General features: G+C 33.2%; 4 protein-coding genes and 1 non-coding gene across 9 annotated transcripts in view; 2 read left to right on the plus strand and 3 right to left on the minus strand.

The window, feature by feature from the left end:
• Positions 1-4004: 4004 nt before the first annotated feature.
• On the minus strand, positions 4005-87001 carry LOC132759349 (cleavage stimulation factor subunit 3-like). Its single transcript, XM_060751109.1, has 33 exons — positions 86839-87001; positions 81008-81106; positions 80134-80229; positions 72191-72223; positions 67940-68037; positions 64969-65070; positions 64227-64353; positions 63756-63914; positions 63337-63418; positions 62934-63043; positions 60244-60360; positions 59796-59870; positions 59003-59146; positions 58501-58603; positions 57687-57756; positions 55466-55562; positions 54537-54641; positions 52076-52220; positions 51071-51165; positions 47320-47380; positions 46725-46841; positions 40066-40225; positions 33551-33659; positions 28399-28541; positions 26305-26489; positions 23741-23829; positions 20417-20557; positions 19716-19886; positions 14528-14668; positions 13408-13559; positions 11443-11645; positions 8992-9060; positions 4005-8458 (listed from the first exon to the last, which is right to left on the minus strand). Exons 1-33 carry the CDS (start codon positions 86851-86853, stop codon positions 8346-8348), a joined length of 3726 nt encoding a protein of 1241 aa, XP_060607092.1. The 5' UTR covers positions 86854-87001; the 3' UTR covers positions 4005-8345.
• Positions 87002-87093: 92 nt separating this feature from the next.
• Positions 87094-87166, plus strand: Trnav-uac (transfer RNA valine (anticodon UAC)). Its single transcript has one exon. It is a non-coding gene; the product is annotated as a tRNA-Val (tRNA).
• Positions 87167-94196: 7030 nt separating this feature from the next.
• LOC132759350 (arginine/serine-rich protein PNISR-like) lies at positions 94197-117347 on the minus strand. Of its 3 annotated transcripts, XM_060751112.1 has the most exons (13): positions 117237-117347; positions 109185-109271; positions 107473-107658; positions 106094-106197; positions 104782-104865; positions 104094-104223; positions 103651-103868; positions 100253-100438; positions 99887-99998; positions 97775-97828; positions 97089-97301; positions 94703-95795; positions 94197-94325 (listed from the first exon to the last, which is right to left on the minus strand). In XM_060751112.1, the coding sequence occupies exons 2-13, from the start codon at positions 109261-109263 to the stop codon at positions 94322-94324; spliced, it is 2463 nt and encodes an 820-aa protein (XP_060607095.1). In that variant the 5' UTR covers positions 109264-109271; positions 117237-117347; the 3' UTR covers positions 94197-94321. The 3 variants fall into 3 exon arrangements, with proteins under 3 accessions (XP_060607095.1, XP_060607093.1, XP_060607094.1); XM_060751110.1 differs by having other exon boundaries at positions 94197-95795; XM_060751111.1 differs by having other exon boundaries at positions 94197-95795; positions 117251-117327.
• A 4806-nt stretch (positions 117348-122153) lies between these two features.
• Positions 122154-137223, plus strand: LOC132759352 (ubiquinone biosynthesis O-methyltransferase, mitochondrial-like). Of its 2 annotated transcripts, XM_060751115.1 has the most exons (7): positions 122154-122412; positions 127256-127508; positions 128318-128438; positions 128995-129116; positions 131679-131838; positions 135818-135961; positions 136287-136796. In XM_060751115.1, the coding sequence occupies exons 1-6, from the start codon at positions 122228-122230 to the stop codon at positions 135949-135951; spliced, it is 975 nt and encodes a 324-aa protein (XP_060607098.1). In that variant the 5' UTR covers positions 122154-122227; the 3' UTR covers positions 135952-135961; positions 136287-136796. The 2 variants fall into 2 exon arrangements, with proteins under 2 accessions (XP_060607098.1, XP_060607097.1); XM_060751114.1 differs by having other exon boundaries at positions 135818-137223.
• A 2659-nt stretch (positions 137224-139882) lies between these two features.
• The window catches only part of LOC132759353 (uncharacterized), a 13839-nt gene continuing 9542 nt past the window's right edge, over positions 139883-144179 (minus strand). For both annotated transcript variants that reach the window (XM_060751116.1, XM_060751117.1), the window contains one exon: positions 139883-143748. In XM_060751116.1, the coding sequence (XP_060607099.1) occupies positions 143162-143748 (587 nt within the window). In that variant the 3' untranslated portion in view covers positions 139883-143161. The remainder of the gene's footprint in view (positions 143749-144179) is intronic.

The raw sequence follows: 144179 nt of genomic DNA on the forward strand, positions 1-144179 counted from the left end.
ATCATATATAAAGTCAAGAGCTTGAAACTTTGACCTTTGAAACGCACAAGACAAGTATTAAGCATATTATGTACATGCCACAATAGTTTCAATTTAGAGAGAGAGAAAAAATGATAGTAAACAACATGTTCCAAGCTATTGTATTCAATGCAAGTGTAATTTTAAACAAGTTAACATGTATCTAGACACATCAAAAATACTTTTTTTTTTACTTGTCACTGTCAGTCATATTTCTGGTGGAGGTAGACCTTGTGGTACCTTGACATGCATTAATTCAGGCATGAACAAGTACCCAGGCAGAAATGCATTGATGCATATAGGAAACCTACATTAACATTTAACATATGTAAAAGAAAAAAGTTTCTGAACACAAATTATGTTGTGATTAACAAATAATTTCATTAACGGTAAAACCTTATCTTGTATCAAAACACCTTGTATTTATGGTCAAAGCCAAAACTTCAAGCTCTTCTTAGGACAACAGCATTCTATGTACAAATTGAGGCACATTTATTATCTTATATAATATATATACAAGCATATCTTACACAAAAATACACATTACCCACTTTAATTATAAAAGAATTAGAACTTTTTTATATAATTATGAACTCTAAAGACCTGAAAAACTGGTAAAAAAGGGAAAAAAGAGGTGGGCTTTATTTCAAAATGGACAAAAAACATTTTCACAGTTAAGCCTATTTTAACAAGTCTAGTTTTCGATTTTAACAATAGTAAGCTCCCTTGACAAAAGTGACACCATTTTGGGGATCATCAATCAATAAATAAGCTGACAAAATATGACAAGAGCGATCAGTAATCACATGTGTCGCCTCATGATGGCCAATTTCATGTTTGGACAAATTTTGTGACAGACGGACAGTGCACAACTAGACTTGGTACTGATCATTCCTGTAAAGTTTGGATAAAATTGAACCAGTAGTTTATGAGGAGTAGTCCGGACAAACTTTTGCGTATCTGGCAACACACAGAAAAAAACACCTTTTTATCAAAGGGCCATAACTCGGCCAAAAATCATTCAACCGGAAAACCCGTGCAATATGCGCAAGGACTTGAGCTACAGATCAATCCTGTAAAGTTTCATTGAAATTGCATTAGTGGTATAAGAGAAGTAGTCCGGACAAACTTTAAAAATAACAAGAGCTGTCGGTAGGACAGCATGCTCGACTATTCTTAGTGCTTGATAGTAAAAAAAATGCCTGATACAGTTACCTCCTCCTGTTTACAGGTTGGGGTCATGATGGTGAACAAGTGTGCAAAGTTTCAAAGCCATATGTCAATGGACTTTGAAAATATTTGAACTATTACAAAAACTTTAACGTAAATTCTAAGTCGAAAAAGGGGCATAATTCTGTCAAAATGCTTGATAGAGTTACCTCCTCCTGTTTACAGGTTGGGGTCATGATGTTGAACAAGTGTGCAAAGTTTCAAAGCCATATGTCAATGGACTTTGAAAATATTTGAACTATTACAAAAACTTTAACGTAAATTCTAAGTCGAAAAAGGGGCATAATTCTGTCAAAATGCTTAATAGAGTTACCTCCTGCTGTCTACAGGTTGGGGTCATGATGTTGAACAAGTGTGCAAAGTTTCAAAGCCATATGTCTATGGACTTTGAAAATATTTGAACTATTACAAAAACTTTAACGTAAATTCTAAGTCGAAAAAGAAAATAATTCTGTCAAAATGCTTGATAGAGTTACCTCCTCCTGTCTACAGGTTGGGGTCATGATGGTGAACAAGTGTGCAAAGTTTCAAAGCCATATGTCAATGGACTTTGAAAATATTTGAACTATTACAAAAACTTTAACGTAAATTCTAAGTCGAAAAAGGGGCATAATTCTGTCAAAATACCTGATAGAGTTACCTCCTCCTGCCTACAGGTTGGGGTCATGATGGTGAACAAGTGTGCAAAGTTTCAAAGCCATATGTCAATGGACTTTGAAAATATTTGAACTATTACAAAAACTTTAACGTAAATTCTAAGTCGAAAAAGGGGCATAATTCTGTCAAAATGCTTGATAGAGTTACCTCCTCCTGTCTACAGGTTGGGGTGATGATGGTAAACAAGTGTGCAAAGTTTCAAAGCCATATGTCAATGGACTTTGAAAATATTTGAACTATTACAAAAACTTTAACATAAGTGGTTACGCCGACGCCGACGCTCGGGTGACTGCAATAGCTCTACTTATTCTTATCGAATAGTCGAGCTAAAAATTATTAAAGGGCCATAACTCAAACAAAAATCATTGAACCGGAAAATGCTGACAATATGCACAACTAGACTTGGAACTGATCATTCCTGTAAAGTTTGGATGAAATTGCACCAGTAAATTATGAGGAGTAGTCCGGACAAGCTTTTGTGTATCTGGCAACACACAGAAAAAGAAACCTTTTTGTCAAAGGGCCATAACTCGGCCAAAAATCATTCAACCAGAAAACCCGTGCAATATGCGCAAGGACTTGAGCTACAGATCAATCCTGTAAAGTTTCATTGAAATTGCATAAGTGGTATAAGAGAAGTAGTCCGGACAAACTTTAAAATTAAAAATTATTAAAGGGCCATAACTCTGACAAAAATCATTGAACCGGAAAATGCTGACAATATGCACAACTAGACTTGGTACTGATCATTCCTGTAAAGTTTGGATGAAATTGCACCAGTAGTTTATGAGGAGTAGTCCGGACAAGTTTTGTGACGGACGGACGGACAGACAGACGGACAGACAGACGACGGAGAAGTGATCCCTATATGTCGCCACTACTCCGTAGAGGCGACACAAAAACACCTTTTTATCAAAGGGCCATAACTCGGCCAAAAATCATTCAACCGGAAAACCCGTGCAATATGCGCAAGAACTTGAGCTACAGATCAATCCTGTAAAGTTTCATTGAAATTGCATTAGTGGTATAAGAGAAGTAGTCCGGACAAACTTTAAAAATAAAAATTATTAAAGGGCCATAACTCAAACAAAAATCATTGAACCGGAAAATGCTGACAATATGCACAACTAGACTTGGTACTGATCATTCCTGTAAAGTTTGGATGAAATTGCACCAGTGGTTTATGAGGAGTAGTCCGGACAAGCTTTTGTGTATCTGGCATCACACAGAAAAAGAAACCTTTTTATCAAAGGGCCATAACTCGGCCAAAAATCATTCAACCGGAAAACCCGTGCAATATGCGCAAGGACTTGAGCTACAGATCAATCCTGTAAAGTTTCATTGAAATTGCATTAGTGGTATAAGACAAGTAGTCCGGACAAACTTTAAAATTAAAAATTATTAAAGGGCCATAACTCTGACAAAAATCATTGAACCGGAAAATGCTGACAATATGCACAACTAGACTTGGTACTGATCATTCCTGTAAAGTTTGGATGAAATTGCACCAGTAGTTTATGAGGAGTAGTCCGGACAAGTTTTGTGACAGACGGACGGACAGACAGACAGACAGATGGACAGACGGACAGACAGACGACGGAGAAGTGATCCCTATATGTCGCCACTACTCCGTAGAGGCGACACAAAAAGGAAGCAGATACTGGTAACAAGTGAACTGTCCCGTTCTTTTACATATTGTAAAACTTAACTATTATTGCACCAATATCTAAAATGTTCATATCAGTTTCTATGAGGATGATAGAATTGTAAGAGACTTATTTCTTATCTCAATTTGTTTGATTTGGTTTTAAGTCATACCCACACAGTATAGGTCATATGGCGACCTTCCAGCTTTACTGGTGAAGGAAGACCTTCGGTGCCCTTCCATGCATTATTTCAGGCACCAACAGGCACCCGAGTAGAACCACCAACGTTCCATAAGCTAGCTGGATAGCTTCCTCACATGAAAGAATGCAGTCCCTGTCGGAATTCAAACAAACGGCGGTGAGGGGCAAGTGGTGTGAAGTCAAGGATCTTAACCAACCGGCCACAGACTTATCTTAAGCACATAATTATATAAATTAATATAAAATTATATCTTATATAAATGGTTACTTCTTTATCTATCCAAGTGTCAGCTAGCCTTTAAATGATATAATATTCACAATGACATCAGCATTCTGACAAAATAGAATAGCAACCCCCTGAGTGGGCACTTAAAATTTTTGTCGGACTACTTTAACTTAGCATCGTGTAAATGCGATGAATATTTTACACAACAGCATTATAAAAGCTGACTGCCAACAGTTTTTAAAACATATTACTAGAAATTTTGTTATTCAACCAAAATGATTTCCTTCCACATTGAACTTTTACTGTTACGTTTTAGTAAAGTGCAGTATAATATACAAAACAAGAGCTGTCACAGGAGACAGCGAAGCTCGACTAATAAAATACTGGACGCAGTAAGGAGGACAAAACTATGAAAGAAAAATCAATTATGTATAATTATGTATTAAGTTATAGTAAAAAAATAACATTTGTTAACATAAATTCCAAGATCAAGGGGAATAATTCTAGAAATAGTCATGCTAGAGTTATGGACCTTGCCACACAACATTTGTGTAATGATAAGAAATATATATTTGAAGTTTGAAGTAGATACCTTAAAAAATAAAGAAGTTATTATATTTCTTAAAGAAAATCCTAAGTTCAAAGAGAGATAAATCTGTAAATATTGCTTCAAGATTTATGAACATTGTCACATAAAATGTAATTGATGATAAGGAATAAGTATTTGAAGTTTGAGGTAGATACCTTTTAAAATAAAAAAGTTAAAATAAAAAATAACATTTTTCTAGAAAATAAATCTAAGTTTATGGGGAGATAATTCTTGCAATATTGGTGCTAGAGTTATGAACCTTGTCACATAAGATGTGGATGATGATAACGTAAATACATTTGAAGTATGAAGTTGATCCCTTTAGAAATAAATAAGTTACAGTAAAAATAATATTTTGTATGGAAAATTCTAAGTTCAAAGGGAGATAAATCTGAAAATATTGGTGCTAGAGTTATGAACCTTGTCATATAAGATGGGGATGATGATAACGTAAATATATTTGAAGTATGAATTTGATCCCTTAAGAAATAAAGAAGAAACCGTAAGAGATAGTATTTTTTAAGGAAAATTCTAAGTTCAAGGGGAGATAAATCTGAAAATATTGGTGCTGGAGTTATGAACCTTGTCACATAAGATGGGAATGATGATAAGGTACATATATTTGAAGTATGAGGTTGATCCCTTAAGAAACAAAGAAGTATCAGTAAAAAATAGTATTTTTTAAAGAAAATTCTAAGTTCAAGGGGAGATAAATCTGTAAATATTGGTGCTAGAGTTATGCATCTTGTCACATAAGATGTGGTTGATGATAAGGAACATATATTTGAAGTTTGAAGTTGATACCTTAAGAAATGACAAAGTTATAGTGAAAAATATTTTACTGCACCAAAACTTTAATCTAAAATCTGGACGCGGACGCCGGGGCGAGTAGGACAGCTCTCCATATACTTCGTATAGTCGAGCTAAAAAGGACAAAGGACTCGGCCGTCATAGCATTATAGTAACCTCCTAGTCAGCCCCAAACACTAAATGGAACTGAGGCTTCAGTCCCTTAATGTATGCAGGTTGACTCGTCGGTCACTATAATGCTATGATACCCTCAGTGCAGTGTACTATTTTTAAATTGGAAAATTAATGACCCCTAACACGGTGACCAGAGGTAATGTATGTTATGTGAAAGCAACTGCACAAAACTGCCATTTAATCCCTGTCCAGGGAATGTTATTAAGGTGTTACAGGCAATATGTTTTAAATAGACAAATGATTATTCATTTTCACGCTGACATTGTATAATAGGGGATATTCTAATGAAAAATGTCGTCTTTCAACATTGGCTATAAATATGAATTCTATAATAAAACAATGGTATCAATCAGTGATACATTGACAGCACTTGTTTTAATCATAACTGCTAAAATTAGCACAAACAATTGTTAGTTTATGGGGTTTCTACACATATATCTATAATAAGAAACTTATAATAGACTAAACTAACTATATACATGTAGTGCCCAAGTCCATGCTGGCTTGGCACTATACTGATGGTACTGTTCAGTTTTTAACTTTACAAATAACTTTTTAGAGCAAAATTTAAGCAATGATCTGCCATTTAACAAATTAGTTTTCTGAAGAAAAAAAAAGACAAAAAACCTACAAAGTCCTGCGAATCTAATGACAAAATGGAATATTATTATTAACATTAAGTAATACAAAATATACAAAATAAACATTTCTAAATAGAATCATGCTGAATGTATACATCGGAAGAAAGTTTATAAAGAGGGACACTTTTGAGTAAAATCATTGCTAAACCTAATTTAAGTGTAAAATTAGCAGTGAAATTTTTGTTCCATTTCATTTTCTTTTTATAAAATACAATTCATGTGCATTAAATAAGAGAGCCACATTTTACTAAAACTCTAAATATTATGTCTGTTGAGCACACAATGTAATTTTTTACAGGCTGGCTTTTTTATAGCTTTATACCATTTAAACATAAGCAATAAAACAGAAGTTGAACAACAGATCATAGTATAAACATTCTGTGTAGGCAATAGAATCATTCTTATGAAATAAAAACTATCACAAAAAGCCTTTTTCATAAAATTTCAGAAAAATGATGGATGGCACACAGTGAAGACTCAGTGATGATAAAGATGAGTTTATATACAATGCTAAAATAAAACAATATAAAACGCTGGAAATTCAATGACAACATGACATAAGATTGTAAATTGTATCATATTTTCAATGATGGAATCAGATGAATTCTGTTAACCATTGACGTACATGTACAGGTATAATTAAACTGTGCAGGTAACAATGTCATAAACGATGATGGGCGACCACCAATGGTTCTTTCCTCTTTTCTTTTTTAAAAAAAAGCTCTTTTTGAGACTTTATTGAAAGAGACTCCACTGACAATTTTTTTAATATGATAGGACAGGAAATATTTTTTCGAGATTTTTGTTCCATATGATGTAGGTCTGGATCAATGACTACTGTGTAAAAATTCTGATCATTTGCTCACTGTCCATCTGGGAAAAATGTCCCAAACATGAAAACCATTTTAAACTTAAATTAGGCTAAGAAATGACCAAAATTACGGTATTATTTAATTCCGAGTATATTTCTTGATTATCTTTTGCATATCTTTCCTTTTCAAATGTCTTAGTCGATATAAGAAAATCAAATTTAATGTTTTAGGGTTTTGACTTCAGTGGAGTTTCTTATAAATTTTGTACTTAGTCCAAATACTTTACTTTATAACTGTTACAACAATGACATTTTAATGATATAAATTAAAACAGAGTGTGTATTTCTTATACTGAGGTCAATATTTAAACTGGTTTGATCTTATAATGACATGTCTCTTACATGAGGATAATGTCATTCATTTCTTCAAGTTGTAATTTTGAAGAAGAAGAAAACAAACAAGCAAAAATCTAAAAAGCTTAAAGGCTTTTTTTCACATTTGCTTCATTTGCTTACACCATTCTTTACTTTGAAAATAACTATGCAACCGCATTCCAAATCAAATGAAATGCAACAACGTAACTTCATTAACACAACTTCAATCCAGGTATATATATACATTTCCATTCCTATAGAAACAACACAACTTTTACTATAACATTATTCTTGGTCCCAACAACTTTACTTACAGAGAAACATCACAACTTCATTTTAGATCTGACATAACAACTTTAATCAGTATGTATCATCAAACTTTATTCCTGATGAAACAACACAACTGCATTCATTGAGCAACAACACAACTTCCTTGCTGAACTAACAACACAACTGTATGGTTGGAGCAAAAACAAGATTTCATTGCTGATGAAACAACATACACTGCAACACAACTTCACAATAGATGTAGGATTTATGATATTTTGGTAATTTCCCTCTAAACACTATAAATACATCAATAAAATTCATGGAAATGATGTACAATTTTATTCAAACAGTCTTAAATTAATATAAATACTTTTATTATCTACAATACCAACTAATTATTTCTTGATTGAAGCAAAACTTTTAAACTACCAAAATGATCATGTTCACACTTGTCTTGATAATTATCCATATCTGTTTACATATATTCACTAGTTTCCATATAATTCCAACTCAGAAACAAGGAATGCTATTTGTCTAACTATGCTATACATTTGATATTGACAATTCAATTTTTAACAAGTAAAATTCAAAGCTAAATGATAACCAGATGTGTACAAAAGCGATGTGCAAAATCAATCATGATATTGGACAGAACTTGAGCTGTAATACTTTAGTTGACTTGCTGATGGATTCTTTGTCATGCCTTTACAGATATTTGTCCGTCACTCTCGCTGTCCGATGTAGCCGATCGTTGTCCCATCATAACATTCTCCTCATTTGTTATCACATCAGCCTTAGACGGGTGATTACCTACAGTAATAACAGAATGAAAACAATTATTGTATTATACTGGTAATATGAATGATAAGAATGCTGTACAGGTATTATCATCACTCAAATTGTGTGCTCAAGTTGAGTGTGTAAAATTGTATTCTACTGTAATTCAATTTAACATGCTATATTCCCCAATAATATATTTTTACACTATCAACTAAAGTAATTCAAACAATGGAAGAGAGCTGTGAGAAAGACTGTGTGCTCAACTTTTGTGAATGTTTGATAGTAAAACAAGATAATGTAGAATTTTCTAATTTCAAATAGGGCCATAAGGTCAAAGTCAATGTTCAGAGTTATGGGTCTTTGACAATCACTTATTAGGCTCTCAAATATATGTGTGAAATTTCAACCCATTCCTTTCAATACTTTACAACATCTGGAATTCGTATTCCACTACAGTGAACTTTGTCAGGCAAATATCCAACCTAGTTAAATCCACAAGAGCCAAATACAAGCCCCAGATCCAGACACTCTTACAAGAAGGTAAAATGACACAAGTAATTTACCTCGTGTTGGCTTCTCCTCCACTGCCATATCTGGATCTGAATCATACACGATCTGCTTGGGTAGCGTAACTGAAAAAATACAAAACTCTTCTTGTAAAATTTATTTACTTTCAAAAAATAGCATTTTACTAAATTCTTAAGCAGGCAAAAAGGGGAAGTCCATTAAAATAATAATTGATTTTTTATTTCATATTTTCCATTTTAAAAGTGTCATTCGGTATTTTATGCACAGCTTCCTTTTTTGCTCAGAACACCTAGACAATTATTATTAAGCGGAAAAGCTGTGATTGTTCAATTGTTCTGTTATCATAATACCTTTTATCATTGAGTTACATTGAAAATGGCAGCACCCAACTAGACATGACACTGAAAATTTCAGATATGTATAGATATTTCTTTTTGTTTTTTATTTGATTTTATTTAAAATATACACATGTAGTCTATAGCCAGGCAAGCCAATCTGTTAGGACCAAAAATGATTAGTGTTAGTCACCAATATGGAACCAGACTGGCCTGCACATGACTAGGCTCAGCCTCTCTACTGACTTACTTTAAATTTTTATTCTGAAAACCCAAAAATTTGTCATTGACTGCTCCATAAATGGAAGCTGGACAAGTCCATTAAAAAAAATTCAGCATGTTAAAGATTAACAGATTATCATCTTTTTCTTGACTGAATGGTGCTTTTCTCTTAAAAATACCCCTTAATGTTGACATGAACATCATTTGTGAGATATCATTTCAACCCTGCATTTTCATACCTAAGTTTTCTCCATGACTGAAAATGTGGGAAACATTTACTTGTAACCATAATCACATATTTGTGCTATTCTTAGTTTGAGTGAAAAGCATTATAAAGCTTACAATTTTGGGTCAATTTTTTAGCAACAAGAATAACCATTCTGGAAAATAAAAACGCATAGAGCAAATGTTTTGAAATTTTGCAAACAAGTTATTGGTCTACAATCACATCAAATGGAACATTTATCTTGAAAAACCATTTCTAGTCCCTTCATGCCAAAAGACATCAGTGGAGACTCCTTAAACTTTAGGTTACAAATGGCAATTAAAATACAAAATGTAGCAATGGCAATTAAATAGTTTTCAAAGACTACAAACCAGAAAAAATAATTATATATATTTTTGTTTTTGTTAAATCATATCACAGAGTGTACATGATGTTGTCTTTCAATAAAGAGATGAGCTGACCTTCAGCACGTTCAACATAATTCAGATATATCACTTCTATTTACACCTTCCAGGAAGTGTAGTCACAAAGTGACAATTGTATTGATTCAAGTAAAATGTTGACCTTGACATGAGAGAGAATACCAACGTAACTGATATTGATTGAGAAAAAACACACAAGAGGATTGTCAATGCTAAACAATATTTTCAATAATAAACTTCCTGAATTATATAATATATGACTTCTTAAGCCTTCTAAAGCAATGAAGCCCCCATAAAGTCCTAGTAAATGATGATATTTTTATTTCTCAAAAACTTTCGGTTTGATGTTTCCCAGTGTTAGCGATTTTCCCTAACTTTACTGAGTACCTGGGACTCAGTGCTAATAGATCTGTTACGTCCCAATTCAAATGGAACGAGTCCTCAATTAGAAAAATGTCAATGTTTGCATAACTTCATAATACAATCAAATTTGAGACTGTTGATGTTCGCGGATACCATTGATAGGTTGGCCCAAAACGAGGCCGAGCACTTGCTCCTAGTCTACGTTTGGGATATAAATCTGCATTGCTAATGAGAAAGGAACAAATGAAAATGAGGTGAAAGTCAAGTTCTTATAATACAATTTATTTAAAGTGAATAGAAAATCATTTTCAAGCAGAGCAAAAAAACTTAAGAGAGAATTGACCAATTATCGGGGAAAAAGTGTTTCTTCCCAGGGACTCAACAGCCCTTTTTTTCTTTCCTCCCTGGCAATTTTAGCGAGTAAATTGATATGTTTACTCAGTAAACGCGAACACTGTGTTTCCTATTACAGCTTCTATAAAGTTTATCATTGACCATATACCTTTTGTTTAATAGTGATTAGGTAAGTCAAGTCAAATAACCATTTTGTTTTCATTTACACTTTTATGATAAACTTTAAAAAGCATTACTTTCTGAAAATGATAATCATTTAACAAGCCCTAAATCTATTGTTAAAGTACAATGTACCGGTAGTATAAAACACATGTCTGCTGTTTCTAAGGAACAAAAAATGTAATTATTTCCAAGAGTTACAATGTGCCAATGTTTTTTACTGAGGAAGTGGCAGACGCAATACAAGTATGAAAAATTTCCCTATTCTAGGAATCTCACCTTAAAAAAAACCAACCAGCTTTGTTAAAACTACATTAAGACAATCTATATTAAGACAATCATTCTAGTTGTGAACAAAACCTTTTTATGAACCTAATTATCTTATATAACATCCAGTAAACTCACCTCTAGATCTCCTTTTAATCAGTGAATGGTACACCTGTTTCATTCGTTCCATACAAAGTTTGCTCGCCTCTGCGTGATTCACCATGGGAACTGGGTAATCTTTACCCACAATACATTTGGCAGCTTTCTGTACACTTTCAGGGGCATTCCATGGCTCGTATATGTACTGTGGAGGAAACCCTTTCAACACTGGTAAATAATGTCTGTAAAAACAACAACAGCAGAACGTATCAGACAAGTGTACCAAAATAATGATATAATGAACACATGAATCAATTTCTCCTTGACTTAAATCTCAAAGAATATTTATTTACAGATATCGTCCTCTACAGTTACTTTAACAAAGATAATATATTTGCTTAAAGTTTTAAAATGAGAATGAAATCTTTTCTTAAGCAATAACCTGCTGAGACCTTACTGGTAGCTTCACTCTTTGAAATACTTTAAACTTTTAATGAACTGTTTCAAAATTCAAAACTGGGAAGATCAGTTACACAAATTTAGAAGATATTCAGTTAAAGTGGCATTATGCCCATCTAGGTGTAAATAGTGAGTGCACAGGCAAAAGTCAAAATAACTTTACATTTTCCCATGTTGTGTTCCATTTTATATTTACTATGCAAAAAATAATCTATGTGACCCATGGAAATTTCTATTAATATATCTTTTGGAATGTATCATTAACATTCAAATTTTAAAGAGTGGGACACTCTTTTTGTAATTTAGGTAGTTTTTATAGTTTATTCTTAAACATTTTTCATTATAAATTTTTGGTAAATCACCATTATAACAGTAAATCTCTTGAAATATATTACTAATTCAACTCAACTTGACAGTGAAAAAATGAACATAATTGCACTTTAAGGACTATTTCGATATTTCCCTCAATTTTACCACAAATATAAAGAACTCACAATTCCAAACTAATAATATCTTAATAAATTGTGGGAAAAAAACAACAAAAAATTGGATGCATAATTTTTTTTATTTCTATCAGTAAACAAACTGCAGAAACAGAAGAGACGGAATGTATTTTCTATAATGCATTGTGTTTTACATTAAAATATGACAAGAATAAAACTTTTGTTCACTTTTTTTTACTAAAGTTATTTGTCTGAGAAATTCCAACAACATAACAGAAATAGCATGTTCTAGCACCTGTGAAGTGATAAATAAACTTGCTATATTGAAATCATATTTATTCACAACCTTATGTAAGAAAGTATCCTTGCTAAAACAAAATCTTTCGAATAACATGAGCAATAAATTAATAAATTTCCTGGATAAAGAATGGACATTTTCGAAAAATTTTGTCAGAAACTTACACAGTACTTTATTTCATATAGAACCAAAGTAACAAGATTAGCTTCAAAGCTTTGCTTTCAAACTAAATAGTTGAAGGTTAGTTTAAACAAATCAAGTGAGAAGGAAGCTTGTGGCTTGACTTTTCAATATGCTTCCTGGAACTAACTAGAAATGGTTTAATATGAAGAATCTTGGTCATGACCCAAGTAGAGCTCGAACTTATTCTCCCTGGGTTGTAAGACAGGCATCTTAACCACTAGATAATTGCTCTGTTAGTAGTTTAAGGTTATATATACATGTAAGGTATAAATGTTATCAATGTTCACATTAAATACCTTTACTGACATTAACCTTATTTTGATTGGGTTTTACGTCACACCAACACAGTATAGGTCATGTGGCAATGTTGTAGCTTTACTGGTGGAGGAAGACCTCAGATGCCCTTGCGTGCATTATGTCAGGCATGAACAGGCACTGAGTAGAACCACTTACATTCCGTAAGCTAGCTGGATAGATTTCTCACATGAAAGAATCCAAAGTCCCTGATAAGATTTGAACCCACTGCAGTAAAGGGCAAGTGGTTTGAAGTCAACAACCTTAATCACTCAGCTACTGATGCCCCTGACAATTAACATCAACAGGTCTGTATGACTGAATTACCTGATGAAGTCCCCAGTAGGATCAGCCTGTTTCCCGAAACCTACAGGACAGTAACAGTTGAGAAACTGTTGGAAAAATGAGCTGCATGACAACCACAGCCACATTCCAGCATTCACTGACCAATCAGCATCCAGTAACAACTCATCAAATACCTGTCATGTTCAAAATGAATAATGTTCATTAAATCACATCTATCCACATATCATGAATCATTTTCCAAAGAAAGAGTGGAGGGATAAAATAGTTTAAGGTTATAAAAATGTACAGTCAAATTACAAAATAGCCTTTCAGTAAATATGAAAATATTATTGTAAGCTGAGAGAGAGAAAAACAACCACATGAGCATCAAAAATATAAAAATATCAAAAGATAATAAAAGACAAAAATAAACATCTAAACTCAAATTGGGCTAACTTCTTTAAACAGGAAACAATATAAGTCCAATAATAGTAACAGTTTACCAAAAACAAATACATTACCTATAGCTGGTAAATGTACCATTGTAATTTGATAAGCACATTAACCATGAAATTAGAACTGTATTTAAGGTTGAAAACTTAAAATCATTAGGTGATTTTCAAATTACCTGTATTTATACATAAATCTTCTCAGTTTTATGGCATCTATAATTCACCTAATATTTCTATACAGAGTTCATACATACATTCAAGGTTGACATTCAGGCACTTTTTAATCACTTTATAAAATCTTTTCTTCCAATTTTTCAACTTACTTGTTACTTATGATTAAGAAGGAAAAAAAAAAGTCAGAATTATAAAATATTGAAGACTTTATTTTGACTGCTTTATTGCTTATAATAACACATGTTATGTAATTTTTTACAAAATGGCTTAAAGTGTGTACCTTGAGCAAAGCATTTTCATTAATTTTGGTACTAATTAGGCTCATATGTTGAAACTTTTAACCATCCACTCTGTATCCTTTCATTTTACAACAAATTTTCATACAAATATATGCTTCTTTCAAGCACTTTGTAAGAGAATAATTAAGCTAGTTTAAAGCCCACAACATTCAGGTTCATGTGATTCAAATAACACCATTATGTCATTGATGTTTAGTCAATGCAAAGCAGACATTTTGTATAGTTATTTTACTGTACCTTGAATCCCTCTTCCCATGATATCCAGAGATCCCCCCTTGTCAAGAAACATGCAATCGCGTGCCGAGCTAGATGGTGTACCCAACCAACTTCCCGTAACTGTACCATGATTGCATCTATCCATGGAAACCCAGTTTTTCCCTGTGAATTAACAAAAGTTTAAAACATAATTCAATTGTGTATCAATAAAATATTTTGTACGAGCATAACCTGTCTCCATTGCATTGCAACAAATATTTCCTGACGACAGAGCATTGTTACCACACATGGTAAAATATGAGATCCCTCAAGGTAGATAGAACAGATTGTAGCAGGTTAAATATGAAAATAAAACTTGAAATATTCATGTCTGTATTGTAACTCTTGTTTTTGTTTATCTCTGATTTTCCAGAATATTTCACAATACCGACAAAAATTTAAATGACAGCCGACTGTCTGGAACCACCAGAATAAAGCCAGGCTAGCCTGGTTAGATTGCACTGAAGATAAAACTGGCCTGGTTCTACATGTATACTGTTGACTGACTACATGTAGATTTTCATCCTGATATACCCAAACTGATAATGGACAGTTCCAACTTCAAAAAAAAGAAGCTAAGCAAGCCAATTTAAGAAATTCAGCAGGTCATGCAAAGCCATCATGTCATTTTATATTTTCATGTACACAATCCCAATTACCCTTTATTTTCTGTAATCTGGTAATAGACAGAATTTTAGTACCTATTATATGCTTAGAATTTATTTGAGATTGAAAATACTGTAGGGATGGGAACAAGTGCTAAAATCAATACTTACATTCAGTTAACATCTCAATTATCTGAATTTTGGTATCTGAATATTCTTTTTACATTCTCTTAACATTAAACTATACAATATCAGGAAAACTGCAGAGTGTCATAAAAAAAAATCCACATGAAGAACTTTTTAATTTATGAAGTGTTTTACAAATTCAAAAATTTAATAAATCTATTTTCAATCTTTTTGATATAAATAATTAATAGCAACATTATTAGATAAATGGCAACAGCATTTTATGGGTAGCTTATTGATAGACAATGATCATTCTATTTTCATGCATAAACATATCAATTTTAGAATTCATCCATTTTATCCATTATTTCTCTGTATAACTTTCTTTCAACAAACCAATATATATAGTTGATGTTATTAATACTTTAGAAATGCAATCATTAATGAATTAATCATATTAAAAAATCGGCTGCAAAATTTACATTATGTATATATATTATTTTATATTAGTTGTTAAACAGAAGTTATTTGCCTTAACAACAAGTATAAAGCCGGGCTATCTTACATGGTCATACTCTATCCTGTTGAATGGCCAACTTCAAATTTATATCTTCACATCCCCAAAGAATAAATATTCAGACATTAAAAAACCTAAAAGTATCCCATCATGTTAGACATCTGTGATGTGTAGAATTTAAAGGTACACCAGTATCCCTGCAAGTGTTGAGCCACTTAACTACACTTGCCTGTTTATCACTATTCCTGTAATTGCTTTTGCTATAATTATTGTGTTAAAATTGACAACGTTAACAGGTTTGCAAGTGCTTTTTCTACTTTGGGCAATTACAGCATTTATGTGACATTTTGTCCTGCGGAATTGTCATTTACCATCCCACAGTAATTATTCTATAATGACCTTGTTACTGACTAATGTCATTACCTTCTCCTGCAATAACATGTTGTTCTAGATCATCATAGAGAAATAAAACACAGCTACATTTCTAAATGCTGGACCAATTAAGACGAGATGTGATTAACTAAGAACTGCAAAATATGCTTTTCTAATAAGTCAAACATATACTTCTTGTCTTCATGATAAACTTTGATCACAATTAACACCGCGTTAATGGTATCTTTTTATTTCAATGTTACGATGTTACTTAGTCGTAGCTACTTATTTTAGGATTAAGGTTACATTGTTTGTTTCAAAATGCCGTAGGAAATAATTTCTTTCTGGTCACAGTGTAATGGCAAGAGCTCCTGCTTACTGATGCTGTCTGACCAGGCATAATTCTATCAGCTAATTATTTTCATTCATTAAACGTTGCAATTTATGACTTTCTGATTGGCAATTATGGAGACAAGTCCATTTCCTTAATAACCCTTCATAAAATTTGCCAACATTCAGCAGAAAAAGTGGGTTTTCATTTTTTTTAATATCAAAATAAGCTCTGACCACCTAAACCTGTGTGTTAGAATTGCTTTTTTACATATTGACTTGTTCATTTCTTTGCATTTTTATCTGTTCATTTCTTTGCACTTTATCTGTTCATTTTTTGGCATTTTTATCTGTTCATTTCTTTGCAATTTTATCTCTTCATTTCTATTCGATTCATCTTTTAATTTTGGATAGAACAAGAAAATTTTAAATTAAACAGCCAATAATATAGATTCTGCACAATGTCATGTTAAGACTGGCTTACGTGTATATACATGTCATATGGGCATTAAGCCATTATTGGTGCTTGTGTCAAAAGTTTCTAGTTTTTGGGGCGTCCGTAGCCGAGTGGTTAAGGTCGTTGACTTCAAACCACTTGCCCCTCACCGCTGTGGGTTCGAATCCCGACAGGGACTTAGGATTCTTTCATGTGAGGAAGCTATCCAGCTAGCTTACGGAACGTCGGTGGTTCTACTCAGGTGCCCGTTCGTGCCTGAAATAATGCACGGAAGGGCACCTGAGGTCTACCTCCACCAGTAAAGCTGGAACGTCTCCAAATGACCTATACTGTGTCGGTGTGACGTAAAACCCAAATCAAAAAAGTTTCCTAACATAGTCTGAAATCTTCCACATTTTAATGGCTGTTTACCAAGATTATGTTTGTAATTTGCTCAAGTTAATGATGTACTTATGTGAGTTCTAGAAGTATACAGTTTCATAACACTGTCAACAGTTTAATTATCACTTTTGCCCCCCAAGTTCTGAGGAACTTAATTTACAGTACCAGTACTTGTAACATTATATATTGTTTTCTGTCTTACAAGACAGTAAATACATGGCAATTTATTATACATGTATTATAACATGTATGAAATTATCTCAATATCTCTATATAAAATCTAATTTAAACAAGCACGTGTTTGTTAAACACAAATGCCCCCGGCTCAGATTCTTGTCAGTAGCAATATTTCAAAAAATGTTTACCCATACACTCAGTTATGGACAGAAAAATTGCAAAAAAATTGTAAAAACAAGTTATATAGCTTGACAAAGTCATGGCATTTTGTAATTGTGAAAAATATAAGTTGCCAAGTCAATGCTCTGACTTGTGAAGTTGAAAAATATTCAACTTCATGCAAGTTATCTTCGTACCAAATATGAAATACATATGTCATTAAATAAAGGCTGTATGGGCAAAAGTGTAAAAATCTATTTTTAGCACTGGTGACCTTAACCAAACTGACCCCTAACTCTATCCAAAAGAAGAATACCATGTAAGTTATCTTCCTACCAAATATGAAATACATCTGTCAATAAATAAAGGCTGTATGGGCAAAAGTGTAAAAATCTATTTTTAGCACTGGTGACCTTGACCCAACTGACCCCTTACTCCATCCAAAGGAAGAATACCATGCAAGTTATCTTCCTACCAAATATGAAATACATCTGTCAATAAATAAAAGCTGTATGGGCAAAAGTGTAAAAATCTATTTTTAGCACTGGTGACCTTGACCCAACTGACCACTAACTCCATCAAAGTTTATGTTTCTATCAATTATAAATAACATCTGTCTATAGAATAAGGTTAATACACCTGTAAAAATGTAAAAATGTATTTTTAACATTGGTAACATTGACCTTGACCCATATGACCCCTTACTTCACCCAAAGAAGGAGGACCTCCCTTGGCATGTTTGTATTAAACTAAGACATCAACTGAAATATAAAGGCTGTATGAGCAAAAATGTTTATATTTATTTTTTAAACCAGTGACCTTGACCTTGACCCTAGAGACCACTTACTCCACAAAAAATTAGAGGACCATCAAAGGTATCCACCTACTAAATATGAAAGATATCATTAAAGAAATTAAGCAATTAGGAGAAATTTAAGATCAATCCAACTTGCTGAAATAAGTTAACCAGACAAGGCCCTATTTTCAAAGTGAAAAAAGGGAAATAACTGGGAAATATGGATGACACAGTTATATAACTTGGCAATATCATGTACTTTGTATTGATAAGTAAGTGTGGAAATTATAAAGCCATTAGTATAGATAGAACTTAAGATATTTCCAACTTGCCGTTTTAGGTAACCATTATTCATTTTATAAGTGCTGAAAAGGGCAATAACTTGGTAAATATGAAAGCCAGAGTTATGTAACATGCCCAGATCATGTACTTTGTATTGATTAGTAAGTGTGTAAACTTAGAAGCCATTTGAACAGGCAGAACTTAAGAAAAATCCAACTTGCCGTTCTAGGTTAACCTCATACGAACAGACGGACGGACGGACCGTTCAATCACTATATGCCCGGGGGCAAAAAAAAAAAATCCTTTCTTAAAAATAAATATAGGTAAATTAACATTTTACTGTAAAATTTGGGAATTTATTTGGACGAGTATATAGCTGGAGAAACCTTATTATACTAAAACGAAGTATCAACTTGCTTAAAACAAAAATGTTTCCAAAACTTTGTTAATATCTTAAATGGATTTCTTAATTCTATGAAAACAATTAAAACACGATTCTTGTGTACTTGTGTTACTCTCTACTTTTCCCTGTTTTTGTTTGTTTTTAAAATCATAATTTTCACTGAAAGGACGTCCATCTTTTTGAGAAATAAGAGGTGGCTTCCAAATTACATATTACATGGATTTTTTTCTGGGACAAAATCACTAGCTTACTGGTGAATTTACTTGTATGTGTTATCAAGTAATCATTGTTTGTACAGCCACTTTATTATAAAAAGCTGGCTAATGTCCCAGACAGGAGAGGGACGACCTTTTTAACAATGCATGTATTGAGCAATATTTTAGTGCTAAAATAAATAATAAAGAGTTTATCAGGATAAGGTTTATCCTATTTCTGATTCCCCTTGTAATTAGCAAATCATCTTATTATCTTATAAATAAGCAACATAACAACAACTATTAATCCAATTCTACCAATATCTAACACAAAAATAACAACAACAACATTAATAACAAGATATCTGTACCTCTGCCCACTTGGCTAATGCCTCTGGATTTTTGTCCCATGGTACTTGTACACATATTGAATTGCCTGACATTCTGTCAAAATTAGGATTATCTGTTGCCGCTGTATAGAAGAACTCCCGCCACAATAACTGCCCATGTAATGACAGTGGTGGATCACACCCCTTTTTAATCTATCAATATACAAGAAAGATAATTCATGACAATAGATAAACATTAAAGTGCCCTCTTTATTCCAAACAAGTTCACAAATCAAGTAAATACATATGATTTTTTATATACATAAAGTAACATTTAGATTCTGGCCATATAAAAGAACATTATTAAGTCATTGCCAAGTCAGAGCAACACAGACTTAAAAAGAAAATGAGTGAACTCACTGCAAAAATTAATTCATAAATTTAAAAACATTTAAATAAACAATTTTTGGGTCAGAGGTCACTGCATAGTTTTAGGTGAAAAATGTTCTAAATTTTTAAGTCTTAATCAATAAATGAGATAATATTTGTGACAAACAGTACATTGACATTATTCTATACAACGGTCATCTTCTACCTTGCTACACACACAGGAGAAGTTTATCTTGCCAATGGACAAACAATTTCATATACATGTAGATAAATCATATTTGTTAGAGGTTCCTGCACACTACAAAGCAGGCAATAACTCTTACAGCAAGAAAACAATCAAAGTACAGGTGTACCTTTCTGTAGAGTTCTTGTAATTTCCAGTAGAAAAGACGAGGTGAAATACATCCAAACCTTAAATACGGGCTTAACGTTGTTTGACTAGGAAACAAAGACTGTGATGTCATCTTTGGCTTCTCAAAACTTGCAACCCATGCCTGAAATATAATAGTGATTATCTAAACTTGCAATAAGATACTGCTTCTCAAAACTTGCAACCCATGCCTGAAATATGATATAGATTTTCACAACTTGCAACCCATGCCTGAAATAAAATATTGATTTTCACAACATGCAACCCATGCCTGAAATATAATATTGATTTTCACAACATGCAATCCATGCCTGAAATACAATATTGATTTCCAAAACTTGCAACCCATGCCTGAAATAAAATATTGATTTTCTCAACATGCAACCCATGCCTGAAATATAATATTGATTTTCAAAACTTTCAATATGATATTGCTTTTTCAAACTTAATAGTCCTATGCCTGAAATATTATATTGAATTTTTTGTCCTAATTCAATCATCTTTAATATTTTCAACATAAGGCGCTAAATTGACAGTGGTAAAAGCCATGCTATATTTTACACTAAAACTGCTATTATGGAGGGCTTCAGAGTGTCATGAAAGGGCAACTCCCACACTAAAGGTCCAAGAATGTCTATATCATTTCATTTCTTTCTATGGTTAGGGACTTTTAGGGGGCCTCTCCCAACCCTAGTCAAATAAAAAAAGTCTAACAGTGTTTTTAAAGTTAAGACATCAAAGCCATTTAATACAGACAATTTTACATTAAACCATCAAAGCAATGTGATACAGAAATTTTTACATTAAACCATCAAAGCAATGTAATTCAGACAGTTTTACATTAAAACATCAAAGCCCTGTGATACAGACAATTTTCCACTAAACCATCAAAGCCCTGTGATACAGAATTTTTTACATTAAACCATCAAAGCAATGTGATACAGAATTTTTTACATTAAACTATTAAAGCAATGTGATACAGACATCAAACCCCTGTGATACCAATACTGTAACATTAACACATCAAAGCCCTGTGATACCAATACTTTAACATTAAAACATCAAAGCCCTGTGATACCAATACTTTAACATTAACACATCAAAGCCCTGTGATACCAATACTTTAACATTAACACATCAAAGCCCTGTGATACCAATACTTTAACATTAAAACATCAAAGCCCTGTGATACCAATACTTCAACATTAAAACATCAAAGTCCTGTGATACCAATACTTTAACATTAAAACATCAAAGCCCTGTGATACCAATACTTTAACATTAAAACATCAAAGTCCTGTGATACCAATACTTTAACATTAAAACATCAAAGCCCTGTGATACCAATACTTTAACATTAAAACATCAAAGCCCTGTGATACCAATACTTCAACATTAAAACATCAAAGCCCTGTGATACCAATACTTTAACATTAAAACATCAAAGTCCTGTGATACCAATACTTTAACATTAACACATCAAAGCCCTGTGATACCAATACTTCAACATTAAAACATCAAAGTCCTGTGATACCAATACTTTAACATTAAAACATCAAAGCCCTGTGATACCAATACTTTAACATTAAAACATCAAAGTCCTGTGATACCAATACTTTAACATTAACACATCAAAGCCCTGTGATACCAATACTTCACATTAAAACATCAAAGTCCTGTGATACCAATACTTTAACATTAAAACATCAAAGTCCTGTGATACCAATACTTTAACATTAAAACATCAAAGCCCTGTGATACCAATACTTCAACATTAAAACATCAAAGCCCTGTGATACCAATACTTTAACATTAAAACATCAAAGCCCTGTGATACCAATACTTTAACATTAAAACATCAAAGCCCTGTGATACCAATACTTTAACATTAAAACATCAAAGTCCTGTGATACCAATACTTTAACATTAAAACATCAAAGTCCTGTGATACCAATACTTTAACATTAACACATCAAAGCCCTGTGATACCAATACTTTAACATTAACACATCAAAGCCCTGTGATACAGATATTTTTAACCTTGACATTACATCAATATATCGGTTAGTAACTGAACTTGTTGTTATTGGCTAAAGGTAACACGCTCTGTATGTCACTAACTTCCAGTGGAAATTTCTCCTAAAGTATCTGATTTCTCCCACAATTCTCTCCAAGTATTTTATCCCTATGTAATACAAGACAAAATCAATACTAGCACCTGTTAATGACAGAAATTCTGCGAAAAAACGAAGAATTATTTCATTCTCTCCACATTTTGACATATTTTCATTATTCTAAATCCTAGAGTCAATATCAACTTCATTCATACATAATTATGAATTTTGATTCATATAAAAAAATTTCGTACAAAAGAACATGAAGTTCATCAATTGTAAGTGAAATGCCTGTTTGAAAAGAATAAGGCACACATCTTAAATAATGGTAGCTGACTAGGTCCTTCCATTTGGTACAGTTATAACAGTACTTGAAGAGTTTGAGCCAGAGGGTATAAACAAGAAAACAGCACAGGTTGACAAGTGAACATATGCACATATTTCCTGAAATAAAAGCTAGGTGTGTCACAGAAGTGTATTTTGTGATAATTTCTAGGACATAAAGCAACTCTGTTGTACATGAATAGACTAGTGAAATAAATTTTCGAAATTTAATTTTAGAAATTATATCTGTAGATTAATCTTTAGCCTAACATTAAACTCCTCTAGACAAGTGAAAGCAATTTTTGAAATTAAACTTAAAAAAATATATCTATAGATTAACCTTTAGCCTAATGGTGACAACCAGTATAAGTACATATTACATAGCAGGTGAATCTTAAAAAGGTGATGAAAAATTTGCAGAGATTCCTTTATAACCAAAATTCTACACAATTACTAACAGAGAAAATGAATTTCTGTTTACTTTGACAAGCTATTTCATTTCTGCATTGTAACATCTTGGTCAATTTACTTAATTTTTCTTCATTGAAACTTTCTTAATTTGTACACTTTGCAACCTTTCACTCTGACATTCAAACTGTTTTAAACTTTCAATCATACTAATTATGGGGGCATATGTTATTGTAAATTAAATGTAAATCATAAATGTTTAACCTTAACACTAGAAATTAACTCTTACAATTGTTTCAAAAAAGCTTAGCTATATTACTGCTAATCTGAGTTAAATTCTTCACGATGTACTTCTTTTAAATATAGGAGAATATATTCAAACTACAGAAATATCAGTAAATATGCAACTGTCCTTACAGATCAGTTATACATGGTTCTATGGGGCTGTAATAATTATGTACCTTTCTTTCCAAATGTCTGTGTAACCTTTGTAGCGCCTCTGTTTCCCCACCACGAAAAACTTTGGAATTCAGATCAGCAGTGTCAAAACCTGAAGATAAAACAAAAATACAGCCAAGATAATAGCCATTCAAAAACCTTTTTTAATTAACAAAGTTAAATTAGAAGACCAATCATATTCAGTACATTAAGTCATGTGACTTACCAAGGTTGTTAATTCTGAAAATGACAATTATTGGTCATGACCTTTTCTAGGGGTCATTCAATTCTTAAATATATCAGGGCTATTTGTTGAAGCAGAGAAAAGATGACCTACATTTTGAAAAAGGAGAATACACTGAATATATGATTGATAAATAATGAAAACAAATGCAGTCTTAGCCGTGACTATTCATTTTGTTTTGGCCAATTAATTTTTAAACTGTCTGCTATTTACAAAAGCTTAAAAATCCATCTGATGCAAGACAGTTTACCAATTACTTAAGTTTTTTACTTGTATCACTTTGTAGTCAAAACAATTCGTGCTCTTCTGTGAAAACGTTTATAACCAAGACAATGCTGTTTATTGACATTGAAAAATATCCAACAGGGATAAAAATAGAATATGGCTTTCTAAGATCTATGTATTTCTTGGCCTATATGATCTATATCTACTAAGCAACTTATATATTTCAGAATTTTTGGCAAGAAAGGACGACTTGTATTGTCTTTTGTTCTCATGCAAAATACCCATTTATATACTTTACTACATTTACAGTAAAACTACACCATTTGTTCATCAGCATATTAGTATACAAGGTAACAGACTGTTATTTTTTAGTAACTGTCACAAAGTGAAAATAAAATGCTAAGATATTAGTGTATAAAAGTATGGTCCTAGTAGATGATTATTATGTAATAAAATTTTTGCGACGTCACAATATGTAACAAAACTGATAATTTTCTTGACAAACTGTAATATATATATACATTGTTTATTAATTTTCAGATTTCAATGCACGTAGTCAAAGTCACTGACAAATCAATAAACTTGACAACAATAGCAGGAAGTATAATGTGGAAGTGGTAAATAACATATTTCAGAATACCTAAAAACATGTTTTACTAATACTGCACCATGTGCCATAACAAATTAAGAAGGAAAAAGAAGTGTGTGGGTGTGTGGTAGACTGGTAGTGGTGGTGGTGGGGGGGTGGGGGTGGGTAATGGTATATCTAATGGTAAATATTCTTAGAAATCTGACTTTTGATCATAAAACAAATGTGTAAACTTTTACCACAATACAGGAGAATGTAAACAAATTGTGTAATTAATGATTATTACCCCTCACTTTTTTCGTAATGTTAATTTCCCATAGGCCTCTGGGAGTTATTCTTACTGTTAATGCAAGTGTACCACGTGACTAAGAATTTTGTACTGTTACATAGGTAACAGTATTTTTTAACAGTATAAAATCTGGTCACGTGGTCTATTTTCTAAATAAAATGAAATAAAATGGCCGCCATTTTGTTCTCGATTCATTTTTATTTTCGACGATAGGGCATCGCCGAAGTAACTATTACTCTCATAAAATTTAGTTCTTTGCACCCTAGAGTTCCTTTCGCGTATAAAATATCTTTTTGTTGAATAGTCAACCGGACACATCCGTTTTCAACGGAAGTAATTGTAATGTAAATAATTTTGTGTCAAACTGGAATATGCAGACAATTAAAGCATGCAACAAAGGATAATTAACAATTTTAACCAGTGAAACGTTACAGATAGAGTTGGTGGACAGACATCAGTAGGATTTCATCGTTATTTTCTAAATGCACTTTGTCAAAAACCATGCGAAGAATATTCTGGATGCAGACGGATCAGATTTCACAGATCATAACCTTATAAATGGGTTAGTGTTTTGTTATCTAATAAAACCTAGCTTATTGTATGTTTATGATTTGTAGATGTCATCATTTGCTTAAAGAATAAAAGAAAAAGAGAACTTCTCAAGTAGGCCTAAAGTACACTTAAAACTTAAAAGGTAAGGACAGTTTAAAATTAGTTATTGTTACTCTTGGTTTATTTTTGTAACAGTTAGATTTAGTTGACAATTTCAGATCATCACAGTATTTTTGTTCGGGGGTAATAAAATAAATAACACATGGGTTTGTGTGTAACAGTAAAAATATCACCCCTCGTAAAAATACTGTTACCCTCAGCTACGCCTCGGGTAACAGTATTTTCCTCGGGATGATATTTTTACTGTTACCCACAAACCCATGTGTTATTTATATATTATCACACTACAGACTTTGTGTTAAAGTGGAAACAGTCCAAAATGAGGTTGTCACCGAATTTACTGTATTTCTTTAATGGATTGGCACTGAACACACTATATGAAGATTAAAGGGTATCTTAATACAAAAATCATGAATTTTAAAAATGCTGTTCTAAGTACTAGTAGGTCACTTGGTCATGTCAAAGGTCATCAAATGTATAATTTACAAAGGTCAAAGATTAATATCACACTTTGTGCTCAGGTGCATAGTCAAAAAGACCAAGGATAAAAAGGGAAGAACTTATTTACCTAACTCCTCTAATGATGGTACACCATATTGTTCATCATGATCAAGTGTTATTGGTGTTTTCGCTTCACCAATTGTTTCTAATGATATGCGTTCCTCTGGTTTCGCTGGTAGACTCATCCTTGATAACACAGCTTGAAATCTTTTAAATGTAAGAGGAGGTATGCCATTGTTTTCTGAAATTATTCTGCAATAAAAAGAAATTATACAATTAATCAAAATTAGTATCATGCTTTGTTGGCAGAGGCTGACACTAAAGCCCATATAGGTTTCTTTCATACACTGTCACACCATCATATACCGTGCTAACCTCATTATAAAGCTTAAGGAACTAATGGCTCCCCAAATTGAATATTTGACAGATCATAAAAATGATTTATGATGTGTATATAAATTGCCTGGTGTTACTTATCTTCTGTTCATTTTGATTTGTTGATCAGTCAGGTATCAAACTGTTATGAGAATCTCAAATCCTGTTTTAAGACACTAAAATACCCCTGTGTAACTAACACCAGCGGCTCCTTAAATCATTAAAAAAAATTATGCATTGGAGAAGTAAGCTCAGCAAAATATGACAGAATTCTTCAGTTTATACACCAGAAATGACAATTTAATTCATGTACAAACATGGACACCTTACACATGTTCAAGGTGCTACACCTTGGAAATCAATAATGGTATTTTTCTAACGTGATCTTTATCATATTAATTAGTACATAACTAGTGGTAATAATGTCCTCTATTTCTATTATATATAAGTGATTTAGAAACAAATTTTGTACATGTATATGAGTGGGGTATTAAAAATGCTGTCATCAATCTGAACTAGACAAACATTGTAAAGAACAATATATATTTTCAAAACCCTGTTTATATGATCGTCTGAGACCTTGGATCCCAACTCGAGCCTTGTAAACGTGTAGTTGTGTAGTTTATAACCTATTCTCCATAATTATATGGGTTGATTTGAGGAACTTATGGTATTAATGAACTCACAAAGAATGTAAATACATAGAATTTTACATCATATCACAATTTCCCTTAGAATAACCAATATTATTGTAATATATTAACAGAGAGTAATACATGTGTTTACAATAAAAAAAATTACAATAGATTCTGGACAGAAACAGATTACAGACAGTCAATATGTTTACTGAATACAAAATTTATTTTAAAAGAGTAAATTATGGTGCTAGTATTTCATGTGTTTTGATTATTGTTCCTGAAAAGACATGGGGAATGATCTGTTTTCACTGTAAATTAATAAGGCTTATAAAACTGCTTTCAGTTGTCAAAGATTTCTTCTGAGTCACAACCATATTTTCCATATTGGAAGCCTTTTTGTTAAGCTAAATGAAATAATTTTGTCTTTTTCTATACAGGTTAAATTAGGTTGTTCATCTGGTTAAGACTGAAGTATAACCAATAACTTGAAGATCATAAGCTATCTTAGAGTATCTTTCAAACTTTAATAGTAAGAGGAGAACTCAGTTGCCCATCCATGCATGATTTGCACAACCAACCTTCCGAAAGCTAGCAAGTTTCATCACTTGAAAGAATCATGACAAGATTCAAATCCACAACCAATAGAGGCAAGTGGCAGGAGGTCAGATAATTTAACCACTCTACCTCAGAACACCATAATTTAAGTATGCCTAGCTTACCTGCACAATTTCACATAACTGAATTTGAAATCCTTGATATTCATAACAGACACTTCCTACTTCACCTTTTAACCTGTTAATACCAGTTTCTTAAATGGACTGATTCATCTTTCAATCTGGACAATACCTTTTATCATTTTATGGGAGACTCTAAAGAAATCCTGACTGAATATCAAATAGTGCAGACCAGGATGAGATCGCACATATGTGCCGGCTTATCTTGGTCTGCACTGGTTGCAAGGGTATATCCAAATTGCTGCCTGCATGCTAAAAATCATAACATTAAAACACTGAAATAATATTATGCCAATTTTATACATGTTTTAGAAGGATACAATATATGCATGTACACTTTGCATAACATTTCTGAAACAAATCTGATAGTATCTCACTATTGTATATAAATGTAAGTAAATGGAATGCACCTACTTTTGTAAATCATATAATGTATGCGAGGATTTTTTCACCACTTCCACCCCAACTTCTTTAGCCATCGCCGTGATCGCTGCATCTCGATTTTTGCCGAAAGGCTCGGGATCTTCTTCAAATGATAAAACTGTAATATTCCACTCCTGTAAAATATATAATGAAAATATGTTAAAATCAGCAAAATGTATAGTACATGTATTCTCTGCAGAGCAGCCCATTGTAGAGCAATCACTTCTTTAGAACAACAGTTCCTATTCTCCTAAATCAAGACTTCACAATACATTTAACCTCTTTAGAGCAACATCACTGCCTAGCAACCACAATCTATGTCCTCTACAGAGTTTGTACTGTATGCCTAAGTAGCTACAATATATATTGCAGAAACTGTTTCATCAAGCCTATCTAAACATGGCAGAAGCTTTAAATGACAAGAGGGCCATGATGGCCCTGAAATCGCTCACCTGTATGCACCCAGAGCGGGCCAATTTTAATCCAAGGGCTTTTATTTGAAGGAACTTGGTAGACCCCCCGTTAGAAGGTGTTTCCTGATAAATATCTAAGCTTTAGCTCTTTGGGGTTTTTAAAAGAATTTTTTTTGAGTTTTTACTATACACATATAGGAAAAAACAATGACCCCCCCACCCCCAGTCGGGCCAATTTTGATATCTGGGCTTTTATTTGAACAAACTTGGTAGACACTCACTAGAAGAAGTTTTTACCTTACACATATAAGGAAAATCAATGACCCCCGTGGCAGGGCCAATTTTAACCCCCAGGGTCCTTATTTGAACAAACTTGGTAGACACCTATTAGAAGAAGTTTCATGCTAAATATCTTAGCTCAAGTTCTTTGGGTTTTGAAAGAGGATTTTTTAACTTTTTCTTTAAACATAAAGGGAAAAACAATGATCCCCCTTGGGCGGGGCCAATTTTGACCCTAGGGCTTTTATTTGAACAAATTTGGTAGATACTCTCTAGAAGATGTTTCATGCTTAATATCTATAAGCTCTAGCTATTTGGGTTTTTTAAAAGAAGATTTTTAAGTTTTTGCTATATACAAATAAGGATAATCAATGACCCCCCCTGGGCGGGGCCAATTTTCACCCCAGGGCTTTTATTTGATCAAACTTGGTAGACACTAACTAGACAATGTTTCATGCCAAATATTTTAGCTCTAGCTCTTTTAAAAGAAGATTTTTTAAGTTTTTTCTTTCGGTTGCCATGGCAACCAAAGTTAATTCTTTGAACAATTTTTAAAGTTGACTGCCAAAGGAACATTCCTGTGAAGTTTGGATGAAATTTGCTCAGAGGTTTATGAGGAGATGTTGTTTAAAGTAATGGACGGACAAACGCCGGACGAAAAGCAACATGTCACTTTGTGACAGGTGAGCTAAAAAAGCTATTGGCTTAGGCAGAACTAAGCATTATAAATAAAATACAGAACAATTAGAATTTTAAAACATCTGACGATAATATTAGACATGCTCTTCCAATTAAGTCTGACAATAAGTCAGAAACAAAGATTTAGCAGGGTATTGGTAATCTAATTATCTCCTAAACATTTAACAACCAGTTTCTCAGTAATTCACACCTCTTTTTTTTTATGATCTCAATTTTTCAAAACCAATTCTATCTTCACAGAAACATATTCAGGCTGACAGTAAAAATTTAAGTATTTTCAAAATTCTTCACCCAATATACTGTTTCGTATAGGTGACATTTAAACAAATATCATGTAAACATTAAATTCATCAGATTACACTTTGCACAGAAGCTTTGTACTTGTACAGAAAATATCAGTTATTTGTGATAAAATAGACGGTAAGTAATTGGAAGCAGATATGAAAAGTATCATAAACTTCTGGTTGTGTACTAAGATTATTTTATATTAATAACATCATGAAAGGCGTGGCGCTCCTTCAACGTAAAGGTCTCTTATTTCCTATACTTTATCTATTGTTGTGCTATGTTTCTGCAGAAAAACAAATCACACCCATGAAACTAGAGGGCTCAGAGGTTCCAAGGTAATTGGTCTAAGAAACAAAGGAAGAATGACCTGGTTAACATTAATTAACGTAAATGTTCAACTGATCAAATCAAGTTTAACTTTTCTTAAAAATCTGTGTAGCTCACAGTTCAGGAGGTGTCATTAAAAATTTATAAAAACATGATGTATATATATTTTCTATTTTGTCAGCTCTGGGTGCCATTATGCTCAGCAGCCAAGAACAATTTAAGCATTTTTTTTTTCAAAGGACCACCAAAGGACCATTCCTGTAAAGTTTCATCAGAATCTGACCCAGGATTTACAGTACAGCTGGATTCATTTTTAGCTTACATGTAGACAGTCATATTGTTTGCCATGCCTGAAATTTATAGCTATTTTTGAAAAGAACCACCTACTTACACCTTTACTAGTGTTTCTGCTTAATCTTCCCACCAGTTAAAGGGACTCCACTGAGGTTTTTTGACATGATGGGACTGAAAATATTTTTTCCAGATAAGTGGACCATAGGTTTAGACCACTAATCTTTTTGCAAGATATCAGATCATTTTGCGCACTTCATTTTTCCTGAATAAGTATTCAAACTGTAAAAAAATGACACAAAATGAAAGACGTTTAAAAGCTTTTGGCACTCAAAACGGGCTAAGAAAAGCATAACAAGAGCTGTCGGTAGGACAGCAACGCTCGACTATTCTTAGTGCTTGATAGTAAAAAAAGCCTTGAATAAAAGGTAAAATTTTCTAAGTAAAGAAAAAGGCAAAATTTTTCTTTAAATCCATATTACAGTTATAGGCCATGGAGAGGGTCCTATTATGCTCTCAAAGAAGAGTATAAAATTTCAACATGTTTCAAAGCCATATGTCAATGAACTTTGAAAATATTTGAGGTATTACAAAAACTTTAACGTAAATTCTAAGCCGAAAAAGGGGCATAATTCTGTCAAAATGCTTGATAGAGTTACCTCATCCTGCCTACATGTTGGGGTCATGATGGTGAACAAGTGTGCAAAGTTTCAAAGCCATATGTCAATGGACTTTGAAAATATTTGAGGTATTACAAAAAGTTTAACATAAATTCTAAGTCGAACAAGAGCTGTCGGTAGGACAGCAACGCTCGACTAGTCTAAGTGCTTGATAGTAAAAAAAAATGCTTGATACAGTTACCTCCTCCTGTTTACAGGTTGGGCTAATGATGGTGAACAAGTGTGCAAAGTTTCAAAGCCATATGTCAATGGACTTTGAAAATATTTGAGGTATTAAAAAAAACTTTAACATAAGTTGTTACGCCGACTCAGACGCCGAAGCTCGGGTGACTACAATAGCTCTACTTATTCTTATCGAATAGTCGAGCTAAAAAGGGGCATAATTCTGTCAAAATGCTTGATACAGTTACCTCCTCCAGTCTACAAGTTGGGGTCATGATGGTGAACAAGTGTGCAAAGTTTCAAAGCCATATGTCAATCGACTTTGAAAATATTTGAGGTATTACAAAAACTTTAACGAAAATTCTAAGTCGAAAAAGGGGCATAATTCTGTCAAAATGCTTGATGGAGTTACCTCCTCCTGTCTACATGTTGGGGTCATGATGGTGAACAAGTGTGCAAAGTTTCAAAGCCATATGTCAATGGACTTTGAAAATATTTGAGGTATTACAAAAACTTTAACATAAGTGGTTACGCCGACGCTCTGGTGACTACAATAGCTCTACTTATTCTTATCGAATAGTCGAGCTAAAAATACGATTTTCAATTTATTTCAAAGTATATTTCTTAACTATCTTTACATATATTTCTGTTTAAAGTACCCAAGCTTATGTATGTAAGAAATTCAAATGTTATGTTTATAGGCTTTTAAACCTCAGTGAAGTCCCTTTAAGGAAATAGATATAATGCTTATTTCTATTTTTTGCTCATGTGTCCATATCTTATACAAACAAATGGAAACAATTTAAGGTAAATTGGTAAAGGACCATTTAAATATCATTCTTATATTGTTTCATTATACTTTGATGAATGGTTTAGAAGGAGATGTTGTTAAATTAAAGCAACTCTTCACCTGATGAAGGTTATATTATCAGAAACGGGTAGTTTAATAAATATAATAACCAACTTGGTATTTTGGATGTGTTGTTCCCCCTTAAAACACTTTTTAATTTATAATTTAAAGCAAATCTTGATGACATTAAAACACAACTCACAATACCTAATCAGACCAAAACTTAGGTGACGTGAGCCAAAAATGTGTTTGAAAATCGTACCATAAACTGTAGTCATGTAAGAATAAGGATATAGCTATTGTCTAATTAGCACATGTATGCCTGAAATTATCACTTTGCTAACCTTACATAACAGTAAACAAAGAAAGGATGGAGAACAACACGTCATATACTAGTACATGTACATGAATGTAATATACATGATAGTTGTGAAATATTTTGTCAGAGAATATTTTATTATTTCTCATGTGTGTTTAATAACAGAAACACTTTTTGTTGAAACTCTCACTATACTTCTTGTTTAAAACTCTCACCACAGTTTTTGTTAAAACTCTCATCACAGTTTTTGTTAAAACTCTCACTAGATTATGTCTTAAGGATATGAAATTGCATATAAGCAAAGCACAAAGAGATCATGGTTATCAACATACTGTTACAGAAAACACAGTTACAAATCGTCATCTTTGTGCAGTAGCTCCTATTAAATTATATAAGAGTGGAGGTGTGGCCCAGTGGTAAATGCGTCATACTAGTGATCTAAAGATTGCTGACAGTGTGGGTTCAAACCCTATCAGGGGCAAGCCGTTGTTTCCTTGAGCAAGAAACTTTACCTTCATTGTTTAGTACTGGTTGGTTCCAGGAATGGATTCAAGGGTGTAAGCTTACACAATTTAACTAAAGTAAATTTGTATAAACTAACAAAATTATATAAGGAGTTAACCCATTACTGCACTAAGGTAACAAAATGTCAAACTGCTAAAACATCAATGCAGTCCCACCAGTGACCACTGCACACTCTATACTGTTGGCTAAGCAACTTCAATATTGAACTGGAAAGCTCCAAAAATGGAATCTGACCAAGTCCATTAGCAGGTTCAGGTTCAAATTTGAACCCTTACATGTACATGATATTTACAATATGAAAATTGTTTACCTTGAATAATCTAGGAAAAACTTCTGCCGGCTGACCTCTAACAACATAAAGTCTGGAATTCAATTTCCGTAAACTGGAATCAAGATCTTCTAAGCACTGTAAAAGGAACCTGCAAATATAACAAGACAACAGTAATGCAAAGCCAAATGTATATGAACTATCTAGGCTATCAGAAAATGTTTAAAGATTTAAATTTACCAGTCTATCCTAAGCTTCTGCTTTACTTTAACTATAAACTTATTATATTTAGCTCAACTTTACTCATACTGGAAATTTTGGTGAAAATCTATTCATTGATTTTTTAAGAAGTTAGTTCCTTATAAAATCACTAAAAGCGGCCCAATACAATTTATTTGATTTTCTTATCTGATCTGGTGATTACATGACACTGCTCCTGACAAATTCCTAGTGAGACAACTCTTTTGTATCCCTGCTGTGTCTTCACACAATTCAGATAAGAAAACTAGAGTAAATATTTTATTTTATCAATTTTAATGGTATACAGTATTTGTGAAATAGAAAACTGTTTCCTGTGCGCTAATTATACATTTGTACTATTGTTAAAATAAACAAATACATGTATATGACAAATTTAAAAGGTTTCATGGACAAAAATATGCCTTAAAGAAAGATCACAAATTAATTGTTGTAAATAGCTCAGATCAGGACCTTTCTATCAACTGTAAAAGAAAGATCTTCCTCTGATTTAAAGCAAACATAATTTTGTAATGGTAGTAAATTACAATTCAATTCATACAATTAATTAACAAGCTACAAGACGTAGTGGGCAAGGTTAACAAACTGGCTAATTAATATGATCTAAACCACAGTACATTCCCTATGTCAGAAGACGCCTATGTTTTTATGAATATCTTCACTTACTTAACTAACAACAGTCATTTTCTTCTATTACCTCAAGGTCAATGCTAACTCAATATCTACTAAAATCTTTTCAGCACATTTAAATCTTATAACAGTTACTTCAATTATTGCAAAATAATTGTACAGGGCTATTTTTGACAAAACGTTAATGAAGCTTAAGTTAGAATTGACATTTTAAAGCAAATTTATAGCTCTACTGCGCATATTTTTGGACCTATTACGTAATTCAAACAGCTTCATAATTTGAGGCACGTTGCATTAAATGTGAGATATTGGAACTTAGGAAGAGATTTTTATCAGAAACAATTCCAATAAAATAAGGCTGGAAGTGAATTTAATTCGTACTTCCACAAATTAATCAGCTTTTCTTTTTATGAGATATCTTATCTAATGTGAATATATGGTTGACAGTCACAGGGAAGGAAGAAAATGATACACAAAAGACAGAACTATTCACATAACTTGTTTTGTATTATTCATTATATGTAAACTATTTTTATATTTATGATCTTTTATTCTAACAAATGACCATTATAAATTTTGAACTAGAAATGTTTCCCGATTAAGGAAATGGATGAAGGCGCTGTCATATTATGTACTCGAGTCTAAAGTGAGATCAATTGTGTTAAAAGCTATAAGCTTATTGAAACACTCTGGAAACCATTCCTGGAACCAACCAGTACAAAGCAATGAGCGTAAAGTTTCTTGCTCATGGAAACAACAGCTTGACCTGGGGTTTGAATCCTAAGATTACTAGCCTGACATGTAAACCATCTGGCCGCACCGCCACTGAAGTTAATAAGGTTTGAATAATTGATAGTAATTCAGCTATAAAAATTGTTATTTCCTTGCAAATTCATCAGACATACATGTAATGGCACCAGTGCATGCACAAATCTATTTTACAATGTCAGCAAATAGACACTGAAGTTTCAAGATCAATGTCTTGCCTTAATAATTATTGCTTTATTTATGCATTAGGTTAGCATATTTTTTGGTATTTGATATCCTGATTTTTTTTCTTTATCCAAATCATTTCAGTTATTTTCTAGCTCTTACTTAAACATTTGAATGAAAAATCCATGAAAAACTGATTAGCTTTGATTTTGGAATTATTCTTAAATTTGAGAAAAAGTACCAAGCTCTTATAATTACACCCTTCAGAGAGAGCAGAAAGGGACCTTGGAACATATTTTAGTGCTACTATACTGCAAAACTTCATCTGGCATCATCAAGAACATGATATATTATTACAAATATTACTTGTCATGACATAATGAAATTATCAATACCTTGAAAACTGATAGTACCAAAAATACTGTGTTGAAAAGTTAAAGCACATCAGTGCAGAAAGAATAAGTGTGAAAAATGAAGAAGGAAGAAGAACAAAATAAAGATAGTTTGTAGGGTAAGCATTAATAGATCATGATGGATCCATGTCTATAAAATAGGGAAGAAAACAAATATTAAATGAACATTGGTAATATAAATATTAAATGCTGCTTTGTTCTTAGAGCAATACCACAAATAGTAAAGGTTATAAAGAGGAGAGTAGAACAAAAAAAACTTAAATTCTAAGAAAAACAAGGGGTCCAAAGTGCTCACCTGAAGACAGACTGTTACTTGTGTAATGGCTTATTTTGACACTAGGGGCAAGCTTCATTTGCCAAGTCCTAGTAGATCTTTTTACTAATTTTCTTTCAATATTGCCATAAACTAGTTTAAGTCTATCAAATTTTGAAATAAAGTTATGAATTTAAGTTCATGAAAGAAAATGATTGTGTGAATTTTGTTTGTTTGAATTTTAAATGATAGAACAGAACAGAACAGAAACTTTAATTCTTGGTTTAAGCATAAAAAGCTCATCACCATATTACATATATAAATACAATATATAAATACATAAATGATAACTAGTCTAGTAGAAGAGGTTTTGTCACAAAAACATATGTCTATGTGGAACATGCCAGCGATATGCACAACTAGGTATGGCAGTGATTTTTTTTTAAATTTTCAAAACAACCTATGGCTTTCTGCAGGGGAAAATATAGCGCGATAAATCAGAAAAGTGGAAAATCAAATTCTTACAACTGAGAATGGTTTACCCACGCATGTTTTAGAAAATTCATTTTGATTCAATTTAACATTCATAATACATGCAGGGGCGTTCTGTAGGGACAGCGTTCTGTCTAAAGCTGATATAAGTTAGCTGCTGTTAAGTCATGGCTCTAGTGAAAAATGTGCAAAGGGCATTTTAGGGGGAAAATACTAGCATTTTTAGGGGAAAATAAATCTATTTAGGGCTAGGGGAAACAGCCTTTATTCCGCTGTAAAATGCGGGAAAAAAATCACTGTATGGTAATGATCACTCATGTAAAATTTCATTGAAATCCCACCAGTAGCTTGACCTGTGAAAGCTGGAAAAGATTTTTCTATTCATAATTCTGACGGTCATTTTGTGCAGCAAAGGGGAACATGCCGTGATATGCACAACTAGAACTATCACTAAATGTGATTAATACCCCCGCAAGACTGATTCGGAAATGAGGAAGTTACTAGTAACAGAATACCCTGCAAAAAAATTGAAATAGAGTTATGGTTTTGGGAAATTAAAGATAGTTGTGGTTTTTGTATGTTGCATTTCCTTTCAATGTGGTTGACCATTGATGAAGTTTTATTGAATGACTGTAATTAGTCCAGAAAGAGTTAAGCTTCTTGAGCACTGCACTTCCTCTCATTGCGCTTGACCATTGTATGAAGTTGCATTGAATTCAAAACATTAGTTTTTAATTTATGCACCTGACAAGAAAAAGGAACAAAGGGCAATAACTCTGCAAATACTGAAGATGAAGTTATGGTTATTGTACACTGCACTTCCTCTAATTGTCCTTGACCATTCTTGAAGTTGTATTGAATTCCAACAACTAGTTTTCAAGTTATGCACTGGACAAAAAAGTAACAAAGGGCAATAAATGTAATTTGTCTAAATAGAATTATGGTTATTGTGCACTGCACTTCATATCACTGCCCTTGACCATTGTGAATTCCAACCAATAATTTTCAAGTAATGCACTGGAAAATAAAAAGTAACAGAGGGCAAAAACTCTTAAATGAGTCATGAAAGAGTTATGGTTTCTGTGCACTGCGCTTTCTCTCAATATACTTGACCATTATATGCTCTGACTGTAACAAAGGGCAATAACTCTATAATTACTCTGGACAGAGTTATGGTTTTTGTGCACTGCACTTCCTCTCATTGTATGAAGTTCTTTTGAATTTCAACCAGTACTTTTCAAATTATGCTCCGGACAAGAAAAAGTATCAAAGGGCAAAAACTCTGTAATTTGTCAAAATGATGTTATGGTTCTTGCATGTGCACTGCACTTCCTCTTAATGTACTTTACGATTGTATGAAGTTGTATTGAATTCCAACTAGTAACTTTTCAAGTTATGCTCCGGACAAGGAAAAGTAACAAAGGGCAACAACTCTGTAATTAGTCAAGATGGAGTTATGGTTCTTGTGCACTGCACTTCCTCTCAATGTGCTTAATCATTGTATGAAGTTGTATTGAATTCTAATCATTAGTCTTCAAGTTATGCTCCAGACAAAAAAAGCAATGGAAAAGTAACAAAGGGCCAATAACTCTGTAATTACTTTAGATAGAGTTATGGTTCTTGTGCACTGACCTAGGACCATTTTTAGCCTCTCACAAGTCCAAACTTTTCATGGAGATGAGGGGGTCTGCTGACCCCCTTCAAACACCAAAACAGGAGGGGGCATATCCCCCCTCTGGCACTACGTTGATGTAACTACTTGATAGGGGGTGGCGCCGAAAAAAATGATCACTTTTTTTTAACACCATTTTTAAAACGAAAGCAAGTGTTTGAGGTCTTAAAAGGGCATTTTTTTTACTTATTTGAGGCCTAAAAAGGGGGTCTGAAAGGCATGAAAAACGTCTATATGAAGTAATGGGTTAAAGTATGAAAATTTATAATCGTTGCCCTACAATCATTCCTATCCTAAGAGTCAATACATTTTTTCTGTTTATGTCAAAAAGTTTCAACATGAACAAATGCTCATTAAGAAAGGAAACTATAGATATTTTTAAACATCACAGTACATTAAATGTATCTGCCAAATTTCTTCAATAATTGGAACACTTGGATCATTAGAAAATAAAGTGTATTAGAAAATATAATGTAGATCTACCAAACTAGCTTAGCTATGTGAATATGCTTATGCTTAGTTCTGGCTCTTTACTGGTCGGGGACCATCCACTAGACACTTTTTCAACATTTTTCCGTATATATTTCATAATTTTTAACCTAGAGACCAACAAATTTGACTCAGTTCTTCTAGGTTCTTCTTCTAACTAACAAACTAGTTTGTTTATTTCTGATTGTATAGACACTTATCAGTGTTCGCGTTTAATGAGTAAACATATCAATTTACTCGCTAAAACTGCCAGAAAGGAGAGAAAAGAAGAGAGGAAACACTTTTCCCTCAATAATTGGTTAATTAATTCTCTCTTAAGTTTTTTTGCTCTGATTGAAAACGGATTTTCTATTTGCTTTAAATAAATTGTATTTTAAGAACTTGAGTTTCACCTCATTTTGATTAATTTTGTTCCCTTCTCATAAGCAATGCAGATTTATATCCCACAAATTTGATTGTATTATGAAGTTATGCAAGCGACATTTTTGTAATTGAGGACTCGTCCCATTTGAATTGGGAGGTAACAGATCTATTAGCACTGAGTCCCAGGTACTTGGTAAAGTTAGGGAAAATCGCTAACACTGCTTATATCTGAGGCTCGACAAGGAGGGTATCAAAATTACCTAAATTGTCTACACTACAGTACCATGTGTCTTTAATTCTGATAAAAGCTTGGGTGTTTTGATTTTTAACATGATATACGATATTTCAGCAACAGATGCTGAAGTTTTGGATATTCTATTGTTTACTCTGTAAATGATTATAGCTGGTGGTCAGGCATTGCTTTCTTGACCCCCAAATCTCAACATCAACATTCTTGAAATAGGCATTAAAATATTACCATTTACGGAGGTTGAAATAAATTTATTTACTTAATTTTAGAAAAAACATTATGTATGCATTTACTGTTGATAAAAAAGTGACTGACAACCACTGAACAAAGAAATTAATAAATTAAGGATTTTCTGGCCCGTCCGGTGGTTGTCCGTTTTTGGTGGTCCCCAACCAGTAGCTAAGGAGTCACATATTAATAAAAACTGGATATGTTATGCAAGTCAAATTTTGGGAATTTATGACACAATATTCAATAAATAACAGTGCTGGATTCTATCAGAAACTTTAAGGCTGCCATTGCCTATAGCCCTATAGGGTTCTATAATTTTGTCCAACTTTAATATAAGACTTGTCAAAATGACATTAAATATATTTTAAGGATGGCGATACATTGACTATCTCAAATTGAAAAGTAATTTTTTTTATTTACACTGTGGTTACAAGGCAAAATGAATGATAAATATTCAACTTAATTGTCTCTAAAATAGCCTTCAGTATTAATTCTGATATTAGATATGCACCAGATTTATATAAATACAAATTTTATATATCGCAGTTCAAACTCCATTACATAATTCCCTACCTCCATCTATTAACACCAACTTGTGAAACGCCAGCAAACCAAGGATCCAAAATATAAACGCATCGATATGTTTGTGCACCATCTAAAGCTGCTCTTAACGCTGGATTATCGTGTAATCTTAATCCTTTTCTAAACCAATGTAACACCCTACGCTTAGACTGTTTATTACTATTGTCCATGTTAATTTTTTGTTTTCGGTCTCTAAAATGTCAAATTATGGTCCATCATGCACATCAAAATAACATTGTACTGGAGTAAATGATTTCCATGCCATGTAAAACGTGACTTTGTCTCCAATCTGTGATTTCATTGGTTGATAGAGAAGGTGAAATCTAATTTTAGAAATGTTTATAGGTCAACCAATGTGCCGGAAAGGCACGATGTGATATTCGTTTCTTTCCGTCAATTAGTTTACATCACGACTTTCCAAATATGCGGATTCAAAGCATCAGAAAATATTATATAATTATTTTTTAGTTCCCGCGCTTGTCATTTTCGCAATCCGGTTGGTCAACTCGTCACCTTTTTGGTCAACTCGTCCCCTACTTTTGGTCAACTCGTGATTAACTGTCACTATTATGTTATAAAATAGCTAGTTCTTTTATGTAAAATCTTAATGAATTTGATTGAAATCGAATTACTAATAAATTAACGTCTTTTTTTACGTGCATTTTAATGTTCTTTATCTAAGCGCACGTGCATGGCTTTTATGTAAAACTACAAAGACAGGTAAGTTTGCTAACATTTAATCAAGTACAACTTGAATGTTTAATAAATCGGAGTTTTAATGATGTCATTTTCATCCGCTACCATTTTAACTAGTATGCAGAATATTTGCATAACTGTTGGATTTAACTGCATTTTAAAAACACTTTAAGTGTGCAACTGGATGAACCTAGATGAAATTGAATTATTTGTTAAGACGCATGAATTCCAATACAACCTCAGCATAACATTTTATATCGAGGTTAATTTCTTACAAACTTGCTATCTTTAAAAAAAAACAACAAAAAAAAAACTGTTACCTAAATAGACAAGAATTTTATAAAATAGTTTGGCTAGACTAGAAACTGTCCATTATTTAGAAAATGATGTGTAAGGAAATGTTGAAAAATTGAGGGTTTTGAATGTGATCAAGTGCGACTACGATTCTTATGCTCAAGATTACGGTAGAGATTGATAAAAAGTTTTACAGTAAAATTTTAATTTTCGGGAATAAAAAAGAAAATTGACTGAGTGCTATCAAACCTAAGTACTGATACAATGTATATACACAGGTTCTTTTTGAGAGATGATTATGATAACATCATCTACCAAAGACCTTATAATGTCCTTATGTGAAGATTTATTTAAGAGCTAAATTCTGTAACCAGAAATAAATTATGCCAACACATTCTATTAACACAAAGAAAAAACATACGTATCTCAATGCGAAGTTAATCATATTGGTGACAAGAATAATTATAATATTTATTTATATAGACCTACCACACAGATCAGACTCTTTCAAATATAAGATGATGAACGGTTTTGTCCAGATTTAAAGATAGACCAAGTCCTGTGAAAATATGTTAAAAACGCTTTTTTGCTTGCACAATTTAATAAGACCCTTGTTTATGATACCTGTGAATACGTCCTCCGGTCCAGGAAAACAACAACAACAACAAAACAAAAAAAACATACATATAAAACTTGCTTTTTGGAATATTTGGTCATATGATAACGATAAATTGAATGTCACGTGGAAATTGATCGATATCGGAGATCAAATCATCACATGTATAAAAGCGATTTTATACAGGGTCAGTTATTTTCAACTCATTATATTTTTATATATATAAGATTTAGGTAGAATGTATCAGAAGACGCTCAAAGGAAAAGTAAACGAGACCGGATCGACTTACCTCTTATCAGAACATCCAGATAATGTCAAGTTGTCAACGCATGATTAAGCTGGAAATCTTTTAGCTTAACCAGGGTATGAATTTTGCAATTTTCATATATACGTGCCTGGCTTAATGGACACAATCCTAGAGTAACATAAAACATATATCTTATTGATGAAATAAATATCATTCAATTTTTGTGTTTTTCATATGATAATGTATTCTCTTTTTAATTAAATCGGTACGATACGTTTTAGTTTAGGGGTTCGTTGACTACATTGTATATTATAGAATATGGAAATGGTAACGTGGCATTGGCTGGCATTTCAAGACTATACTGATCATCTTGTGGTCAGGATTATTTTTTTATCGTTTTCATTCTGTTTACATATATATTTTTTCATTATAAACTTATTTTTACCTGCAAAGTGCGCAGTTGACTTTCTTCATCCGAAATATTTTTTAACAAAATGTTATCTAACCAAAGCTTGAAAGTTCCTGCACACTATTACATATGTTGACTAGTTATGAACTTCAAAGTGAATCGATAAACTGGATTACATCTTCTATGTAATAAATATATGCCTTTTTAGTTGCAGTAGTGGGTACTACTCATATTATACTTTATCCTACCTCTATAAAGGTCAAACAACATTCTTTTCTGTACGAAATCTGCTGTGGTCATAGTATTATTTTTACAATAGGTTTATCTCTTAGATTTGGTTTGCTAAATTGCTAATCATGGTCATGCAACTACATAGTTAGGTGAAGAAGCAGGCGCTTGTTTTGGTTGAGTCTATTATGTTTTGTTTAGGGGGTTGAGTTGTCATACACAAATTTACAATTTATATGCATTTATTTTTTTTCCAATGATTGTTATTATCTTAAATGCTTCTGGGATTGTTGTTTTATCAATTCATTTGTAAAAAAGATTGTTATATGTCTATAAACGGAATAATTTTAAGAACACGAAATTAGTTCACACCTACATGTGTATTGGTAACGTGATGGTTTAAGCCAATGAAAACACGTCAATATTATTATACTCAGGCAGAGAAAAAGTGTGCAAAGAGTAAATCGATAATCTTTATGTAGCCAGCAAACTTTGAATTGCAAGTATTTTTTCATATCTTTTCGGCAGGATAAACTGTCCGAGGATTCGTATCGTAAAATGGCTGCCATTTACAGTATCAAGTGATTATCCCAAGCACCACCGCGACTTAGAGCGGGAATTTTAATTATAGCTATCCTCGGCGCGTATACCTTTTTCATATTTTATTGTAATAAATATTTACAAACTGTGTCTTTCGGGTTTTTTTTTATCAATATATAACCAATAATGATGTTAATATGAATAAATAATCATATCTCAAATCCTTGACTATGATTTACAATGAAATTCTACCTTAAGTGTATTAAAAAGGTTTTTAATTTCCTGTAATTTTATTTTGTGATTATGCTCTGGGATGTACTATAACGTATCGTATGTTCCAGTTATGCTTCAAAGCAGTCAATTGACCGTGAATTTTCTTTTCATATTTTGATTTCCTTGAAATCATTTTTCTCATCTGAAGGCATGCAACTTTAATATGGTGATACATTAAATAATTACATTCCATGAAAATGTTTAAAGATATAAAATATCTCATGACATGTTTGTTCATTTTACATTACACCTTTAATTCAGCAAACACAAAGTCTTCACAAAAAGTAGTATGCAATCGTACCTATATTACATACGAATGTATGTAATATTTTTCTTGTTTAGCTAGCTATTTCGCACCTTTTACAATATTGTCGATTGACTTCGCGCTTGACGATGGCTCAGATGACCAAACCAACTTAAAAAGGCCCAAACCTCTTAAAATATTTATTGTGCTGCATGTTCCTTTCAGTTTCATTGTAAAATTATTTCTATCTTTAAGAGCAATACCGATCCATATAACTAAAACACAAGTGCATAACATCTCATCCCTGATATAACTAATACACACGTGCATAACATCTTACCCCCGACATAATTAATATACACGTGCATAACGTCTTACCCCTGATATCACTAATTTATACACACGTGCATAACATCTTGCCCCTGACATAATTAATAAACAGGTGCATAACAACTTATCCCTGATATAAGTAATATACACGTGCATAACATCTCATTCCTGTTATAAGTAATACACACGTGCATAACATCTTGCCCCTGATATAAGTAATACACACGTGCATAGCATCTCATCCCTGTTATAAGTAATACACACGTAACATCTCACCCAGCAAACATTCGTGTGCAGTTTGGTTAACTTAGAGTGGTGCATTTCGCGGGAGGTCGGGAGAACGTTAAAAAATATAATCTGACATGTGGAGGAGGGTGCCCTAAACCGGCGGTGATCGGAATCAAATTTAATCAAAAACGATGAAGAAAATATGTGCCACTGGTTATGTTATTTGACCGGATACTGGGTGTACCAAAGTGAATGACATTTGCCACCAGTAGAGAGCTAGGCTACACCAGCCTGCGCATACTTTTGTTGGTAGCTCAATTTTTGTATCTTAATACATTCTAATTGGACTGTCCCTAACGAATAGTAGTTACATTATTAATTTACATACATTATGTGCCCTGTTTGATTATATCCCAAATAATTACACATTACAGGATTCTTTGTACCTTTGTGATCTCAGCAAACGAAGTATGCAGGATGATTCAAAGAAATTTCAAGTATCTATTTAGATCATTTGTGTTCGACTACTGCCCAATTTATTTTAATATATGTCTTGTTAAAGAATCCACATCGCGTTATATTGAAGATGTTGCTGAAAGAAAAGAGCGGCGCTCCTACTGAATAGAGTATATACCTCTCAATTGTCCAAAACTGTATTCATGTTCATGTATTACCAATTCATAGGTCTCACATGCATTTTAAACAATTTAACCCTTTTTGAAAATGGTTATTTTTTCTTCCAATCAATCAATTCATTTTCAAGATTTATGACAATTTACAATTATAAACTGAGGTGCACTAGTTATTTCCCTTCAAAATTCTTCCCAGTCTTAGAGGGTCTTAGCAAAAAGTGCCATTTATGAGTCAAAATAAGGACCCCCCCCCCGCCTTATTAGCGAATGAATATGGTTGTTAAGCTAAGAACAGAGGAAAAGAAAAATGCACCAGAATAACTATCAAACCTATTGTATGGCTTTTTTTCTCCATAAACCAGCGATTCTAATTTTTGTACATACTGTGTTTATCATATACACATTTCAATGAGATGTCTGAAAACAACTTTTTGTAAAAAAAAAGATAGAGCAAAAATCTTTTTTTTAAATTCCAAGTTTAAAGGGGGAATAATTTGGTATTTTAGGCACATTTGATATATATTTCACAAATGTCCACTTTTACATGTCACTAAGGGGAAACTGTGCAGTGATTCATTTTAAAAGTAGGGGGCAAATGTGAGTATACTGTGTGATAATAAGGATAAAAAGTTACAAGTTTTCAACAATCATGATACAGTAATATGTTAAAATATTAGACAATTCTTGAAATATAGGTGCTAATTATGTCCCTTGCCAAATTTGATAAGGAAAATATAATTGAAATAAAGAAAATGCAGCAAAAATAGTTTACTACCCATAACTTTAGTCAGAAATCTAGATGACCCTGCAATGGGCTCTGACTATACTTTGTATAGGTAAAAATTAACTATAAAATTACAGAACTTTCATCATTTAGAGTCTTGGTAGAGTTATGGCCCACTGTTTTTTTTTGTTTTTTGTTGGGGGAGGGGCATAATGGTAATTAACATATAGAGGAATACTATTGTTATGGTTCTGGTAATGACATCACATTACAATGTAAGATAGAAATAACTTAAAATACAATATAAGGTTATTTGTGATGAATGCTAGGATCCTCATTGTCAGCATTCTGAAATTCAGAAATCCAGATAACTGGTGCACAGGTTAATTTTTGTGGGACATTTGTGAATATATATTTCCTATAAAATTTCCTATGATATCATGCAAATAGGTTTAAATTGAATTTGAATGCCAGATATCCTTCATCTAATGGACGATTAAAACAATTCAACAATAAGAATGTGTTTCAATGATTTATCTTTAATATTTTCATATTCAGTACCAAACAAAATTAAAGGTATGCATTAAACAAAATAAAAAACTGGAATAGTATCTTTTTCTCTTTATTGCCTTTCTAATCACCCTTTCAATATTCTCATATAACATCTTGAAAGTTAATTCTATGAGTAACCTCATAATATCACACCTTTTAGACATCCTTTGTAACTCATCAAATATCGGGTATCAAATATCGAATTTTGTTTGGCATAAGTTTTTATTTTAATTAGAAATATTAGTCTACACAAGTCATATTTTCAGTGAGATATATATTCTAAACAAATGTAACTTCTCTTTTTCTGTCCACCCTCACGCATGAATGAAACTTTCAAGTTTGAGTTTATTAATCTAATTGCTTGGCCACATCATAATCTTGGCACCCGGAAATATTGTTCGTCTGTTATTGTTTATTAGTTCAAACATTATTCCTCCTGTCACAAATTACACATCTAAAATAACCCTTCGCCATTATCTTTAACCATAACTGCACTTCAAATGCATTATATCCAAAGTGCAAACATTTCCAAATTCTTTTGATTGATATGTAGAACAACTTCATTTTGAGCGTTTTTGTTGTCTGCTTCGGTAAATGTCATTGACCGGCGGTGCCGGTCCTGATGGCATGTCCTCATCATCACTTGCCTCGTTCTCGGTAATTCTTCGTTTACGACCGGATGCATACTCTAGAGACAGTAGAGTACCTGGATCCATCTTAACTGGTGTGTCTACTCCATTCTCTAACATAGGAACTGTAAAACATACATCCACTTATGTTGTGTAATAGTTCAAGCACATGAAAATCATTGTTGTAAAGAATCAATTCATGCATCATCAAGTTAAACAAATTCTTAATTTTCAGACATGCATTAAAATTTCTAATGACTTGTACTGTAACTAAATTTTGGTAAATAAAGTCACAAATTTTGGTTTATGGTACAGTCAATATGAAATATTTTGGCATCCTTATTTACCAATTTATGCAGAAATTTTGAAAACTATTAATACCCGGTATTTACAAATTAACATGACTAATTTTTTTTCCAAATTTTATATTTTTAAGTAGACTGATTATATGCCCTAACACATGGTCCATAACATTTATTTAAAATACCCACATGGAATATTGTTCAATTCCTTGTGTTTCATGATAAATAAATAAATATTTGGAAGAATCTGCAAAATTCCATTTTTTTATATATAAAAAATATATGAATAATATAAACTTACTATCAGGAATTTCTAATTTCTTGAAATGCTCTATAAACTTGTCTATGATAACAAATGGACCCTGAAAAAAATGTGTGCATGCAATTAACTTCAAACATATCGTAAATTCAAACATATTGTTATTTATTATACTTAATCACATATCATTCCAACATGTAGGGTTTGTTAAAGATTTTAAAACATCCTTGAAATGTTTTTTACTAAAATTTATAAAGCAACACAAGGCAAGAAAAAGTCTTGCAGAATCAAGGGAAATTATTCATTTAAAATATGCAAATTTCATTTCCTTAATATTATTTAAGTAGTACAACAACTAATATTGCACAGAAGGTGGTAAATGTTTTATTTGATTTAAATGATGCCAGACCGTATAAACTAACTTGACTGATGAAAATATCTAAGGATGTCTCTAGTGCATTTTATTTCATGTTTGTGTGGGCAGAGGGTAGAACCACCAACCTTCTGTAAGTTAGCACTACAGTTCCCTCATATGAAAGAATCCTAATTCTATGGTGGGACTCAAACCTACAGTGGTGGGGGAAAAGTGGTTTGAAGTCTACAACCATAGCCCCTCAGCCATGGTTTTATACTTTCAATTAATTTTACCCATCAATATCTCCATATAGATCACCAATGCCTTACAAATTGTTTAAACATATCAATTTTAGCAGAATCATCATAAAAGCTGGGATCTAATTTAATCTATTTAAATAACATTCCTGCACTAAGTAATTTCTGGTGTCATATTGGGAAACAAGGTTGTGAGCGACTCATGTAAGGCTCAAATAAACAATCCCTGGATCAGACAGATACATTAAACAGAAGCCACCTCTCCCCTCAATAATTCATTTTGTCTTCAAACAAGCTGTTTAAAAATATAGCTCATGATTGTAATTTAATTATTTGGTCCTTAACTGACAAGATAAAAATATATATATACTGCATGTTTGTAACGTCACTTTTCATTGGAAAATCATGACTTTTATATAGTTTTATGTACATGGTTGCTGTCAACTTATGAAGAAATCTCACTTTTTACTCTTAAAAACAAGATTGCATTTGAGAAAAATGCTATGCCACCGCATTAATACAACACTAAATAGTAGTGTAGGAACAGATTTTTTTTTGTTTCTATACAATTTTGAAGATTGTCATAATGCACAGATCCCTGACCTATCTAATTCTTAATATCAGATTAGTGGTTAAATCTGTTGTTAACTCAATAAAAGATCAGAGTAGGAATATATCAATGCACTCGAGTCTAGTGAATTTGGTGGTGAAGGTCATATTTCACACAGCCTAAATTTCATGACTACATCAAAGGACAACACAATAAGACAGTAAAAATCTAGGTCAGCTGAAATCAAAGTTCACTTTACATCTTAATCTGTGCACATGGTTCAAATTTCATAGCTGTACATCAAAGGACAAGAAAGTAGGTCACATCATCAAAATCTAGGTCACCTGATATCAAAGTTCAATTTTACAACTAAAACTGTGCACATGGTCAAAATTTCATTGCTGTACATCAAAGGACAAGAAAGTAGGTCACTGTCCCCTTGGGCAAGGCAAAATTTTGGACCCAAGGATTTAATTCAAAACAATCTTGATACAGTCCACCAAACAACATTTTAAGTCAAATATCTAAGTTGTAGCTTTCTCCCATTTAGAAAACATTTGTTTTATTTTCTGTTTTTTTCTATGTGTACATAATTAGAATCACTGCCCCCGGGCAGGGCCAATTTTGACACCAGGGGAAAAATTTGAACAACTTTGGTAGAGGACCTATAGATGATATTATATAGCAAACATCAAAGCTCTATGCCTTGTACCTTCAGACAACAATACTTTTTTACTATATGTACATATTGAAAATCAATGACCCCCGGGGCGGGACCAATTTTGACCCCAGGGCTATAATTTGAACAACCTTGGTAAAGGTTCACTTCGCAAAGTCTCATGCCATATATTTAACCTCTAGCCTTTGTCAGTTCAGAGAAGAAGATTTTTCAATTCAGAGAAGAAGATTTTTCAAGTTTTTACTTTATACATATAAGGAAAACTATCGCCTCTGGGGCAGGGCTATTTTAACACTAGGGGCATAATTAAAACAACTTTAGTAGAGGACCCATAGATGATATTATATACCAAATATCAAAGCTCTAAGCCTTGTACCTTCAGACAAGAAGATTTTTTAATTTTTTACTATATATACATAGTGAAAATCAATGACCCCTGGGGGTGGGGCCAGGACAATTTTGACTCCAGGGCTATAATCTTGCTAGAGGTTCACTACATAATGTTTCATGAAAAATATCTTAACTCTAGCCTTTGTAAATTTAGAGAAGATGATTTTTTTAAGTTTTTACTATATACATATAAGGAAAACCTATGGCCCCTGGGGCGGGGCTAATTTTGATACTAGAGGCAAAATTTGAACAACTTTGGTAGAGTACCTATAGATGATATCATTTACCAAATATTAAAGCTCTAGGCCTTGTAGCTTCAGACAGTAAGATTTTTTTACTATATGTATATATTGAAAATTAATGACCCCCCGGGGCGGGGGCAATTTTCACCCCAGGGCTATAATTTGAACAATCTTGCTAGAAGTTCACTTCACAATGTTTCATGCAAAATATCTAACCTCTAGCATTTGTCAATTGCTAGAAGAAATTTTTTTAAAGTTTTTACTATATACATATAAGGAAAACCAATGACCCCCGGGGCGGGGCCAATTTTGACCCCAGGGCTATAATTTGAACAGTATGGGTAGAGGTTTACCTGACAATGCCTTATGCAAAATATCTAAGCTCTAGGCCTTTTTGGTCTTTACAAGAAGGATTTTAAGTTTTTACTATATGTACAAACAGTGAAAATCACTGACCCCCGGGACGGGGCCGATTTTGACCCCAGGGCTATAATTTGAACAATCTTGGTAGATTTCTAACAGACAATGCCTTATGCAAAATATCTAAGCTCCAGGCCTTTAGGGTCTTTACAGGAAGGTATTTTATGTTTTTACTATATGTATATATAGTGAAAATCAATGACCCCCAGGACGGGGCCGATTTTGACCCCAGGGCTATAATTTGAACAATCTTGGTAGAGGTCTACTAGACAATGCCTTATGCAAAATATCTAAGCTCTAGGCCTTTTGGATCTTTACAAGAAGATTTTTTAAATTTATTCTTATTATTCCTTTTGGTTGCCATGGCAACCAGATTTCTGCATGGAATGAAATTCTTTGAACAACATTGGAAGCCCATTACCGAAGGATCAATCCTGCCAAGTTTGGTTGAAATTGGACTAGTGGTTTTTCACAAGAAGATTTTTTAATTTCACTATATAATCTATATAACACACACACACACAAACAAACAAACAAACAAACACACACACATACATACACACAGGTGAATCGCTATATGCCACCGCATCGCAGATGCTGCGGTGGCATAAAAATGCTTGCTGTATTATAAATCCGTTATAAATATTTCTGACAGGTTATATGGTCTTATATAAACGGTTATTTACAATTATTTACAGTTTATATACGGCCATAACCCTCGCCTAGCGGCTTGGGATATATTTTCAAACAACCACTTATATAAGGCCATATAACCTGTCAAAAATCTTTAGAACTAATAATATATACTAACTATAAATGTGTCCATTAATGTGACTGTTTTTTTTATATCAGAATGTCATTATTAATTGACAATATCAGAATCAAATATTCAGTATTTACATGAAAACATTCAGGAGGTGGCATCAACATCATTAAGGCAGATGCTGCAGCTGGAGGAGGAAATACACCACCGGGTACTACATGAGCATCAATAGCTGTAATGATTTTTCAATTGATTATGTCATACATATAGCAAACAATAAAATAAGAAAATTTACATAGTTAAAGTTATTTGACAACATTCCAAAGCTTATTGCTAGAGAAAGACACCAGACAAATCTTTCATGAATTATTTCCGATAAAAAAAATGAAACAATTTTCTAAAATTTCTTAAATTTTATTCCATTTTAAAATAATTATGCGCTTCCTAAAATTAAGTACATTTAATTTAAGATAAATGTGAATTTCTGCTGCAATTTCCATTCATTTACAATACACTCTTATTCATCTGCATTCAAATATAGTTTAACAATAAAGTTAAATTGTTAAGCATGTAAAAAAATAAAAGTGCCATTTTCACAAAACACGCCTGTCACAAATGCCAAGTCTCTTGATAGTGAAGTTGTATTCATATCAAAATCTCTCAATGTATGATGACTATATAGTTAATATTTCTATTTCTATTTATTTATCTGATCTTCGACCTCTTCATGTGTTCTTGACCTTGGTCACAAGGACCAGTAATTACCCCCAGAGTGATCAACATTTGTGATCTCTGACCACTAAAAATGACCTGCCTAAATTTGACCACACCTGTCACCAGGCCTGTCTGATGGTCTTCTGGATTGACTGGTGTTGAATATTTGTACTGGGTAATACTAAATTCCATACATGTACATGTATTAAGAAGATATGTACTGATTAAAATTCAGACATTTCATCATCAATGGTGATCTTTACATCGCAAATATCGACCGTGATTTTGCTGGTTACACTTGTGATTTGTTATCATTTGTGATATATTCCCTATATTCAACACTACTAAATGTGATATATTCCCTATATTCAACACTACTAAATTCCATCCCCTTATTCAATCCATTGGCATATAAAATGTATACTTACGAACATTGATTTTGGGTTTAAATGGCAGCCATTGTTGTGTATCTGGTTTGGGGTATTCTGGACGTTTCATATTTTCATCTTCTTCCATGACAATTTTGGTCACTTTACTTGTTGGTAGTTCAACAACCTGCTTCCTTATTAGATCCTGACAATTAAACATTAATTATTTATTACCATGACACAAACAGTATCTTACATGAGTTGTCAATTCATATACATGTATACTTTCATGAAACATGTCTAGGAAAAGTCAAAGTGATAGTCTGCAGAGAAATATAAGTGAAATGTTAGCAACAAATGCCAAATTCTTTTTATCACATTTTCTAAATAATAAAGCCAGAAAATGGCAAAAAGAGACATGTTTTAGATGAACTGTTCAAAATGATGTCATGAGAATTTCTTTCCAACGTTTATAATATGATAAATACATTATGCTCAAACTACATTGAAAACAAGAATTTGTAACAGAGTTACCAACGTCCCCCGCCTCGGGAAGTTTTATATGAAGCATAAAATTGTGCTATTTCAAAAGATTGAGGTATGGATCTCAGGACATTCAGTCCAAAAATATGATCAATGCTAGATCTGCAAATGCAACAATAAATTTGTTAAAAAAATAAAATGAAACACGGAATTTAAAAATCTATCATGTTAAGCTTTGACCTCTAAGTGTGACCTTGACCTTGGAGGTAGGGGAGCAGGTGTTGTGCATGACGTAACGTCTTATTATTGAGACTATTTGTGCCAAGTATTTTCAAAATCCCTTGAACTATGAAGAAGTTATAGATTGGACACAAAATATACCCTATAACAGACTATGTAAATCTTTGACCTCTAAGTGTGACCTTGACCTTGGAAGTAGGGACACAGATGTTACGCATGACATATCATCTAATCATTGTGACCCTTTGTGCCAAGTATTTTCAAAATCCCTTAATCTATGAAGAAGTAATGGACGGGACACAAAATATACCAAATAACAGACTCTGTTAACCTTTGACCTCTGAGTGTGATCTTGACCTTGGAGGTAGGGGTGGAGGTTTTGTACTTAACATATCGTCTTATTATTGTGACTATTTGTGCCAATTTATTTCAAAATCCCTTGAACTATGAAGAAGTTCTAGATCCGACACAAAATATACCCTATAACAGACTATGTTAATTTTTGACCTCTAAGTGTGACCTTGACCTTGGAGGTAGGGATGCAGGTGTTGCGCATGACACATCCTCTTATTACAGTGACTATTTGTGCGAAGTATTTTCAAAATCCTTTGATCTATGAAAAAGTTATGGACCAGACACAAAATATACCCTGTAACAGACTATGTAAGTATTTGACCTCCAAGTGTGACCTTGACCTTGGAGGTACATGACCGGTTTTTGCCCATAACACATCGTCTGATTATTGTGAACAATTATGGCAAGTATTTACAAAATTCCTTCATAGATAAGAAAGTTATGGACCGGACACGACATATACCCTCAAATAGACAATGTTGACCTTGAATGAGCAAGTGCGCCCTTGACCCTGGAGGAAGGGATCTGGTTGTTGCGCATGACACATCGTCTTATTATAACAAACATTTGTGTCAAGTTATTTCAAATTCCTTTGATAAATGACAAAGTTATGGACCGGACACAAAATATACCCTGTAACAGACTATGTTAATATTTTACCTCCAAGTGTGACCTTGACCTTGAAGGTAGGTGACCGGTTTTTGCGCATGACACATCGTCTGATTATTGTGAACAATTATGGCAAGTATTTACAAAATCCCTTCATAGATAAGAAAGTTATGGACCGGACACGACAAATACCCTCAAATAGACAATGTTGACCTTGAATGAGCAAGTGCGACCTTGACCCTGGAGGTAGGAGTCTGGTTGTTGCGCATGACACATTGTCTTATTATAATAAACATTTGTGCCAAGTTATTTCAAATTCCTTTCATAAATGACAAAGTTATGGACCGGACACGAAAGTGTGACGGACGGACGGACAGACGGACGGTCTCACAGGACAGTAATTATGTGGCTACTCTATTGTTCTTTTTAGCCACACAAAAGAAAATAGCCACATAAAAGCATTACGGAATGAATGACATCAAAGAGAAAGAACAGTTACCTATTGTCCCTCTAGCCACATAATTACTCTCCTGTGAGTGCGGATGGACAGACGGACGGAGCCTATTTCTATATTCCCCTTTTTTCTTCGAAAAAGCGGGGGACAACAAGCAATACATAATGTAATAAAACAGTTTGTGACTAATTTTGCAAATATACATTTTTGTTGAATACCGTGATTTAAAATGTTTTTGACATGAGAAATGTATAGAAAATCAATCACAATCAACCTTCATAAGGTTATTACTACATATTAATCTAAAACAAATAATATTTCTTATCATTCAATAATAATGTGACATTCCTTTCAAGGTAAAAACAGTTTAGATATACATACATGATATCCTAATGCCTTTAACTCTGACTGACTGCATGGAAATAGATCAGCATATTTATACCTGTCAATTAACAACGCTGTGTCTTTGCCCTCAAATTCTTGTATCTGGAACATAAAACTTTATGCATAATGTTCTGCACAATTAAATTTTCACATTGAAAAGGAAACACAGCTAGAAAGCAAGGGCAGGTCTACAGGTTTGTTTGGTTTTACGGTGCACTAACACATAAGTCATGTTGCTGCAACATAATTTTGGCTAGACTCAGGTGTTACGAACTTCAAAGCAACACCAGGGTCAAACCCACATCACCTGTTGGAGCTATGAAATGCATAGACTACAATTATTGAAACCCATTTAGTCACCTCTTTATGATCACACAGGGATAAAAGGTGACTGAAATTCTCATGCCTCAACCATTAAAGACAACCCCTCCACCACAAGGAGAAAGCAAGAGTTGAAGCTCTATGAAATGTTTGTGACAGAATCTAAAATACAAGCTTGTAAACTATTCTAAACTTACTTAATGGAATCTGATAGATGCATATTGACAACGGATATATATATATATATATATATATATATATATATATATATATATATATATATATATACATACAGCACCATATGACAAAGTGTCTGAGATGATTTCGAAATCATTTTATGAATTATTAATAAAGTTATTACTGCTTCGTATAATTTTGTATCTTTACCCCTAGACACCCACCAAAAGGGGACTGTAGGGGATAACAAGTACTTCTGCCTTCCACAATGGCTAAAGTTCTAGCATATATTGGGCATTACATCTTAATTCTGTTTTTAGAAATTTATATTCACCTCATCGTTCACATTATAAATATTTATATTTACCCCCTCCATCCACTAGGACAAGTTCATTTTTAGTGAAGTATTAGCAATAAACTGTTCATACCTTTTCAATTGCCTGAGATCTTCTTTTTTCAACTTTAAGTATACTGGCTAGATCACCAACCTCTGATTCAAAGGCAAGAAACCGACTCCATATATCTCTATGAAATAAATATAAAAAAAAAAGTCTGTGTCATAGATTATAATAATTCAAATAATTTTCTTAAATTTTTATTTGCTGACATACCCTTTTTTTAATTATTTCTGTCTATACCATCAGCAAATTTTTCCCTAATGAGTTCCTGATTGTCTTCATATATAAACAGAATGACACAGATCCTTCTTTGCAATGTTTAATTTACCAAGCATACTTCACATTTTCAAGTTATTTTATCAGTCTGTTCACAATAATTACAATTTGAACTAGAACTATCACTAAATGTGATTAATACCCCCACAAGACTGCTTCGGAAATAAGGATGTTACTAGTAACAGAATACCTTGTAAAAGAATTGAAATATAGAGTAATGGTTGTGGGCAATTAAAGATAGTTGTGGTTCTTATATGTTGCATTTCCTTTCAATGTGGTTGGCCATTGATGAAGTTTAATTGAATTACTCTGTAATAAGTCCAGAAAGACAAAGAAAAGGAACAAAGGGCAATAATTCTATAAATACTGAAGATCGAGTTATAGTTCTTGTGCACTGCACTTCCTCTTATTGTGCTTGACCATTGTATGAAGTTGTTTTGAATTCCAACCAGTACGTTTTAAGTTATGCTCCTGACAAGGAAAAGTATCAAAGGGCAGTAACTCTGTATTTTGTCAAAATGGAGTTATGGCTGTTGTGCACTGCACTTCCTTTTAATGTCCTTGACAACTGTATGAAGTTGTATTGAATTCCAAACAGTAGTTTTCAAGTTATGCTCTGGACAAGGAAAAGTAACAAAGGGCAATAACTCTGTAATTAGTCAAGATGGAGATATGGTTCTTGTGCAATGCACTTTCTCTCAATGTGCTTGACCATTGTATGAAGTTATATTGAATTCCAACCATTAGTCTTCAAGTTATGGTCCGGACAAAAAAAGGCAATGGAAAAGCAACAAAGGGTAATAACTATGTCATTACTTTAGATAGAGTTATGGTTCTTGTGCACTGAACTTCCCCTTATTGTGTTTGACAATTGTATGAGGTTGTTTTGAATTACAACCAGTAGTTTTCAAGTTATGCCCCGGACAAGGAAAAGTAACAAAGGGCAATAACTCTGTAATTAGTCAAGATAGAGTTATGGTTCTTGTGCACTGCACTTCCTCTCAATGTGCTTGACCATTGTATGTAGTTTTATTGAATTCAAACTATTAGTCTTCAAGTTATGGTCCGGACAAAAAAAAAGCAATGGAAAAGCAACAAAGGGCAATAACTCTGTAATTACTTTAGATAGAGTTATGGTTCTTGTGCACTGCACTTCCCCTTATTGTGTTTGACAATTGTATGAAGTTGTTTTGAATTCCAACCAGTAGTTTTCAAGTTATGCCCCGGACAAGGAAAAGTAACAAAGGGCAATAACTCTGTAATTAGTCAAGATAGAGTTATGGTTCTTGTGCACTGCACTTCCTCTCAATGTGCTTGACCATTGTATGTTGTTATATTGAATTCCAACCATTAGTCTTCAAGTTATGCTCCGGACAAGGAAAATGCAACAGACGTCTGGACCGACCGACCGACTGCCCGACCAACCGACCACCGGGTGACTCCTATATACCCCCCCAAACTTCATTTTTGGGGGTATAATAATTCATACTTAATACTCAAATTGTTCACATGGTTCATTTATTGGAAATAAACTTAAACATACTATTAAATTACAAAAGTGAGAAGCTTTATATTCTAAAACAAGTTCTTTAACACTGATGTTGTAAACGTAAAGTTACTATGTAATTCACCATAGTTTCCATACACACTAAAAATTAGATTTTTAAATAACTCCTGCCATTTTTGCCCAATATAAAGAGTATAAGATCAGTCCCATAATTTCCATTTTAGAATTCATAATTCATTAGAAGTTGATGTTTATTTCAATGATAAACAAGTTCCATCCTTTTAGTATCCTAGAAATATCTGTTATATATAAGACTGACGTTCCCTATAATATAAGAAAAATCAGACTGGCCATACAGATAAACAGACCGTTAAATAATAACTACAGGTCTCCTATTATAACTTGTTCTTAATAAATTTGAAGCCAAATTCCAGAGAGAGAGGCCCAATGATGTAATGTTCTACTTACATAGACTTTTCAGGAGGTATCTGGCCAGAAGATAAAACTCTTTCAAACAGTACCCTGGTATTATTATCCTCTACAATATTACAATAAAAATACATCAACTTTATCAGTGTAAAGTATATTATTGTATAACGTCTAGCAATAAGCAGTAACAAAATGCCTTTTGTTTTTTCTTTAAGTTTTTTTTTGTAATGTTTCCATTTACTTAATATAGCTTCCATGTCTTAATCCATCCCTGCTGTGAAATCAATACCCAAGGAGATGGAGATAATCTTTTATGTAAGAAATACATTCATCTAGCCTGTGTGAGATATGTAATACAAAGCAAATACATGCGCATTTGTATTATTTTTATTAACCAAAATACAATCTTCAATTGGCGTATCTTCATTATCGTGTCAAAGGTTCTTATCAGAGTATGATAAAAAGGGCAAAAAGTTTGTAACTGCTTGGTATCAGGGTTTGTTTTCTGTTTTTGTTTTTTTTTTAAATCTGATTTTAAGTCACACCAACACTGTAAAAGTAATATGGTGACTTTACTGTTGGATGAAGATTTCAGGTGTCTTCATGCATTATTTTAGGTACAAACAGGCACCCAAGTAGAACTATAAGCTAGCTGGATAGCTTTCTCACATTAAAGAATCCAAAGTCTCAGACTGGATTCCAATTTACAGTTGTGAAAGACAAGTGATTTGAAGTTGTGTGACGCCACTTGGTATCAGGATAGTAAAAGCAATGTACATGATTCATGATCAGCCCTATTCAATAAAGCAGAAAAAAATCAATAGTGACAGTTAAGATATAAAATGTTTTTTACCATTTAAGTGTGACATGAAGTCCACATAGGCCCGGATATAATCTGTTACGTCTCCAAACTTCTTCAAACCAAGCTCAAATATCTTTAAAGCTACAGTTTTTTCCTGAAATAAACATACTTCTATCAATAAACTTCTTATTATGGTAACCTTTAAATATGTTTTATCAATATAATACACATATCACTAATAAAAGCAACTTTTTGAACATTAATTTCTAACTATCAAGAATGACTTTTATTTTAATGACAGGGATCCTTTTTGCTAAAATGATATTTACAAATTGAATAATTAATATACATTTCTATTTGAAATACTAAAACATGTCAGGAATGTACAGTCTTACACACAGAGTTCTTATATATCTAATGATATTTTATGCATATACACAAGCCTTAGATCTTGCAGAAAAATTATTTTCCGATATATTTAGATATAGGGAATATAGGCAATCTCTAAGGCCGTTCAACATCTAGATAATAAGATTTCACAGTAAATACATACTTTACTGCAGTAGTATTCCATTAGGGCAGCTGCAACGAACACATGATAGGTGGAGCGTTTATCTTCTCTTGCTAATTTGAACACTTGTCTGGCTGACTTTATCCCTTCAGCTCGTCGTGCAAACTTCATGTACTGTATGTAAACCTGTAATCAAAGCAATATGTGAATATGTCTTCAGCTTTTACATTCACTTTTCTGTGAAAAAACAAAATTTCAGCTACATGTAAGATGTTTTCTGAAATTCGTTCACACTTTACATTTGTACGATGTTATAAATTACCCTTTGAGTTATAGCAGTTATGTCAGTTCTATAATATCAATATCAGAATCCAAAACAAGCCAATCTAGGCTTATCACTTGATTTCATATTGCTGGATGATAAATCTGAAATCTTTAGATTTTCAAGAACAGTTCCTAATTCAAGACAGAAGTTGGCATGGCACTGGTTTATGTGTAACTCTGGTTGACTGTAAATAGAACTTAAGTCAATCAATTTCATCAAATATCACCTGCAAATTGTGTTAAGAAAATCTGTACAAAATCTTTAGAATTATTAACCCTTTCAATAGGCACCATGTTATTCAGGTGAGCATTAGAGATTTTTTACCTGAGAGGGTCGCAAATTTCTACGATGGTAATGATAAATCAGAGATGGGTTTAGCATTTTGCTAATTTCTAAATCATGTCACATTTTTGGATGGCTAAGCAGACTGGCCTGACTTTATAGTGGTGAACTAAGGTTAATGACCTTTTGGTCACAGCCAGTTAAAGGTTAAGTATAACAAACACATACCAGTGACGGATCTAGAGATTCTACTGCTACACATCGCTTATAAATACTGTGAACCTTCTCGTATTTCATACGACTCTGAAATTAAAATTTGAAACATAGTGTAAAAACTTAATAAGTTAAATGAAGTCTTAACGAATGCATGTTTCTATTTAACTGAATTTGACTTAATTTGAATTCATAAATTACTACAGCCATAGTACTTTTGTGAAAAATCTACAACTATCCACATTTTAATATAGATAATTATTCTAGCTAAGAGCTATTCTTGCCTCCTCTTGTTTTATAGATCATATTTATAGAAAATAATGAACTGTTTCAAACAATCTATCTCTTGATGTAACTCAACCCCAACATTACAAGAAATACTAGTTTATTTAAATATGTACTGTTTTAAACTGAACTGAAACTCTGCACTCAGGTTATAACTTCAGAAGTTATAAATGATTACCTCTTCAAAATCAGCATATGTAAAGTATATCAGCATGTTTCCCTTCATTGTAGTTGTGATAGCTCTCTCAAACAAGGCTGCCGCCTCGTCAGCAAACATTTTACCAGCATTCTGATCCTGAAATAATACTTGTCATTTATTCAATGCAGTCATCAAGTCTTTGCTTTATAATTAACTAAAAACATTGTCTTTTTTTTTATTTATTTGATAAAGAGACAATGGTTTCATGAAGTCAGTTTAGTGTAAACATATATGTAAGCTTGATTGTGAAAATAACTTGCAGTTAATTAGAACAACTATAAGGTCTATTTCCTGGAATTAACTAGAAATGGTTTAATATGTGGAATCAGAGTGGTGACATAGAAGGTTTCAAACCCATGGCCCATAGGTCAAGAGGCAGATACATTTGGCATATATCATCACTAAATTTACAAGAGCCATGTCAACATGGCCAGCCCCTGCCGAATGTGTTTGCTCATTGTAAGAATGTATATGTAGTAGAGCAGAATAATTCAATCTAAAGAGGTCTTTTGGTAATGAAAACTGATGACTGAAGTGATTACAGATTTGAAACCTATGTGAATACTGATGGCTGAAAATAACAAAGGGCAATAACTGAAAAATAATGCTGGGTAGGTTATCATTCTTGTGTGCTGCACTGTAAAATCTATCCACCTATGAAGTTTCAAGTTGATACCTCAAATACTCTTTGAGTTATGCTCTGGACAAAATAGTATGAACTAGAACTGCCTGTGCCATGGCGTGAATACCCCCGCATACCACTTTGTCAGAATCAACAGTGGCCATTTAAAGCTCAAGGACAACCTCCCTGCCAAATCTGAGGTTACTAAGCCAGTGCATTGCTAAGTTATGTATTCTACATGCTTAAAATGTGGAAATCAATACACTGCGGACAGGCATTCTTAAGCATTTGAGCAGAAAAGCTTATTATATTAAAATCCCTGTGACCTTGACTTTTGACGTCACCTTAAAATCAAAAGGGGTCATCTACTAGTCATAAATAACCTCAATACTAAATATGAAGAATGTTGACCAAAGCATTCTTAAACAATTGAGCGGACAAGCTTTTTTTAGTCAAGGCCCCTGTGACCTTGAACTTTGACCCAGTGACCTCAAAATCAATAGGGATCATCTACTAACCATGATCAATCTAAATACCAATTATCAAGACTATAGGTCAAAGGAAACTTAAGTTATTGGGCGGACAAGCTTTTAGATGTCAAGGCCCGTTACCTTAACCTTTGACCCAGTGACCTCAAAATTAATAGGGATCATCTACTAACCATGACCAATCTAAATACCAAATATGAAGACTGTGGGTCAAAGGAATCTTAAGTTATTGGGCAGACATGCTTTTAGAAGTCAAGGCCCCTGTGACCTTGACCTTTGACCCAGTGACCTCAAAATCAATAGGCATCATCTACTAACCATGATCAATCTAAATACCAAATATGAAGACTGTGGGTCAAAGGAATCTAAAATTATTGGGCGGACAAGCTTTTAGAAGTCAAGGCCCCTGTGACCTTGACCTTTGACCCAGTGACCTCAAAATCAATAGGGATCATCTACTAACCATGACCAATCTAAATACCAAATATGAAGACTGTAGGTCAAAGGAATCTTAAGTTATTGGGCGGACAAGGAAAAACCGCCGGACTGCCGGACGGACAAGCTGATTTCAGTATAAAAAGAACAATGGGCAATAACTCAAAAAGTATATAGGGAACAGTTATCATTCTTGCGCAAAGCATTCCTCCTCAATAAGATCTATCCACCTATGACATTTCATGTTGACATCTCAAACACTTGAGTTATGCTCCACTCAGGTGAAAAATTAAGTATGAAAAATAACAAAGGGCAATAACTCAAAAATTATGAAAGGTAGAGTTATCATTCTTGTGCACTGCACACCCCTTGAGTGAGATCTATGCACCTATGAAGTTTCATGTTGATATCTCAAAGGCTTTTTGAGTTATGCTCTGGACAAAAATCAATTTTGAAAAATAACAAAGGGCAATAACTGAAAAATTATGCAGGGTAGAGTTATCATTCTTATGCACTGCACTCCTCCTCAATGAGGTCTATCTACCTATGAAGTTACAAGTTGATACCTCAAATACTTTTTGAGATATGCTCCGGACAAAAATCTCGGACGGACGGACGGAGACTATTTCTATATCCTCCGCAGCCTTTACGGCGGGGGATAATAACAACCAATAATATGTCAAAGTCCATGGAGCACTTTTTAAAGCTAATATGAAGAGCTGGCTACAATTATATCATCTTATATATAGAACACCAGTCCTTAATAATCACAGAATAAGTACACTCCACTTCTGTCCAGCTAATATCATAGTGACCTCCCTTCAGCTCAACCCTGCTGGAACCTAGTAAACATTAAAGAACCTGGTCAGCCTGCACTTTAGCGCAGTCTGAACAGGGTCTATACTACTGGCTGACCAAGATCAAATTTTCATCTCAATATCCTTCAAAATCATTATGAACAGTACCAAAAATTGGAAGCTGGACAAGTCTGTTTGAGAAATTCAGCAGGTAAAGGGTTAACTGACAACAACCTTCCATCTGATGGTCAGTCACTATAATTCCTGGAAGCTGTCAGAGGTGTGTAGTATTTCTTATATAGTATAATAAGTGTTTAATTAGCTTACCCCTTTCTCTGTCAGTATTTTACTAGATTGTTCCAGGTAGTTAGCTGCCTCTATCCAAACATCGGGATGATAAGCCAAACAAAGTAGACACTGCTCATATGCGAACATAACTGGAAAGAAATTTTACCAAGATGTAAGATTAAGTGGTCACATTTGTAAAAGTTTAAAATAGTCTCTTATACAAACTTGAACTTAGTACAACATCTTAATTCACCTTTTTATTAATGGCAACAAAGTTAGTCATCAAAACTAAAAATTCAGATTGTGTAAATATTTTCTTGTGATTTATTCTTCAATAGCTACAAGTGTCCATTCTGCTTAGAAATATGCACAAGTAACAAAATTTCAGGCAAGTAAGTCACAAAAAAGGTTACCATCATATTACTTTATGTCCAACACTCACCTCTTTTTGTTATAAGGGCTTGATCCTCAGTCCTAAGAGGATTACCCTTTTCCCAGGCAATATATTTCTTCCATAGCTCAACCTGCAATTATTCAAAAGGTAAGAAATACATCAATGAAACTGTAAAACATAAATAATATAATTTTCTTAACTGGATTTAACCTAAGAAATGAATATGCCAGAGAGTGACAAACAAGGCAAGACTGTCCTGGTTAATTACTCCAGTTGAACATCAGCTTGTCTGAACAATATTTCTATTTTTAGCATTGTTTACAGGATCAATTTGATTTCATTTTTTTTAAAGAACAACTCAATGATCATTTCCTTTAGATTTCAATTTGATTGAAGTATTTAATATTTATCAACAAGTATAGTAGTTAGTACACAAAGTTATTATGGTAAAGATTAAATTATCTTACCTGAGTGGCTTCTTCAGGTGTATTTGTGGGAGATACAGATGGTAGATTTCTGTTCAGACCTCTTGTAACTACCTCGTATTCTTTCGATACTCGTCTAGCATTCATATAGTCACGCCCTCTATCTTCGATCATCTTCTTAGCTATCAGAGGGTTTATACTCTGGTGATATAAAATATACATGTATAAAATGGATGTCATTAACTTTCATTGAGCAATTGTGGCATTTATATAAATAATATACATGGCTGCTTCTACTTTATTCACTTATACTTTTTATTTCAAACAAAGAACAACAACAGATCAGTTATAGACTCTGGATAGGTTATTGGGCTTTGTATAAACACTGTTGCTGCATAACCATTGCCTGATAAATATTTGATTTCTTCATCAAGTATTTATAATATCTGTTATACATGTTATGATGTATGTTATGATGTATATTGAAACTAGTTTGAATATACAGTAACTTACATTTTCGTATGCTCCATAATCTTTCCACAAAGCTTCAATGTTGATCATGGGGTTGACCACGCCCCTCTGGAACACCTTACGTACAGCTGTTATGCGCTGGTTCTCTGCGTAGGATCCCACTGCATCACTGAAATAAGCAAACTGTGTCATCATAGCTTCTTATAACAGCAAGAAGAAATATGATGTACTAAATAACAGTGGCATTCAATTTTTGTTACTTTAATTGACGGAGAGATTTCAGGTGCCTCTATAGATACACTACTATTTTAGGTACAAATGCACACGAGAGTTTAATGATTGAATCACTAACAATTAGCATGCATGGTGGATATAATCTAGTGTCAGACAGAATTCAACCTACATTGTTGATGACTGAAGCCAGTGGAACTAACCACTCAGGCAAAAAGTCCCCTGCATATCTCATTTACAATAATAATGTCAATTTTCTAGCTTTAAGGCTGGTCCCAACATGTTTTGGTCTTATCTCTGTGGTTGGTTCACTATGGGACTTTCCTGGATAATCAATTAGTATTAGTATTACCAATATCCACACAACTGTCCAGCTACAAATCCCACATGATTTATAAATCACCTACGTGAGACCAATGACCATTTGACACAATGTCAGAAGATCAATATGTTTGGAGAACTTTTGTCTGTCCAGTCAAATCAATGACTCTTTGATTATAAATGCCCTCCTTATTGAGCTAAGCAGGTAAGATTAAAAGTATATACTACTTACACAGACTTTAGGAACATTATATAGTCATGCCATATAGACTGTGACATAATATCCATCCCCATCTTGTCCAGGGCAAAGTCATATGCTTGAGCCATCTTTTCCCTGTATTACAATATAAGATAACATACTATGCATTATCTACATATAAAAAAATTAATATGATGGAGGGGAATTAGGAACTGTTGGATCAGTTTAAAGAATTCCGATAACAAAGTTATACAAATCTATTTGCAAATAGTTTATAGCATGTTCAGACTGCAAAATTACGCCAAATTGGCCTCAACTCTATACTGCTTGCAAAGGCATGAAATGTTGCAGCAAGCAACAAAGGGCCAGTAAGACCACAAGAGAAAATATTAATGAAGAAAAAATTCCAATTTGCAATTTGTTAATTTTTCTATTTTTTCCTTATTCCTCCCTTTTTTTGAAAGTTCATAATCTAACTTTGGCATTCAACATTAAACAGTCTATTCATATAGTGGGTTCCAGTCATTGCTCGATAAAGTTGTTAAGTTTCATTTCAATTTTTCTATATAACATAATTTTGCCAGGAAAAAACCTGATGGACGAATCACAATGTTTTGTAAAAGTTTTCAATCTTGTTTGGTCAAATATGCATTCCTTTGAATTTATTACATATATGCATTATGTAAATATGAGTAACCTTATATGAATTTACCCGACATACAAGACCACATTGTGAAAAACTTCAGGATGATACTTATACAAACAGAAAGGCATTTATATGTTAACAAGGACTTTTTACATTTTAATACCGCTATTAACATGATTAAAAAAATATTGAAAACATGAAGCTATAGATTTCTAAAACTGATGAATTTGCCTGGATTGAAGAACAATGCTATACCTACCTGTTTTGAAAGTAAGAAAGATAGAAAGAGTATGACAGGATAGGGAGGGTTGGAAGATTTGTCTTTTATATAAGAGCATTCAAATATCATGTAAACATTGCACATGTCAATTGAAATATTTATTTCAATTACACCAAAAAAACAAACAATTCTTCATTCAAATCACATTCCACAATCTCTCACTACAAAAGAATACGTCAAATTCTACAAACTTCTGAATTCTTTTATGTTCTCAAAAAATATACATAACTTTTAAATAATTATAATTTATATAAATTAAAAAAAATAATAATATGTTCAAAGAATATATAACTAATGTCTTCCAAGAATAAAAAACCCCTCAGATTAAATGTGCTAATTGACTTTTTACATGTGCATTCATAATTCTTATCATATTGTAAATAAGTTGAAAAGAGTATAGCATAATCAAAATATCTTACTCAAATTGTCATTCCGTAAAATATATAAAAATAAGCATCACTCTGTTATAATACTTTTGTAATAACTCTTCTGTAACTCCTAGTAATTTTGAATAAGCTTATTTCATTACTGAACAAAGTTGACGAAATAATCAATGCACATAAAAATACTGGTACTATAAATACTGAAATAAGAAATAAATCCATCTACTTGTAATGCAAAATATTCAAATTTTACTTTTCTTTGATATCTTAAAAAATATTTTCTACCTTTCTTTTTACAATAAGATAAAATTTAGAAAAAGTAAATAACCTCCCCTGAAAATATATATCAGATTTTACACGAGTTTGATTAACCAAATAATCATTTGAACTTTTTCTGCATATACACATGTATATAATACATATATAAAGCAAAAATCATTAATTTCATTATTTGAGCTTAAATATCAAAAACAAACAAGAGGTGTCCATAAGACAACATGCTCAACTATTCCAAGTACTGAATTTTGAATAAATCAGTTCAGTCTTAAACTCAACACAATTCTGCAGTAGTTGTTTAAAGATTTACACTTTGCATTAATAAAGGAATTATTCAAATTAAGGAATTAATGTGGTAATTATCCAACTTTTAACAGCACCTTATGCACATTATGCCTCAGATTATTTTTAATGTTTTTAAAAAGGGCAGACATGAACTGTATAAAGTTTATATAATGGTTTTAGAGCATGTTATTTGCATATTACCTGAAGAAAGAAGAACTTAATGTGAAATAATTTGTCATAAAATTAGCAAAATGTAAACAAGGGTCATATTCTGACTTCCATTCAAAATACTAAATCACAATAAATGTGCCAATTGCCAAAAATAAACCGAAGCAAAAGATGGTTCAGATAAATTGCCAACAAATAGCTTTTTGGAAACAAGAAAAGTTCACCCAAAATAAAGTTTTTGAGAAATCAACTTGGAAGCATTTCTGAAGCATAATGGGCCTTTAACCTTAAAAGTGGATATAAACGTCAAATATTATTATTCATGTCCAAAGCAACATCACAAAGAGGTCAGTGAAAATGTGGGATGGAACACCAACTTCAATTCAATCTTGGTCAAAAAAGGAGGAATCATTTTTATCTTTCAAAAGAATAATACTCTTCCATACAAATGAAGATGGTAACAATAAATAAATATTTCAGGATACAAATAAACAGCTCGAAAAATTCAGTAAAAAATGAAGGTGGTACAAAAATCAATACACAAAATCCTAAAAACTGTAACAAAATTTTCAGTAAAAAGTGGGTATAATTTTGCAAAAATCCATTATAAGAGATACATATATGAACTCTTATTTAAAAGTGACTGTGAGATCATATTAAGATTCAAGTTTCAAAATTTAATCTATTACTAAAATGGTGTAGGGAAAAGGTGGATAGGTACAAAAAACTTAACCAAGTGTGCTGCTTACATATACACAGGCATCAACACCCGATGAGTATGAAAGCTCAAGTATAATATAAATATAATAGTCAAGCTAAAAACTTTTTCAGCAACAAACTTGACATATTAAAACAATAAATAATTTTTAGACATTAGGATTAAAGCCTTTAAATGAACAATACATTTCCTTTTTTTATAACATTTGAATACATAGCAAAAATGATGATTGAAATGCCATTGGAGACCTGTATGAGGGTAGTTTGCCCTTCGTATCTTTGATATATGTTATATACAACTTCCATAGATCTATGTTGAGAATCTTGATGAGGCAACGCTGAAACAACTGAAAATACAAACAAAATACATCAGCTTAATGCCTACAGTTTAATTTAAAATCAGATTTATTAAAGGGACCCTATTGTGGGTTGTTTTTTTTTTACATGACAGGATTGGAAATATAATTTTTTGCAATTTGTGTATATAGGTTTAAAACATTTGCTCACTGTTTTTTACCAGAATAATCCTTTTATTGCCCAAAAATGACCCCAAAATGAAAAAGTGTTTATCTTAACTCATATAGAGCTCAAGATTGCAAACAACAAGAGCCACCGCCGGGCGGGGGCAACGCTCGACTTTTTACTTTCTCTAAAAGCAAACAAAGAAATGTTTGAACAAAATATTAACGTTTCCTTTTTTATAAATTTAATCATTCTGTTTTGTCACATTAGTTTTGTCTATATATTTTATATATATAAATTTACTAATTTATATATATATAAAAAGAATTTGAAATTTGAAGTCACATGGTGGTGTCACCTGGTGGAGTCACGTGGTGAAGTCACGTGGTGGAGTCACGTTGTGGAGTCACGTTGTGAAGTCACGTGGTGGAGTCACGTGGTGAAGTCACGTGGTGGAGTCACGTGGTGGAGTCACGTGGTGGAGTCACATGGTGGAGTCACGTGGTGGAGACACGTGGTGGTGTCTCGTGGTGGAGTCACGTGGTGGAGTCACGTGGTGGAGTCGCGTGGTGGAGTCATGTGGTGTAGTCACATGGTGGTGTCACGTGGAGTCTGGTGGTGGAGTCATGTGGTGAAGTCAAGATAAACAACAAGGTCTTGTCTTTAAGTATGTTCTGTTATAATATGAAGTTGATCCCTTCAATAATAGCAAAGTTACAGTCAGTTACCGCCAAAACAAAGTCAAGGTCATTCATGAATGAAGGTCAAGGTCTGTCGGGTTATTTTTAAGGGTTATCCTTGAAGATTAATATGTTCAAGTTTAAAGACAATCCATTCAAAAATAACAAAGTTACAGCCAATAATAGCCAAAAACATGAAAATTTCAATAATTTGACCTTCAAAGTCAAGGTCATTTATGAGTGAAGGTCAAGGTCTCTCGAGTTATTTTAAAGGGTTATCCTTGAAGATTATTATGTTCAAGTTTGAAGACAATCCATTCAAAAATAACAAAGTTACAGCCAATAATAACCAAAAACATGAAAATTTCAATAATTTGACCTTCAAAGTCAAGGTCATTTATGAGTGAAGGTCAAGGTCTGTCGGGTTATTTTTAAGGGTTATCCTTGAAGATTATCATGTTCAAGTTTGAAGACAATCCATTCAAAAATAACAAAGTTACAGCCAATAATAGCCAAAAACATGAAAATTTCAATAATTTGACCTTCAAAGTCAAGGTCATTTATGAGTGAAGGTCAAGGTCTGTCAGGTTATTTTTAAGGGATATCCTTGAAGATTATTATGTTCAAGTTTGAAGACAATCCATTCAAAAATAACAAAGTTACAGCCAATAACAGCATGAACAAGCAAAAATTGGACTTTTAACCTTGAAGGTCAAGGTCATTTATGGATGAAGGTCAAGGTTAGTGTGGTCTACTGAAAGGTCTTGTCCCAAGGGTTGTTGTGGCCAAGTATGAAGACAATACACCAAGAAATAAAAAAGTTATGATCCAGGTACAAGTTTGCGGACGGCAACGGCGACCCGACTATAATAACAATACCTCTACTTTTTTTTTTCAATTTTTTTTTTTCAAAAAAAAAAAAAAAAAAAAAAAAAAACAAGATTGCATTTGTAAAAAATGCCATGCCACCGCATTACACTAAATAGTAATGTAGGAACACAATTTTTTTTGTTTCTATACAGATTGCCATAATGCATAGATCACTTACCTATCTGTTACTATCAGATTAGTACCTTCAGACAATAAGATTTTTAATTTTTTACTTAATGACATAATGACTGAAAATCAATGATCCCCAGGGGTGGGGCCAATTTTGACCCCAGGGCTTGAATTTGAATAATCTTGCTAGAGGTTCACTACATAATGTTTAATGCAAAATGTCTAACCTCTAGCCTTTGTCAATTATAGAAGATGATTTTTTAAAGTTTTTACTATATACATGTAAGGAAAACCTATAACACCCAGGGCGGGGCTAGTTTTGACACTAGAGGCAAAATTTGAACAACGTTGGTAGAGTACCTATAGATGATATCATATACCAAATATCAAAGCTCTAAGCCTTGTACCTTCAGACAAGAAGTTTTTAATTTTTTACTATATGTACATAGTGAAAATCAATGACCCTGGGGGTGGGGCCAATTTTGATCCCAGGGCTGTAATTTGTACAATCTTGCTAGAGGTTCACTACACAATGTTTCATGCAAAATATCTAACCTCTATAGCCTTTGTCAATTTAGAGAAGATGATTTTTTAAGTTTTTACTATATTCATATATTAGGAAAACCTATAACCCCCCGGGGCGGGGCTAATTTTGACACTAGAGGCAGAATTTGAACAACTTTGGTAGTCTACCTTTAGATGATATCATATAACAAATATTAAAGCTCTAAGCCTTGTACCTTAAGACAATAAGATTTTTTGATTTTTTACTAAATGTAAATATTGAAAATCAATGACCCCCGGAGCGGGGGCAATTTTGACCCCAGGGCTATAATTTGAACAATCTTGCCAGAGCTTCACTACACAATGTTTCATGCAAAATATCTTACCTCTAGCATTTGTCAATTATTTGAGAATTTTTTTAAAAGTTTTTACTGTAAGTTTTTACTATATACATATACATATACCAATGACCCCTGGGGCGGGGTCGATTTTGACCCCAGGGCTATAATTTGAACAAACTGGGTAGAGGTGTACCAGACAATGCCTTATGCAAAATATCTAAGCTCTGGGCCTTTTGGGTCCTTATAAGAAGGTATTTTAAGTTTTTACTATATGTACATATAGTGAAAATCAATGACCCCTGGGGCGGGGCCGATTTTGACCCCAGGGCTATAATTTGAACAATCTTGGTAAGGGTCTACCTGACAATGCCTTATTCAAAATATCTAAGCTCTAGGCCTTTTGGGTCTTAACAAGAAGGTATTTTAAGTTTTTACTATATGTACATACAATGAAAATCAAGGACCCCCGGGGCGGGGCCCATTTTGACCCCAGGGCTATAATTTGAACCAGACAATGACTTGTGCAAAATATCTAAGCTCTAGGCCTTTTGGGTCTTTACAAGAAGGTATTTTTAGTTTTTACTATATGTACATATAGTGAAAATCAATGACCCCTGGGGCAAGGCCGATTTTGACCCCAGGGCTATAATTTGAACAATCTTGGTAGAGGTCTACCAGACAATGCCTTATGCAAAATATCTAAGCTCTAGGCCTTTTGGGTCTTTACAAGAAGATTTTTTAAATTTATTCTTATAATTCCTTTCGGTTGCCATGGCAACCAGATTTCTGCATGGAATGAAATTCTTTGAACAACTTTGGAAGCCCTTCACCCAAGGATCAATCCTGCCAAGTTTGGTTTAAATTGGACTAGTGGTTTTTCACAAGAAGATTTTTTAAGTTCACTATATAATCTATATAACACACACACACACAAACAAACAAACACACACACACACACACACACACACACAGGTGAATCGCTATATGCCACCGCATCGCAGATGCTGCGGTGGCATAAAAAAGTCGAGTTAAAAAAATTATAACTATTAATTAATTCAAATTTCTATTTTCTGTGTCACAAATGATGTATGTTTTTGCTTTTGGACATTTTAGAGCTAGCCTAATGGTAAAGCCTTTACATTTGATCTTTTATAATGGACACATCTTGCTTTGAATTCAGATGGGTCCATGAATACTTTTAAGAAATTTTAATGCAAAAATTGTGCATCCAGCTGTTTAGTTTAGTATAACAACAAGTTTTAAATTGTCAACTTACATAGGTATCATATGATTGGAAGTACATGTAAATGCCAATTTGGCATAAATATTTGGAGTGTATCCCCCATGAATACTGATTGGTTCAGGAACATACCTATACATGACTCAAACCTTTCACCCAAACTGAGCAAGTTTAAACAATTTATCAGCAATCTGTCACATTCTTACATTGGAAATTATCTTTTCAATCACATAACAATCAAAAAATTTGAATCACTAGAATTGTTTCTTTTTACCTTTTCCACTCTTTCATAATTCTTTGACTTCAGCTGAAAGGATATAAAAAACAAACATCTTAACCAAAAATAACAAAACATTATTCTATCAACAGTTTAAATATTTCTTAGTAGCTAATCTTATGGAAGTTTATAAAATCATAAAATATAATGGCTCATTTCACAATTATAAAATACTGTGATATAAAAAAATTCTCTCTAATACATGTAGTTCCTAAATGAATTTAGCTTTAAATGCCGAAAGTGCTGAAATAATAAAAGTAAAATAGCTTTACTGGAAACTCACTAACTTGAGGAAATTATTTCATCTTTAAATGAACTGCAACATGAAGAAGCAAAGAAATTTGTACACCAAACTCAAGTAATTTTTTACATTGTATAGTTGCGCAATAATCTTTAAAGGGTGTAAAGCTATAAATGGCAAAATAAACGATACTAATATTAATAAATGTGTAATGTTTAATAAACGTATTGATATGGTCAGTTTTGATTAGTTTATGAAAGTTTTTATAAAAAAAGTATCTGTTTACTCAACACACATGATTCATTTCATTACTATCTTTAGCTGGTTTAATGATGTTTTTCTGAAAGGGCATTCTTTTGCTGGAGACAGACAAACATTATTATTTCAATTTCAATATAATTTTTATCTTTTTTACAAATTCAAAATACAAATAACTATCCCACAAATTACAGAGAGCCAAATATAAAATATAGCTTCATACCCTTTAAAGCAAAATAAGAATTTCATATTAAAATTACCTGTTTTTTTATAAACGACAACTCTGCTGTAACACTAGTTTACTACTTTATTTACTTTACTTTTGTTAGAATAAAATATGAACTTTTACATTCAAAATTGATTAAATCCAACAAAACAGGGGACATTAATGCAATATCAATTAAAAGCAATCAGCACCAAGTTAGGTTACTTTTTGACTGTATGAATTTCACCTGTGAATGGGTCAGCATACATCTTTGAATATCTTGTAAAAAACAGCGCGACTGTATGTTGCGACACTGAAATAAACTCATCACCAAAGGTATGAAAACTTTTGCTACACATTTTTTAAAAGATATAAAAGTACCAGTCAATGGTAACCCCTCGCCCCATCCCTCCCTTCCCCACCCCTACTTCTTGGGGGTAAGCTGGGACTCTCACTTCTGAATATTCAATAAGCAAATGCCCAGTAAAAGCCTGCCATTAAGACAAATGTTAAAATCCTTACTAAATGCTCTACAACTATGAGGCTGTCTATAATTAATCATCGGAACAAATCCAGCACTTTCAATGTGGATAGATGAAAGGTATAAACTTTACACATATTCCCCAGATTCCTGTGGAGCTTATTCCTGGGGTTTCAATTGACTTGGTGCATAATAAAATTTATCTTTCTTTTTTTTCGAAAGTATGGACTGTATGTAAAAATATAAGAAAATATACTAAAAAAGAGTCACTAAATGTAAACAAAAGTTTTCAAATGTTTGTCTCACAAATTTACCGTATTTATAACTATCATTTAAATATACATTTATTGAATTTAATGATCACATGCATCTTCCAATCATACAGAATGTCACACACTCAAACAGTTCAAACAAAATACTTTAATATAACCTTTTCAACATTGATTTTAGTTTTTGTCCTTGTTCTGCCATGATTTATCCTTCAACAATCTTAATCCTTTTAATACTTAAGTTTAAGTTAGATTTGAATTTGGAACTGTCCAAAATAAGTTTGAGGGATTACAATAATAAAATATTAAAACAAAGGACAAGTTGGCCTGATTACATACTGGTTGTTTAGACAAGTCATAAATGAAAAAAAAATGCAAATGTTAATATTTTAACAATTAACATATAAACTTCCTTTTCAAAAAATTCTTTTCAACACAAAATGTTTCAATCAACAATGTTCTGTTTTTAAAGAGCATAACTTCATGAATTTAGCTTTAATGTAAACTATGTCCAAAAGTATAACATTCTTGAATCTCAAGATGAAGTTAAAAAACAATTATCTGTTATAATATTATTATGACATTAGCTGTTCCACAATAATATGTTTTCTTTTAAAGTGACATTATGCCTATCCAAGGATGTATAGTGAGTGAACGGGTGAAAGTAAAAAAATATTTTGATTTTGCCATAAATCCTTTTAATTTAATAATTAGGTTCGCGTAAACAATGAATAACTCACAAATTCAAGCGAAATTTCTGTAAATATCCATAAGAATTTACCTATAATGCTTAGTTTATAAAAAGAGTGGGGCAGTCTTTTTTAATTTTAGACAGATTTATAATGTTTCCTTTAACATTTTTGAATATAAACTGTTGGTCAATTACCATTTTGACAGTCAATCTTTTGAAATATAAAGTTAATTTAGCTCAACTTGACCATGAAAATATGAGCATAATGTCACTTTAATTTATTTTTTTTAGACAGTCTGGTACACTGATCATGTACAGTAAACAGACCAGTTCCAACTGGCAGTAAATGTAATCCATCAATGCAGTAAAAATATTCTCAACTTTTTACAAAACAAGAGGGCCATGATGGCCCTGAGGTCGCTCACCTGTATATAGGCCCCCCCCCCAACGTTGCAGGGCCAATTTAACCCAAGGGCTTTTATTTGCACAAACTTGGTAGACACCCATAAGAAGATGTTTCATGCTAAACATCTAAGCTCTACCTCATTGGGCTTTTTAAAAGAAGATTTTTTTTAAGTTTTTACTATACACATAGTTAAAAACAATGACACCCCTGGGGCCGGGCCAGTTTTGACCCCAGGGCTTTTATTTGAACAAACTTTGTAGACACTTACTAGAAGATGTTTCATGCTTAATATCTAAACTCTAGCTATTCGGGTTTTTTCAAAGAAGATTTGAAGTCTTTGCTATACACATATAAAGAAAATCAATGACCCCCCCCCCCGGGGCCAATTTTGACCCCAGGTCTTTTATTTGAACAAACTTTGTAGACACTCACTAAAAGATGTTTCATGCTTAATATCTTAAGTCTAGCTATTTGGGTTTTTTCAAAGAAGATTTTTTAAGTTTTTGCTTTGCACATATAAGGAAAATCAATGACCCCGGGGCGGTGCCAATTTTGACCCCAGGGCTTTTATTTGAACAAACTTGGTAGACACCTATTAGAACATGTTTGATGCTAAATATCTTAGCCATAGCTCTTTGAGTTCTTTAAAAGAAGATTTTTTAAGTTTTTACTATATGCATATAGGGAAAATCAATGACCCCCCGGGGCAGGGCCAATTTTGACCCCAGGGCTTTTATTTGAACAAACTTGGTAGACACTTATTAGAACATGTTTCATGCTAAATATCTTAGCTCTAACTCTTTTGGTTCTTTAAAAGAAGATTTTTTAAGTTTTTACTATATGCATATAGGGAAAATCAATGACCCCCCGGGGCGGGGCCAATTTTGACCCCAGGGCTTTTATTTGAACAAACTTGGTAGACACCTATTAGAACATGTTTGATGCTCAATATCTTAGCCATAGCTCTTTGAGTTCTTTAAAAGAAGATTTTTTAAGTTTTTACTATATGCATAAAGGGAAAATCAATGACCCCCCCGGGGCGGGGCCAATTTTGACCCCAGGGCTTTTATTTGAACAAACTTGGTAGACACCCATTAGAACATGTTTCATGCTAAATATCTTAGCTCTAGCTCTTTGGATTCTTTAAAAGAAGATTTTTTAAGTTTTTACTATATGCATATAGGGAAAATCAATGACCCCCCGGGGCGGGGCCAATTTTGACCCCAGGGCTTTTATTTGAACAAACTTGGTAGACACTCACTAGAACATGTTTCATGCCAAAAATCTAAGCTCTAGCTCTTATGGTTTTTTAAAAGAAGATATTTAAAGTTTTTTCTTTCGGTTGCCATGGCAACCAGAGTTCTGCATGGAATTAAATTCTTTGAACAATTTTTAAAGGTGACCACCAAAGGAACATTCCTGTGAAGTTTGGATGAAATTGGCTTTGTGGTTTATGAGGAGATGTCATTTAAAGTAAAAGTTTACGGACGGACGACGGACGACGGACGGACGACGGACGGACGACGGACGGACGGACGCCGGACGAAAAGCGATCACAAAAGCTCACCCTGTCACTTTGTGACAGGTGAGCTAAAAATATATTTTCAATTTGTCTGTTGCTGTGATTTGCCCCCTCCCCCACTACCTCCAAATTTCCAGTCTTGAAAGATTCTGACTTGGAAAGCCTGAATCTCAAAAGGGTGCACCATCCGTCCCAATCTATAAATCTTTTACTATACATATACTTTATACAACAAATATGTGTAAATTTATTTGAAAGAAGTAAATAAATAAATATGTAATTGTGTTATGTAGTAAGAATTGTTACTAGATCTACTAACAGAATTCTTCTTTTTTAGCAGCCTAAACAGGTGTCTAGTTGGAATTATGCATGACACTGAGTCTGACTTATGGGTGTAACGATATGCTCACCTCACGATACGATCGTATTACACTACAGGGTTCATGATACGATACGTATCACGATACGGGTTGACTAAAGAAAATTGTCTGTAATCCATTTAAACTTTATATTTTCACACAGATGTATTATGCAAAATTAATTTAAAGTTGTGATGTAACACTATTATGTTTTCTATTGACATTTTGATAGTTAAAGTAAAAGGCTAAAGGCTTTAATATTTTCTGACGCTTAGAGAATTTAAATACCTACAATAAAAATATCATCACATTTGTATTGTTTGTTTGTTTCATTTGTTAACAGTATTTCAGTCATATAGGCAGGGCTCACACTGGCTCAAATAAAATAATAGCCAATAATTTTTACTTAAAAAAATAATAGCCAAAAGTTCAGCGGACTATTCACGAATTAGCGATTAACAACATAAGCAGTTGATTAAATAAACATTACATAAATTTATATCTTTCAGTTTTATAAGGATTCTCTAATAAACTGATACATTTGTGTATATTGATAACTACCTTTTTTAAAAATAGAACCACAACTTTAATTGTTATTATAGAACAGAATAAAAACGTTATAATTAGTATAATTACTGTATAACAATAATATTAAAGATTTATTATAACTTTACATAATGCTGTTATCACACAACTTTTTTGTTTGTTCTAATCAAATTTTGTCAGCTATAACCACTGTCAATTTCCACATTTCACACAGAACTGGAGTAGATCTAGGTCATATTAGCCTATAGAAATAACACAAGTTTGCAAACTCATTCACAGAATGCAGCCTTTTTTCTGAATAGTTAACTGAAAAATATCATCATCACCAATGTTATACAAATTTACTGCAATAGTAGTAAAGATTTTTAAACAGGACATAGCTTATTTCACCTTTAAATAAATATCAAAATTATCGGTGTCGCGAAAATATGTGACAATCGGATTTTTCCTGTTTTCTGAAGAAATATTCACAATTTTGGTTGTTGTGCAAATAGTTATTTGGAATTTAATACTTTTTAAATATTTTACCATTGTTTTCCACTGGCGATTTAGTCAAGTAGCTTAAAACAAAAAAAAAAATCAAAATTTGCAATTACTGGAATTCACGGTAAATTTTGGGTAAGTCAATATCCAGTCAATCAATTTTAAAACGATTTTTGTGGCTAATTGACGGATATTTGATGGCTATTATAAATGCTGGACAATATCTTTAAAGTACTTATACAATTATACATCTCGCATGTATTTTATCACCTCGGGCAATATAGTTAGCAGCACGTGACCGGTAAAAAGTTGACACTCAATTAAATACACCCCGCTGGTGTTAATTGGGTCTTCTGCATTCATTATCGATTTTTATACCATATATAAACACTGTTGGAAGTAAAAAATAATCGCCAGATTTTGTAGCCAAAATGCAAAAAAAATCGCCAATCTTATAAAATAATCGCAAATGGCGACTATGGCGACCGACAGCGTGAGCCCTGTATAGGCGGGTAGTTTCCTAACCATCGTTCCTGGAGAGTTACACCAGTACTAGACTACCTTCCTTTGTGCTAAACTACCAAAGCATCTCCCGGGGATCGAACCCATGCCAGAGAGGTAACTGGGTTAGAAGTCATCGACTCTAACCCCTCGGCCACGGAGGCGGTATTCACATTTGTATTGTCATATGTAAGGTGATACTATTCTGGATAAATTACTCAAGTTAAATAAAAAAATTTAAAATGTTCAACAGTTAGATGTACTGGATAATACAGTTTGCGGACTACATGTAATAATGAGCATAAGCTGAACACGAAAATTATTTTACTTTATTCACTTATAACACATTCATAACGGTTATAGCGTATTTACTAACAGTTACATACATCCGTTTACAGTATGGAAAATATCCAACAAAATAGCGTAGCCATAACTACACACAACTACTGGTTGGAGACCACCAAAACCAGACAACCATCAAACCCTGACAGCCCGAAAATGCTTAATTTAGTTTTTTTCTTTGTTCAGTGGTTTTCGAAATATCTGTCACTTTCTTATCAACATGCATGTTTCTTCTATAATAATTAAAATTTATTTTAAGTTCCATAAACAGTCATATTTTATTGTCCATTTCAAGAATGTTCATTGTTGACTCTGAAAATTGGGGCATCAAGAGTGCTATACCTGACCTCATATACCACCTATAATCATTTGCAGAGTAAACAATTGAAAATCCAAAACTTCAGCATTTCCTGCTGATATATTGTATATCATGTTAAAAATGAAAAATTACAACACCCAAGCTTTTATCTGAATTAAATCACATCATGTACATATTTGTCCGGACACATGGTACTGTAGTGTGGACAATTTAGGTAATTTTGATACCCTCGATGACAGGCCTCAGATATAAGTGTCAATACAATCAGAAATAAACTAGTTTGTTAGTTAGGAGAAGAACCTAGCTGTACTGTGTCAAATTTTCAGGTCTCTAGGTTTGAAATTATGAAATTTGTATAGAAAAATGTTCAAAAAGTGTCCGGTTGATGGTCCCCGACCAGTAGCAGTGTTTTGACAATGCAGTGTTTTGACAATATTTTGGATTCAACAATATGGGGTTTATTTGCAAAAGTGTGTCATTTATTCACGAATTTCAGCTTGCCAAAAAGTGTTTCCAAAAAGGCAGTTTCAACCGATGGTCAGTTCTCACAAAAATAACAATACATCAGAATAAATCAGCATGTCAAAGAAGACATTTTCCTGATTATTTTTTCACCTGAAATCCAAAATGCTTCTAAATTTTGACTAAAAAGACACTGACCCTGATTTATATTCTGCAATTTTTACTGAAATAATTACTCCCCTTGAAAATGGTTTAAAATGCCGTACCGTCCTGTACCGTACGGATGATTTGTCTTACCGTGTAAGGTATACCGTTACACCCTTAGTCTGACTTACCTTCAACCACTGAAAACCATGACCTTGAAGCTTGCACTTGAATGCTTAAACTCCGAGCATGATTTTGTCAGTCAACATCATTTTCTTAATCATAAATACAATGCAGAACACTTGCCCCTCTTACATTCAGTGCATATGCCCCATATAATCTGAATGTAAGCCATCCAGATGTATACAGCAAGCAATGCCAGATCTTTCTCTCATACAACATTCACCTTTGGTGATGACAAATTTTATTTAGTTCACAAATAGATGTATCAGAGCTATAAAGAAACAATTCACCTGGAAACAGTGCAAAAAATTGGACATCAAACAAAGGTAACAATTAAGCCTGAAGAGTTTTAAAAAATATTTGAGCGCAACCTGGAGATTTTAAAATCTGGAACTGTTTTAAATATACAATTATTCTTTATAATACTACCAGGACATGAGCTCTAATACCTCTATTAAAAGAATAATTCAATAAAAAAAAACCGATCTTTAATTAACTGAAATCTTATTTGTACCATAAAGGACTTACCTCATGTTCTATGTAGATCTTCCAGTACCGTCCTGCATTACTGAACTGTTGCACCAATCTCTCATACACAGGTCTTGCTTGCTCAATAGGCTTTATCTAGAATAATATGTTATATTATGTAATTCTATAAATTAACTACATATCTATAATTATAGTCTGACAGCTCTCATTAATTATCATTCATAATGGACTGCCAGCAAAATGTTAGAATAATAGAATGTCAAGATCAGTTGTTTTTGATCATCAGTCACTATTTAAATAGTTTTTAATAACAACCTATGCCTTTAAACTGATGAAATCATCAGAAAATTGAAAAAAAAACCCAGATCTTTTGAACACTTTCTTAATCTTAATCATTGCGTTTTACTTTACCTTGAAATTAATTAGTCTATTAACAATATACAGGATTTCAGCATCAAAACCTAAGTAACAGTGTTTGTATCTACCATATACAGCACAGTGAGCAGATTGGCCTAACTGTATATTTGTGGCATAGTTATAGCATGGATTTAATAAATATTTGAGGTGGTATGCAAACTTAAACAGAAGTGTTACACCTGTGCTTGGGGGATTATGATAGCTCTACATATTCTTCAAATAGCCGAGCTAAAAAATCCCTGAACAGTGATTTTCCTACTTATATAACAGACTCCGAAAAAAGGCCTCTTCCCAATTGAAATTTTCTTTGAAATCATGCAGTTTTCCCAAAGATCTGAACTTAAACCAGCTTTTTTATTTCCCAAATCAGCAATTTTAGCGATAATTTTTCCCAAAATCAAGAGGCTAAGGCCTCTTCCCAATAAAGTGAGAAAAATCACTGCTGAAATTTATGATTGAACTAGATAACTTTCATTTAAAATCATTCAAAACATACCTGTGCATCTCTTATAAGGACACTCCATGCTTCAGTGTCATGTGGGGATACATCAACTCTTTTTTCTGCTTTCTTTACCTTGTCAGCAATAAACCCCTCCTGTGTAAATAGAAAGACATTGTTTGACATAAATGACAAAAAATAGACAAATAAGGGACCTGTACTGTACGCCAGGCATTACTGTTATGTTGATGCACTATAGTAAATGTGTGTGATGTTTTGAATTTCGACTATATATGTTAATTGATGTTTGGCAGATCTTTTTTAGTTTTATTTCATCTAAAATCTGGAAATCATTATGAATTTATGTGCATAAATAAATTATTATTAAATGTAATAGTGATGAGACCAGCATGAAGTAGTGGAAGAACAAATTTAGCCATTGTGGATCAAAAAATATATGCGACATATTATGTGATAATATTTTGTGAGACAAGCGATACATCTACATAGTTTTATTTATTTGAGCTGCTACCTTGTTTCCTTTATCAGGCTGGTGAAAATGCCCGATCGGATTTATGACATTAATTCAACAAGAAACATGGCAATGCCACGAAACCAGGTTTTCAATTATCACCATTGTAGATAAATATGTTGTAGTTGAAATACAAATACAAGCAACAAACAATGTAACTATGTGCAATGTAAATCATGAATAATGTAGGAGGAATTGCGCAGAGAAGAAGTGCTCACTATATATTCTGTAAAGGGAAAAAAAAAAAACAAAGGGCCATAATAAGGTCAAATATTATGCAATCACAAAACACCCAACAATATGCACCAGGGCACTTGATGACAAAGCTTCTGTGAAAGTTTGGTCAAAATCCATTGAGAAATGTAGAAGAGTTGCGCACAGAAGAAATTGTTCACTTATATTCTATATTAGAAAAAAACAAAACAAAGGGCCACAATTAGGTCAAATATTATCCAATCACAAAACCCCCAACAATATGCACCAGGGCACTTGATGACAAAGCTTCTGTGAAAGTTTGGTCAAAATCCGTTGAGAAATGTAGGAGGAGTTGCGCACAGAAGAAATTGTTCACTATATATTCTAGATAAGGAAAAAAAACAAAGGGCCATAATTAGGTCAAATATTATCCAATCACAAAACCCCGACAATATGCCCCAGGGCACTTGATAACAAGGCTTCTGTGAAAGTTTGGTCAAAATCTGTTAAGAAATGTAGGAGGAGTTGCGCACAGAAGAAATTGTTCACTATATATTCTATATAAGGAAAAAAAACAAAGGGCCATAATTAGGTCAAATATTATGCAATCACAAAACCCCCAACAATATGCACCAGGGCACTAAGTCTTGTTGACAAAGCTTCTGTGAAAGTTTGGTCAAAATCCATTGAGAAATGTAGGAGGAGTTGCGCACAGAAGAAATTGTTCACTATATATTCTTAATAAGGAAAAAAAACAAAAGGGCTATAATTAGGTCAAATATCATCCAATCACAGAACCCAAAAAATGTGCTCCATGGCACTTGATGACAAAGCTTCTGTGAAAGTTTGGTCAAAATCTATTGAGAAATGTAGGAGGAGTTGCGCACAGAAGAAATTGTTTACGCCCGCCCGCCGACATACCTCAATCTAATAACCAGTTTTTCCTTCGGAAAACCTGTTTAAATATCATATTTCTAGAAAAAAAATAAAGAGATTTCTTTTAAACTTTGTTTGTTTATTAAGCAAAATATATAACATAAACGGAAAGAAAAATATTTGGTTACTGTCACTTTTGTGAGAATTATTTCCCCTTCTTCATGTTTAAAAAGCTCATTTTTGAAGTCACTTAAAAAGTATGTTGTAATGCATGTAAAATTCTTAACAGAAATGTATCCAACAACTTCATTTTTCTCAAAATTATTGCGCAAATACCTTTATTCTATATACCCTATTAATTTTGTTTTATACTTAATAGCCCCATAAGGCTGCAGGACCTGATCAAATTAGACCCATTGTGCTCAAAAATATCAATAAAGAATTAGCCCCTATATTATCCAAACTTTTCAAGAAATCACTGCAGTCCAGCACTCTACCAGACATCTGGAAAATGGCAAATGTTGCCCCTGTCTTTAAACAAGAGGGCCATGATGGCCCTGTATCCCTCCCCTGACCATCAACCGCATCAAAGCAATGTCTTAGACAAGCATCCTGGCCAAGTTTGATGACAATTGAGTAAAAAAATGTGACCTCTAAGTGTGTTAAAAAGGTTTTCCATATTTGGGCAATGTAACCTAATTTTTAACTGGAGACGACCCATATTCAAACATGACCTAGAAATCATCAAAACAACCTTCCTGACAAATTTCCAGGATATTTAGATCAAAACTGCAGCCACTAGAGTGTTAAAAAGATTTTTCTATTTTTAGCTTCTGTGACCTAGTTTTTGACCTGAGATGACCCATCTTCAAACTTGACCTAGAAATCATCAAAACAACCTTCCTGACAAATTTCCAGAATATTTGGATCAAAACTGCAGCCACTAGAGTGTTAACAAGCTTTTTCTATTTTTAGCTCCTGTGACCTAGTTTTTGACCGGAGATAACCCATCTTCAAACTTGACCTAGAAATCATCAAAACAACCTTCCTGGCTGACAAATTTCCAGAATATTTGAATCAAAACTGCAGCCACTAGAGTGTTAACAAGCTTTTTCTATTTTTAGCTCCTGTGACCAAGTTTTGGCCGAAACGTCTCGCGGAAAATGGCCGAAACGTCTAGGGTCCAATTTTTGCACAGGGGCCGATGGTTTGGGGCCAAAACGTCCTGTTTGCTTCCACGGTCTGGTCCCCCTACATCTGGTCTGGTCAACTCTCATTGACCAGACAGAGTCTGTCCAGAGAAGGGCTGCTAGGTGGGTCAAACATGACTTTGGCTGTATGTCAAGTGTCACTGACATGTTGACTTCCCTCCAATGGAGGAGCATCGTTCTTCGGCGTATTGACCAACACCTGGTCATGTTTCACAACATCTTGCATGACCAGGTGGCTATCCCTTTCCCAAAGTATATCATCCCTCTTACAAGATCATCTGGAACATCCCATCTCCATGTATTCCAACAAGTCCCAACTAAAACTGATTACTATAAATATTCATTTTTCCCCAAGAACAATAGTCCACTTGAATGCTTTACCACCTGAAATCATAAACTTGTCTGGCCCGAGTTCAGTCTGGCTGTAAGCCGAATTGAACATAAGTCTCCCTAAAATACCTATTCTGTTTTTTTTACCTGTTTTTAACAATATACTCATTTCCATTACTTTTATATTCTTTAATTCAGCTCTTTTACTAACATTCTTGTCAGTTGACGAGCATCAAGTCTAGGTCCCCAGCAGGGGTTTGACTATATGGAAGATAGATATGTAACATATTTTCTAAGGACTTCAAAAATTATGTGTCACTGTATATCAGGGTCTTTCAAATAGAATGGTCTGGAGACAGACCAATTTTACGAAAAATGCTGTCTCGAGTCACAGGTTATCTACCGACCGTGATATGGCATAGCACATCACCATTCAAAAATCAAATTATAAGAAAATGTTTTTTAAATCAATCCAAAAATTACTAAAATCTTAACTCTGACTACATTATTATCAGTTTTTACTTTAAAAGTAATAATTTTATAGATTTACAATGAAATTAGAAATTTTTCGTTCCCGGTGTAAAGGTAAAAATCTACTGCTCATATTTGAAAATAGGTCCGAGTTTCATGAGCTTTTTTTTAAATTTATGCATTGTTCAAAGACAAAATAGAAATTGATTTTACAGAGAAAAGATGTTATTAAATTGTATCATGTCAAAATAATATAATATTTCACAATGTTATTTGCAAATATTTGATGTTTAATTTGGTGCATTTTCAAAATGACGCCGCTTATCGGCAAATATTCTGAACAAACAATCTATGTTTTTTTAACAAAGATGACTTTAAAATAAAATATCATTTCCTGAAATATTTATCCTTTTTTCAAAAGTTTAAAGATTTCTAAATAACATCATGTCGTTAAAATTTTCATTTTTGCTGTTGTATTTAATATTCGCCCTTTTCTTAAACACTTACATAATTTGCGTATAGCAAACTATACCGATTTATACCGAGACATGTTTAATTGTAGCGAGAAGGGTTACCATAGCATGTTTCCAGACCATTCTATTTGAAAGACCCTGTGTATATATAAACATGATAAAGGCCAAGGGGGGACAATAATTCTCACAAAAGTGACAGTAACCAAATATTTTTCTTTCCATTTAATTCTCACATAAATGACAGTTACCAAATATTTTTCTTTCTCTTTATGTCATATATTGTGCTCAATAATCGAACACAGATTGTCTTCTTCTTCTTCTTCCAATATACTGGCCACCTTCAACTAACTGAAGTTTACTGCCAGGTTAATGCGCAAGACGGAAAGAAAGAGTAAAAATAGTGAGGAATATATACAGTGCAGGTTAAAAACGGACAAGAGTGTGGTTTAGATATAGAGTTGGGACAGATGAGTACGGAATGACTCAACTGTACCGGCTGACGTAGCGTCTGTCGGTAGGCTGTTCCAGTCTTTGATGGTACGTGGGAAGAAAGATTGTTGACGGTATTGTGTACGGCAGTAGGGTATCTTGTAGGTTAGGTTGTGTGAATTTCTTGTAGATGTGGAGTTGGAGGGTATGAGTTGTGAATTGTCTAGAGCGACCTTGTTGTTGATGACTTTGTAGAGCATGATCAGTCTGGCCTCCTTTCGACGTTCTTGTAATGGTTTCCATTCAAGATCTGCAAGCATGTCTGTGACGCTGGACCTGTTGTGGTACTTGTTTTTAACAAACCGTGCAGCACGTCGTTGGACCATGTCTAGACGGTGTATGTCTCCCTTCTCGTGGGGGTCCCAGACAGTGCTCGCATACTCTACTGTGGGGTGGACTAGAGCTTTGTAGGCTGTTTCTTTGGTGGAAGTAGAGGCGATGTTGAGGTTACTTCGCAGGAAGCTGGTGGTGCGGTTGGCTTTGTTACAAATGTTGTGTATATGTTGGCCCCAGTCTAGGTTATTATTCAGGGTGCATCCAAGGTATTAAGCTGATGTGACGTGTTCTAAAGTATGACCATGAAGAGTGTAGTTATGGCAGATGGGGCTTCTTTTCTTGGAGATGGTGAGGACTTGGCATTTGTCTGGATGGAATGACATTTTCCATTTCTCTTCCCAGACAGCTAGTTTGTCGAGGTCAGCTTGTAGGGTGGAACAGTCAGACTTGTTTGTGATGGCAAGATAGGCCAGCGTATCATCTGCAAATAGTCGGACGACTGCGTTGAGACCCTCTGGGATGTCATTTATGTAGAAGAGGAACAGACGCGGGCCAAGGACTGAGCCCTGTGGGACGCCGGATTCTACAGATACTGTATCTGAGGTTACCCCTTCCAAGAATACAGATTGGGATCGGTTGCTTAAGAAAGCCTGAATCCACAGGTTGGTCTTGCCTCTGATGCCATAGTGCTCCAGTTTGTGGGTTAAAAGGCTGTGACAAACTTTGTCGAAGGCCTTGGCGAAGTCCATGATAAGAACATCAGTCTGTTTTCCAAAGTTGTTGATTGAAATAAATATCTCTATTTTTCTAGAGTAGAAATATGATTTTTTATGTCATAAGCCCGATCGGGCATTTTCACCAGCCTGTTTATGTTTCAAAAGATTCTGAATGAAAAAATTTACAAAGAAAAATCTGTGAAACGTTTCTTAAAAATTGTAAACGTGTGTGCTTAAATCATTTTGTATAATTTGGGGCGAAACATTATCGGGGCGAATCAGCAAATAATATGTGCATGAAAAGAAAGACAATGAATACCTGATTAGAAGACATTGTTACAACGTTGAAATTTCAATAGATTTCTTGATAATGATATGTGATTTTAGATATTGGATAAAAACATATTGTTATTGCATTTATTTAGTTCGAAGGAAATCAACCACACAATCGAAAATGGCGGACGCAAATGTTTAAGGGAAGAATCCGAAACTTCCGAATAAAATTGGTTCTCGACCGAAAACCACATTTATTGCATATGATTATATTAAATGTTTGCACCCCTTTACCTCAACTGGTTCCGTAGTGTAGTGGTTATCACGTCTGCTTTACACGCAGAAGGTCCTGGGTTCGAGCCCCAGCGGAACCATTGTTTTTTTTCTGGCATTATCAAACCGCTTTAACCATTATTATATCGCCAAGAAAATTTTGGACTTGTAAGAGGCTGTAAATGATCCCAGATTGATCATAAGGTAACGTGTAACCAACGCTGAAAAGCATTTGACTCTATCTCAATCCATTGAGAAGTTGCAGCACTTTGAAATCAATTTTGATGGAAAAAATCAACGCAAAATAGTGATTTTTGGCAATTTTGAGATGTCCCCTCGTTGCCATGGTAACAGAAAATTTAAGCCTGAGCATGTTGTTGCAAGGCAATGGTCCAGTCAACATTTTTGCCAAGTTTGATTAGTGTTGAGGCAGTTTTTATAGTATTATAGCAATTTGAACTTGTAACGGGAGACTTTTCAATGAAAACAGCCATTTTTCACAAAATGCTCATGAAGTAATGGGTTAATGAAAAAAATAAAAAAATCTACAAAACAACAATTTTTCTTCAAATTTATATGACAGGCCATGTTTAAATATGAAAAAACGCGATTTAGGGTAATTTCAAGTATTTTCATCATTTTCTGTTAACTCATTATTTCATATACACGCCTTTTAACGCCTTCCCCCCCTTTTTTGTTGTCTCAAATGATGAAAAAATGCCTTATTTAGGCCCCAAACACTTGTTTTTGTTTGAGAAATGTTGTTAAAAAAGTGACCTCTTTTTCGGCGCGGTCCCCCAACCAAAAGATACATCAGGGGGTTGCCAGAAGGGGGATGTGCCCCCTTCTGTTTGGGGGGTTTGAAGGGGGGCGGAGTCCCCCTCATCGCCAAGAAAATTTTGGACTTGTAAGAGGCTGTAAATGATCCCAGATTGATCATAAGGTAACGTGTAACCAACGCTGAAAAGCATTTGACTCTATCTCAATCCATTGAGAAGTTGCAGCACTTTGAAATCAATTTTGATGGAAAAAATCAACGCAAAATAGTGATTTTTGGCAATTTTGAGATGTCCCCTCGTTGCCATGGTAACAGAAAATTTAAGCCTGAGCATGTTGTTGCAAGGGCAATGGTCCAGTCAACATTTGTGCCAAGTTTGATTAGTGTTGAAGCAGTTTTTATAGTATTATAGCAATTTGAACTTGTAACGGGAGACTTTTCAATGAAAACAGCCATTTTTCACAAAATGCTCATGAAGTAATGGGTTAAATTACAACTTAGATCATTAATGCTAGCTAATCATTTTTTTCAAAACTGCTTCAATTTGGCTTATTGATATATATAAATGCTGGGATAAATATACAATTTATTTTGATTTTAAGGAGACACACAAGTGTTTGCGGTCATGGACCAATTCATTCCTATGGTCGCTCGCAGCAGGTTGTCGCTTAAGGTCAAAACTTGCAATCGTCATATATGGATCTGGTTGTCCTCTAGGCCCGGTCTCGGGACCTTGCCTTATCCTAGTAATTATATTGCAATGACATCCCTGACACTGCCTACAATACAATTAATAGATTTATCAATTAAAAGAATATAAAAATCATCAGTCCCAGTTAGAGTAGACCTATATTGTTCCACGATTTGGCTTTCTCTTGACAATTTTAAGTATTACTATCTCAATATAAAAGAAGCAAGTTAAAATATCAGCTACCAGATAACAATAAATTAAGCAGTGTTTCTGAAATGCTACAAGATCTGAATTACCGAACTTTAGAGCAGAGACGTAACATCAGCTTGTTACTCTATCCAACACAATCTTGTGAGAACGGGCTGACACCAACCAGTAACCCGATACCATGCACATGCCTTGTCACAACTCTTCCCTTTCCTAATATTATTTCGCGTTATTCCACATTAAAACTAGAAGTAAGGACATCTTCTTTGCAAAAGAAATCAAATTCAATTTTTTTCTTGTTTTCTTACATGACTCGTTTGATAAAGTGTATTTGCGCGCTACCAGAACTTTGAGGATGCGCGCATGGTATCACCCCCTTGATCTGTGTTTCTATTATGTTTTTTTCGGGATTTTAATACGTTTCATATTGCCAGCTTATATAATATGAGGTTGTTGAGTACAATACTGAATTCTACTGGACAACTACATGTACAAAGCTGTTGGGCGAGGTGCTAGCCGAGTGTGATACATGTTTTGCAGCTGTGTACGAATCCGGTAGAATCAGTATTGTTTTCAACCATGTTTAATGACCTCTTTATTTCAATTTTTTTTGTGTGTGTAATTTTGACAGAACTTTGTTACTTTAATTTCAATAAGGATTTTGTATAGATTTTAGATTCTAAAAAATGAGGCTAGATGGGGTGCTGTGCAATATGAATTTGATATGAATTAACTTTTTTGACTCTGGAAATGAAAACAATGCTATATATGGGGCGTCATAGGATGGAAAGAGCTGCGGCAAAATATGTAACAATTATGATTTCCAAAGCAGTGGGACTTAGATGTTAGAAATTTTCAATTGGCCTCCCAAGAAAGCCGCACACTCCAATCCTCATATTCCTTTTCAAAATACAGTACAATCTTGTATATGGTGATCATAAGTATCTCCCTACTAGAAATAAGAACTTTCCGATCCTCCAGTTCCGTACTCGGTATCACCTTACTTTCCTATAACTTATCTCCCATACTGATTTTTAAAATATTAAATTAAATTGAGATTATATTAAAAAGGACCATTCACTCGGACAATATGAAAAGATATTAAAAGGTCGGACATACAATATGTACAGCCGGTGCGGATTCCCGAGTTACTACGAGTGCTATGTTGCAGTATGTACAGCAGCACGACGATGTTTTTTAATTTTGGCGGGAATAGTTTATAACCTTATCTTTTCAATGCAAAGTAATTTGTAGCAAATACATTCAATTCAATATATCACATATTTCTATTGCTGTTGACAAAATTGAGATTCTGTTTATTAGAATACGTCCCTCGTGTATAAATCTCCACAAATCCCTAATCTGTCCAATTCGAATAATTTCACCACAACATATTTGTTAACAAAATACATGTCAGGGTAAAGTCCGGGGAGGTGGAACGTATAGAGGTACGATACTTTTTAAGCGAGGTGAAAAGGTACGATACGAAGTAATGGAGGATTTTAACATATAAACTCACGTCAGAGTATATTTTATAAAATTGCTCAAGTCATTTACTATCAAAATCGCAAATATTGTGTGGATCATGTGGGGCTCTGACCTACACATTTTTCCGAAATCATAGGCGTTTAAGTTCAATAGTCAAAACGTTATTGAAGGTAAATTGGCTGTAACTGATTTTGTGTCGGTGAAAAAATGATAAGATCAGAGCCCATACCGTAAATGTAAGTTCTACTTGCAACTTATTTAAACGCTCATTATTGTGTTGATTAGCAAATGATTTTGTGCAAAAATATTTTTGATGACTTGTTGTCCAAAAATTAATCTGTAAGATGGGTTTTGGTACTATAAGATAACTGTACGCTGCAAAAGGTTCGCAAATTTTGACAGTGCTAATTCTTATTTAAATCTATATACCGTTATCAATATTTTTAATAGGATATTGCTGAAAAGTTATCTATGCTCTCACCGTTTATTCTTGTGGTTGACGTCATTTACCTTGCCTATATACTTATAAATCCTCAAATAATTGTGTCACCTTTATTCCAAGAATTAACTTCCATTGATGTTAAAAGTTTGTTATAAGTTTTTTTATATTCCCTTTAGATTTCCTGTCCTATCTTTTTTATATCTGAAGTAAATTATTTCAAATTCTAGGCAGTTTATCGAAAATGCAAAACAGAATTTCTGTTAATATCTGACACTTCAACGTTTTCTTCGTATTGAATTGGTAAACTATTTATAATAACCGAGTTTTTGTCCTTCTTCAATTAAATGTTTTACTCCAATAAATATTTCTAAATCTATATGAACTTAAGAAAGGAGTTCTGAGGCAGTTAGGAAAAAAGAAAACGTCAATGGGAGTGCAGTGTGCTGGTTGCAGAAAGACAGATTTTGCCGTTGTTAGTTTTAGGATAAAACCAAGAAAGAATTTGATAGTTTTAATAATTTCATTTTGGATTTGAACAAACATCCAAGGCAATAGTGAACTTAAACATAAGGGAGCTATAAAGTGTATATCCATAAGATAGTCTGCAGTTTGGGTGTACAATTTCGTGATGCTACAAATTCGGCTGTGTTTCATATATATATATTGTAATGTAAATACTATATATGTTAATTACACTAATTATTCACTTAAATTGTTTAATAGAAAATAAATGTAAAGCCTCTTCTTGGTGTTTATGTTTTTATAAAAAATTCTTATAAAATTTTAATATATGATTTTCTCTCAATTTCTGGCTAACTGGTGGAACGTCCTGGTGAAAATGCCCTTTGATGCTAATTTTTCAACATGTTTGCTTAAGACTATACCCTGGAAAGATGGTACACATAAAGAAGGCCTATGTGCACTGCCATGTCCAACGGATCGTTCGTTAAACTGGGCTTGTAACACACATTCCAAAATCTTCAGTATGAAGCTGTGTCTAGAACACGCACACACACATGTCGATTTAGTCTTCCAAATAGGTAATTTCATTGTATCAGAGCAGGGGAGACTTTTTCTCCAGTATGAACTGTCCTAAAGTTTCAATGTGTCTATTTACGAGTGCTATATAATATTTTCGAGTGCTACATAATATTTTGAGTGCTATATAACCATACACATATGCTATAAGTCATTGTTCATTATTTTCACCATACCAGTAACTAATTGGTAATGCCCAGTGAACAGACATCAGTCGGTCATGCATGACACTCATCGTAAGGAACGAACAGTTTTGCGTAGTTTATCGAACCAATTATCATGCGTACATTAAGAAATATTGTTGATATATGCGATTAATTCTTTACGTTCTTTTTTCTTGATTTCATAGTTTTGCTTTTTTTTATAGTTAACAGTCAATTAATTAGTGCTATTACTAATCAAGTAACTTTTTCAATATATTTGTTATTGTATTCTTTTAAAGTGTTTGTCAGGTTTGAAGAGACAAATAATCTAAATAGCTTTCTCCTTACTATGAAATATATTCTTCATGTGTATAATACTTTGGGGACCTTTCTCTTGAAAATGTGTCAGAGTTAAATAGTTTACAGAAAGAGCATTATCGGATTTGTACGAGGAGGCGTAACCCCCCCCCCCCCCCCTTCCCGGAGTATTAATCAGATTGCCGAGTGTTTTGATGTTCTTTCCCTTTTGTATCATATTCAAATATAAAAACACGTTCCCTGTTGTAACAATATGAAACCCCACAAAAAAGTAACCAATGAACAAGCATCTGACTCCGTATCACAAAGAAAAGATCAGGATCAGATGATACTTAAGTGTTTGTTTGTTTCATGTTACGCCTGTTAACTGATATAAAATGAAGATAAACAAGAGGGCCATGATGGCCCTGAAATCGCTCACCAGTATATATAGGCCCCTGGGTCAAGACCAATTTTAAACCAGGGCTTTTATTTGAACAAACTTGGTAGACACCCATTAGAAGATGTTTCACGATAAATGTCTAAGCTCTAGCTCTTTGGGGTTTTTATAGAAGATTTTTTAAGTTTTTACTTTATACATACAGGGGAAAACAATGACACCTCTCAGAGGGGCCAATTTTGACCCAAGGGCTTAACAAACTTGGTAGACACTCTCCAGAAGATATTTCATGCTAAGTTTCTAAACTCTAGCTCTTTAGGTTTTTTACATATAATTTTTGGCAAGTGTGGTATACACACAGTAACAATATCAATCACAAAACATACAGGATCTTTAAGTTTATATTATACACATATAAGGAAAATCAATGACCCCTTGGGCAGGGCCAATTTTAACCTGAGGGCCCTTATTTGAAAAAACTTGGTAGACACCCAAGATATTTCATAATACATATCTTAGCTCTAGCTCTTTGGAGTTTTTAAAAGAAGATATTTTAAAGTTTTTACCATAAATATAAGGAAAATCAATGACACTTGGGGCGGGGCCAATTTTTACACAAAGGCTTTTATTTGAACCAACTTGGTAGACACCCACTAGAAGATGTTTCATGCTTAATAGCTAAGCTCTAGCTATTTTTTTTTTTTAAGAGGATTTTTTTACTATATAAATATCAATTCCCCCCCTCCCCCCAGGCCGGGCCAATTTTGACCCCAGGGCATTTATATGAACAAAATGACACTGACAAGATGATGTTTCATGCCAAATATTTAAGCTCTAGCTCTTTCCGTTTTCTAAAAGATATTTTAATTTTTTTTCTTTCAGTTGCAATGGCAACCAGAATTCTGCTTGGAATTAATTCTTTGAATGATTTTTCAAGTTTACTATCAAAGAAACATTCCTGTTAAGTTTGGATGAAATTGGCGTAGCAGTTTAGGAGGAGATGTCGTTTAAAGTAAAAGTTTATGGCCGGACGAAAAGCGATCACAGAGAAAAGCAACAGCATTTGTCAAGCATTATTGTGGTGCAAGATAATTTGTGTAACAATATTCATTGCAGTCTTATAATTATTAAATAATCCTTAATTCATACTGCATTGTCATATACCCATACCAACACATTTACTCATATACGGTGATCACAAATTTTTTCCTTTCAACCAATCACCTGCTGGAACTGAGTGATTTGCCACCAGTAAAGCCAGGTCACCTAGACCAAGTTCAGAACAGGTCAAATCCATCTTACAAATTCAACAGTTTAAGGCCCACAACTCTGCAATGCATAATGGGATCCTGACGTTTGTGCAAGTTGTGTGAAAATTCAGTGAAATAAATCAAATTATCAGACTGCTATGATAAAGAAAGGTTTTGCCCTTTAAGTACTTTTGCAGTCAATTACTCCTGTCAATTATGATTATACATGTATAAGTTGGTTCAAAGGAAGGAACCAAAATAAACTGGTAAACTAAAAGATGCTCTGTGTAAGTTTCGTTCAAACAAAAAGATACTATCATGCAGACAGAGTGTGGAGGACCGACATTCTTGATCCTATAAAAGCTTCTAATCCTGTCGTCATAATGAAAATACTGTGAACAATGTAAATATTTATTAAGAAAAGGACTATGTACATCTCATTTCATCATGCAAGATTAAAATGTGGAAAGTGGTTGCCATGGTGATTATGCGTGTTGGTTACTTCACAACCTGTCATCCTCATTATCTGAAAAGAAAAACACCAAACACATCTAATCTTGGGTTCTAATAAAGTTTAAATCCAATTGCTTCCCATCTGAATGGTGGATTGTTACCATTAATTAATTCATTCGGCTGAAATATTTCATGCCTGAAAGAATATCAGACAGTTTCCAAAAGAGTTAAGATAAGATTAGAATTATTAGAATATGAAAAAGAAAACCATACACATACTTGAATACCTATACCTGACCATTTTTACAAAGGCTGTTATAGGTACATCAATACATAGAGACACATCATGATCAAATACTAATATCAAAGGCACAAAAGCACAATATTAAAAGGTATTCTGCTATCAAATAAATAATAGCGCTCATATGAATCAAGAAATGAATTGCCCACCTTGATCGAGACCTGCGTTTGTGACTTGACTTCTTACCGCTTCTATCTACATACTCATACTCATCATGTCTGCTGTGCCGTCTACTGGACTCGTATGGGCTCGACTCACGACTTGACTTTTTATGCTTATGACCTGAGTGATAATCACTCTCAGAAGATTCTGATCGGGATCTTCTCCGTTTCTTTGGAGACCTCGACCTTTCGCGATCATCCCTTTTACTAGATTTTTTAGATTTTCTACCCCTGTCCTCACGATGATAATCATCTCTAGCATCTCGAGATGTGTCCAAAGATTCTCTCCTCTCATCTCGGCTTTTGCGTTTAGATTTTTCACTTTTCTCTTCATACTCTTTCCTACGCCTATCTCTGGACTTACTTCTCTCCCTGTCTTTTCTTCCAGACCTCTCCTTTCTATCATGTGATCTACTTCTCTTACTATCTCTATGCTTGTCTCTATCACTCCTGTCCCTAGATCTACTCCTATTCTTCTCGGACTTCTTCTCTCTTTCTCTTTCTTTCTCCCTTCTTTTCTCTCTTTCATCATCATACACATCTTCATACTCTCTTCTCTTGTCTTTCTCACTCTCCCTTCTGGATTTTTCTCTCTCCCTATTTGAGTCACTTCTATTCAGTTCTTTTTGTCTATCAGACCTTGCATTGTCTTGTGCATATTTACTAGATTTAGTGTCAGACTTTGACTTTTGTTTGCGTTTTTGTACAGAAGATTCTGAAGATGATGAATCAGAATCAGAACTAGAAGAATCAGAGTCAGACCCAGAGCTAGACGATCCACTACTGCTACTTCCACTGCTAGAACTACTAGAACTTTCCTTCTTTTTCTGTTTTCCCTTCTCACGCATTCTCTCTTTCTCTCTTTTCACTTTTTTGTCTGATTGCCTTTCACTCTCATGCTTTGCCCTATGATCACTTGGTCTCCGTTCTTTTTTATTTCTATTTATATCATTTTGTTCATTATGGTTATCAGATTCTTGCTCTAGACCGGGAATATCTTTGTGTCGGTGTTGTTGAAAAGGGTATTTATGGGATTCTGATAGTGGTTCCTTCAGGTAAGATGGAGTATTTTGGATTTCCTCTGTAATAAAAACATAAAACACAAGATAGTTGTCATATAGCACTAAGAACTTATAATTACAACCTATAATCTTACACAAATATTACAATGTATTCATATCACAAAAACATACTATCTCGATTTTATCTTAAAGCAAAAATGCAGACTAGAACAAAAACTTACCTCAGATCCCAGCAGAAAAAGAAATTTTTACATAAATGCAAATTAAGTACACCATAATAACTGAGAATAATAACCAGGCAAATAAACCAAAGATCTGTTCGGACAGCATGCACCCAAAACCAAAATTGTATTTCAACGCAAAACTTTGAAAAGTAAATGTCTATTCATTAATATTTCACCCTACCAACATGCACAAATTCATTATCCAAAATTTTACAACTTCAAGGTGTCTATAAAAATAACTTTTTCAAGCTACCCAAATGAAATAAACATTTGAACAATACTAATTTATAATTAAAGTGATTTTATGCCAATCATATAATTGATGGGTGTACAGGTCAAAATAAAAATAACTGAAGATTTTGCCATAAATCTATTCAATTTTATTGAAAAGGTGACCTTGACATTTTACCTACTGACCTCAATTTCAATTTCGGGATCATCTACTAGCCATGACCAACTTTTACCCCAAATGTAAAGGTTGTAGTTATAATTTTCTCAGTGTTTAGCGGTCAAGGCCACAATGATCTTGATCTTAACATAGGAGTCAGCTACTAGTCATGAGAAAGTTTCACACCAAATCCGAGGACTTTTGACCTCAAAATCAATTGGAGTCATCTACTGACCATGGAATATGTCCTTAACATGTAACTTAAACCAGGGCTCGTTCCTTGTTCATGTCATTGATTAGACAAGAATTTTTTTTTTACTACACATAAACTTTAATCAGAAAACTGGAGGTGTATTCTGGGATGAATAGGACAGCTCTCCATAAACTTCAAAAGTCAAGCTAAAAATCAATACTTCAGTAAAATTCAAACTTTAAAACACAAAATTAATGTTTTTCAAATCATATAAAACCCGAATAAGTTCCATCCAATTATGATCAAGTTTAGGCAGAACTACATAAACTATTCTTTTATAGTATACATGCTTAGACTCAAACTATATTCCTACCTGGAATCAGTGTAAAGTTAACTAAGACTACAATCATATACTTTATAACAACTGAAAACAGCTAATTCAACTCTGTAAGTTAAAGTTAATTTGGAATGATGTTTAAATGACTTAGTCAGGATCTGTTTTCAAAAATCATGATTATGTTGTTTAATCAAAATGAAAATGAATTACGTTTTTTCCTAGCTATCTGCTCCTGTTCTTCTCTCTCCTGGTCTTCAAGACGACGTCGCTGCATTCTGTCAAAACTTTCCCGCTTTCTTCTGATCTTATCCTCGTAGTCATCATCTGACTCTGACCCCGAAGACTCGCCACCACGACCTCGTCGTCTGTCCACATCACTTTCCTGCTCATTGTCACTGTCATCACTACCATAACCAAGTAAACCTGTAAAATAGTCACATATTATCATGCTGCCAAATTCCTATTTTCATATATGCCATAAAGTTAAGAACAGATACAGTAATAAAACCTGTCACAATCCAGAGAATATAAAACAAACATTAACAAACTGACATAAAAGCACAAAATTCAAAGCCATTCACATGAAAAAGTTGGAAGAAATTATTCAAATGTTACCATCATCTATTATTTAACAATTATATTTTTAAAGAGATACAAAAGTTACTTTGAGAACATTTTCATTTTCTGTTTTTATCAAGATAATAAAATATACAAACCTGTTAAATATATGATATAATTACCTACCCCATTTTATTGCCCGTTTCCAGCAAATTTTGTAATAGTTCTATTTACTATCTAATCACTATTTAATTTAAAGCTTAAAATGTTCATTTCTAAACAAAAATAGTGAATGTAATTAATTATCTATACATAAAAATTTCAATATATGAACTTACCAAGTGAAGTAATAGAAGCCAAAGCTGTTGACTTGGCGAGTTGGGTTGCTGGAGCTTTGTTATACAAGAGACAACATTAGTTTATAGTCTACACCTGAACCTTGCTCTCACTGGCAAGTCTATCATCAGATATATCATTATCTGACGAACAAATTCTTCTACTGAAAAATGGAAGCTGTTTATCACAATATCACAGGTAAAACAACATGGTATGAAATGTTTTTTTTAAAAAAAAAAACAAGCCCTCACCTTGGCTTGGAAAAAATCATTGTGAAGACTCAGTACAGATTTTCCAGGTTACGAGACCAAGGCATTAGTATCTGTATCCAATCACTTTATGTCCAATATCATCTGTTTTTTATTCTAATGTCAAGAAATGAGTTAACATATAAAACAAGTCCGGATTTTTCAATCAAGCATATCCATAAATCTCTCTTCCCTGTTCACCAGTAGATACATTTTAATGACCAAAACTAGAAATCACATATGAAGACTATCTACTAAGCACTGTTACACAAAGATTTTTTAAGTCACACCAGCTTTTTCTCTCTGGAGAAAATCTGGTCAAGTGTTTGAGTATATGCACTACCACTGGTACAATTTATCAGGGATGGCAACAAGTAACTGGTTAACAACTCAATCAACTTGTTAAATGTATCAGTTAACAAAATAGATATTAAAGTACTTAATTAAAAGAATTGTAGCACTTTGTTTTTCCATCACAAATATAGTAAAAATAGAATATCTTAAAAAAGATTAATCTCCACTACAGAATCTTAGAATTGTTAAATGTAATAAAAACATCTATGCAGCGGTGAAAATATTTAATGGAAAAATGACAATGGTTAACTGCTTTCAGTAACATCAGATTTACCTATATATTAGATATAAATCAACATTATTTTCTATGTTTTAAGATGTATTCCTGGTTTTACAAATACTAATAATTCTGTGTATGAAAATAGAAAGGTGGATCATGAGCTATGTCACTACTACAAATAACTATGTTCATTCTTGTGTCAGAAATGGACAATAGTTAGATCTGTAAATTAAAAAGTCCTAAGAAATCTTCCAAGCAACAGGGTACTTGATCAGAAGAATGTGTTCTGAAATCAGTACTTGTTGCCATCCCTACAATTTATTCAAATGTAAATCTAGTTTAAGGAAATTTAGGCAGTAAATACTCTTGTCAAAATAAGCCAAAACGAAAAACACCCACTTTCATTCTTGAGGTTTGCAGACTTATCTATAATATACTCTTATACTATACTATTAATATACTCATCCAATCAAAAGTTAGTCAAATTTCAGATATTAGTTAAATTATATGTATTGAGTTTGTATTTCATAACAATTAAGCTCCACAAGGTTTGTTAAATTCATTTTTAACAATACATGTATTAACTGTCAGATGTCCTATTGATTACAAAACAAAACACCCTACAAAAAAATACAATTTAGAATGGAAACACACCGCTGTCTGATCTAGGGTATAGATGTGCAAGAATCATGCACTATTGCACTAAAATTTTAAACTAAAAACCATGAAAATTATTTCAAGAAAATGTCAATAGCATACTTTTGGTTATAAATAATACATATAGTTATAGTTTACAATGTCACAATTAGTTGTGATAATAACTGTTAATATAAATGTTTACATAAAGCAATGGAGTTTCTGTTTAAGTTAACGTTGGTCATCCATACTTTTGAAAAAAAAATAGATAGGGGAATTATATACAAACTTTTTGGTTTAGATTACTGGATAAGACACTGAATAAATTACTCAAGGTACCATGTTTGTTTCAATAAATGAACATGTTTTGGAAAATGAGCAGTTAGGTAGTTTAACTGTAAATAGATATCTGGATAAACAAAATAAAACAAATTTTATTTTTAGTTTATTAGCACATAGGATATAAATACAGGAAAAAAAACATTTAAAGTTAAACATATCTTTTATGAGGAATATCAGAAAATAACAAAGTTAATCTTATTATCGAAAGAATTCCTTCATAAACAAACCTGTTTTTTTTATATTTACATCAATGTTTTTAAATGTCACAATATATATGCAATACTGGAAGATATTGCATGAATTTATAAACTTACCTTTAGAGGCATTAGATCTAGCTCTGTTATACACATTTCTAGCAATGTCGTGCACCTCTGAATCTGTCACCTCCAGTAAAATCTCTGTTAACATACGTCGTACCTTCATCATCTGTAAACAGAATTCATGCTCTTAGTGTCAAATACTCTCTATTCTTCCTATTGGAATCTAATTCTAGCTTTATTTTCAGTGCCATAGAAATGCAAACCTCATGGTAGCCCTTAGCAGTAATTTTATAAAATTCATAAAAATATTTTTCTCTTTTGCAACAGAAATTGGTCATCAATATAAAACATCAAGCAATAGTTTTCCTGCAACCATGATACAGATCTTGTTTATAGAAAACATTTAACATTTAAACTTACAAACTCTGCCTGTTTTTCCTCCTCTGTTTTGACTGGAGATGGACTCCGTCTCTCTGTAGATCTCCTGCTATGAGGAGAGTGTGAATGAGCAGATCCGGATCTTCGTGAATGTGCTGACCCAGATCTTCTACGAGGTGCAGGTGAAACAGATTTGTCTCTATCATCATCATCTTCATCATCCGAATCCTGCAATATAAACATACATGGGTATATATATATTCCTGGTTGTTATACATAGTAAGGTCACTGGAGGTCAGAAGCATCCTGGACCTGCACATCTGATAGTAAATGTATTTCAATTCAAATTATTTCCTTTCGAAAACCTGGTTTAATATATAGAAACATGTAAAGTTCATCAATTTTGAGCAGCTTTATATGTGGAGAAAGACCTTATGGGCCACTTCAAGCATTATTTTAGGCATATCTCTGACAGTAGCATTCATCAACTTTTTCTAAACTAGTTTTGATAGCTACATCTGATGTTTTTTCATGTCCCTACGGGAATGGGCATCCATTGGGCAACTGATCAAATTTCTAACATATTAACTGTTCCACCACAGAGAAGTTTTGTAAGTATAACTGGTCCTACTTATAACCAGGGGGTCGAACGTATAGCGGTGCGATACTCCTTTAAGCGAGGTGATTTCATGCGATACGCCCTAATGGCGGATTTACCCGTGTAAACACACGTCAGAGTGAGTGTTTTTTATTAAGTATTTCATAAATCTTCGATTACAATTGCATATTTTGTATTGAGGATGTGATGATAGAACCTACACACATTTCATCAAAATTACAGAGACCTAAATTCATAATTAAAAAAGTTATTGAAGGTTAACTGACGGCAACTAATTTCGGGTCGGTGAATAAAATCGCTTAATGCAAGCTTATATTAATATAGTTAATTTCTTTATCTTCTTTATTCTATAAGAGTAATCATAATTGAGTTGCATAGCAAGTACCTTTGAGCTCCGATATACATAGACGCTTACTGGTCAAAATATTTAAGTGTACGCTGGATTTTGGTGCGATAAAATAACTGTACGCTGTTAAAGGTTCGATATTTTTTATCACATCTGCTGTACATGTTTTCCTATGATTATACTAAGATATCTACCATATATTTGCCCGTTTCCGGAATTCTGAAATCTTCTTCTTTCCTTAAAGATTTATTTGAAATAAAAGTTTTGTATAACCATCTATATAAGTGTTTGAACTTAATTTGAATAATTAATAATACATATCCTGTGATAATTAAGAGTTGGAAAAAAGTAACTTTTACTCTAAGATCTTAGATAAAAAGTAGGAATTTGACCAAAATATGTAAGAATGAATTAAGAAACCAATTAAGAAATCTTGTATAAATTAACTCACTTTCAAAGCAGAACATTTCATAATAATAGCAGTTAATATGTGATATAAGGGCTGTTTTACTTCATGAGGTTTTAAGATCTTTTGTACATGTATATGCTGCTGTCAAACTGATATTTTTTTCATATTATAAATAGAATTGAACATTTAAACAACCTATAAAATACAGGGAAAGTACATATCACTGCTGTTCTAGAGATAGAGACTGAGAACCAGGTGGTAAAAATCTTTAAGTGGTAAAATTCTTCTCTAAAATGTTGCTTAGAACTTGCTATTTTTGTAGTGCACATAATTGTGGCCTGTCAGGAAAAAACACAAAAATACAAATTTCAAAATTCAGTCAGTCATTGGACACCAAACAGCCCAGTGTCTTTCTTAAAAACAGCTGATGCTCACATGTGCAAATACACAGTTGTAAATGTTGCAGAGCAATTAAAACATTACAAATTGATTAACAAACAAAACTACTGCCAGATAGGTAAAGTATCACAAGTACAAATGCTGACACATGTGCAAATAAACAAAAAGCTTTTAAGTATATAATATTAGATTGAGTCATACTGCTTATGGAGTAGTATATAAATAACACATGGGTTTGTGGGTTACAGTTAAAATATCATCCCAAGGAAAATACTGTTAGCCAAGGTGTTAGCCGAGGGAAACAGTATTTTTAGGAGGGTTGATATTTCTACTGTTACTCACAAATGCTTGTGTGTTATTTATTTTATTTCCCGAACAGATACTGTAATCTATAATACTTTTATTTACATAAAAAAAACACTTGCCAAGATTTTATACTGTTAAAAAGTGCTGTTGGCCTGTAACAGTACAAATCTCTTGGTACACTTGCTTTAACAATAAGAGTAACTCCTAGTGGAAATGAATATTTACAAAAAATTGAGGGGTAAATACATTAAATGTTGCAAAGAAAGCCTAGTTTTTAAAGTAAAACTACTGACAGATATGTTAAATCACTAAAAGTATGAATGCTTTCATAAGCAAATACACAAAGCTGTTTGGTATACCCTGGTTATGGAGTAGTATAGTTATATATTCAAAGCGACAGAGCTAATGACAAACATCAGAATTACTGAAATACAATGATGTGCTCTGTATATAATATATAACATCCAATCCATAGAGGAAATCAAACCAGTATTTTTTTTATATAAATTTCAAGTTCCATTGCAAAAAAATAAATGGAAGAAACAAAACGAATATTATCGTGACTATTGATTACTTGATAGAATTTCAAATTTCTGTGCAATAACTTATCTAATTTTAATGATTAACCTTTGTGAGAAAAGAATATTTAAATTAACTATATCATGTATAATACATTAATTGACACTGTTGCTTTAATTGACACTGTGGTTTTCATATGACTAACATACAAACTCAAAACTTGATATTTCATCAAAATTGAATAAGAATGTACTGTAATGAGGAAGTTGCTACAGAAAAACATACCAACATTTGTGCGTACATTTGGTTTATCGGACCAAATATTAGGCGTACAGTAAGAAAACTGGTAATATTTTATATATTTTCGGATAGATATGGAAAACTACTCTTGTTTATCGTTTTGTTTTCAAAAATAAACATGTTGGAACTTAAACTAATTGAATATCTCGTTTTAAAACGACTGATACATTATTCCTTTGCATGTGCATATCAGATTGACGGTTGAATTTGCAGCAACAAATACCTCAATAACTTCCTCAATTCTATAAAATTTAGTATTTTATTTTGACAATCATGCACAATTATAAGTTTTGATCAGCATGCTCAATGCTATTCTTCAAAAAATTACAATAGACAACAAATATTTGGAAAAAAACATGCTCATAGCCACTTTCGTTTTCGCTCCCGACCGCCATTAGGGCGTATCGCATGAATTCACCTCACTTAAAGGAGTATCGCACCGCTATACGTTCGACCCCCTGATAACAGAAACTTCTGAGTAACTATACATTTTCACATCAACAAATCAATATACATGTACATGGATTTTCAGCTTAACATACAAATCTGCTTTTCTTTGGTACACGAGGGCCATCCTGGTATCCCTCTTTTTCTCGACGCAGCTCCTCCTCAGCTGCTTTCTCTGCTTCAGCACGAGCTAAACGCACTGCCTCCTGTTCTTTCTCTCTTTGCTCTTTTTCTAATTTCTTCTGTTTTTCTCTCTCCATTTTTTCAAGGCCTTCTCTTATCCAGGCAGGCAGTGTTTTTCTTTTAGCAGCATCTGACAAGAATTTTTTTTATATCATACAAATTGTTTCATCAATTAAGACTGAAGATGTATAATAAAATTACACTTGGGTCTATAATCATATTTAAAACATATTCAAACATTAGAATTCATGAACATGGTTGGATTGATCTTGAAAAGCTTTTCATCAATTCTAGTGCAAGTCACTATAAAATTTATCAAACGAATGAGCTTAAAAAGTATAAGAGGTAGGTATACCCAGAAGAACAGATTCATCTTCATTAGGGGACATATCTCTCTGGTGTCTTGTAAAGTTACCTCTCCGATGAGGAAAGTGACCATGTCCAGGACCACTTCCCCAAGGTGGTTCCCCACCCCCAGCATTCATCTGAAATAAATAGACCAATAACTACATGTAAAACAGTTCCTACCAAATCTGTACAAAAATTGAACCAAATAAAGAGCATAAAAGTCCTCAATTTCAATATTATCTTACAATAACCTATCACTGTTTTTTTCCAGCAATGGTATCTTTTAAGCAATGTCCTTGACCAATAAAATTTTTACAGTCAAACACAGAGGCATAATCAGTCAAAATCCATGCTAGAGCTATCAGACTTGGATAGTTTCTCCAAAGGCATTAATGAAGTTTCAAGTGCACTTAAATAGATATGGAGATTGATCTTTAATGTAAAACTAAAGCAAATTTGTATATATATACAAAGGACTATAATTCAGTCAAAACAGGATAGGCCTTGGATTGTAATCAACAGACAAGAATGAGTTTTCTCATAAAGTGCCTTCTGTGGCTTAAAAGAAATAAAGATGCATCCTATACTTTTCCAATTGATAGCCAATGCTAACTCATGTAAGAAGGATAGCCAAAAAGATACTTCTAGTTTCACAAGTTTCTAGTTTTATAATATTTAAATAAAGCACCGCTTACCGGATAATCATCATATTCTCCACCATGGTTATAGTCAAACTGCTGGAAGCTACTGTGGTTGTAGTCAAATCCCTGTGTTTCTGCCTGGAAATATACATTTTTTAAATCTTATCAGGAATTGAATCAACTGTGAAATTGTAGAGGAAGAGCAGAAAACAAGATTACCCTACATACCAAATGGCAGTGTAGTTTCTGTAGAGAAGATTTTTGAAGATCACAAACAAGTTTTTGCATGTTTCATATATACAGTAAACTTCACTTATAGCGAACACGGTTATAGCGAACTTCCGGTTATAGGGAACAATTTATTTTGGCCCGAATTTTGCCCTTCTTTATTTAATATAAAAATATATGGTTATAGCGAACACGGTTATAAGGAATTATCGCTTATAAGGAACTCATTTTTTAGTCCCGATTTAGCTAATAGTACAGAAAATTACACTTTTATAACGAACTCCAAATATTGGCTATCCGTAAATAGATCCCGCATTTTCAACTTTCGTTTTCATTCGCACGCATTAAAACTCATGCGAATGTACCGTTTATCGTTGTATTTACTTCAATACATCTATTCAAATGAATTTGTATAGTTTTCTATTTAGGATATTTTAAGCATGAGCTCTTTTCACCAAGATATTTATTTATTTTCTTCAATAATTTTGCTCAAGTAAAATAATTATAATAATTTATATTTGGTTTTCAACATAATCATGCATACCTGCAAGCATGATCCATTGCAAACTGCAAAAGACGCTTGATTTAAATGAAAAGTAATATATATCTTACCATGAGTCACCTTTAAATTATAAAAAATCGAAAGTCTTGTTTATTCTCAATCATGGAAAGAAAACGAAAAGAGTTTAGAAACAAAATATTATATTTTATGTGAAATTGAGATAGGGAGTAAAACTAGAACTGAAATAGCAATGATTTTCAAATTCCAAAAAGTACGCTATCGGGTATTGTGTCTAAAATATAAATAAATGACTAATATTTCTATTTCTTAATCAAATGCTCTTCAAAAATGGCGGACAATGGTAAACAATCAGTTCGCTATATGTAAATCTGTTCGCTATTAAAACTCCTGATATAAGGAACTAATTCGCTATATGCTTACAAGGAACTCCGGATATAAGGAACAGGTTTTGAATGTCCCAGTGAGTTCGTTATAAGCGGAGTTTACTGTATCTTTAATTGTGTAATATAAGCACAAATGATTTTATAAAACAGCCTTTAGGTCTGTTTTTTTTTCCAAATTCAACTTACATTTTTTGAGATTTTAAAATGAAGAAGAAAAGGCCTGAATTTTTACCTTAGAATCTGGAACAGGTTGTTGCGGCATTCCCCATCCTTGATTTTGAGCATTCCACCCCACATTGCCTCCCCAATTCCAATTCTCTTGACCCCCATACATTCCTGAAATGGAACATAGAAAATATTTCATAAATCATTAAATGAGCTATTCTGATGGGTTATATCTATACATACATATTTAAGTTGATGAAGTTGCATTGATACACTTGTTACTATATACAGTAACAAAATTGCCTATGATTTCAACTGATTATGAGTATCATGTGACCGATTTCCAGTTTGCGGCCCAGGCCAATAACTGATCATAATCGGCCCACTGAACACGAGTACCTGCACAAACTGAAACAATGATGTCACATTTTACGTTATCAAAAAAAAAAAACAACAGCTAGATGTAAAAGTGAAAGTAGGATTGAGGCACGAATAGCTTGATTTTATAATTAGAACATAAGCGTCATTTCTACAAACACAGTTGAGGTTTAAAGAAAAAAATACTAGCTATGTTTCATTCCATGAAAATAAATTATGCTTCTAGATTCTGTTGCATACACATAAGGGAAGCAACTCTGTGGAAGTTACTATACTGTATAGTAGAGTTGAAATCTACAGAGGATAGGAATTTCAACGAAAGAAATATGAAAGTAAATTTAAGATCTATTAAGTGTATAAAAGACATTAATACATGTCAAAGATGGGCCAGGTGATAATCAGCCCCCAAACAAATAATGGCCCCAAGGGCTTCAGCCTTATTTTGCTGTGTATTAACCTCTTATTCCCAAGAGACCGCAGAGTGAGCCTGCAGAGTGACTGGGAATACTACTTGATACAATCCATTAATGTGATATGACCCATCAAAATTAGCACTACCGTAATTTTCCTCTTATCAAAATATATGCAGATCTATGCATTTCTCCAGTTGAAAATGACCATATTTAAAATTTTTCATATGAAAACTTAAAGGTATATAATTGATATTCAAACATTTATACAAACATGCAATGAAAAAAGTTACCAAGCTCCATGTACCACCTTAAAGAAACATTATCAACTATTTATTTGACTGCTTCCAAAATGCTTTTACTGTATCAAATGTTATCTTGATCCGGTCCATTATGGTCAATTTGGTACTGTATCATCTTGACCAGGTCCATTATTTGGTACTACATTCTCTGCAGATTTCTAATCATGTTTTACCACCATTTTAAACATGATTATTCTACAATGTGGTATAGAGGCTGATAGTGCTAAAATTCATTCTAAAACTTGCTTTGAAACGTAAATAATGTTTCAGAAATGTGTTATATTACAATATATATATACTGTCCAAGTTTGAACATTCTAAATAAATTTAATATCACTAAATTAATCTTTCCTTACCTCCATTGCTTTGATTTTGCTCGCCATTTTCATCATTGCATAATTCCATACTATCTGCTTGAACTGGTGGTCCCTGGTTGTGTGAGGGAGGTGGCACAGATACTGGAGGAGGAGGGGCCTGATCTTGTATTGGTGTTACTGCATCTTTCTGTGCTATCCATTGTTTAGCAAGAGCTGCCCAGTCAACTGTTAATAGAAAATATTGCACACCTTACATTAAGAAGTTTGTAACTTTCACAGGTTTATATGGCTCAATGTACATAAAGAACATACATGCATAAATTACCAGAGCTGCTAAGAAAGGGGTATACACATGTATGGCTAACAACACAATTCTTTATTAACCTGTCAAAAATCTTATTAACGAATTCATAATACTGCAAACTTTCTTTATTAGAGAATAAAATGAAATTAATTCATAAATCTACAGCAGCCATGTATATAGATTATATAGCTATCATGATTATCCAATGAAAAACTAATAGCTATGTTACAAACATATTGTATTATAATTTAAAAGACTAAATAACAATTTACCAATAAAATTTCAATATTAAATGAATCTTTAAAAGTGCCTTCTTTAATTTTGATTCTGGTATGGTAACTCGGTCAACACTTGTCACCATGAATTTAGGAGGCAAATCTTAGTCAATTAGCACTAGGGTAACCTCCAAATATCAAGAGATTACAGGGTGTTCACTAGCCATGAAATCCTGAGGGTCATTTTGACCGTTTTACCGACTACAAGGCAAAATCCCCATGATTTTATCAAAATTTGACCCTCCAATTAAAACACTGAGGGTCAAGTCAGGCCTTTTGGAAATTTTAAGGGTCAAAGGGTCATTTTAAGGGTCAAACGGACACCCTGGATTATGTATTTGCTATAAATAAGGTGCAAAATCTTGCTATAAATAAGGTGCAAAATCTTGCTATAAATAAGGTGCAAAATCTTGCTATTTAAGGGGGATTCAGAGTTTAATTTTGACTTGAAGAAAGTGACCTGAAGTGACTTCTATCACAACTACAGCGATGCTCGACAATTCGTTAATGTTGTCCGAAGGGTGGTTCATTTGGTATAATAATGCTTACCTATATAAATACATAAAATTGTCCCTAAAAGCTACAAAGGCTTATTATTGATAGATCCCTACTCTGACCTTTTATTTGAATAACAATAAATTTAACCGCAAACATTGACATGTGCTTTTTGTTAACAAAAAGGTTATGATGAAATTGTTATTGTATCCACTAATCTGATAAGAATGAGATAGGTCAGGGATCTATGCATTAAGAAAATCAACACATGAACTGGAAATGGTTTGCGTAAACTTAATCATCGGATGAAAACCATTTAGATCACAAATGAAATTTTCGAGTTCCTCGCGAGTATCGTCCCAGATTAGAAAAATGTCATCCAGAAATATTCTCAGTCGGTGAATTACAGGCGGAAACTATAGGTCGACCTGGATATTTTAACGGAAGATCAGCATTCGGTTGTTTATGCGTTTTTGGAAGAACGTAAAATGACGGTGTGCGACATTCATTAGGAAAAACGTCGAATTCGTGGTCAATAGCATTGTTTCTCTCAGTTAGTTCATCAACACATTTGCTTATATTTTCTTTCTTTTTTTTCTATAATCTGCTACCAACACAAAAAATTGTATGACAGTTGTACTTGTATAAACACTTGAAAACTGTTTTAAACCACTCACCTTGATCATGAGGCATTGCCTGTAGATGTGCTTGCTGTACTGGCCATCCCCCTCCGCTTTGCCACTGATTTGCCCACATTGTAACAACTGTAATTATTATACTAAATGTACAGTAAAGCAGAATGACAGATTCCTAGTTTCTGGTAATATGGACCTGTGTGGCAAAAATATATCATTGTGTTGATCAGAATTTTTTTTTTAATTTTTGCACCTCCCTTGCTTTCTAATTACAGACAGTTTAATAAAAGCAAACAAACATGTGACACAGTTAGGAAGATGTAATCAAATGTGCAAAGTGCAAACCTTGAAACCTCAGGGGTAGTGACCAATCAACATGCCAAACACCTATGTGTTTTATTTCAGTTTTTTTTCATGTTTCAGTTAAAATTTCCACATGTTATTTTGCAAAATTTTAAATATTAAAAGTATCTTTTCATTATAACTCAAAATTTATTTTTTCAACAAACAAGAACTTAAAATTAGAAAATGATGATTGTTTTTAGACGTATGCACAAATTTAACGGACTATTATTGCTTTTTGCAGAAGTTTGTAAAATGTTGTTTTGTTTTACGTAAAAATATATAGATTTAAAATATTTTGCACAAAAACTTTATTGTTTAGGTGTTTGAATAAAATATGTCAATTCTGACTAATTTTAAAGTAAAGAGTCAACTCGGCCCTATACCAACTCGGCACAGGTCAACTTGGCCCACTTTTGAAAAATAAAAAATATTTTAACATATTAACTTTTTTTATTACTGTACTTGCATGTTATCAAGGCAAGTTGTTTAAAATAAGTTGTATCATAGGGACCTTTCTGTTGAAAATGTGTCAGAGTTAAATCATATTCATATACATGCACAGTGCGTTAACTGAAGTGCAGGTATTAGTTACCCGCACTCCAGAGCATGCCAATTGATTGGCTCATTTTTGTTAGGGTTTACATATTGTGACGGAAGAGAAAGGGAAAGCGACAGAAATATCATATTCAGATGCTTGTTCATTGGTTCCTTTTTCCCGGGGTTTCATATTTTGACACCAGGGAACGTGTTTTAATGTTTGACTATGATACAAAAGAGAAAGAACACCAAAACACTCAGCAATCTGATTTATACTCGGGGGCTACGCCCCCTCCTACAAATCAGATAGTGTTTTGGTGCCCTTTCTATTACATATCCTCACATTGATTACCTCCATTGGCAGCAGTGTACTGATCATGGGTGACCTTTGCTTAGGAGATTTATATTATTATATGACTGTACATAGTACTTCTGTAGAATTAAGTACATTTAGAAGAAATTTGTTTCGTTCCCTCTTGCAGATTCGTTAAAAATCAGTTTTGATGCCTTTAGTCTGTAAAGTAATCTTTGATAGAATATGAAATAACAAGCAATTATCATAGTATTGCAAGCAATCCATAAGTCCCCTACTGATTAGAACCCCATCTACATTCTGCAGGGCCATTGGCCATTCACTAATGTTTCAATTTTTCTCTATTTTAAGTAAATTTGTGGGAAAAGTTCTTTAAAAGTGATCACAGGAAACAGTTTTTATGAACAGACAGACAGACGGACTGAAGAACACTCTAAAGTTAAAATCAGAAACATCCCTGTTACCAAAATATAACAATTTTAAAAGCAAAATTCTTAAAGAGGAGATAACTCTTGAATTAAAGATGCAATTTCATAAAAATTTTCAGCTCTTTGACTAATCACAAATATTGTTCTATTTGCCATGTTTTAAGCCTATTTGTTGCCAAGGCAACCAATATTTTTTCAAAATAGGAAGAAAAGATAAGACATGCATAATCTCCAGACTGCCATATGTCAAGTTTCATAAAAATATCTCCAGTACTTTTTGAGTTATCACTGGATTCAGTTTATGTGTAATTTGCCATATTTTCAGTCTATGTGTTGCCATAGCAACCAGAATTTCAACATAGGAAGAAAAGAAAAAGACGTGCATAATCTCCAGACTGACATCTACCCATATTACAAGTTTTATAAAAATATTTCTATTACTTTTTGCGTTAACACTGGATCCAGTTTTTGTGTAAAATTTGCCATATTTTCAGTCTATTTGTTGCCATAGCAACCAGAATTTTCAACATAGGAAGAAAAGAAAAAGACGTGCATAATCTCTATACTGATATCTACCCATATTTCAAGTTTCTATAAAAATATTTCTATTACTTTTTGCATTATCACTGGATCCAGTTTATGTGTAAAATTTGCCATATTTTCAGTCTATTTGTTGCCATAGCAACCAGAATTTTCAACATAGGAAGAAAAGAAAAAGACGTGCATAATCTCCATACTGCCATCTATCCATTATCCATATACCGTATAAGTACTTTTTTCTGCGGGAACTTTATTTCTGCTATTTCTGCGGTTTATAACGACACCGCAGATTTAAAAACCGCAGAAAATTAAGCCTTTCGCTATGTCTACATGTATGTAGGAATATGTCAACTACCTGTATTGTATAATTACATTACCATGTACCGTTATCAGCTTTTGTAGATGGGAATAATTTTTCTTTATGTACCCGTCATGAATGAAATATTAGAAAAAAAAGTTACTTTACTTGTTCTTTTTGTTTAAAAAAATGTCATGTTTGTATGATTTTCGCTCACCCTAAGCTTGATTTATTTTAAAAATAAAACTATTATAGTTTGACGGGTGCAATAAACATACCCTTTTGTATTTGAACAATATATTGTGTCTACGTGCGATACTACCATTGCTTATTTTTCACACTTTTGACATATTTATACACATGCAGTATTACAATTAATTGTTGTCATTGCACGTTGTTGATTTTTGTTTATTAACGTTTTGTTTATTGCGTTCATTGAACGCCGCCTTTCCTCCTTGATCTTGTTTATCATATTTTATATACCGATACATGGTGATCACGATGAGAGACTACTAGAGTGGACCGGCATGGACGCTGAGATCTCGGACATATGGAATTTCCGGCGCCGAGCTAATATAAACCTAAAACAACAACAACAGATCACGCTGAACACACATTATAAGTCATCTGTATGTTTACCGGAAGTAATGTACATGTTACATCAACATATCTTGAAATGTTGTCTGTTTATATCGGTTAATTTTGTAAAAATATCTAAATTAAAACGCAGAAATAAAAAACATCAATGCGAGAATGATGACACCGCAGAAATATGATACGCAGAAATTTAAAACCCCTTATTTTAACCAAAATCGCAGAATTTTAAGCCCGCAGAAATAAGTACTTCTACGGTATCAAGTTTCATTAAAATATTTTCAGTACTTTTCAAGTAATCGCGGGATCCAGTTTTGTGGACGGTCGGACAGTAAAAATATAAAATTTTAAAATGTTCTTTATCTTATATACATTAAACAACATATAATTCATTCAAATGCATTTATTAACATGCAATGTATTTTACAATGTCACAAGAATGGATTGTAATAAGTTTTTATTACCCAAGTCATTGAAAGTCACAAGGATGGATTGTAATAAGTTTTTATTACCCAAATCATTGAAAACTCTTTCATTACCAAATACATGTATGCTATAATAATTTATGAAAACATCTTTCCACATTTGTAAATAAGTCCATACATTAACAAGCAAATTTGTTGAATTTATATCCCCGCCGAGTACTGGTTATCATTAACACAACAACTGAAGACATAAGGCTTTATTTATATATTAACCATCATAGGCATAAACAGTAATATTCTTTGAACTTGATAAATATTCAGGGCAATAACATTAACAGAGCCATAACTTTGTGTTAAATAGTAATATCTGGAAATGCCAATGAGATGTATGCATACTACATAACTAATCAAGGGCCATAAATCTGAGTTATAAGTATCTGACTGGAACAAGGCGACTATATGCACATCTCCTCTTAGAATCCCATAAAGTTTCATTGAATTCCAGCCAGTAGTTGCAGAGAAGTAGCGAGGAAACAAATATTTTTCTATATGGATACTGCATAACTAATCAAGGGCAATAACTCTGAGTTAAAGTGTCTGACCCCAACAAGACAATGATATGCACATCTTCTCTTGGTATTGAAGGTTCCCATAAAGTTTCATTGAATTCCAGCCAGTAGTTGCAGAGAAGTAGCACGGTAATGATTTTTGCTCTATATGCATACTGAATAACTAATCAAGGACCATAACTCTGAGTTTAAGTGTCTGACCAGAACAAGGCGACGATATGCGCATCTCCTCTAGGTATTGAAGATTCCCATTAAGTTTCGTTGAATTCCAGCCATTAGTTGCAGAGAAGTAGCGCAGAAACGATTTTTTCTCTATATGCATACTGCATAACTAATCAAGGGCCATAACTCTGAGTTTAAGTGTCTGACCGGAACAAGGCAACGATATGCACATCTCCTCTTGGTATTGAAGATTCCCATAAAGTTTCATTGAATTCCAGCCAGTAGTTGCAGAGAATTAGCGAGGAAACAATTTCTACTCCATATGCATATTGCATATCTAATTAAGGGCCATAACTCTGAGTTAAAGTGTCTGACCGGAACAAGCCGACGATATGCGCATCTCCTCTTGGTATTGAAGGTTCCCATAAAGTTTTATTTAATTCCAGCCAGTAGTTGCAGAGAACTACTCCAGAAACAAAATTTTACTCTATATGCATTCTACATAACTTATCAAGGGCCATAACTCTGAGTTAAAGGGTCTGACCGGAACAAGCTGACGATATGCGCATCTCCTCTTGATATTGATGATTCCCATAAAGTTTCGTTGAATTCCAGCCAGTAGTTGCAGAGGACTACTCCGGAAACGAAATTCGGACGGACGGATGGACGAACGGACGGTCAGATGCGCATCTCCTCTTGATAATGATGATTCCCATAAAGTTCCGTTGAATTCCAGCCAGATGTTGCAGAGAACTACTCCGGAAACGAAATTCGGACGGACGGATGGACAACGCCAAAACTATATCCCCCTCCCAATTCCATCGGCGGGGGATAATTATGTGGTTCAAACAAACCAATATATTAATGTTATATTATATAAAAATAAATAGAAAAGTTACTTTTCATAGATATTATCATCTTTATACTTAATAATTACTTGTGAAAAATGTATATATCAATATTTAATGTCCCCTTATTTTTTCATAAAAGAAAACGTTTGTAGTATCATAAAGAATATACATTAATAAAACATTTTCAGTTCTTTAGTATCATCATTACGTATTTAATGTCCCCATATTTTTTATGAAAGAAAACGTTTGTTGTATCATACAAGAATATGTATTAAAATATGTAATCCATTAATAAACAAGCAAATTCGTTGAATTTATATCCCCCGCCGAGTACTGGTTATTATCAACACAACAACTGAAGACATAAGGCTTTATTTATATATTAATCATGGCATAAACAGTAATATTCTTTGAACTTGATAAATATTCAGGGAAATAACAGAGCCATAACTTTGTGTTAAATAGTAAAATCTGGAAATGCCAATGAGATGTATGCATACTACATAACTAATCAAGGGCCATAAATCTGAGTTATAAGTATCTGACTGGAACAAGGCGACTATATGCACATCTCCTCTTAGTATCCCATAAAGTTTCATTGAATTCCAGCCGGTGGTAGCAGAGAAGTAGCGAGGAAACAAATATTTTTCTATATGGATACTGCATAACTAATCAAGGGCCATAACTCTGAGTTAAAGTGTCTGACCGGAACAAGCCGATGATATGCGCATCTCCTCTTGGTATTGAAGGTTCCCATAAAGTTTTGTTGAATTCCAGCCAGTAGTTGCAGAGAAGTAGTGCGGAAACGATTTTTACTCTATATGCATACTACATAACTAATCAAGGGTCATAACTCTGAGTTAAAGGGTCTGACCGGAACAAGCCTACGATATGCGCATCTCCTCTTGATATTGATGATTCCCATAAAGTTTCGTTGAATTCCAGCCAGTAGTTGCAGAGAACTACTCCGGAAATGATTTTTACTCCATATGCATATTGCATAACTAATCAAGGGCCATAACTCTGAGTTAAAGTGTCTGACCCGAACAAGCCGACGACATGCGCATCTCCTCTTCGTATTGAAGGTTCCCATAAAGTTTCGTTGAATTCCAGCCAGTAGTTGCAGAGAAATAGTGCGGAAACGATTTTTACTCCATATGCATACTGCATAACTAATCAAGGGCTATAACTCTGAGTTAAACTTAAAAGTGTCTGACCGGAACAAGCCTATGATATGCGCATCTCCTCTTGGTATTGATGATTCCCATAAAGTTTCGTTGAATTCCAGCCAGTAGTTGCAGAGAAGTAGTGCGGAAACGATTTTTACTCTATATGCATACTACATAACTAATCAAGGGCAATAACTCTGAGTTAAAGTGTCTGACCGGAACAAGCCGACGATATGCGCATCTCCTCTGATATTGATGATTCCCATAAAGTTTCGTTGAATTCCAGCCAGAAGTTGCAGAGAACTACTCCGGAAACGAAATTCGGACGGACGGATGGACGGACGGTCAGATGCGCATCTCCTCTTGATATTGATGATTCCCATAAAGTTTCGTTGAATTCCAGCCAGTAGTTGCAGAGAACTACTCCGGAAACGAAATTCGGACGGACGGACGGACAACGCCAAAACTATATCCCCCTCCCAATTCCATCGGCAGGGGATAACTAACAGTTAAATGTTTAAGAGTCAATTTTTTCATGTTTTTCAATTTAGATTGAATAAAAAAATATATCCAGGTGTGTCGGACACGTGTAACTAATCAGCGATTTTTTTCCCTATAAAGGCTATACATATATAAGTGGTACCCAATAACGGACCCATTTACAATCACAAACGGACCTTCACAATTCTGAATAATTAAGACTTTAATAACGTATTTCCTCTCTTCTTATAATGATGCTAAAATTTTGCCTGTTGTGCTTTGTTTATCTAAAATGCGTTTAGCCAACGATGATTTTCGGTGCATTCGCCCTTTAAATTTTCATACTGTTTAAATACGAAACTTCTAGGGACGAATCAAAACTGAAACAAGCAGTCTGTTAATTTCTGTAAACATCATTCAATGTCTCGTAACAGTAAACACTATGTTAAAAAAAATAGAATATATGTTCTTACCAGGTCTAGGATTTCATTATATTTACGGACAGTCTGTAAATTTTTGGACAATCCATAATTTTACAGATTTTCTTATCTGTAAATTTACAGACATTAAGTAAGAAAATATTAGAAGTTGCATTGAAATTTAAAACCGCAGGTTAAAATGAATAAGGTTAGGTATTATATGATTAAATGTAACAGTTTGCTAAGATTCAGAACAGTTTGATTACTTTCAATTTTCACTTTTAACAAAAATTTCAAAATCATCATACAAAGATGAAACTCACCCCATTACCTTTGTAAATATAAACAATCAATAAAACAACTTGTCTTTAGCTGCGGATTTTATTGTAATACTAAAAACAGCAAATTTCACATTGAATATCTGTAAACTTATGGATTGAAAAATCTTTAAATTTCTAGACTGTCTATAAATTTACGGACAGTCCATAAATATCATGAAATCCTAGACCTGCTTACTGCTTAATAAGATATTAACAAACTTAATTAAAAAATTCACAATTTGTTAAGAAACAACGCTTTTTTTCACAATTTTTATGGTACCGGACCCATTCACAATTCATGGAAAAAAATCGCTGCTAATAAACAGCTTATTAAAAGCAATCAAGGTTGCAACATGAGACATAATGTCTCATTAAAAAATACTTTCCCTGTCACTGAATATGCTAAATTAAATTAGCATAGGGTTTGTATGAAGAGAAGAAGAAGGGGCCCCAAGGGGAACGACTCTCATAACACCAATAGGCCCTACTTGCCTGTGCCAAAATGTTTATAGCATGCTTACAATAATGGGTGGGGTGATATAATATTGACCTCGTCAAAATAAATAAACTTCACCGATATTGCAAATATAATACATACAATTTGCACGATTTCATTAATAAATAATGAAAGACAGAATACTAACCTGTCTTAGATTACCTCGGTCCTTCTTGGGAGATTATTCGAAGCTCAATAAATTGATCCCGGACATTGTAGACTGTGTCTGTTTGACTTATGAGCGACAAGAAAGAATTAGCGACAAGATTTATAAATCTAGAAAAGGGATAATTCCAAATTGCAGACTTTATTTGTCGCTTTTGTTTTGAAGTTGTGTGACAGTAAAATTATTGGTCAACCCTATTTTAGTTTAATAATATTTTATTGTATAAATATACACACAATATACAATTTCATAATTTTACAGACATAATTAAGTGTACATACAAAAGGGTTGGGCTAAAAGTTCTAACAACATTATCGTAGGCCCTTCCCTGAGGTTAGTCAGAAATAAGTTTATACTATTTGAATAAACTTGTGTGATATCAAATAATTATCAATTTCAGTTTTAAGTAATTTTCAGGAACTAACTTTCATGAACTAATTGAACAAATGTTTTATATCTAAATATAAATAAATCAAATGAACATTTAATAGAAAAAATATATATATATAATTAGAAATATAGATAAGCATTATAATAAAATTATGATACCAAGAGTGAAGTTATTTAAATATTTTAAATGTATAAAGTATAAGTTTCAAAAGTCATAAGTGTTCCATTTAAAGTTATTTATGGCTTTTGAATTAAGTGTTCTAAGTATCAAATTTTGAGGAATAAATAATAGAATGAAATAATAAAATTATTGTATTAGTTACAAAAACTGCAAAAAAAAAATAATATTAATAAAAAATAGTAATTTGCAAAGGCTATCAGAATTTTGGCAGTTCGTTTGCAGTACTTAAAACAGATTAAAATCACCCTTATTAATCAAATTTAGTTCAAATTAAAATACAATTTGATAAACAAGTCAATTTTGAATCAATTCATCAATGTTAAACGAGTTTTATCCAACGGAATCACTATAGGTAAATAAAGGCAGCCATTTAACATCGTATAATGAATTTATTAAAGTGGATTCTGCTTAATAGAAGTAAGTGCGCGAAATGCAAATATAATTGCCAATACAATTTGCCGACACCATACAATGCCTTAAAGTCATATAAAGTTTTCTATAATTTTCTATTTTCAACCCGTATGAAGAAAACTCAAAATGCGATTGACTCGAACTGTCCTACTATCAAACTTTAAAATGGGTCAAAAATTTCTAGATAACAGGCTGCAGTATACATTAAATGACAGTATTAACGTTATTGAAGCGTTGTTTAACAGAATACTTAACACGGGCGTCTTTCCTAAAATTTGGGGTAAAAGCGTGGTTACGGCAATCCATAAAAGCGGGTCGATTAATGACCCTAGTAACTATAGAGGGATTTCTGTAACGAATACTCTGTATAAAGTATTTTCTAGACTTAGCAATACTCGACTTTATAATTGGGCCGAAAATAATAATAAAATCGACGAGTCACAAGCCGGCTTCCGACACGGGTACTCAACGGTAGATAATATATTTTGTTTACAGGCAATGGCTCAGAAATGTTGAACAAGAAAAGGTGGTAGATTCCATTGTATTTATGTTGATTTTAAGAACGCATTCGGCAAATTAAATCACGCGAAGCTTTTTGAAATATTATATCGTAGAGGTCTCCGCGGCAAACTTTTACGTTTACTTGGGGCTATGCACACCGATCTATCATCTTGTGTTAAACTCGACTGTAATCGTGCTAAAATAGACCAAGTTTTGATGATAACAATTGCTGTTATTTTTCTTCTGATTATTTCCCCTGTTGGAACAAAACAGGGAGACGTAAGCAGCACAACTATATTCATACTTTTTATTAATGAATTTGCAGAGTTACTATGTCTCTCGTGTGGAACAGGAATTTTTATAACTAACGACATACATGATATTAACTGTCTTATGTTTGCGGACGACATTGCTAATTGCGCAGAAACCGCTGTCAAATTACAGCAACAAATTAATATAATAGACGTATTTTGTCAAGATACGGGTATGGAATTGAATTTAAATAAAACAGAGATTATGGTATTCCGTAATGGAGGTGGTCTTAGAAATTATGAATCTTGGCTCTATCGTGGATCTCCTGTTAATGTAGTATCAATTTATAAATATATGGGTGTTCATCTTACACCTACTATATCTTGGTCATCAACCCACAATAAATTGTCTATTCAAGCAAAGAAATCTATTCTAGTCATCAAACAGTATCAAAAGTCATTTGGATATTTTCCAGTCAAAGAATACTTTAAATTATTTGATGCTTTGGTGAAACCAATATTATGTTATGCCTCACAAGTATGGGGTTATTGTTATGTAAATACTATTGAAACTGTTCATAATGATTTTTGTAAAAGGTACCTTAATGTTAATAGAACTACAAATAATGCAATGGCACTAGGAGAATGTGGCAGGTTACCATTATGTATATTTTACATGACTAACTGTATAAAATATTGGTGCAAGTTATTGACTATGCAACAATCAAGATATCCGCGACAATGTTATCTTATGTTGAAAAATCATGATGATAGTGGGAGATATAATTGGGCTACTAAGATAAAAAATTTATTATTCGAGTATGGTTTTGGGTTTGCCTGGATTTCGCAAGAAATAGGTAATCCTGACATGTTTATCCTTTTGTTTAAACAGAGACTGGTTGATTGCTACACTCAAAATTGGCATAATGATATTAATACTTCTAGTCGATGCTTTCATTATAGAAATTTTAAATCACTTTTAAATGTAGAAAGATACCTAATATTGGACTTACCATTTATTTATAAGAAATCTTTTTCTAAGTTTAGGTGTTCCAACCACAAACTTAAAATAGAAATCGGCAGACATTTAAATATACCAAGAGAACAACGCTTTTGTACATATTGTTTAAATAATAGAAATATATCAATTATAGATTGTGAATTTCATGCTTTTTTCCATTGCTATAAATATAATGAAGTACGCCAACTATACTTACTAAATTGGTATGATGGAAGAACAAATTTAAATGATTTCTACTCATTAATGAACTCGAGTTGTGATACAACAATACGTAATATATGTATTTATATACACCATATTCTTTGTAAAGCTGACGATATTAATTAGAGGGACGTAAAATGTTTATCCATGTTGCTTTGTATGTTATGGGCCGGTGGCCTTATTATCAAATAAATATGTTGTTGTTGTTGTTGTTGTTGTAGTCTGTTGTGCTGAAAGGCAGCTGCTCGAACCCCATCCCTGTATCCTCAGGTGTCCTCCAAGGCTCTGTTCTAGGACCCTTCCTGTTTCTCCCACAAAACATAAATTCCCAGGCCCGCTTGTTTGCAGACGATACTGCAATATATATTGCTTTGATGTCTGCAAACCAATCAGTCACCCTCCAAAATGACCGAAATCGGTTAGAAAAATGGGAGTTGGAGTGGGATATGGAATTTAACCCCTCCAAGTGTCAAGTTTTCCACGTCGCAAAAAGGAAACATCCTATTCCAACACTATACTACTTTCATGGAGTCCAGTTAGAATCGGTTACCTCAGCTTAATACCTAGACGTGGATATATCAGAAAACCTCACGTTGGATGCACATATAGAGAGGACATCCAAGAAAGCAAACCAAACCTTAGGATTCCTACGCAGAAACATAAAGGTTAAATCCCAATCCATTAAGTCCGTCGCTCAGTACTAGACGTTAGTCAGAGCCCAGCTTGAATATGGTTCCGAAGTAAGGTCTCCCCACACCAAAACTCAAATAGATCAAATCGAAAAAAGTCCAAAGAAGAGCAACCCGACTCAACCTTCGAAAACTAGAACTCAGACGTATCTAGATGCTACGTTATCCCTTCTCTATAATATTAACCATCGTCTGGTTACTATCCCCATAGAAGAATAGTTGACACCCTTCTCCAGAACATCACGCCATAGCCACCCCTTATGTTATATGTTATTCAGAGCAACTCCGGGCTATTATAAATTCTCATTCCTTCATATAGGACGGTATACCACTGGAACCACCTACCCCCTGCAGTTGTCCTACTCATTACCCCAGAGCAGTTCAGTGCAGCTATAGTTTGCAGAATCGGTTACAACATGTACCTCAGCTAAATACATTTCCCTTCTCTATAAGATTTTCCATAGTCTGGTTACTATCCCCATAGAAGAATATTTGACACCCCTGTAGGTAGGTAGGGTAGGGTAGGGTAGGGTAGGGTAGGGTAGGGGTAGGGGTAGGGGTAGGGGTATAGGGGTATAGGGGTAGGGGTAGGGGGTAGGGTAGGGTAGGGTATATTATGAAGAACGCGGAAAACGTTTAAATTTCAAATATCATGAATTTACATTAAGATCCGTTTCTAAGGAAAGAAGTGCCGTGTGCCCTTTGATCAATTAAAGCAACCTTATTTGTAGACGTATATTATTAGAAAATGATTATATTTATTATCAGAAATAATCATAATGATGATTTAATCGCTACTTATTTGAATAATTTATATACACAAGTTCTGAGATTTTCCTTTCGCTCACATTTAACAATACGAAAGTCGACTTCAAAAATATCAAATATAGCGTTGAATTTGAATCTATATTAAAATAACAATTTGTAGACACATAGTTTCAGAATTGGATAATATTTACTTTTAAAAATAATCATTATGATGATTTAGTCACCATTTATTTGCATAATTTCTATACACAAGTTCAAAGATCTTTCTTTCGCTCACATTGAAAAATACAAGTGTCTTAATTGTTTGTGTGACATCAATCAATTAATATACTACAATTTTTAACAATTTTAAGAATAAAAATTCCTTTAATATTTGAATAAAACTGTATTAAAAAAGGGCCGAAACGTCTCGCGGAAAAGGGCCGAAACGTCTACCGATTTTTGCACAGGGGCCGATTTTGTTTGGGGCCGAAACGTCCTGTTTGCCGGAATATACCAGTACGGTATATAGTGTGGCCTAACGTTTTTGTAAACTTTAATTTTTTGACGTGCACCTAAAAATGTTTGCATTCAATGCGACAAAATTGATTAGAATTAATAACAAATGTCATACATGTTCACGTATACGGACATGTCAATTTTCTGTCTTAACTGAATCAGTAATGAAACGAAAAGTGACGAATACATGCAGAGAAGTGTCTCGATGTTTCTGTAATAGAAGTGCAATACATGTCATTTCAAAAAGGTAAGATAAGGCTTTGTGAGGTATCTGGACGTTTCATCTCTGGACATGGTCTTGTCACCTCCTAGACGTTCCGGTCCTTGTTTTTTCGGCAGCGTTTTTTGTATACTGTTACAGTGTAGAAATTAAAATACATGTTTGTATGGTGGCTGATGTTTGCGCCATTCGTGTTTTCGCCCCGCGCCCCTGCCATTTTAATTTGTTAATTGTCGTCTTTTCGCTTGGCGGGGTCGCGGGATGAAAACACGCTTATTAGCGGGGGTGCGGGGGGAAGTTATACTTCATTTAACTTCGCCACGCGCCCCCGCCATTTAATTTCCTAATTCTCGCTCCGCGTCCTCGCAGGGCGAAGTTATATTTGTTAAACTTCGCCGCGCCCCCGCTAATTAGCGTGTTTTTACTCCGCGACCTCGCCATTTAAACTTGTTAAATCTCGACTTTTCGCTTGGCGGGGTCGCGGGATGAAAACACGCTAATTAGCAGGGGCACGGGGCGAAGTTTTATTTTATTTAACCTCGCCCCAGCCATTTTATCTCTCAATTCTCGCTCCGCGCCCTCGCGGGGCGAAGTTTTATTTATTAAACTTCGTCGCGCGCCCCCACTAATTAGCGTGTTTTCGCTGCGCGACCCTGTCATTTTAACTTGTTAATTCTCGACTTTTCGCTTGGCAGGGTCGCAGGACGAAAACACAAAGGGCACAAATCAGCCACCATATGTTTGACATGACACATTGTTTAAGTATAATAATATAATATATCCCAAACTTAATTTATTAATTAAGGATTAAAGTGTCTTAATTGTTTGTGTGCCATCAATCTATCAATATACTACACTTTTTAACGATTTTAAGTATAAAAATTCCTTTAATACTTTAATAAAACTGAAATAAAATAAGACCGAAACTTCTCGCAGAAGAGGGCCGAAAGGTCTAGGGGCTGATTTTAGCACAGGGGCCGATTTGGTTTGGGGCCGAACGTCCTGTTTGCATCCCAAACTGTTATTTTATCGCTCAATTAAATCACTGTTTGGAGTTTGGATATGAGCAATTATATCAGTATAATCACGAGGGCATAGCCCTCGTGATGTAATGATTCGCATCCGAACGACAAACAGAGATTTATCAAGCGATAAAATCACCAATTCGGTTATATTATTTTGATTCTAACATAACATTAACAAATGAATACTGCATTACCTGATATTAAGTTGCGCCTGATTTGTTTCCTAACTTATTTCAGTGTGTCACATTTTAAGTCAGGTTTCATCACATGTTTATAATGATTACATCAAATGTCTAAATATAGAACATCAACAGTGATTTTATTACATAAAAACACACTTTTGGCTCTTCTATGTTCAATAGGGAAAAATGCGGGTTGTGTTAGAATACTGCTTGATTGGTCAAGTGGTTGGATTATCTTGAGTGATTATTGAGATCAGTCAAGGTAATCCAATCAGTTGACCAATAAAGCTGTATAGTACCATAACAAAAAGGTCAAAGGCCCGTATTCAGAAACGATACTCAATCTCAATCTCGACTCAAACTCACGAAAGGTCGCCTCAAGTAACGCTGGAGTAGACTTACGGTAAGTAACTCACAATGTGCAAAGTGGTATTCGTTTTGTTTACTCAACCTTACCTCTCGTGAGGGAGACTTCAAAAGTTGACCGATCGGTTTTATCAATATACATTGTAAAAGTGTAATCATGTCGTTTAAAAGAGTGTATTTTAACGAAGTGGAACAATTTTGTTAAAGAATTAATTATTAAAAATCTTAATTTAAAAGAAAAAAAGATTTTAAATAATTATACGTGTGTACGATAAAACAAAAGCATGAGGAGACATTTAAAGAGTATTTCAAGTAGTAAATGTCAAAATAGCAAAATAATGTTGGAAAACCTGAAAGACAGGACGAAAAAAAAAAGCTAAGAAAGTAGTGAAAGGCTTATGACAGGCATTTAGAACTGAAAAAAAAAAACCCAAAAAACATTTCATTGAAAGTAGCATCCAATTTTTATGTCAATGCAATTTTTGTTTGCAATACACAATTACGTTTCCCTTTTTAATCATCTTATGACATTTTAAAGGCCCATTATGCCTCAGAAATTCTATAACATTTAATTCGTAAAATTTCAACTTTTGCAAAGGGTATAATCTTGCATTATCATTTTGAATTAAAGTCAAAATACTGCATTGTTTACATTTTTCTACCATTATAACACATTACTGCACGTTCAGTGCAACTATAAATAGTTTTTAATTATTTTTTTAAAGAATTAAAATAGAAAGAGGTATAACATGCCTTTAAGTTTTAACAAGACTGTTGTTGGTATTTGCAAAATATAATCCTAATCGTTTTAATTTCTTGAATCAAAGTCAATGATTTTGTACATAAGTCCCTCTAAAAACAACAAAAACAAACAAACAAAACGACCCTGTTTGATTGTGATGCTGGAATACCTTACGACTGAAGCGGGAATTCATTATCAGTTTCAAACTGGATCTAAGTAATGAAACACCATACTCGTTTAGTAAAGTGTATTTTAAATGAATCATGCTAAACAAATGTTCAAGATATTGTTTTGCTACGTGGATTTTGATTGTTGTTTTTTTAATTAAAATACTCAGACGGACGTCAATGCTCACTTTATGCCATTGTTATTCATGACGCTATGAAGATATTTTTTCTGTCATTTTCCTTTGAAATATCTTCAAAAATATATGGATTGGGAATTCTATGTCAATCCCAAAATTCAAACAGGGTGATATAATTTGTATCTAACTGTTATACATATGCCTTTATTTAGAAGAATACGACAAAAATCATCAAGAATCATCGATGGTCACATTGACAAACACAGGAACAGTCATTTTCATGGATAAAAGGAAATTCAAGATATTTCCAATTTGAAATCATATAAGTTCATTTCTTTTTGGCATAAGTACTGGTATCCCGCGAGCTGAATACACTCTTAATAGTTCATACTAGTTGTATCACACTGGGAACACCCCTTTGAAAAATAAATATTTTGATAAAATTCACCTTCTGACATTAATTTAATGGGATCATCTCCATTCCTAAGTATCTGTTTTTCAACATTTATTTTCTAAAATACTGTCAGTTCGCGTATTTGATGCACTTAAATACTGTCAGTTCGCGTATTTGATGCACTTAAATGTTTATGGGACGAAATAAATTCAAAATCAATACTCAAAACTAAGTGGTATTCAGTATTACTTAATTGAGGACACCTCAAGGTAGTCCCCTCCTAATCTCACAGATTCTCAACTTTCCTGAGTTCACTCGACATTTACTTTATAACCTGAATACCACTTTACTGAAAGGTGAGGACTGTCTTAACCGTTAGGCAATTATATGGGATTTACTGAATACTCATTCAGTGTGAGTGTAAGTATCGATTCTGAATACGGGCCAAAGACAAATCACTGTATGTGCTATCAAGTTGTATCGACCTGTGTCAAGTCATTCTGAATATAATTCCATTTTAAAATATATTTTTATATGATAATTGATAGACTTTGATAGGCTTTGGGTGATAGACTTTGGGCCATATACCATATATGTGAACTTTTTTCGATAATCAGGTGGGAGATTTTTCTTTAAAAAGAGGGAAGTTTTAGAATTCGCAATTAACAAAGAAGTAAGTTCTTACATCAAAAATTGGGAGATTTTATTAATTTGTGAAAATATCTGTTACAAATGTATATTAAGAAAAATCTTTGAAAATATGGCTGCTGAAAGTGGGAGTCTTCCGCTTAAAGTGGAAGTGTTCACATGTATGTATACCTTCCTCAGTCTGTCCAACAAGTCTGTAAACTTGCATATTGTCCTTAAGACCATGTCTTATTTGTTAAATATCATATTTTTCTAATTACCAATATTATTACTGCCACTAATGAAATATTTATTTTCATACCACTGACTCAATGAAAATAAATCCTGTATAGATAGAAAAAACTTGAATATCCTCTTCTTTTTAAATTGAATTCTTTTTATAAATAGTTAAAAATATCAAATTTTTTGAAAATTATGAAAATAAATTTAATGGTTAATTGGTAATATCACTAATTTGTTACAGTAAAGGATAAGTATCACCGTCATAAAAGGTGCTGATTAACAAAGATAAATAATATACATGTAATGCATTATACAACAGCCTTTCAAATAAAATTATTTTTGAAAGACATTGATTCAGATTATACACTAAAATAAGTTGCAACTTTGAAAAGTTTATGTCATCATGTATAAAATCTGTTCAATTGAATTTAGCAAAATATATACAATGTACATCACTAACTTAAAGAGAAACACAGTTCATTTGTCTTACACAGTTTGCTATTGTATTTAACACTTTTGTACCAGACATACTGAAATACTTACTGCCCACCGAAAATGCATTTCATTAGATTTGGCAAAACATATACTTTGCTAACTTAGAGAGAATACTATTCATAAGCCATACACAGTTTGCCATTGTATTCAAGACTTTTTATACCAGTAATACTTTTATCTTTAATGCTTACTGAAGATGCATTTCATTCATTAATGCTAATTGAATATAGAGGACTTATTATTGCCTTTGCACTAATGTTCACCATTTGTATATATGGGATGTGTTTAATGGTAATAAAATCTATTGTCATTGTCATAATGCATTATACAACTTTCACACTTCTTTAACTTATGATCCCTTATCTGTTCTCATCTGTTGTATATCAACGTATCATCTATAATCAATGTCCTTGTTAACAAGTTATTCATAATTAAATACGGGTACATTCAAAATGAATAAAGGAAATTCTTGAAAATAAATCTTGTTTTTAGGAAATATTCCGGAAGACCAATGGTGACAAATACAATGGATGAGGAGGAGTTGTTACATTTCAAATCTCTTGCCAAGTCTTGGTGGAATGAAACTGGAGAATTTGAGGCTTTGCATGCAATGAACAAACTTAGAGTGCCATTTATTCGTGATGGTTTATTGAATCATAGAGATGATTTATCCGATGATCCTTCCCAGCCACTGCAGGATCTCAGAATTGTTGATGTTGGGAGTGGGGGAGGTATATTATCTGAGGTAAGGCATCTACATGTATCTCTAGTAAGCTAAAGATTGACAAAGGAGCAGAAGATTTAGACTTTTCCAGTTATACACTCATTATTACATCAAAATTACAAAATTTACAAAAGCTTTTTATTTCAACATAATAAAATGTAAAGAAAATGTATTGTATTGTGTGTGTATTTTTAAAATTTTGCAAGTTTGTATACACTGTAATTTAAGTAAAAAAATATAGAAAAACCCATCAATCTATCATGTAATGGGACATATATATTTGACAATGATACAATTGGTGTATTAGCTAGCATATACAGTTAAATATTAAATGAACTTCTTTGAATAATTGACTTAATTCATTCCTTAATATTTTCTTTATAACTTAAATATTCTTATGTACATTGTATTTGTAAGTATTTGAGATTTTATGATCGTTGTTGAACCACTTGCCAGCATTAATGGTGAAGGAAGACGTCAGGGGCCTGTGACTGCCTGTCCATGTATAATTTGAAGCGTAAGTGGGTGCCTCATGAGCAGAACACGGACCTCCCATAAGTTAACTGGATAGCTTCCTTGCATTTAGCTTTAAAATACTCCTTTAATGGCCAAAATAAAAGTAAGGCATTTTCCAGAATTTGGCAGACTAATCCTCATTTTGTTTCTAAAATACTTTGTAATTCTTAAAGGATTGTTTTCAATAACTTTTATTTTGTATTAATTTCTACATAATTATTTTGAACAGCCTTGACCACATAATTATTTTGAACAGCCTTAACCAAACTATTCATGAACTTTACCGTATATATGTTTTTATTGAAAACTTTTAGCCTTTGGCGAGACTTGGTGCATTTGTAGTAGGACTGGACCCAGTTGAAGAAAGTACAAAGATTGCTCAACTTCATTTAGAGGAAGATCCAAATCTATTACCAAAGATTAAATATATTACAGGTATATATCATTTACAATCTTTTGGAAATGGACATCAGTTATGAGTCTTTTGTTTAGCAAATAGATATCAATTTTGAGTGCATTGTTGTATAATAATGCACAATTTGTGTTCAAATGCACAGGAAAATAATCATGACGACCAATAGGCCTAAGTAATTAATGACAAAGCATTTGAATGATAAACCCTGCTTTATTTTACTACAACGCAAGAATAACGAATATCTATTTCGATTCCAACATGCATATAAAAAGAGAATAGATTAATATGCCAAACTAAGTAATTTACCATAGTTGAAACTGGCTATGTTGTGAAACAAATTTTTGCAACTTATATCAGCAAATTTCAACTCTGCTTTGTAGAACTAACTAGTACTAGTTTCATAGGAGAAAATATAGTTGTGACCTGAGTAGGGTATGAAACTACAATCACATGGTTGAGAGGTGATGTTGATGTTTAACTTTAGTTTAACGATATTGCCTGATGAAATTGTTAGTGTCATTCATAACAACAAACTAAAGAAGAATATCCACTTTAATTCAGATATTATATTTTCAGGCAGTGTAGAAGACCTTGTAAGTACAGAATCAGAGATGTTTGATGCTGTTGTAGCCTCCGAGGTTGTAGAGCATGTAGCTGACTATGTCCATTTTGTGGAGTCTTGTTGTGCACTTGTCAAGGTAACTACATGTACTTATGAATTTTGTACTACCAACTGTTTGCTTGCAAGTGAAATTAATACTTTATGAACATGTTACAAGTAAAATAAACATGTGAGATTTCAATTTTATGCAGTTTAATCAAAAATCTTATTATTCAATTATTATCTTAATGTTTTGATTCTGAATTCTCTTGAACTACTTACTGAATGTCCTTAACTGAAGACAGAGCAAGTTTATAACCTAGATTCTATGGGGTATGTTTTTAGCTCACCTGAGCATAAAGTTTTTATGATAGCAATATGTCCCTTTTTAGCTCACCTGAGCTTGCTCAGGGTGAGCTATTAGGATCAGTGAATGTCCGTCGTCCGTCGTACGTCCACAATTGCTTGTGAACACACTAGTGGTCACACTTATGACTCAATCATCATCAAACTTTGTCAGGATGCTTGTTTAGTCAATTGCTCGGATGAGTTCGAAACTGGGTCATTTCGGATGGAAAACTACGTCAAAGGAGCTAAAAATAGAAAAACCTTGTGAACACTCTAGTGGTCACATTTTTGACCCAATCATCATCAACCTTTGTCAGAATGCTTGTTTAGATTATTGCTTGGATGAGTTCGAACATGGGTCATCTCCAATGAAAATCTAGGTCACAGGAGCTATAAATAGAAAAACCTTGTGAACACTCTAGTGGTCACATTTTTGAACCAATCATCAACAAACTTGGTCAGAATGCTTGTCTAGTCAATTGCTTGGATGAGTTCGAACATGGGTCATCTCTGATGAAAAACTAGGTCACAGGAGCTAAAAATAGAAAAACTTTGTGAACACTCTAGTGGTCACATTTTTGACCCAATCATCATCAAACTTTGTCAGGATACTTGTTTAGATAATTGCGCAGATGAGTTCGAATATGGGTCATCTCTGATGAAAAACTAGGTCACAGGAGCTATAAAAAGAAAAACCTTGTGAACACTCTAGTGGTCACATTTTTTACCCAATCATCATCAAACTTAGTGTGGATGCTTGTCTAGTCAATTGCTCAGATGAGTTTGAATATGGGTCATCTCTGATGAAAAACTAGGTCACAGGAGCTAAAAATAGAAAAACCTTTTGAACACTCTAGTGGTCACATTTTTTACCTAATCATGATCAAACTTTGTCAGGATGCTTGTTTAGATAATTGCTTTGATGAGTTTGCACATGGTTTATCTCCGATGAAAAACTAGGTCACAGGAGCTATAAATAGAAAAACCTTGTGAACACTCTAGTGGTCACATTTTTGACCCAATTATTAAGAAACCTTGTCAGGATGCTTGTTTAGTCAATTGTTTGGATGAGTTCGAACATTGGTCATCTCGGGTGGAAAACTAGGTCACAGGAGCTAAAAATAGAAAAACCTTGCGAACAGTCTAGTGGTCACATTTTTGACCCAATCATCATCAAACTTTGTCAGAATGCTTGTCTAATCGATGCTTGGATAAGTTTGAACATGATTTATCTCGGATGGAAAACTAGGTCACAGGAGCTAAAAATAGAAAAACCTTGTGAACACTCTAGTGTCACATTTTTGACTCAATTATCATCAAACTTGGTCAGGATGCTTGTCTAGGTAATTGCTCGAATGTCAAGCTCGAATATGGGTCACCTGGGGTCAAAAACTAGGTCACACTGCTCAAATATGGATAATCCTTGTTAACACTAGTGGTCACATTTTTGACACACCTGTCATGAAACTTGGTCAGAACGCTTGTCTAGGTAATTGTTCGGATGAGTTTGACGGGTCAGGTGAGCGATCTAGGGCCATCTTGGCCCTCTTGTTTAACATTATCCTTAATTTCTTTAAAAATATTTCCTCTTAAAAAACACAAGGTTGGTTTTGAACAAACTTCACAGTAATATTCCAAAGGTGGCCCTCTACAAATGTTATATAATTGGTCCCAGGCTGATTTGAAAATGAAAAGTTTAAAATTCTTCTCTTCAGAAATAAATTATTAGTATTATTATCTAGTGATTCAGAGATATTAATGTTTTATTCTGTACAGAAAAAAATATTTAGTAGTCTTGTAAAACTTAAAGAAAGGTCTTAAGATGATATGTTAATTCCATCAACTGCTTTTGTTTATAATCGCAGAATCATGAATATTCTGCTGAACTTTTGGCTATTAGATTATTTAAAAATGTTGGCTATTTTTTTTTCTAAGTTAAAATTTTGGCTATTATTTTTTCAAGATAGCTCTTTGGGAAATATTCACAAAAAATTTCATGAATGTATAAACTTATAGACTTGGTGCACACCAAGGCTTATGGACTTAATGCACCGAGACCTTTAGATTTACAACTCTGTCTGTTGAGTTAATTGGACATGCTTGATTAATTATGAAGATGATGATAATTATACAAATTGAGAAGAATGTTCAATTTCTTTACTGTTACATGTATCTTAGTATTTTCTTGTAAAGTCAGTATAATTTAAGATTTGTCATTAAATGATTTGAAAAAAATTGTCATCAATAATTTTTACCATTGATGAAATTTAAACAATATTATGTTGATATAATGTTTGTGTTTTTGTTTAAGCCAGGAGGATCTTTATTTATTACAACAATGAACAAGACACAGTTATCTCGGGGCCTTGCTGTATATGCTGCTGAGAGAATATTTAGGGTTGTCCCCGAGGGAACACATGATTGGGAGAAATTTGTCCCACCAGAAGATCTCCAGAAGGTGCTGGAAAACAGTAAGTTTGTGACATTAAAATGATTGATTTTCATTTTATGACTTGTTCTATGACTAGTTTCATGCCATAGCCAGGCTTGGGGTCATTACTTTGCAAAAGGAATGCATTCCATTACCATTACTTTGGGGTTTGGTGCAGTATCAGTACCAGTACAATTACTTGTTTTTGATTATGCAGTACATTACCATTACTTAGCAAGTAATGCAGTATCATTACCATTACTTTTGACCATAAGATTTCTTTTTGCCAAGCTATTTACATAAAATTGTATTTCAAGTCAGTAATAGTGACTTTGCATTTCGTGATAATAAGTCTTGCACATGGCAGCTTGACATAATGTAACAATGAAAACTCCAAAAAGGTGCTAATGTGCCCAATGGTCAAACAAAGGCAAGTGACAAATAGTAATTTTATCTTGCATAAAAGGTTATGGTTGGTAGCAGGGCTTTTCATAAAGGTGTATAAAATATCAGATTGGTTACATGTCATTTCTATGACAACAATCAATGGTTATATACTATCAAATATGAATGAAATGGAAATAAGAGATTGTAATGGTCTTGGGTTAGTCTTCACTCAATTTATTCAGGTCTATAATAATTGATATCAAACTCATCATTTAATCCCCATTCTACACTGAACAATGTACATGCCTGCAAGTACAATAAATGCTTCAATTGATACTAATGTTATAGAACAGTGCAGTCATATAAGAGATGGGATATTGAATTTTAATGATTTTATATTTTATTTGACTGATTAAGGCCATCATAATTTTATCTTGTGTTCTTTGGATCATCCATACCATATATGATGTAGTAGGTTTGGTGAAGTAATGCAAAGTAATGCATAGTAATGCACCTAGGCCATCATAATTTTATCTTGTGTTCTTTGGATCATCCATACCATATATGATGTAGTAGGTTTGGTGAAGTAATGCAAAGTAATGCATAGTAATGCACCTAGGCCATCATAATTTTATCTTGTGTTCTTTGGATCATCCATACCATATATGATGTAGTAGGTTTGGTGAAGTAATGCAAAGTAATGCATAGTAATGCACCTAGGCCATCATAATTTTATCTTGTGTTCTTTGGATCATCCATACCATATATGATGTAGTAGGTTTGGTGAAGTAATGCAAAGTAATGCATAGTAATGCACCTTCATTACCTGAATTTTGCATTCCAGTACGATTACAAGTAATGCAAATTGGCATGCAATATCATTACATTGCATTACTCTCAAGAAAAGTAATGCATTCCTACTGCATTACCATTACCGGTATCACTACCCCAAGCCTGGCCATAGCATGTTTCATTTTGAAACTTTTATAACAAACAGGCATAATTCTTCATTAGTTTCATTATCATAGTAACTTAGTTATTAAAAACATATTAGCACAGTAACGTTACTAATATACATGTAATATAAGCCTTACACTCTAGTGTGATACCACACATCAGAAATAAATGCAACAATACAAAGAGGATATTTGTTTAGTTCAGGGTAAGATCGTAATACATTTCACAATGAAATATCAGTTTTATATTTCACTGATATATTTCTTTAAACTACCGAAAAGCATGTAATAAATATGTATCTTGTTATAAAAATGATGAATGTACAAGGTGTAGTCTCTAACAACAACACTAGTAAAATGTCTGTATCAATGAAGTTTTACAAGTACATGAATTACACAAGCTATGAATTATTTGAGTCAACCTATTCCATATGCAACTAATCACCTCTTTTCAGGAAAATTAATGAAGATATACTAAATAATAAACTAAAAAAAAACAACAAAAAACTAAGTGCTTGTGTTACCGTAACCCAAAAATGAAATTTTCAGTATTAATTTTACAACAGACCAAAACAAAAAAATAAATTGCAAGTACAATGTATAAAGTGTGTAATTAATAAATATATTAACTTTAATCAAATGAACTTAACTTTATTGGGCATTATTTTAAATTTAACCTACTGAAAAACATCTGAAGATTTAAATGTAAAATAAATGTAAAAGATTATAACTTCATTGTCATTCATTTAATTTCCTTGGTCTTCTTACTTTACATTTGTTTTCATATATAATAAGTCTTTTCTTCCTTTTGAACTTCAAATTGCTATTTTCCCCTTGAAATCGAGAAGAAAAAAAATTATATATATGAAACAAATTAATTGAGTAGATTTAAGACAATAAGGTAGTGAAGAGCTTACTTGTAAAGGGGCAAGTTGACCAAAAGAGGATGAGAAGAAAAGGTATTAGAAAAGTGTAATGTTGACAAGTTGACTTTACATTGTGATCATAATGATTTTATTTCATTGTTTGTAGCTTCTCAAACACTGCACCATTTGCAAATAACTTTAAAAATAGTGCATTACAGCTCTTTTTAGCTCATCTGACACACTACATTGATTGTCATGGCAATGGAAAGGAAATCTTTAAAAATCTTCTCATGAACAACCTAACATATGTGCATTTAGGCTTTTTGGCAGAAACCAGGCTTGATATTTCATATGATCTTTGTGAAAAACACTCACAAACACTAAATCCTCCTTCCCCTCCCCCCCCCCCCCCCAAAAAAAAAAAGTTGCATACACTTCACCCCTTAAGACCCCTATCCCCCTTAAATGGTGATACACACTTCATCTCTCATACACAACACCCCTTATTATAAACAAATATAACTGTAAATATAAAACAACAACAAATATTTTTTATTAGTCCCCTACCGGTTTACCGGAGGGGACTTTAGGTTTACCCTCCGTCCGTCTGTCCGTCCGTCAGTCCGTCCGTCTGTCCGTCCGTCCACAAAACTGGATCCCGCGATAACACAAAAAGTACTGAAAATATTTTAATGAAACTTGATATATGGATAGATGGCTGTATGGAGATTATGCACGTCTTTTTCTTTTCTTCCTATGTTGAAAATTCTGGTTGCTATGGCAACAAATAGACTGAAAATATGGCAAATTTTACACATAACCTGGATCCCGCAATAACGCAAAAAGTACTGAAAATATTTTTATGAAACTTGATATATGGATAGATGGCAGTATGGAGATTATGCACGTCTTTTTCTTTTCTTCCTATGTTGAAAATTCTGGTTGCTATGGTAACAAATAGACTGAAAATATGGCAAATTTTACACATAACCTGGATCCAGTGATAACACAAAAAGTACTGAAAATATGTTTATGAAACTTGACATATGGGTATATGGCAGTTTGGAAATTATGCACATCCTTTTCTTATCTTCCTATGTTGAAAATTCTGGTTGCTATGGCAACAAATAGACTGAATTTCAAGATTTCTGATTCTAGTTTTTAAGTTTTTTCACTATAAGTTCGTTATTTCTTAAGGTATTTTCTTCAAACTTTAAATATAAGTTGCTTGTAATCAACCACATCATATATGACAAGGTTTACAACTCTAGCACAAAATTTATCAGAATTACCTCCCTTGAACTTAAAATTTTCATGAAAAAACATTGTTTTTTTTTAATAACTTCTTTTTCTGAATGTATCTACTTCAAACTTCATATAAATGTTTCTTATTATCACTAAACATTTGTGAGTGTTCAATACTCTAGCAAGACTATTTCCAGAATTATGCCCCTTTTGAACTTAGATTTTTTTTTGAGAAATTGGTAATTTTAACTTCTTCAATCATGATAGGATTTTAAAAATGTTATATTTTGATAACAGGGATGTTTAAAAAATGACTTTAGAGTGTCCTTCAGTCCGTCTGTATGTACATAAAAACTGTTTCCTGTGATCACTTTTAAAGAACTTTTTCAACAAATTTACTTAAAATAGGAACATAAGTGAATGGCCAATGGCCCTTCAGAATGTTGCTTGGGCTCTTACCGGTAGGGGACTTATGGATTGCTTGCAATACTATGTTAATTGCTTGTTTATTTAGTATCGTAACATGACATGGTATTTTAAAATCTCATATTTTGTTATTTTTCAGACAACATGAATGTTCGACTTATTCATGGAATGTTGTACTTGCCAGTGTTAAGGGAATGGAAATGGATTAAAGATATAAGTATAAACTATGCCATGCATGCTGTGAAGGGAGAGCATAAGGATAGCTACAGTTAGCTGGCACCATTGCTGTAAAGCTCTGGGAACATTTTAATACATACCATCAGAACAATACACAATCTACAGTCATCATCCGGTTATTAAAGACATGTTAAAAGCTGTCTTGACCGTATATTACGGAAGCCATCAAGCTTCTCTGGAAATATCATTATGTTAAGGAAGATAATATCTAAGCTTCTATGCAGTTACTCTGTTCTGGCAATATATGAAAGTTTTTGTAGTAAAAGTACTCCTTTATATTTTTAATGACATCAATGATAATGACATGACTTTTACATAAGTATGAAGCTGGGCTGGTTGGCAGATTAATGTGTAGTTGGACCAGACTGGGCTGCTAAATATGAGCACTTACATTACATTAAAATGGACTTTTTCATATGGCAAGTTCTTAGAAAAAATTAAGCATTACAATGGTTTAACCCTTAACCTGCTGAATATCTTAAGTAGACTCGGGGGTCACTCGGCCATCTTTTTTGGAAATGCCCATTATCATTTTTGAAGATAACAAGATAAAAATCTTATGTTGTTTGGCAAACAGTATAGGGCCTGATCAGACAATATGGATCTGAAGGCTGACCTGGCATTATACTGGTGGGAAAGGTTTTTCTGCTGGCTTTGAAAAATTGTAATACAGATCTGTACTACATTATTATAATACATGTAGTTATACTGGAAGAATTTTTTGCTAATTATAAAAAGTTATTTTTCTTTATTATAATATAACTAGTTGCAAAACATTCAGTTGGCATTAATGTTTGTTTGTTGTTGCGTTTTCATGTTTGTTAAGCATTTATTTAAATACAAATAAAACTTGAGAAAAAAAAAAATTAGTTTTAAGCTTGACTATTTGAAGAAGAAAAAGGGCTACCCTTCTCAACCTTACATCTGTGTATCACCTGGTTGAAGTTTTGCAAGCAGATTTTATATGTTATTACCCAATGGTTGTGTTCACTTGAGACTTTATACATGACTTTGGTATAAATGCAGGTCACTCCCAAAGATGTATAACTTTTGCACGTTTTTTTACAAAAAATTATAGCCCAATGGAAACTTTCCAGGTTTAGAATTTCTTACAAGATCAACAACTAAAGGCAATTACTATAATGTTGATGTATATCTTTGTTTATTAGAACTTTTTGTGAACAGAAAAAACTTCATGTTTGTATATTTACATGCAAGATTTTTCTTTACAACAAAATGAAAATATTGACAAAAATCTATATACATGCCTTGAGGATCACTATCCAAAACAATTAACTGTAGGTTGGAATTTACGTGAAAGATACCACTTGGTAAATACTTTGTTTTTGTTTGATTGTTCGTCACACCTGGGACATTTTGGTCCCAGTTCACTCAAACAGTGTAAAGGTCATACAGCTACTTTCCAGCTTTACTGATGAAGTGCAACATTTCAGGCAGGAGCAGGTACTCGTGTAAAACTATCAACCTTTTGTAAACAAGCTGGAAAGGTTCCTCATGTGACAGAATACAAAGTCACTGAAGGGATTTACAACCATAGCAGTGAGGGGCAAGTGGTTTGAATTGGGCAACCTTAACCACTGGGACATGAATGCCAAATACTTTAAAGTAAAGTAAGAAAATTTGTAAACTACTACATGTAGTATCCAGGTTCTTTTTTTTCTATCAAGCTATGTTCAACATAGGACAGAGTTGAAGGGAGTTTAAATGAGCTATTCTATTGTGAGAGTTGCTCACAATTTCAGGATTGTTCATCTGAAACTTAATGCCTTAGTGATACCTTTTGTCCTTTCACAAGACTTATTTTTCAAAATATGATTTATTCAATTTGTTGTTAAAAATCACTTAATTAATGATAGTACAAAAATGTTAAAAAAATTAATTGTACTTGTTACAGACATAATTTTCATTAATTATTAAACACTACAGACTTACAAAATGAACTTGTTCATATCAAACAAACTAAAGTAAAGAGAAATCATTACATTACAAATATGTTCAGAGCGCTCATTTGGTAAAATTTCGGGGCGAATATGGGCCCCATTCACCCATTAAAATAGTGTGTTTTTTTCCCCTTAAACTGAAAAAAATTCCCCCTAGAAAATAATATTCAACTGCATAGATCAGTGATTGTTTTTAAGTTGAATTTTAATACAAAGTATCAAAGATGCATTCAGTTTCATTGGAAATAACTGAAATATTTCATGAAAGCAGCTTATTGTTGATAAATTTGTTAACTGAATCTTGTTTTTGCTTGTTTTTAATGAAATAATTTTCTTCTGTTGAATGAAAAATATTTAAAAATCATGCGAAATCCCCCCCCCCCACCTTTATGGACCCTGGCCCAAGTCTCAAAATGCTAATGAAAGCCCTGATTTTTCGTTTCTATTTATCCCTGTAGTTTGTCTCAGTTCATTAACTTAAATTATTGGCTTGACTAATCAAAGAATAAAGAGCTATTGTACTGCCACTGGCCTAAAGCATACAATCTATTCTTTGATTAGTCAACTCCATAACTACTGAAACTTCACATACTTGTTCTGTGATTATATAACATGATGTGCACAGGTCACATAACTCTGAGTGACTTTTTTTACAGGTATGTCCTTTCCTAACCCTCACACACTAGTATACTTTCGAGTGCTGTCTTATGGACAGCTCTTGTTTTGTATCTGTTTCAGTCATTTCTATTAGTTTATTTCATTGCAAACATATACATAATTAGTAGAATTATTTACTTGAAAACATGCCGCTTCAATTAAATTAATAAAAAAAAAGTCTTCATCATCTAGGCATGTTCCAGAATTTTGGTACATATACATATTTTTTCCTGTCACAACAAGGGTATTGACAGGGACAAAGACATTATTTTTAATCAGTGGTAAAAATGGTGGTGGAGAGGTTGCATCAGATATTTGAATAGATGACACCAACACTTATATCTAAGCGATAGGCATTCACTTTTTTTCAAGCAAGAGGGCCATGATGGCCTAAGATTGCTCCCCTGACCCATCAACCACAACCGCGTGACAGGCATCCTGACCAAGTTTGATGACAATTGAGTAAACAAGAGGGCCATGATGGCCCTGAAATCGCTCACATGTATATAGGCCCCTGGGCCAAGGCCAATTTTAAACCAGGGGCTTTAATTTGAACAAACTTGGTAGACACCCATTAGAAGATGTTTCATGATAAATATCTAAGCTATTGATCTTTGGGGTTTTTATAAGATTTTTTTAAGTTTTTACTTTATACATATATGGAAAAACAATGTCCACCCGCAAAGGAGGGGCCAATTTTGACCCCAGGTCTTTATTTGAACAAACTTGGTAGACACTCACTAGAAATCATCAAAACAACCTTTCTGACAAATTTCCAGAATATTTGGATCAAAACTGCAGCCACTAGTGTTAACAAGATTTTTCTATTTTTAGCTCCTGTGACCTAGTTTTTGACTGGAGATGAATTATATTCGAACTTGACCTAGAAATCATCAAAACAACCTTTCTGACTGATTTCCAGGAAATTTGGATTAAAACTGCAGCCACTAGTGTTAACAAGCTTTTTCTATTTTTAGCTCCTGTGACCTAGTTTTTGACTCGAGATGACCCATCTTCGGACTTGACTTGTATTTCATTGAGACAAACATTCTGACAAAGTTTGATGATGATCCAATCAAAACTGTGACTGCTAAAGTGTTAACAACCCAATTGTTGACGATGCATGACAACGGATGCCAGACAAAGCCCTATCACTATACCTCACTTTGTGGTCATGTGAGCTAAAAAGATTTTCAATTCTCCCTTTTTGTTGCCATGGCTATGATAATGCCATTGGAGGCAGCATAATGAATGGACAATCAAAGCAGCAACTAATTGTATAAAGAAATATTTCAGGGAGCATAAAAGGTTTGGATTATACAACACTAAACTGTACAAGTAAACTCAAATAAATAAAAAGTTCTTTTTATTTATGTCTCTTTCTTCACAATGAATGGTAATTTTTATCATATTACATAAATAATCACAAAATACATGACAAGGTATCATAGTTTAATCCACAGCCAGACTCAAATTAACGTTAATGTTTGACATGACCAGAGGAATGTTTATCATCATACTAACTATACTTTTAAAATATTTACATACAAAGTCAGTGAAAACAGAAATATATGTATTTATATTATGTAAAAAAAAAGTATACACCCATCTTGATGTTTTTGTACCTGCAACACCTATATACATACACCTTTTCTAATAGCAGTTAATGTTATATATACATGTATTATGTTCAATATAAGATTGTGGAAGTTGTTCATCTTGTTCTTTGCCTTCAACAAATCAAATAAGATTGTTATAATGTGAAAAGGATTAAGTGGTAGACAGTGTACAGGGTTGAATGAGTTAATGCAATACCATTATTAACATATCAACTCACTGCTTGTAGAATATACATATTAATAAAATAAAATTAAAAGGAAATTATATCTGATTAAAACACATTTAGTCTAGCAGTTTACATTATAATCAATGTAAAACACGGATCAAACAAGATGGCCCAATGTGCTGGTATCTGTGACCTTGACCTCGAAGCATGGAATCTAAACAATATAGTTTCTGCATGTAGTTTTGTCAGATTTCTTATATAATATCAATATCTATCAAGCAAAGGGGTGAAGGAGGTTTTAAAAAGATTAACATGCAAGCGTCTTCAAAATCCTTTGGAATGATTTACTGTTTTGCTGGTTTAAACATTTGACCTTGAACTGGCATGTCTTACATGTGGATTTTCAACCTTGTTTATATTTCCATTTGACCAAAGTGACATTAATATTCTTCAAAAGATTCAGTGAGGATAATAGGTTATCAAATTACTTGTTCAAACCTTTTACCTTTAGCTGACCAAAATATTACGAATATTTTTCAAGGGGTTCAAAAGATAGAGATCTGACACAAAATGCTGATGTTAACCTTTGGCCTTGAGCTGTGACCTTGGCATGTGAAACCAAGTTGAAAATAATGTACACTGTTTCAGGGAGACAAACATTTTACCAAAGTTTCATGAAAATTCTTCATTCGTAAAATATTGTGTGACTAAAATATGGCATACATGTGTAAACAATTCTTAATAAAGCAAAAAAAAAAAAAAATATATATATATAAAAGGCATTTATGACAAGCACACTCAAAATTTTATGGACAAAAGAATTAAACTATGTATGACATTCTGCATATTAAAAAAAACCAAACAAACAAACAAAACTTTCAAATATTGAAATTACAAAAATAATATTAAATTGACCTAGAAAAAGGAACAAGTCAAACCTTGAATTTGTTGTAAAAGAATCAAGTTAAATGTATAAACATCAGGTTCAATGTGATTTTTTTTCACAGCATCTAAGCTGTATCTAATCAAATATAACCACAAAAGCAAAATTAAAGTGTCCTTTGAAAAGTAGACAGTATTTCACATCTGAACTAAAATCAAGAGGCAATCAAACTTTAAATTTTCACAAACTTAACACCATCAACTACCAGTATGTACATACATGTATATTTATCATTATTAATATTATATATATATATCACAGACTTCAACTTAATAGGACACTTACTACAAACTTTACAAGAAAAAGCCTACATATATAAGTTTTCATATCTTACATAAAATATTTAACCTTTTCCTTTATATAGACATGTTTTGACGGCTTTTTGCCCCCCCCCTTGAGCCTCAAACAGTGAAAAAATGGTACGTCAGGGGTTGCCAGAAGAGGGATGTGCCCCCTTCTGTTTTGGGGGGTTTGAAGGGGGGCGGTAGTCCCCCTCATCGTCAAGAAAATTTTGGACATGTGACAGGCCAAAAATAGACCTTTTACTCTATCTCAATTCATTGAGATGTTGCAGCACTTTCAAATGAGTTTTGATGGAAAAAAACAATGCAAAATAGTGATTTTTCGAAATTTTGAGATGTCCCCCTAATGCCATGGCAACAGGATATCTACGACTGAGCATGCTGTTACAGAGCATATGGTCCAGTCAACATTTGTGCCAAAGTTCATCAGTATTGAAGCATTTTTCATAGTTTCATAGCAGTTTGAACTTGTAACAGGAACCTTTTCAATGAAAACGGCCATTTTTCACAATACATGTATGCTCATGGGGTAAAAGGTTAAGGAATTTATTTACAAAATCATGACATCCACTATCGAGAACAATTGTAATAGATTTTATGTCAATATAACTGCTGGGTACTTTATTAGCCATAATCAAATGAAAAATAATAACATTTTAACATAACAGATCATATTTCACTTGTAGATAAGTATATAGACACACAAGTTACAACATCTAATAATATACATAACATAAACCGGTCTGTACTACACATGTATTTTGATTGTATTACATTACAGCATTGATTACTAAATTACGGTCTTTAAATGTTATGTATTCAACTTGAGTTTGCATTGAACAGCTAAAACAATGACCAGAAAAATTGTCTTCTAACAAGTCCTAGCTATAAACAAATGATTCTTTTCATACAAATAAAAAATCTCTTTATTTGAATCCTTGATAAATAGCAGATAATCTTAACATGTGACACTGTACCTTTAATGTTAAACAATTAAACTAAAATGTTACCTCATTAACATAATATAATACTAAAGAAGACATTTATGTATGCTCAAGCTGAAACACAAATGAAAATTTCCCATTTAAATTTGATCCCCCCCCCTCCCTCCACCATAAAAATAACAAAACAAACAAAAACAACAACAAAACAAAACAACCAAAAAAAACAAAAAAACCAAAAACAAAACAAAAAAAGATTATTCATATTTTGTTTCAGCATACAATGGAGGCAACATCCCTAACAATGTTGCAACTGCAAAGTGATCTTTATTTACACAAAAACCTATTAATAAAGAATTCATTACATTAGTTTCATGTTAAAGAACTTTGTAAAATTAGTGAGTTTATAAAGTACTTAGAATAAGGTGCAATTATTTCAAGGTATGTACATAGCCTGATAACAAACAAAAAACACAAAATCTGGATATTAATACATTGTACCTATAAACATCAATTTCACTTTTCTATAAGTGTTATTTTCTTATATATATAAATGTCATAGTTTTATTATTATATCAACTGTCCTTGATACACTGAAATAATCAATTATATAAATTATCATTAATTCAAATTTACAGACTGGTTAGCAATACTAATTATCTAGCAGACATACCCTGTTGTCTAGAATAACAGGTATTACATAACCCACCCTTGGCTGAATTTCCATAATTTGTACAGCCAGTTTTATTATTATTTTTACAATACGACTTAATTTTCTTACTATCAATCAATCTATTGTAGGAAATTCCAAACTGGTCATCTCCATTTATAGCATGCTCATTAACTGTAGCTCCACCATGAAGTTCAGCTGGAACCACTTCTGGTCTATGATTTCTTTTATCTCTACCAGTTTCAGACGGATTTGCGTAAGTAATCCTGCTTTGAATAGGTAGCCGAACCTGTTGTTGATGTTGACCAACCAGAATCTGTCGCTGTTGTTCTAACGATGCTGGAGACAGCGGGACATATTGTGTAGTGGCTTGTTCATAGTGATAAGAACATCTATCAAGTTGGCTAGGGTCCCCGTATCTCGTGCAGTCTTTCTCTATACAGAGTTTAGCTTTACGTGCTACAAGGGGTACTGTCTGTCTTGACTGCACTTGTTGACCTACAGGAATTATTGGTGCTGTGTTTGTAGACGCACGTGATTTACTGATCAAGGGTGCTGTATGCCGTGCTGGTACTGAAATTAATTTTTTTAATGTACATAACATTTATTTCATTTAATTAGTGGAATAATATACTTAAAAGATTTGCTGTAATTAAATGCATTAAGAAACTGTCAATATTGTCTAGGTACCTGTTGGCAGTCCTAGCTACGTATGTTTTATTAGACGCTTTTTTCACTTCAGTTTCATTGAAGCAAAAATCTGTACTAATATGTTTTATTTACTATCTTATATTTGAGGTAAGTTTGGGGAGTCACTATTACTATAACTTATTTATTTGTTGACAAATGAAGTTCACATTTCAACCCAATACACATGTATATAGTGCTACATCGCAAACTTTTAAATCTTTATCATAACATAAACAATGGCTTGCCCCCGACACACAGCTTGCAATTCTTCGATTACAAGTCTGATTTGTTAACCACCCAACTATATTAACATA

The sequence above is a fragment of the Ruditapes philippinarum genome, unplaced genomic scaffold (assembly GCF_026571515.1).
Source record: "Ruditapes philippinarum isolate M1 unplaced genomic scaffold, ASM2657151v2 ctg580_1_1_1_1, whole genome shotgun sequence".
Classification (NCBI taxonomy): Eukaryota; Metazoa; Mollusca; class Bivalvia; order Venerida; family Veneridae; genus Ruditapes; species Ruditapes philippinarum.

Excerpts from the sequence above, each read along its gene's own strand:
- LOC132759349 (XM_060751109.1), bottom strand. Across the intron at positions 63,419-63,755 it reads CACCTGAAGAAGCCACTCAG|GTTGAGCTATGGAAGAAATA; the intron begins GTAAGATAATTT and ends GAATAATTGCAG. Across the intron at positions 23,830-26,304 it reads ACCATCATTAGAGGAGTTAG|GTTTTGACACTGCTGATCTG; the intron begins GTAAATAAGTTC and ends TTTTATCTTCAG.
- LOC132759350 (XM_060751110.1), bottom strand. The coding sequence starts at position 109,263 with ATGTGGGCAAATCAGTGGCAAAGCGGAGGGGGATGGCCAGTACAGCAA. Across the intron at positions 107,659-109,184 it reads GGCAATGCCTCATGATCAAG|TTGACTGGGCAGCTCTTGCT; the intron begins GTGAGTGGTTTA and ends TTCTATTAACAG. Across the intron at positions 97,302-97,774 it reads GGCTTCTATTACTTCACTTG|GTTTACTTGGTTATGGTAGT; the intron begins GTAAGTTCATAT and ends ACTATTTTACAG.
- LOC132759352 (XM_060751114.1), top strand. The coding sequence starts at position 122,228 with ATGTTTGCATTCAATGCGACAAAATTGATTAGAATTAATAACAAATGT. Across the intron at positions 122,413-127,255 it reads ATACATGTCATTTCAAAAAG|GAAATATTCCGGAAGACCAA; the intron begins GTAAGATAAGGC and ends TCTTGTTTTTAG. Across the intron at positions 128,439-128,994 it reads AAAGATTAAATATATTACAG|GCAGTGTAGAAGACCTTGTA; the intron begins GTATATATCATT and ends TTATATTTTCAG.